At 33.4% G+C, this 107,236-nt stretch overlaps 13 protein-coding genes and 1 non-coding gene across 16 annotated transcripts; 6 read left to right on the forward strand and 8 right to left on the reverse strand.

Moving 5' to 3' along the window:
- Positions 1–12,794: 12,794 nt before the first annotated feature.
- Positions 12,795–17,691, reverse strand: LOC18602744 (E3 ubiquitin-protein ligase PRT1-like). The gene is made up of 7 exons (XM_007034328.3): positions 17,427–17,691; positions 16,249–16,277; positions 15,992–16,171; positions 14,974–15,366; positions 14,702–14,878; positions 13,925–14,046; positions 12,795–13,279 (listed from the first exon to the last, which is right to left on the reverse strand). The coding sequence occupies exons 1-7, from the start codon at positions 17,555–17,557 to the stop codon at positions 12,872–12,874; spliced, it is 1,440 nt and encodes a 479-aa protein (XP_007034390.3). The 5' UTR covers positions 17,558–17,691; the 3' UTR covers positions 12,795–12,871.
- A 592-nt stretch (positions 17,692–18,283) lies between these two features.
- LUH (LEUNIG-like protein) lies at positions 18,284–25,987 on the reverse strand. 2 transcript variants are annotated; one of them, XM_018119989.2, is made up of 19 exons: positions 25,777–25,987; positions 25,586–25,674; positions 25,413–25,472; positions 25,213–25,310; positions 24,611–24,720; positions 24,230–24,513; positions 24,095–24,149; positions 23,850–23,961; positions 23,276–23,325; positions 22,917–23,189; positions 22,355–22,423; positions 21,953–22,183; positions 20,530–20,671; positions 20,344–20,453; positions 19,975–20,124; positions 19,527–19,682; positions 19,309–19,425; positions 19,013–19,210; positions 18,284–18,734 (listed from the first exon to the last, which is right to left on the reverse strand). In XM_018119989.2, exons 3-19 carry the CDS (start codon positions 25,442–25,444, stop codon positions 18,591–18,593), a joined length of 2,331 nt encoding a protein of 776 aa, XP_017975478.2. In that variant the 5' UTR covers positions 25,445–25,472; positions 25,586–25,674; positions 25,777–25,987; the 3' UTR covers positions 18,284–18,590. The 2 variants fall into 2 exon arrangements, with proteins under 2 accessions (XP_017975478.2, XP_007034391.3); XM_007034329.3 differs by having other exon boundaries at positions 22,355–22,426; positions 25,777–25,985.
- Positions 25,988–29,050: 3,063 nt separating this feature from the next.
- On the forward strand, positions 29,051–31,424 carry LOC18602746 (putative polygalacturonase At3g15720). The gene is made up of 9 exons (XM_018119339.2): positions 29,051–29,236; positions 29,353–29,496; positions 29,742–29,906; positions 30,009–30,041; positions 30,154–30,361; positions 30,460–30,541; positions 30,701–30,809; positions 30,924–31,043; positions 31,139–31,424. Exons 1-9 carry the CDS (start codon positions 29,051–29,053, stop codon positions 31,370–31,372), a joined length of 1,281 nt encoding a protein of 426 aa, XP_017974828.2. The 3' UTR covers positions 31,373–31,424.
- Positions 31,425–32,571: 1,147 nt separating this feature from the next.
- Positions 32,572–33,970, forward strand: LOC108661522 (uncharacterized). Its single transcript, XM_088805819.1, has one exon. The coding sequence runs from the start codon at positions 32,579–32,581 to the stop codon at positions 33,668–33,670; it is 1,092 nt and encodes a 363-aa protein (XP_088661945.1). The 5' UTR covers positions 32,572–32,578; the 3' UTR covers positions 33,671–33,970.
- Positions 33,971–37,095: 3,125 nt separating this feature from the next.
- On the reverse strand, positions 37,096–37,761 carry LOC148763347 (uncharacterized). Its single transcript, XM_088805263.1, has one exon. The coding sequence runs from the start codon at positions 37,635–37,637 to the stop codon at positions 37,257–37,259; it is 381 nt and encodes a 126-aa protein (XP_088661389.1). The 5' UTR covers positions 37,638–37,761; the 3' UTR covers positions 37,096–37,256.
- Positions 37,762–44,170: 6,409 nt separating this feature from the next.
- Positions 44,171–47,003, forward strand: LOC18602749 (Carbohydrate-binding X8 domain superfamily protein). The gene is made up of 3 exons (XM_007034337.3): positions 44,171–44,695; positions 45,470–46,342; positions 46,590–47,003. Exons 1-3 carry the CDS (start codon positions 44,629–44,631, stop codon positions 46,619–46,621), a joined length of 972 nt encoding a protein of 323 aa, XP_007034399.1. The 5' UTR covers positions 44,171–44,628; the 3' UTR covers positions 46,622–47,003.
- Positions 47,004–48,480: 1,477 nt separating this feature from the next.
- Positions 48,481–52,703, forward strand: PMP (putative type 1 membrane protein). Its single transcript, XM_007034338.3, has 11 exons — positions 48,481–48,552; positions 48,646–48,729; positions 49,221–49,316; positions 49,423–49,498; positions 49,597–49,689; positions 49,833–49,906; positions 50,017–50,124; positions 50,264–50,401; positions 50,980–51,085; positions 51,527–51,735; positions 52,208–52,703. The coding sequence occupies exons 1-11, from the start codon at positions 48,499–48,501 to the stop codon at positions 52,274–52,276; spliced, it is 1,107 nt and encodes a 368-aa protein (XP_007034400.3). The 5' UTR covers positions 48,481–48,498; the 3' UTR covers positions 52,277–52,703.
- A 2,265-nt stretch (positions 52,704–54,968) lies between these two features.
- Positions 54,969–57,300, forward strand: PTAC5 (plastid transcriptionally active 5). The gene is made up of 6 exons (XM_007034342.3): positions 54,969–55,647; positions 55,960–56,055; positions 56,226–56,345; positions 56,456–56,702; positions 56,891–56,928; positions 57,021–57,300. Exons 1-6 carry the CDS (start codon positions 55,090–55,092, stop codon positions 57,114–57,116), a joined length of 1,155 nt encoding a protein of 384 aa, XP_007034404.3. The 5' UTR covers positions 54,969–55,089; the 3' UTR covers positions 57,117–57,300.
- Positions 57,301–58,164: 864 nt separating this feature from the next.
- LOC18602753 (glutathione-disulfide reductase) lies at positions 58,165–68,029 on the reverse strand. 2 transcript variants are annotated; one of them, XM_007034345.3, is made up of 17 exons: positions 67,807–68,029; positions 67,483–67,628; positions 66,639–66,703; positions 66,489–66,558; positions 65,712–65,783; positions 65,424–65,627; positions 64,560–64,633; positions 64,388–64,471; positions 63,906–63,993; positions 63,726–63,807; positions 62,761–62,834; positions 62,388–62,495; positions 62,158–62,222; positions 61,712–61,825; positions 60,943–61,042; positions 60,326–60,379; positions 58,165–58,522 (listed from the first exon to the last, which is right to left on the reverse strand). In XM_007034345.3, exons 2-17 carry the CDS (start codon positions 67,621–67,623, stop codon positions 58,427–58,429), a joined length of 1,491 nt encoding a protein of 496 aa, XP_007034407.3. In that variant the 5' UTR covers positions 67,624–67,628; positions 67,807–68,029; the 3' UTR covers positions 58,165–58,426. The 2 variants fall into 2 exon arrangements, with proteins under 2 accessions (XP_007034407.3, XP_007034406.3); XM_007034344.3 differs by having other exon boundaries at positions 67,483–67,655; positions 67,807–68,028.
- A 1,206-nt stretch (positions 68,030–69,235) lies between these two features.
- On the reverse strand, positions 69,236–79,446 carry LOC18602754 (Beta-glucosidase, GBA2 type family protein). Its single transcript, XM_018119860.2, has 18 exons — positions 78,737–79,446; positions 77,731–77,841; positions 77,574–77,630; positions 77,342–77,418; positions 77,161–77,260; positions 76,900–76,973; positions 76,083–76,183; positions 75,895–75,998; positions 75,660–75,713; positions 75,508–75,563; positions 75,383–75,421; positions 73,852–73,993; positions 73,414–73,598; positions 72,871–72,938; positions 72,580–72,652; positions 71,893–71,954; positions 70,456–71,719; positions 69,236–69,849 (listed from the first exon to the last, which is right to left on the reverse strand). Exons 1-18 carry the CDS (start codon positions 78,815–78,817, stop codon positions 69,588–69,590), a joined length of 2,910 nt encoding a protein of 969 aa, XP_017975349.2. The 5' UTR covers positions 78,818–79,446; the 3' UTR covers positions 69,236–69,587.
- Positions 79,447–85,653: 6,207 nt separating this feature from the next.
- On the forward strand, positions 85,654–85,738 carry TRNAM-CAU (transfer RNA methionine (anticodon CAU)). Its single transcript is given in 2 exon segments — positions 85,654–85,691; positions 85,703–85,738. It is a non-coding gene; the product is annotated as a tRNA-Met (tRNA).
- A 560-nt stretch (positions 85,739–86,298) lies between these two features.
- LOC18602755 (RNA-binding protein) lies at positions 86,299–88,373 on the reverse strand. Its single transcript, XM_007034348.3, has 5 exons — positions 88,007–88,373; positions 87,784–87,898; positions 87,382–87,619; positions 86,749–86,877; positions 86,299–86,584 (listed from the first exon to the last, which is right to left on the reverse strand). The coding sequence occupies exons 1-5, from the start codon at positions 88,084–88,086 to the stop codon at positions 86,460–86,462; spliced, it is 687 nt and encodes a 228-aa protein (XP_007034410.3). The 5' UTR covers positions 88,087–88,373; the 3' UTR covers positions 86,299–86,459.
- A 970-nt stretch (positions 88,374–89,343) lies between these two features.
- On the reverse strand, positions 89,344–92,028 carry LOC18602756 (putative F-box protein PP2-B12). The gene is made up of 3 exons (XM_018120297.2): positions 91,622–92,028; positions 90,292–90,410; positions 89,344–90,165 (listed from the first exon to the last, which is right to left on the reverse strand). The coding sequence occupies exons 1-3, from the start codon at positions 91,901–91,903 to the stop codon at positions 89,766–89,768; spliced, it is 801 nt and encodes a 266-aa protein (XP_017975786.1). The 5' UTR covers positions 91,904–92,028; the 3' UTR covers positions 89,344–89,765.
- An 11,838-nt stretch (positions 92,029–103,866) lies between these two features.
- Positions 103,867–105,864, reverse strand: LOC18602758 (2-methylpropanoate--CoA ligase CCL4-like). The gene has a single exon (XM_018120147.2). The coding sequence runs from the start codon at positions 105,680–105,682 to the stop codon at positions 104,003–104,005; it is 1,680 nt and encodes a 559-aa protein (XP_017975636.2). The 5' UTR covers positions 105,683–105,864; the 3' UTR covers positions 103,867–104,002.
- Positions 105,865–107,236: the final 1,372 nt, after the last annotated feature.

Consider the following 107,236-nt stretch of genomic DNA (forward strand, 5'->3'; position numbering starts at 1 on the left):
TAAGAAAAATAATAAACAACATAATTATTAAATGAACTTGTGTCAATTATATAAATTCATTTTTAAAGTTTAAAAATTCTATCCAAAGTGTATAAGTTAAAAGTTTTTATTAAAGTTTATGTTTGTTTTGGTAGTTTTATATTAAATAATTATTAATTTTATAGTGAAATTCTATCAATATTTACATTTGCACCAAACTTAATTTAGGACCTAAATCTCATTATCTCACGAGATGGGTGAAGGACAACCAGTTAGTCATTGGATACCTTCTCTAAGTGGCCACGTGGAAAGTGCATTTCGAGTTTCAAATTTTTTTCCCAAATATCTAGTCTATTCCACATATTTTTCTTCACTTAAGATAAGACCAAACAAACCCACGACCGTCAGAGAGGAGCGTCCTTCCACGCGTATTATGGCATTCTTTGCCAAGTCGAGAATCATGACAGGTATCAATTGGGGGCATGCAAAGCGTTGTGAACAGTGTCCAAGAAAGCCATTTTGTTTTATCATTGTTAAATTGAGGTACGTATTATGTATTGAAATTTTAATTTTTGATATCGAATATCGTATCGTAAAATATAATAAAAATTAATTATAAAATTAAAAAAATATTATATTTAATAGAATTGAAGATTGTAAGATGTAAATTGAAAAGATAATTATTTTTTAATATATTTTTTACTAATATAAATTTTTAAATAAAATATGTTTTATATTAGTTTATTAATTAAAAAACAAAAAAATTATCATTTTAAAATTAAAAGGGAATTTGATTTTTTAGTATTTTTTTGTTTAAAATCTAGTGATTGAAACTCATAAAATATAATTTTTCATGTTTCAACTAAAAAATAATAAAAAATAAATTTTTTAATAATTAATTAGCATTAGACTTATAAAAATATGTATCGATTATATCGTACGATATGTCCCTGCATTGTAAAATCCGTATCACATATCGTACAAAATATTTTTGACAATTGATTAAATAGATACAATTATAAATATGAATTGTTTTTTATTAATATCGTACGATAAGTATCCCTTATCATACAATAATGATAACTACATTTTGTCCCTTAATTTTTAGACCAATCTCTTTTTATTTTTTCTCTTTAATTTCTTTTTTTTATTTATGCGTAGGATTGTCAACAAGTAGGGTACTCGTTAATTTTGAGATACCCAAACCTTAATCCTAGAAGAAATAAATTACCTGAACCCTATTAACTACTCGAATATTTTTTAAAATTACTATCCTAACCCTAATACACCCCTACTACTCTATAATTACCTTAACTTGTTTAAAAACGCTATTATGCAAAAAAAAATTAATAAAATACTATTTATAGGTACTCAATTATCCGAATCTGAATCTGTACCCGTATTCATATACAATAATATTTTTTTATATATTTCATATAATTTACTAATAATTAAATTAATAAAAACACACAAATAATAAAATTTAAATTTAAATAATAAAAAAATATCTTAAACATAATTAATGAATTTATAAGTTATAATTTTTGTAATGTTAATACAAAATAGAAAGTAAATATGTTTATATTTAAAGTGTATATATACTAAAAGAATTTTAATATGTATATAATAGTAATTATATTTCTTATAAATGAACCCAATGTATATAAAGTATATATATATATTAAAAGACATTACAAGTTAATTAATAATCATAGTTTCATTAATTAATTTAATTAACTATATGGGTTTATCCTTAATTACATGAAATTAAAAAAAATAACTAGGTTTCAAAACTATTTTAATCTCATAACTTCCCTTTAAATTTAAATGTTATAAGTTTATATAAATAAATATATATATATTGTAATTAATAAATTTATGAGTTATAATTTTTGTAATGTTAACACAAAATAGAAAGTAAATATGTTTATATTTAAAGTATATATATATATATACAAACACACACATTAAAAGTATTTTAATATCTATAATAATAATTATATTCCTTATAAATGAATCTAATATATATAAAGTATATATATATATATTAAAAGACATTACAAGTTAATTAATAATTATAGTTTCATGAATTAATTTAATTAACTAAATAGGTTTGTCCTTAATTATATAAAATTAAAAAAATAACTAAGTTTTAAAACTATTATAATCTTACAACTTTTCTTTAGGTTTATATCTTATAAGTTGATATAAATAAAGTTATATGCAATATAATTAATAATTTTATAAGTTATAATTTTATAATGTTAACACAAAATAGAAAGCAAATGTGTTTATATTTAAAATATATATATACTAAAAATATTTTAGTATATATATAATAGTAATTATATTTCTTATAAATTAACACAATATAAAAACTATATATATTAAAAGACATTACAAGTTAATTAATAATAATAGTTTCATAAATTAATTTAATTAACTATATGAATTTGTTTAAATGTTTCACACAATACATTTAAGTATGAATTTGTTCTTAATTTTATGAAATTAAAAAAATATTTAAGTTCCAAAACTATTCTAATCTCAAAAGCTTTCTTTAAGTATATATATTATAAGTTTATATAAACAATGCTATGTATATTATAATTAATAATTTTATAAGTCATAGTTTTTATAATGTTAACACAAAATAGAAAGTAATTATTTTTATATCAAAATTATATATATATAATAGTAATTATATTTCTTTATAATATGATATGAGATTCATATTATTCAAATATAATTAATAATCCAATAAGTTTTTAATTTAAATATATTAAAATCATCATATTAATAATTTGAGTAATCATACTTTTCATATATTTGTTAGTTTTTAATAAAAAGAATTACTTGTAAAGTTTGTAACTAGTACCCAAGGATTAGTACCCTGAACCTGATACGGATAGTGAAATCACTAACTGAACTAGTCTCAAACCTAATTATAAAATACCCTAACCCTATATAATCGAGTTAAGTATCCACGGTACCCATTGCCATCCTTACTTGTGAGAGCCACATGACAAGGGTCCATAAAATTTGGGAGACTCATTAAATTTGAATGGTCACAAAAGCTTCTTTACAAAAAAATCAATGGGCATCCAAGTCATAATTAGTATGTCCTTTAATTGCAATTAAAGGTTCCTGTTTGCAAATTGTTAAACTTAGTAAATAAGTTTTACCTAATTAATTTCAGGAGTTTCAATTTTCTTTTGATATAACAAGATTTTCTATTCATATTTTATATTTTATGATACTCTTATCGTTTTAGTTAAGTTTAAATGATAAAACATATATCAATTTTCAATTAAATGAAGTCAATACAAGTCAAATGCACACCACAAATATTTGAATGAATATTAAAAAAATTTTAAGGCTTAGACTCCATTTGTTGGCTAAGTATTTATGCACATCAATCAAAGCTCAAGGAGTTTATCCCTTGAATATTTATATATTGAGTTATTTTTTATTTTTTGAACCTATATATCTACCGAGATGATCAAAGGGTAATTAATTAAAGTGTTCCTAATTTAATTTTTGGTACCATTAAAGTATAGTGCATATACCCTTTATTTTTTTTTTTTTTGCCATTTTGTTCTAAAATTAGGAGAAATCTGTTTATGAAATTGCTGATGCTGCTACTTTAATGAACCTGATCACTGCATGTTCCAACTTCAGCTTTTATTATGACATAACCATACTTGACTTTCGGTGCTTTCATGTTTTATGAGATGTTGATAGGTTTTCTTATTGCATCGCTTATAATTTCTACCTAATGTAATTGCTATTTAGGACATACAATTGAATGAAAGTTTCCCTTCGCCTACCATTTGCCTGCTGATTATTCTTTCTTAGGTTGTTCTTCTGGCTGGCCCATTTATAAATTTTAGACATTCCTTTTGACCGCCGGCAATCCTTTGTTCAGCTATATTTCCATGCCAAGGAGATGCTAGTCAGCAAAAACAAGGAAGTAAAAGAGAAATAGGGTAAGTAAAGTAGCCTAATGCAAACTAAAATTTGCATTGTTTTTCAAAGTTGTATATGTATTTTGGGTGACTTTGTTTCATCAATCTTATCATGTTAGTACTTTAGATTGATTTAAGCTACTACGTATGCTTAGGAGGAAGAAAATCCAAGGAAACAAACAAACAAGGAAGAAAGAAAATTTGAAATAGCTGACAAAGTGACATGCAAAAGAAAACATATAATGCATTAGTGTTTGCCTATCAAGTCAAGAAAGCAAACCCATTAATTCTTTGCACCTTTTGTTTTTTCTTTTTTCGTGGATGCATTGGTAGTGTTAAATGTAGGCATATCATGTCAAGTTTCAAAATCTAGGGGCTTCTTTAATTAAATGAGATACTATTAGCTAGTCAAATGAATGAATATCATTGACCCTTGTGATCAAGCACTAATTAAGTCATGGTATGTATGGTTTTGATGAGATGTGGGGAAGACAGAAGGCTCAATTATGATCAATTTGTTGGTATAGACACTAAAATTGTAACAAAATCATAAACAAAAAAGGAATTAAAAAAATAAATAAAAATTAAAAAATAAAGAAAAAATGAAAAAAGGGTGGAGAGAGGTACGACTGGCAAGGTGTGGACGCACCCTGCCAGGCACCTCCCTCACCCTACCAGACGCGAACGCGCCCCCCCAGTACTAAGGAATCGGGTATAAAGGGGAGGGGGCACTGTAGCAAAAGAAAAAAACCTGCAAAAAAAAAATCCACAAAAAAAATCCTAGAAGCCAAGAAACCACAACAAAAAAATCCTAAGTTCTCTAGCAGCCTGAGGAATCCACAAAAAAATACCCAAATATGTGTGTGTAGTGAGAATGGGTGTCGCCGGTTAGGGAGTAAATTAGGGAGAGAAATTTGGGTCTTTGGGTTGGTTTAATCGGTGCCGACTGTAGAGAGAAAATAGAGAGAGAGCTGCTGGCGGCTTAGTAGAGAGGAAGGGCCCGATCGGCGACAAAGGAAAGCTTTAGGTGAGAGAAGGTTTCGGCACCGACGAAGAGAGGGCAAAGAGAGAGCAGATCTAGGCGTCGGTAAAGGTAGATCCGTGGGCTAGGTGGCCTGCGGTAAGAAGGGAGAGGGAGAATCCGATTTGTTTGGAGAAAAGGGAGAGAGTTAGGTGGCTAGAAAGAGAGGCAAAAGAGAGAAAATTGGGAGAGGAGAAAAAAAGAAGAATTTATAGTTAGGGTTTGGGAGGTTCAAAATGACGTCGTTTTGAGACTCATCAACAAACTTAGCCAATCCTTCTAAACGGTGTCGTTTGGGCACACAACAGGGCAGCTGAAGCAAGGCACTAAACGATGCGTTTTGACTGGAGGAGGAGTGGGCTTCTGGAGCTATTGTGGGCATCCGTGGGTTCAGTTTTGGGCTAGTCTAAGCCCGACCTTGGTATGTTCTAGGCTCTACAATTATTGAGCTTGAATTTTTGATGCCTATTGTGAATGTTTTTTTTCTTTTTTTTTTTAATTTTGTTTTATATATTTACTTATTTTAGTTATTTTTAGAAAAAATGAAATTAAAACTTTATATACAAGAAATTGGATAAAGTAAAAATATAAGAATCTATACATTTAATTATGTAATAGATAATAGCAAACTTAGGTAAAAAAAAAAGAAAAAAAAAGGTTACTTAGTTATAAAAATAGATCCAAAAATAAAAATGAGTAGGAAAATAAATGAACATTTAAGTAAAGAATAATAATATGGTAAATAGGCTTAGAGGGACATTGTACATGGAAAAGAATATAAAAAAATATAAAAAAAATAGAAATAGAAAATATAGTAGAATAAAATATGTAATTGTCAAAGTATTTAAAAAGATAGTTTCATAAATGAAAAAGAATGAGAATGGGACAAAGTGATGAATTATTTAATAAGTAAACAATACCGATGATGGGATGATCGATCGGGGACGCGAGGAGTCGCAATCCCGGGTCGATATTCTCTAGGTTCGGAATCCGAATCAAGACTCCACCAATACGATGGGAGGGCCTCAATTTCAAGATTCCGAAATTCTTAACAAATAAAGAGTTTGACTATACAAAAAAAAATTACTTGATAAAAATAATAAAAAATAATAATAAATAATAATAATTCAAACATATAATGAATAATTAATTTGTGAAAATACAATATACATGACATTAAATAAATAAAAAATAAAATAAATAACAATAAAAAAACAACTAATTTAAAATTAAGCATTGAATATTAAGTGGCATAAACTATAAAAATATGAAGATAAAGATAAAAAAGAATAAAAAAATAATAAATGTATATATAAAATAAGATCTTAGGCATTAGGTTTGAATAAAAGATTGCTTATGAAAAATATAATAATAATAAAAATATATAAATATATAAAATAAAAATAGTATAATAAAAAATATACATATAAAATTTTTTAGAATTATAAACAATTTGTCTAATTATAAATGAAAAACATAAGGACTTAGAACAAAAAATGTAAAGTATGAAAAAAATAATAATAAGAAATAAGAATAGAAAATATCATAATAAAAAAATATAATAAAATAAAAATAATAATTAATTAATAATAACTAAAAAAATATAGATAATTGCATATATATATATATATATATATATATTGCATCATACATATCATTGCATATAAATATTTTTATTTTCGAGTTTAAGCCCCGATGATAGGATCTTGCGAAGGCGAGTATTCCTCGAAAAGTTTCTTAGGTGAAAAGGTGTTCTCGGATCCCACCAGTATGATGGGAGGGCTTGAGAAACATCTTTAATAAAAGGTTTTTGCCCGAATTAGGTTCACTATGCACGAAAACATTATTTTTAAAAAAAAAGTACGATAACTCCGATGATGAGAAATATTCGTCAAATTTGCGAAGGCGAATTTCTCGGATAATTCCCTAGGTGAGAGAATACCCCAAGTCCCACCAGTATGATGGGCGGATTCGAGAAAATATCTTCTATAAAAAGTTATTCGTCTGACATTTTTTTCACGCCATGCATCTTACCTCGCATTTGCATTCCATTTTAGGTCAAATAGGAGATAAAAATAAGTGAATAATAACTAAGAAAATATAGCTAATTTAAAAATTAAAGCCTAATAGGATAATCTAAGAATGGTATCGTTCATGGAACGGACGTCCCGGGAGTGTTAATCCTTTCCCGGGCGTAACTGTACTCCCGAGCCTAGATATAGAAAATCGTAGACCAGTTTAAGGTTCTTTTCGGTGGGTTTAAAATTTATTTAAGTTTTCATCGATTAGAATCAAGTTGATCAATCGCATCTAGTAAAAAAAGATTGGTGACGACTCCTAATTTAATTTTTTTAGTGAATTTTCACATACGCGTCTGGCGATCGGATTTCCGGACCCGCACGTTACGACAGTTGGTTCAAATTACTTTGAGATACATTTCCTTTTAATTAAACCAAAATAATTAATTCTGATTGCACTAGGAAGATTGACAGCTCCGAATATTAATCCTTATTACTATTGGGCAAAGACCCAAAGTTTCTGCATCTTTCAATGACTTCGAGTTCATATGAAAACGTCTAATTTGTCTCTCTTTGAGTTTTTAAGGTCTTGAGATAACTTTTACATACGGTACAAGTTTTTCACTTTAATTATATGTTACAAGCTTGTAGCGGTAGAGTCCAGATTTAAAATTTAAAGGGACGTAAATAAAAATTTTAATTTTTTAAAAAATAAAAATAATATTTTAAAATAAAAAATATAAATATTTTAAATTTTGAGGAGGCAAGACCCTACTAGGCCCCCCTTTCTCCGCCTCTGCAGGCTCGTATATATCTTAGTCAAGATTTCAGAAACGGTTTCTTGGTGGGCACGTATGACCTCCCCGAGTGCTTTTTCTGCTGCCAAAGAAGGACCACGATATGTATACATAAGCCATGATCACGACATGTACATATATATATATATATCTTCTTGTCCTTCTTGAATACACAGTTGAAAGTTGACGATGAATAAGTTAATGTTAATCGAGGAATGAGTGCGTTGGGACAAGAAAGAGAGCGTTGATTACGGTACTTGTACTAGACGGTTGGCTTATGCTAAGGTATTGGACGCTATATGTATGTTGAATTTTTAATAGAAAATGAATTAGCTTTTTTTGTATTCCATCGGCTATGGGAGGATTAGTAATTTGTTTCTTGATGAGGAGGCGATTGGCTCACTTAATAAGCTAGTTATCCAATGTCTTTCAAATTAATACAATCAATCTTAATGTAAACGTGAAACGATCAACACTTATTGATGATATATTAAAATGATCATCGTCATGTTAACATATTTCAAAAATTTTATATTGATAGTCACTAGTTAAATTTAAATTCAATTTTTCACATGGAGTGATTGAAATCTAATTAGGGTCAATTAACTTTGTCATGCATAACCAATTTAACATTTTATATAGACAATTAAATGCCGACGTGGTTGAACTGTGAATAATATCACTGGCGTCCTAGTTATATGTATAGTAACAAAAGGCTTGTAATAAAGTGACAAAGAATAAATCTGATTAATTGCATGTAAAGAAAGGGCTGTCAAAAGTATTGATGACATTGTTCCATACAAAAATTGGTGACTTAATGGGTATAATTAACACTTCATGACTTAAAGTGAAATAGACCATAAAATTTACCCCATTCCAAACGAAGGTTTAGAATTATTGCCATTTATAAAAATTAGGATAAAATATTTTGAACATTTTAAATTTTGATATAAATTATATGAAAGTCTATTAATTTTTAAAATAAACACTCTAACTTAAAAAAATATTTTTCACTTGACATATAGGTCCAGTTATTAGTCAATCGTTTATGTTTTCGTCAACTTATTGACATGATAAAGATAAAAAAATAATTTTATTATTTTTTATTAATTAAAAAAAAGCTCTCCATCAAGGAGTATCTGCCGGTGCTTCCCTTTCTTGGGGAGTTGGGGAGCTCCGATTAATGCTTTTTATTTTTTTTAAATATAATAATAATTTTTTAAGTTAAGAAAAAAATTAGTTTTTTTATTATTTTTGTGTTTCTAGTTTTGAGGTAAAATGTTTATTTCGAAAATTAATAAATTTTCGTGTAATTTTTATTAAAATTTAAAAATTTAAAATATTTTACCTTAAAATTTATATTTCATACTTAACTTTGGAAAATAATAATAAAATAAAATAAAAAATGTTTTTCCCGCCAAAAGAGAGGGGTGGATTGGGAAAGCAAGGAAGTCACGCGCATATGGTAGGCATGCTAGTGAGAGAGAAGTAGGACCTACTACCCACTAATTCCCAATTACAACACCCTAATCTTCTTTCTTTTCATACGAACACAAAGAATCTTTTGGGCAATAGGTTCTAGAATTCCTAGGGCCTACAGCTTAAATTGATTTATCCTTAAATTATATATATATATGTATCTATATAAAAGAAAATTCATTGATTAATAAAGTAGCATCTGACTTGACGGTTAATTTAACATATTTAAAGCTATATTTTTCGTTATTTTTTTCACCTAATAAATTAATTTAGTAAGATAGTAATAATAAAGGTAATATCAAACAAAAAAAATAAAAATCACTATTATTACTTTTTTGTTAGGTGCTACAATTATATACTAATTTTTTGTTACTCTTTAATATAATAAAATTAAGCAACATAGTGACAGTAATAGATAATGTGAAGCAAAAGTAATAAACTTCCTTATTACAAATTTTTATGTACGTGCTATAAGTTTTGGTTATGTGTTAAATTTTTTTTACCTGCTCAACAATTTGTTACACGTTCATGTAAAAAATCAAATAATATAGTAACAAAAATAGATAATGTTAAATAAAAGTGATAAAATTCCATGTTATTAACTTTTTGTTGATATTCATGTAATGAATTAAGTAACATAATAATAAAAAAATAATATAAAATAAAATGATTAAACTCGTAAAATACACTTTAATACTTTTCTTCTTATAAAAGTTAAGAATAAAAAGGGGGTTTTAATTAATAATTAGAGAAAAAAAATTGTCCAAGAATAATTAGAGGGAAATTAAAAAAAAAAAAAAGGAAGAAGAAGGAAGGCATTAATTAAGCCAAACGTGTGACTTGGAAAAAGTAAAAATTCAATGAGCCAATAATGGTTGCCTCGCTTTCACGGGATGTCCCCACCAAACTCCAAAATCTCTTTTCCACGCTCTGCTTTCAACTTTTGTTTTATATTTTCTTATTTTTTTCCAAGATTGAAAGCCCCCAACTTTATGACAACGAGGACTGCTAAATTGCTGCACGACCCACACCCCACGCCCTTTAATGGCGCGTCGATCCACATCCGTGAATTTATGCATCCAACTAGTTTTAATAGGTTTAACATTTCAATCACTTCATTAATAATAATAAGCGAAAAAAAAAGACGTATATTTTTCATGCACTTCAAAAAATACCCTTTAATCCAAACATATTTTGTGTGTATAAATTTAACATTTTCAATTTTACTCACTAAATTATTATGAGATATTTCTTAACTATATCCTAATCCTTTTTAAGATTAAAATTCTTCAAAAAGTTATTCAATCATTTATTTAATTTATCTCGACAGTATTTATTTTCATTTCAATAATATATTAAGATAAAAAATCACTTTTGAATCTAAAATAAATTTTACATTCTAATTATGATAAATATCTTTATTTGTATTATAAAAATACTTTAAGATAATAAATTTCGTAATATGTGTATGAAAAATCATTATAACTCTCTTATAAAATAAAGGTATAGATTTAAGGAAAACATGTACTAACTTGTTCGTCAAAATAGATTCGTTGGAAGAATCATTTTTCGACTCTTTTACTATTCTTATTATTTGTTAGTCAAAGTTATGTATAATTAAGGATTATCAATACCAATTGTAAATATCAACAGAAATAACAAAATTATTTGATACTATAACGTTATCATGCATTCATCTAATAATCTATGGTAGTCAAACAAGTAAAAAACGGGAAAAAAAAAAAAAAGAAGAAGAGATTTCCACATTGAGCCCGTTTTGGAATGGTCAAACATGTAATTAAAATAAGTTAATGGCCAATAAAAAACAATAGTAAGTGGAGCGTGCACGGCACGAGTAACATTTGGACTGTTGCTACTCTTTCCTGTTTGGAACCAAATCATCGGGCGGGAAAGGGAATCCAATGCTACCAGCCGACTTTTTGGCTTTAACAAAATCGGCGACTTTTACGAGCGTCTGGCCGGCGGGATCGCAAATCTGGTGTCGTTTAAGGTGCTGCCTTTTTGTGTTTCACCTCTTCTTCTTATGTCCATTGTGTCTGTGTTAGTACATATACAGTAATTTTAATTTTGTCTCTACCAAGCCATAAAATGCAAGGATGAATAAAAACAAGAAATTATTAATTAATTCAATATAGCTAAAATATTTACATTTAATATATTGTTGCATATATAAATAGGTAAATAATTGAAGGTAACTATAATTATATATCTAAAATGAAGAAAGTGGCACAAAATGGAGGTTAATCATAGTTTATATAACATATATATATATATATATATATATATATATTGCTTCAAATAGTAGTGGTTCATAGGTCAACCATGTTCCAATTTTGTAAAAAGGATTGGAGATAATCTTGATGGCAATCATGTTATCTTGAAATTAAAATCTTGATGACTTATTTATTTTTTTTCAATAAAAGAATAAAAAAAGGTTAAAAGGCACCCATCATTTTGGTTGGAGGATTGGTGTGATTATACTAAGAAGTAAGGAGGCACCCGTGAAGGTGTTCCAATTTGCCTGATTGTTCAATTTTCCTTGAAAAACAAAAGATGAGAAGGAAATAAATTATATTCATGTATAAGAAAAGGTTGTGACAGTCAAGCACTTTAAAGGAAAATAAAATTATACTCACTCAATAATGAGTACTAAAAGGAATCTTGGAATAATCATATTTTATTCTCCTTGGCATGTGAAAAAACAAAACATTAAATTTTTTTTGTATTTCTTAATTATCAAAGCGATAAACAACAAGGCACACGCCCGCACGTGACCGAGCAAGTTTTTGTTTGAACCTTTCTCTAATCCCAATTTGCATAAAATAAAACTCCAATTAAACAAGCATCATTAGCCTCTATAATCTCAATGCATTAATATAATAATCAACTCCCCAAACTCTCATGAATTAAAGGAAAACAAACCATTCATTCTATATTCTTTAATTGAACCCACAATTTGGCCAAGTTGCTAGCTGTGGAACTGCAAATAATTTGAACAAATAATGTTAAACATGAGCAACTGACAATTAAATCATGTGTATTCTGAACTTATGAAGGAAGAAATTTTTTTTTCAATCTTATATTTTATCATAACTAACTAAAAATGATAACATTCATCAAGTTAAAAATTTTATTAATCTTAATTATTTATTAAAGAATTTTATGCATCTCAATTACTAACAATCATTAGGTCAATAAGGTAGTATTTCTAGATATAGTAAATCATCGTTTTATATTGTTCTTGGCTGTTGGAACTGGAGATTTTTAATTTTAAAAGTCATAAAACAAAATCCTGGGGTTGTTTGCTTGGACTGAAACCTTCCAAGAGAAATTCCTCTCAACTGTATTTAAATTAATTATTTTAAAAAAACAAATACTCCTAAATATAAAAATTTATCAGTTTTTACTTTTATGAATAATATGCAGAGACATGATGAATACAGCGATGACCATAACTTGCTACGATCTGCATGATGGGGGCTCGGATTCTGGTATGTTGAACACTTGGAACTCCAAAAAACCATTTAGATACATATAAACAAGGATGTCATAATTATGGATTATCAACCGCGCAACTGTCTTTTAGTTTTAAGTCATTTTTGATGAATTATTATCAAAAGGATCATCAGAGTCATCCTCTTGATCCAATGAAACATCGACCGATAAAATCAAAGTAGGAGAAATCTCTTCAGGCTCTTGAGAACTGTCACCTTGATCTGGTTGAACACCAGCTAACAAGGAAGGAATAAGAGAAGCATCATCCATATGTTCCGGAGCATCTGGGCCCTCCTCACTGGATTGTTCCGAGTTCATCCTGAATATAAAGTCTCTTGGGCTTAAAGGCTCTAAAATTTCAAACTCATGTTCTGGTTTATGCTGCTGATTAAATCGGCCCAGGACCTTAACGGGAGATTTGTAGCATGATTCACATAGGTCAAAACCTATTTCCTCCACACAGTCTTTGCATTTGTATCTCTCCCCGATTATTGGAGACATCTGCAACAAATGCAGAAATTGGCATTCATTAAATGTGTTCTCCAACCAAAACAAACATACAGTGCAATTGCAAAATGATCTACCATCCACTATCCACTAGGGTGGCAGCAAAAAGATGACGAGATTTTCCAGAGTCTGCTCTGGATGTAAGGGGACTTGGCTTCTATTGTTATGGTCATCTGCAGTCAGTTTCAGTACATTATTCTCCGATCTAAAATGTTGTAAATTCTCTTTCATCCTCCACCCTGAGCTCTAAATGTTTATCAATTATTATCACTGAACTGTTTAAAATGGAAAGTTTTCCCCCCGACTTTCAAAAAATAGTTTATCAGAATCACTACAAGGCATCTTCTAATCCTAGTTGGCTAGTCCAAATTACCCTACTAAGCTTGTAACTAGAGACAAAGGGGGTAAAGGGATTTAAAAAATTTGTTACAGTAGAGGGCATTATATGGATGTTTCATATTTTCCAGTAATAACAAGAAACTACCCTTCTAATAAAAGAGTCGCTCTGTTCATACAAATAATGAAAATCAATAAAAGGAAAACTCCATATCTTCCATAATGTTTCTTCAAAGAACCAATTAGCCACTTTGGTGCAAATAACTGAATTTTAATCAGAGATAACAAAAATAAAAAGATTACCCCACAATAATCACAGCCCACTCCAACATGAACTTTTGGTCCATTGCCCAAAAACCATGATGAGTAGATAGCAGTAGAAATTGATGTTGTCCGGTTGGCATGTTGTTCAGTTTGTATTGAACCTGAGCTCAAGTTTAATGGCAGGAATGAGTTCAACTATAAACAAATAATTAAGCATAAAGAAACAAAAATGTATATCAAGTTCAAGCCTTTGGGGGCATCAGTCACACAATACATTTAAACACACCTAGTCGTCAGGCTAATAACGCATGAAAAAGACGACAATCTCACACCTAACCCATAAAAAATGTTGCAATTGAGCACAAGAAAACAGAAAAACAAAGGAACTACATGAGACAGTTAGAGATTTCATTAGCATCCTTTCAAGAGAAGAGAAAAAGTCAGAACATGACCAAGTCACACTGATAAATATTATGACTGCACAAGATAGTACTAAATCTGGTTTGACAAGGACAAGTTCTATGAGAGAGAAATTTGTGTTTTAAGGAAGTGTTTACTATATTTATAGCTAGTTAACAGCTTAGTTACACCTCTTACTTGAGGAGAAGAGCAGCCTACAATCTAAATTACATGTTAAATCCTGAACCCCAGTAAGTTAATAGCTCTTCATAAGGTTTTCAAAAGAAATAAAGAAAAAAGAAAACATATTTCAAATTGAATCTTTTCTATAAGACAGGAAGGAATAGTTTAAATGATCATAGCACCCTAAGCATAACTGATGGTGAAAATAAATGATTCTGAGAGTAGGATACTGACAATTGTTTATTTTGAGTAAGGGCCCTTGTCTTTCCGAATATTTCTCAGGAAACTGCTCCTCCAAGAAATGGTGTAGAATTAAACAAACACTTGCAAATCCATTTGGATGCAAGCTTTGACAAACTTGACACCTAGGGATTTCATCCTTTGGAATAACAAAACAAGATTCACAAAATACTGCACCAAAGAAGAAACATATGTAAATGATTGACAATGGTAGTCCCTAACCCTTTTTAACTTTTGAGATAACAGATAACAGAAATATATACTACCATGGCCACAATTGAGAACCACTGGTCGAAAGAGCAGCCTCTTGCATGCAGGACAGAGTAAATCAGCAACAGAAACCTTCTTTTGATCTCTATGTTCAAAATAATTTCTGATACAACTACTTCCTTGGTTGGGAGCATTTGCAGCATCTTCAGGGTTCTTCAAAGGTGTTGCCAGTTTAATTGGCATGCCATTTTCATCCTGCACAGTTGATTTTGGTGAATCCCTGAATGAGGAAGATTCCCCATTTTTAGAACAACTTTCTGAATAGAAGTCTGTTTGGAGATGAGCAAGGGTATAGTTATTCCCCAAAATATCAGAATTCTCAGTAAACTGTGGTGCAAATAAATTTTGATCAAATTGAGGTGAGAAGTGGCCTGCTCTCTTCTCTTCTTCTGAACAAGGAAAGAAGAAAATAGAAAAAAATTAATATATGAGACATTAATAAATCAAAATACATAAAGCACCAGCATCTTCCTCCCATTCTAGGGGAGATGTCAAATGAACTATCTAAAAATAGAAATTTATAGTCTAATGTATCAACAGTCAAAGCAACATGCAAAATTCAGAAAACTTCTGAGAATTGAGCACCAAAGAAAATGAAACAGATCTCAACATCAACAAAGGAAAGTTTCAACCAGAAATATAATAAGAAGAAAATTCAAGTGAGCTTATATTATTTCCCCAATTTTGGACAGCAAAAAAATCTGATTTCAGGATCAAATTAGTAATAGTTAGCAATTCACATAATCACAGTGTATAAGTATCTGCGATGTTTGGGAGCCGAGTTAAACTTCACGAAAATCGAATCATTTGTTGCTACTACGAACTAGAGATTAAGTCCTTATCACAATAACCAATTTTCAAGCATCTGGTAAATTAAAACTTCACTAAAGCTTTCAAAAGATTCAGTGCATTGACTACAAATTATAAAAGCAATTTTTTTCCTGCAAAAACTAACAATTTGTAAACAGATTTTTGAGCACTTATCAGAATAAAGGAAAGAAGAAACAAAGGTACCTTGCACTTGTGTTTCCCTTTTCTTGTAGGCCATAGGATACAACTTCAGGAGCAAAAAGTGCAGCAATTGACAGATACTTGGGAAATGATTGAATGGGCAACGACAAACGGGACAGTGGGACTCAAGAAAATGATTCATTGCACTGTAGACACACCAGAAGCATGATAGGTGGCCACAGGCTGCAAATATGGAAAGCAAAGGCAGGTTACAGGTAAAATCACATGTGAAAATGTAGTTCAACACAGTGCCTTCTTACCTAATACAACAGGCTTGTATAAGAGTTCCCTGTAACAGAGAAGGGAATTGCCTTCAAACAGGTTGCATATTCAAGGAAAAACAGCTTCAATAAACTAATAACTACGAGGTACCCACAAATTGTAATAAGTTATACACCATTTAAGATAAATGATTAAACTATTAACTTCTGCTCATTGAATAGGTCCATAATTCATTTTTGCTTTATAATTTCCACAGAAAGGGAGAATACAAGCAACATTCAGCCTCTCAAATCCAAATCCTAGTCTCCTAATACACCCAAAACTCATTATAACACCCACTGAATTCACCAAGAACATTAGAAACTCATATAAAAATGTCACTTGGGCTGGCTCATTCCATTTTGCTTTGAGAAAAGGCCTTTTCAACTTCAAGCTTGACAGAAATTAATGATATCCTTGAACATTTTCATTCAACTTTCACAGAGTTTTGACAGACGTGCACTTTCTTCAAGTGATTAGCCACTACTCGACCATAAAGTTGGTTCCAACACCAAAATTGGGGGAAGCATAATACATTAGAAAATAGTCAGATGCAGAATTTTGGGAGTTGAATGTTGGCAAGTTTATTTTTATATTGAGACAAAAATCCACAAACATAAGCTCCTTTTTCAAATCTCAAAGAAGTCATCACTTACTTAGACCAATAAATAGAGCTGAGGTGAAAGTAAAGCACTAAACATATCCGCAAAGATGCCATCAAGCTTTAGATAAGCTTTTTTCCAAAATTTATTTATATAACAAGTCTTATTCCTAGTCCTAAGCTAACTGATTATTTAGAAACAAAAAACAGATGTAGCACAATTAATCTCAAAATAAAACCCAAAATTGGTATATATATTTTTAATCACCACAAGACAAAGACAAAGTCTCAAATCTCAATAGTTCATAGTATCATAGCTACTGCATAGCCTACTTCCTAAATCCTAACATGAATTCGGAATAAGCATATATAACCCTAAGTAAAAAGTGCAGCTATAATTCCATAAACACTAAAAATTTACTATTAAACTCATAAAAAATTATATAAAATGATAAAAACAAATTTCTAAATAAAATTAATCCTTCCGATAAGATTATTATCAAACAAGTTTACCCTCCCTCCCATATTAGATACTTCATCGAGAACTAAAGCCAGGAGAAAGGGGCAAGAACTGACAGGCAAATGCAACATTGGAACTCGTCAGGAAATTCCTCAGACGGAAGGTTATCGATTCCTTCTCCTTCTTTTTCTTTGTCTGTTTCCATTAGGGTTTTATCCATATTCACGTCGTTTTCCTCTTTTTCCATTTTCTGAAACAGGGAAAAAAAAGAAAAAGAAAAAGAAAAGAAAGTGATGAGAGCGGAAAGGGAAGGAGGGGAGGCGAAGGGAATCGTAGGAGAAGGGGGGAAAGGGTAAATTAATGCTCAGAGGTGGCCAACAATTTGGGCTGGCAAGTTGCTGGTGCTGCTGCCAACAGAGACGCCTTTGCCTTATCAGCTGGCTTACTGGCCCTACCTACTTGGGCTTCCCTCTAATTTTGACTTCGGCCCATTTCAACTCTGGCCTTACCGACCTTTCCATTTTTTTTCTTTTTTCCATATTTTTTATGTTTAATTTGTATTTAAAAAAAAAAAACCTCCACATGAATCAATTATATTTTTCTCCTGTAGAAAGTAGTTGAGAGTACTTGCAAAGCCCATGCCCTCCATTTAATATATATATATATATATATATATATATATTCAAATTGCATTTTCTTTATGTAGAATTTTCTAATAATAAAGGGAAGGTGTACAAATTGCAAAACTAAAAAATTAAATAAATAGAATGCAAGGGATGTAAATGTAATCCGCAATATAAATTTGTAATAGAAAGTTTAACAAAACCATTCTGCTAAAAGAAAGAAATGAAATTTAAAAAAAAAAGGTGACACGTTGGAAACATCATCGTTTGGTCCGTTTTAAGTTATAACATAATATTTTTACAATTTGATAATTTATTAACAGTAAACTCTACTGTCTACATAATGTACATAAAAAACGTCCAAACCTGAATCAAATCTCTTCTATATCAGAATAATCGCCAAGCCAGAACAAAATTAACTGTCTTTCAACATATTTAGTTAAATAAAGCACTCAGATAAACCCGCATTGCAAGACCGGAAACTGACATCCACCTTATTAAGCTAATGAAAAAAAAAAAAAAAATCAAATCAAATGAAAAGTATGCCGTGGATTTTCCATTTCCTTCCCCGCTCACAAATCTTCCGCTGCTGTTGAGAATTAAAGACACAGCAGACTTGTTACCGGAGAATTGGATCCACCTCAAAGCCCTGTGGAGTTATTTCCAGATTTTAACGGATTTGTCGTAACTGGCAGAGGCCACCATCCCTGTTACTTGTGACTGTGCCAGGGCTGATATCACACATTCGTGAGCTGTTATTGTCAAACACTTATTCTCAGCCGTGTTCCAAAGCTCCAACGACTGCAAAAGATAAGTTTAAAGGGAAGAGAGAAAAGAAAAGGAAATTAGCTATCGTGAAATATGTCATAGTACAACTTTAGACTCTGTATATAGTGGATTGCATATTCTATTAAGGTCAAAAGATTTCATATTGTTTGCAAAATAAGTAGACAGCTATCTATGGAAATGGAAATAGAGCCACCAACCATCAATAGTAACGAGTAGTGTAAATTGAAATGAACAATGGCAATGATATCAATTAGTTCTTGACATATCACCAGAAGAACAAGAAATGGCACCTGATAGCCACCAACAACCAAGAGAGCAGGAAAGCCAGGATGAAAAACACAAGACTGAAACTTGTTTCCACTGGAATTGAGCTCGTGAATGCACTCGCCCGACGCCAGTGACCACACTCTGACAGACTCTTGACTGACAGATGCTAAAAAGTCTCCATTTGTGTCCCAACAAACAGAGTGTACCTCTGACGAGTGTCCCTGGGAGTCAAAAAAATACCAAAATTGATTACCTGAAACCTAAGAATGAAGTAATATACTCTTGCTTTACTAAATTCCAAATTTAACAATATTTCTACCTGCAGTAAGTGTATCCTTCTTTCAGCCTCTACATCAAAGATAGACACAACATTCTCTGCTGCTGCTGCTAGTAACTGTCCTATTCTTGGTTGAAATCTGACATTAGTGCTGCCTCCCTGCTTCATTTAGTGAAAGCAATTTAGATGAAAAACCTCATAACCAAAAGAACCTTCAGTACTTCAAAAAAGGACAAAGCTTAAGGATTTAGAAGGCTAGCCTTGGAGCTATGGGTGCAAGAACGCTGATTGATATTCCAGAAGCGAATCTCACTATTACCATCACAAGAGCAGAAAAGTTCATTCTTCTTAGGGTGGAAATCAAGGGACATAACTTGTGCTGTATGCCCCATACATTTCCAGATGCAAAAACTTGGCTGCAAAAATGACAAAATCAAGTGCCCCTGGTATGTGAGCTATAATATTCATCAACATTTGAACAATGTAGAATTCCTAAGTCTTTTCTATAATAGTAACAACTTTGCTTCTTGTCTTCCAGCAAACAATGTCAGTTTTGATGGTGTGAGCATTATTTCAGCATAGACAACAGGTGGAAAGTGTAGTCTATATAAACCTGAACGAAGACTGACACAAAAGAAACAGGCAAAGAGGGACAAAAAAAAAGAATTACACACATAAATGGAAAAATAAAATAGTGAGAAGTTATACTTGTGTAGCATCCCAAACTCGCACTGTTGTATCAAAAGAAGATGTTGCCAGCTGAGTGGAATTTGGTCTGAAGCGAATATCAGTTATAAGATAAGTGTGTTCCTCTGGTGTGCATTCAGTTTGCAGAGTTTCCATGTTCCAAAGAACAGCCTACTGACAAGAAATAGACAAGCATGCACATCATTTTTCCATACTTCCACTAAAGTCCATTTTTTTATTAATCATAAATATTCTCACAACTGTACTTCTGAGGATCCAAGGAATTTATGAAAATAAAACAGTCAAAATAACAACAATAAATGATAATTTGAACTTATGTGGCATATTACATAAAAAAATCCATACATTGCATTCTACAATGCATTATACCTTCTTGTCATGACCAGCACTGGCCAACAGCTTTCCATCTGAAGAGAAATGACAGCAGGTGACTTTGCTATTGCTTTTACGTATTGAACCAACTTCATTGAAGCTAAAACCTGAAATGCAGAAAACAGGTCATTGTTTTGGTCAACCTGAAGAATGTGCTGATGAAAGTATGAGATCAATTATTACCCTTTGAAGTCTCAGTAGCGTGTTCAGAAGGGTTTCGTTTTAAGGTGCCAAACAAATTGCCTCCATCTCCATCATCATGTGAGAGAAAAGATTCCACATTGTCATCCAAGGAGCCAACATCTCCAAAATGTTCCATGTCTTCCTGCAATTAGGAATTATATCATAAGCAGATACATTGAAATGACTTATTCAAGGCTACACTTAAGATACACGGTCCAATTCTGACAGGAAATTAAGTGCAGGGCAGCATGAGAAAAGGCAAGGCAGATGAATTACAAAAATGGAAGAATAATAGTGAAGAAACAGGGGCTATTGTCCAGGTTTATTTGCTTGATCAGAATATTCAATCACACTTGACTCTGAACAAGAAAGAAAGAAAGACAAGTAAGAAAGAGAAAGAAATAAAAAACAACTAGATATCAAGAAACAAAACCCTGATGAAACTTGCTAACAACAAAATTTCGTTTAGAAATGGTCAACACTGCCATATTCTTCAACAAGAGTATTAGGATCCTATTGTAGCCTTAAACCCGTATCAAATTATTTCCCTAGGAAACAAAACATAGCCATCTGTTAAGCCCTAACAAGAGCCCAACTCAAGAGGACCAAAATATCCAAAAAATTCTAATACTATAGAATGAACAGCTCCTGAATGAAGACTGTCATGAATAGCGTACAATGCTATATTACAACACCTAGATTCATCTTTAACCATTCAAACAAAAACAATAAATTAAAAATCCTACAAATTGAAAGACTTAAAAACAAGTTATCTAAATTCTTAACAATTTCCACAGAAAAAATAGTGTTCGAGCAAAGGATATTGTGCCTCCATCCATGTCACATCTATGGCATCAATACTTCAGCCAATATACAGAAGCAATATTTAAACATGGCAAGCAACATACACCACATCATTCTCAAGACAATAAGCAAGGATATTCACAATAGTGATCAACATTACCAGCAATTCTAAGTTGCATGAAATGCGATGAGAAGGGCATCGTGGATCAAAGTTTCAGATGTTAGAACACGATATTCCATCTTATATAATCCAAACCATAGAATGCTAGAATATAAGCTTTTTCTATCACTTATTCATCATTTTTTAACAAGTAGATCAAAAGCATTTTATTTGGTGGTTAATTAACTCTGACAACAGCAAGAAGTATAAGAAGTTGGTCAGGCCTGGTACATCCACAAGAATGCACATAATAACGGTCATAAGATGGGGTCTATCAAATATAAAACTTCACTGGCTTTCCAAGACCAATGATAATTTGCTGAGTACTCCATAATAATTTTGCATCCAAAAGTTTTATGCAAGCTGCATGAATGTGGGAATACTTTGGGGTTATAAGTATTGCAGGTTCAAAAAGTCTACTACCAATGCATGAGTTGGCTATAAACTAGGACTACATACCAGCTGGTTGGTTGATGATGCAATACCACCTGTTCCATCAGATCCATACATCATCAAATTTTTTGACATGCTACTACCATGCTGCATATTGCCCACCATGGCCACTCCATCACCAGGTGTATGAGTTGATGGGGTTGATGGCTGAGAGTTAGGGGAAGGACCTACTGTGTTTCCGGTACCAGTACTATTAGCAGGTCCAGAAGATGAAGGCCCTTTTCTTTTCCGGTTATTCTAACACACCATACAAGTAATAGTTGTCAATTTACAGGACAAGGAGGGAATAAAAGATAAAGCATCAGGAAATGTTCCCATCACAAATGCATGTGAGTTTTTATGGAGACCAGCTGTGCTGTAACAAGAAACATTGTGATAACCAAGAAACAAAACATAAGTAAGCTCAACCTGCTGCACTTGCTGCATCTGCAATGGGTCTTGTTGAGAGGACGATTGTCTTATTGGTGGCATGTTCATCTGCTGAAAAACCACAAAAAGGCTCAAATGAAATTAAGCACAAAGAGCATTGACCACTCTTAACCAACTTTATACCAATTAGGACTTGTCAAGAACTACTGAACTAGTGCAACCATCATTATATGCCATACCAAAATAAAGTTTGCCATAAATTTAAAGAGAAAAAGTATAAAATACGCACCAAACAACTGAGTGGCATGTAGAAGAGTAATGGCATGCATATAAAGGCACGGCAGATAGTAATGGTATGTAATACTTGTCACAAGTATCTCTAAAGACAACTTTATTTATTTATTTATTTTTCTCTAGAACATGTAATTGAAAGACGAGCATGTACATCTCATCCATTAACAAGATTGCAGGATACAGCAACTTTTGCTCAACTGAACCTTAAGCACTTTCTTGTCAATTTTGAATATGAAAACGATTAGGGTGTCTTTGGATGTAGGAAGTAATAGAAAAGTTATAACTGGTTCGGGAAGGGAAATCTTACTTTTGATGAGGTTGATTGCATTGGAGACCCTATAGATCCATCATTGGCAGTTGGCTGGCCCTCTTTCGTATTTAAGGTGCCTCGAGATAATCCTGAAAATCTTTGAGGATCCATATCTCCGTACATTGGTGAACTACCCAGATTTCCTTGCGTCTGGACCTGTGCCAAGAGCTGTTGTTGTTGCTGCTGTGGCAAAAGCTGAAACTGGTTTGCATTCTGTAGAAATGGCTTTTGCACTTGTGTGCCTAAACTTGGCCGAATTTGATCAATGCCCTGTAATTTTAGTTAAGGAGTCAGTTAAGGAACCACTCAGATATTGAAAATAAAGACAATGGACAGAAGTCCAGTTTAGAACTTACTGTTAATGGCCAACCCTTCAATGGAAGGCTACCAACTCCAGGGTTCAAACCTTGACGAAGAAAAATAAGCATGGAAGTATGAGTATATTTACAAGAATGTCTTAACTTAATACACCACAGAGCCAAAGCTATTAGATATGTTGCCTTCATCTCATAAGAATAATAAACTTGATGGAAAAAGATAAGGCAACTTCATGCAGGGTTTTCTGAGTAGATAGGTCAAACTAGAGGATCACCGGATCATCTTAAGTTACAGCAGCACTAAGCATAATATCAGCAGCTCAAAAACAAACACCTAGCCTATTGGCTTTTCTATTAAAATTTTTGGGATCATAGTCCACAAGTTCAGAGAAGCACGTCAGTTGAATATGGGAGGAAAGATGAGAAGGTCTGTGATGAAACAAACAATATATGTTTCTGTTAAGCTGAATGGCAATGGCATAACAGTATACTAAAGCAATAAATCCATGAAAAAAAATACATAATCAGAAGTCTGGGTTAGGGCAATGAAACTCATTAGTATCCAGTCGGGTGACTGGTGCGAAGAGAATGTAACACTATCAGCTATAATTACCAGTGTTTCCTATTCCAGGTTTCGACTGCATGATTCCCTGTCCATAAATTGAAGAAGGATCCATAGGCATGGATCTCTGCGTACCACCCAAGTTCACTTCACCTTTAATGTCCTGCAAGGAGAAAACAATTAAAGAATCATTAGTTCAACCAAACTGAAAGAGTATAATAGGGAGGTTGCAAATTTTGCAGCAAATGCAGGAAAATCTTTATCCAAGTAGCAATAACAGTTTGTAGAGTCTTTGCCTGAATTTGCTGCAATGCTGCAGTTACACTTCCATGGTTTCCTTGAACCAGCTGACTGTGTCAAGAGACAGAGAGTTTGTGTGTGTCATTAACCAGAAAAAGGTTAATTACAATAAAATTTACAAGTACATTTACCCAGGATGATTTGTAGCTGATTTTAAGAGGGCCATCCTAGCATCAAGAAGTGGCTGGGATGTCTCTGAATTCATTGCATTTGGGTGTTTCATGCGCTCTTCATACATTTTTGCTGCCAATGCACTTGCATTTGACTGCCCAAGCATTCCTTCAGAACCAATAGCATTTACAGGACCACCCAGAGTAGGATGATTAGGATCCCTACGCTGCAACTGAGCTTGACGCATCAGCTGCAACTGCTGCATCTGCAGCTGTTGTTGCTCCTTTGCTTTAATTTGCTGTGCCTGTATATAAATACCATAATGGTTTGAGAACAATCAATGTAAATTGCACAATTTACAAGAATTTACAACAATACTTGTTAAAGTTGTAGAAAGCTACCTCAATGTATGCTGCAGCAGCCTCTGAATGCTTGTCATTTGTTCTCGATATAAATATGTCCCAAAAAACAGACCACCACTCAAAAAGAAACCCACCAGGAGCATCAATCGCTGGATAAATAAGCAAGTTCTACATGAATCAGTAATCACTTACTCAAACTAAATTCCCTCAACCAACAATATGCTACACTTACTACTACATAACCAGGTGACTAGAATCAAGTATAACCTTTAATTTCAAAGCACAAATCCCTATCATACCATAACTGATTTAAAAAATAAAAGCAAAACAAATTCTTCCATCCGATTAAAACCTATGGTACATGCACCTGGGATTGGGCATCTGACACAGGAATACCACATTTGGGCAATATTTACATTAACGTTGAGGATCTAAGTGTCATACATATGTCAATTTAAAGTGTCCAAGAAGTGTCACCCGCAGGTACATTAAAGTGAATTGAAGAGTCCGAGTAACATAGGCTAAAACAGATTCATATAAAAACTCAATATTGTCCTTTTCAGCATAAAAAATCTTCACTCACTTAATTTAATGACTTAAATAAACAGAATTTATACATTTCTGTCAAAGCCAATTCTTACCTACTGGATCCGGTGCGACTTTCCCTTCTGTCATGAAGGACTTTGCAGTGGCATGCAATTTTTTCTTCACCAAATAATCATATATATAAACATCAAGCCTACCAACCAAAAAAAGATAAAAAAAAATAAAACATAAATTAAGGACTCAATTAAAATAAAAATAAAAATAAAATTCATTTTGTGAAATAACATATAATTACATCTTATCTGCCTCCCAATTACTCTGCGCCATCTTTTCAGCCCAAAAACAAATCAATTAACTGTTCAAAACAACACGAACAACCATAAAATTGATTTGAAGTAAAATAAAATTTCAATTTTTCCATAAAAAATTACAATTGTAAAACCCGAAGCTACATTGATCAAAACTAACCTTAAAGAAAGCAATTCAGCTGGATCAAAGCCTACATTACCATTCTTGAGCTCGTGAACAAGCGATCTTTATCGATCAACCATTGGTTTCTGCATTCAAGAAGAAACAATTCCAAAAAATTCAATCAAAATTCACATATTTCTTTAAAGTATCTTAAAATTGACGAAATTAAAGAGAACAGAGCTCGATACCTTTCGACTTACGGAAGTGGCAGCTAAAAACAGAAAGGAAAATTACTTAATTAGGGTTTTTTTATTAGAAGAATTGAAATTTATGAAGCATCGAAGTTCAGAGTACTGTTTTAACAGGAGAAAATAGGAGAGTTGGGATGAGATCCGAAGCGCAGATTCGAGTGCTCGGAGTCTTAGCTTATGAGCCGAATCTGAGGTTCGGAAGGTTTTGTTAAGAGGGGATGGTGGAACCCTTCCCTCAGTTTTCACTTTTCACTGCCGAAGCTAATGGGACCCGCCACATGCGTGGATATAGATATTTTTCGTCTTTGCTTTTTCCATGAGTAAATAAATATTTTTTTCTAATTTCTCAAATTTTAAATCTAAATTACTGAATTTATTTGAAAAAATTCCTGAGTATAATTTTTTATTTAAAAAAAGAAGATTTGAATTTAATTTTTAAAAATTAAATTTTCTTAAATTTGAAATTGTTCTAAAATATAAGCAATATGTCATAGATATAGGTTATTCAAAATTCAAATAGTCAAATCAATTTTATTTACATATGACTTAAAAATTTTTATTATCCACAGTTGACTTTTTGTTACAAATTATCCATTGATGTGAGCCATAGAAAATAGTTTATTTATACAACAATGTAATATACATTGCATTTTAAATTATACTAATTTTAACTAAACTTTGATTCCCTTATACAAAATTAAAAATAATGACTAACAAAATTAAATGAATTGGTTAAAATTTATAAACATAATATTTAAAAAAAACTCTTAATTATTTAAAAATATTTAAATATATTTAAATTTTTAATACATTCAATTAAATCATTATATTTTTATTTTAAATCAATTAAGTATTTACTAATGATTAATTAATTATCATTAATTATAATTTTATTTATCATTTTATGTCATGTGATGATAACGTGACATGATAATATGTTATAATATGTGGTAAAGTAACATACTAACATGGCATAATAATATGAAAACATGACATTTTTTACTATTCATATCAGTAGAGTTACATATGCATTAAATGAGAACAAAGCAGTTAATCAACTATTAATCATAAAAATTTATTTGATTTAAAATAAAAGTACAAGGACATAACTAAACAAAATAAAAAAAATTAAAAACTTATTTAAATTTTTTAAAATAGTTTATAAATTAAAATTTATGCTAAATTTATATAAACGAAGTTATTTGATTTCTTTTTAATTATGTATTGCTTCATTGTTTCTTATCTACACTTTAAAAAAAAAAAACTCAAATAATATATTTTTGAAAGCATAATCACTTATTTAAGTGTTTATTTTCATGTATACATAATATAGTACACATGAAAATTGAATGACCTAAACTGGTTGACCTTTTTTTTTTAATATTGAGAGAAAAAGATTTGTATTTGATATTTTCAATAGAAAATTATATAGTAATTACCAGATCAGATATTAAATTATTAAATTATTTAACTATTAAACAAACAAAGTATTGATGGCTAATAATCTTTTCGTAACTGATCTGAAACTTGTTCAAACTCGATGTTAAGCTTAATAAGCTTGATGAACAAATCTCAATTTGATTTTCAGACTTATTAAATAAATAGTGAAGTTTGAATCTAAATTAGAAAAAAATTATAAATTGTTTAAACTTGTAAAATTATTTTTGAATAATTTACACATGATGCCACTGTTTCTTTCATTATGATTAAGAATGACTAATGGAGGACAATATATTTTTAAATTTTAGAATCTAATATTAATAAATTTTAATTTTAAGAGCATTTTAGGCAAAAAAAAATTAATTGATGCCTATCGAGATTAATAAAATTGCGAAAATAGTATTCATCTTTTTTTAATATTAAAAATAGCACATTAAAAGATAAAATATTTTTGAAAGTAACTATTTAATTAATTTTAACCAATGTCCATAAATCTATTATTCGGAATTTATAATAAAAGTGTATATGGATCGTATTTTAATGAAAAAAATTCTTCAATTAGTTCAATGATAAGAATTGCTTAATTATAACAAAATAATTTTTGAGATATTAATCATTATCTTTCAAAATTATGAACTTTAACATCCTTCGTCGAGGTCAAACGACAGAGGTAGTCTAGATGTACAGCCAAATTATGATCCAAGTAATATTAATTCAAGATTTCATAACATTAATTTGTTCTTACCTCGTATGCCAATTTCAGCGATTTTCTCTTTGACTTTTTGCAACTTTACAATTTATTAATGAATTAACATACCATTTTTGAGATTTTTGTCTTTCATCCAACGATGAATAAACCATTACATCAATTCAGGTCAATATCAATCTCTAAAATAAATTCATGCATTAAATCAAATCAAAAGATTTTTTTCCATAAATTTGTTAATAAAATTTAGATAATCTCATTCTTACATACTCAATCCTTAATTCAAGACATTTTCCTTCACGTTATTGTGCAATGATCTCATTGTATTAAGTCTTTCATCCATGGAGGAGAGAGAATGTTTACCTCCACTTTGATATATCTCACAAAACCTCATACCGGTGAAAAATAGATAGATTTTGATTTATGTTCAAAATTCATCTCAATTTATCATATCAGTGATATAATTTTTTATTTATAAATTCAAAACTTAATTCATATTTCTTTTATACAAAATCCGTGACATCGTGCTCTGCCTACACTTTTAAATCATATTTTTTCCCTTCAATTTGAAAATTTCAAAAGGCATAGCCATCTAAGTTTTAAGGGAGATGCTTTCATTTTATTTTTTGTACTCACTGTAACATACATCATTAAAAAATAAATCTCGTAAATAATCAGTTTTTAACCAAGATATAAACACTACACTGTTAGTATTGAGACTATTGTTTTTGGTAAATAATCAGGCGTGGTAAGCTTCAACACCAGGGATGATAGCATTAATTAAATAAAACAACAAAAGCTTATATCAATCAGAATTCAACAAATGTACCAAAATTAGAAATTTCATCAGATAATTTCAAATATTGCAAAGAAATCAGGCCAACAACTGGCCCTCAAGGAATGCAATCAACTCTTACTTAAAGGGTAATCAGAATATCAATTATTGGCATATTTAACATATTCAAAGGGATTATTTACCTGATATTGCTACGTAATTTGCGTCAATGGTGTTACCAATATTGCAATTTATATAATATCACCTCCAAATATTTTTCTTGGTCTTCAGAAAATTCTAGTCATGATTTTTTTCTTTTTCCAGAGTTCCCTTAGATAATTTAGTTAATCATGCGAGGTGTTATTGCTTTTACTGTGTTTCTTTTGCTTGCTTCATCCTGTTCATGTAGCAGGCTGATCATGCCTTCAACGACGGATTATGCTCGCGCTTCTGGAAAGGAAATCCAGAGTGTAACAACATATTTTGACGTTGTGGATTATGGTGCGGCTGGAGATGGCCAAACAGATGATTCAGAAGTAAAATTCCTGCTCTCTCTCTTTTTTCTCTCCTCCATGTTTACGTGTCATAATTTAATTTCCTAATAAAAAAGAAAATGTTGACTGTGTTTTTGACTGCCCTGTTGAATGCGAAGGCATTCAACAAAGCTTGGACAGATGTTTGTAGTGCAAATACGAGTCAAGAGGCTGCAACCCTTCACGTGCCGCCAGGGAAAACATTCCTGCTGAAACCAGTTGCTTTTAAGGGTCCATGCAAGGCCAACAGCATTCATTTTCAGGTAAAATTTCTTCAGGCACACCCAAGTTGTTCCGATGCTGATAACTTTCTTCTTCACGGATTACATTTCAGTATGTATTGATACGAGAAAAAGGAGAGTTTTAAGGGGTTGGTCATTATTGTAAGAATACATATATTTTTTGTCAAAAAAAAAAAGGAAGATATTTGGACCTGTTCGTCTTCTTTTAACATTCCAATTTAGAATAACTTTGCTGTATATTGCCATGTTATGTTTGTTTGACGCAGCTTCGAGGGACACTCATTGCACCCCTAGGCACTTCCTGGTCAGGTGATACGTTAAACACTTGGATTCAGTTCGCATGGATTGACAATCTTATCCTTGATGGAGATGGGAAGATTGACGGGCAGGGTTCCGATTGGTGGAAATCTTGCATGATAAAGGCAACTTTTGTAAGCACTTGTTACTTCATCACCCCTAACCCAATTAATCTTTTCCTTTCACCTTAATATTTCATCAATCTAACGTCTGAAAACATCCATTTTTATTCTCAGGGGTCTTCTATTAGCTGCCAGCAGCGACCCGGAGTAAGTTTCCCCTTTAATTTCAGAGAAACTTCATGCTAAATTAGCCACTTTTTTTTATGTTAACTACTTTCTCCTGGTACTACTTTTTTTATCATTCATCTGTCATTTGTAGGCTCTAAATTTTTACGCCTGCAATGGACTTCGATTACATGGACTCACCCATCTTAACAGTCCAAGGACCCACATTGCTATAAAAGGCTGTGTAGGTGTCAGCATATCTAATATCCACATTATTGCCCCTGAGGACAGCCCAAACACCGATGGAATAGACATTGCTACTTCCAGCAACGTTGTAATTCAAGATTCTCGCATTGGAACTGGTAAGCAAGCAAACTCCAAATACAAAACCTTTTGGTACAACATTCAATAGTTTCTTCTTTTTTTTTTTTTTACTTTTTTGCATTGTTTGTTCCACTAGGTGATGACTGTGTTGCGATCAATGGTGGCTCATCTTTTATCAACATCACTGGTGTTGACTGTGGACCGGGCCACGGTATCAGGTCTCTGTTCAATACCCTGTTTTCTTTCACTCTTGAAACAAAAAACTTTCTCTGCTAGAAACGTTTGGAAGGGCTATTTGAGATTTTATTAAACATTTACTTCATTTTGAGTAGAGCTTGAGTTGCCAGCTTACCCATAAAATCTCTCTCCATTTGCAGTATTGGGAGCCTTGGTGACGGTGGAGCTAATGACACAGTTGTAGAGGTACATGTAAACAGCTGCAACTTCAATCATACTCAGAATGGAGTAAGAATCAAGACATTTCAGGTAATTAAAATTGAAGTGATGAAAAGACTAATCCATAAACGTTTATTATCAGATTTTCATTTTCGCTCATTGCTGAAAGCCTGAAAATGGACTTATATGAATAAAATTTTGTAGAACCGATCAGGTTTTGCCAGGAATATCTATTTCGAGCACATCGGCTTTGACAACGTCGGAAACCCCATTATTATTGACCAGTTCTATAAAGATAAGGGCAAACCTCCTCAAGAAGTACTGGTAAAATTTCCTCTCATCCATATAATTAGTTCGTATCTCTTTAACCTTTTATCTGAGGCATAATCATTTGTTAGATATATATGATATTGATACAGGAAACAGCTGCAGGGATTCAAGTGAGCCATGTTACCTACTCTGATATTCACGGATCATCTGCCAGCGATGTTGCTATCGATCTGAGCTGCAGCAATGTTGTGGGTTGCAGCAACATCGTAATGGATAATATTAACATAACATCAGCTGTTCCTGGTCAGGATATCCATGCCTTCTGCAAAAATGCTCAGGGAACTGCTGCTTCAATACACCCTGAAGTACCATGCCTGTCGTGATCCTCTTGGGCTATAATATTCATGTACGCCACAATATTATGTTCACTAAGATTGTTACTTGTACCCTTTGAAGGAGTAGATGCAGAACCAGTGTTGAAGGGCAGGAATACAAGTATTTACATGGCGTTTAAATTCTATGTTTCTTTAATTCCATGCATCTAATTGATATAAATCATATTACGTTATCCTCAAACTGTAATTTTTTTTAAAAAAAAAAGCAATATTTCATATATTGACTATCAACATGGAGAGCATGACTATCTGATACAAATCTTTAACCTTTTTATTAATAAACAGAAGACTTGTTTCAATGTAATTAACATCCAGGTTCTGCCAAAGATACAACGTTTCAAGTCCTTCATTGTTTACATTTCCTATCAGCCTTTAGCTGATATCCAAACATTGAGCTCTCTTTATACCGGAGCTGGTGATCAAGCATGCAACACGAAAACCAGCCCCATCGCCCCTCACCCCAATCAGTGTAGCGTTTCCATTTTCCCTTCACTCGTAGAGTATCATACTGTAATTAATAAGTACTTCGGAAAAGTTTCGATTCTTTGAAAATTATAATCTTTAATGATATATATAACTCTTTTTTCATAATTTTCCTTCGTCATATAAATAAAACCATTTCAAGTTCATTCAAAAATTAACTCGCATCAAGTTGGTTGAAAAAAATAGACAAACATCAAGCACATCCACAAACTGTATAAGAGCTCATACAAATCTCGCCAAACCAACTAAACATTGCTGGCGGGGGCACATTGTCTGCCAGTTTGGCTGCTGCTGCTTCATTAATGGCACAAAAAAGAAAATCCCCATTAATGAAGTCACGTTAGTGTTTCAACTTGCTCTCTTACAGCAAGCAAATTCTAATCCAGATAAGTCAATCCAGCATTTTAAAAAACAAAATAAAAGAAGCCATGAGCTAAAAGAGAAGAGCCAGCCAGCCCCTAAACAAGTCAAATCCCAATTCCAAAGCAAACGGTGACCGCATTTGTGATTGGTTCAGGGAGGACGGTTGGACGGAATAAATTGCTTGTCAAAGACAGATGAGCCTCATTACTCATCCACGCGTGACAGTTGGGTTATTTTCACAATTGTTGAAGCAAAAGGCTAGCTCTTTTTACTGCTATATATACCTTACTCACTCATTGCACTGTGTAGTGTGAGCTAATTTTTGCTTAAGCTTCTAGCTAGTCAACAATGGGTGCTTTTGCTCGTTCTTTTGTGGTTGCTTTCTTGTGTATTCTTCTTGTGGATGGTCTTGTGGTTGCTGATGATGAAGTTAGTGGAGTTGAAGATGACAAGCGTTTGCTTCATCGTCCATTTTTGTTCAAGGCCAAGGGAGGAGGTCTAGGACGTGGAATATATAAGAAGGGTTTTGGGCATGGAATTGGCGGTGGTCTAGGTGGTGGTTTTGGTGGAGGTGGAGGTTTAGGTGGAGGAGGAGGAATTGGTGGTGGTGCTGGTGGAGGTTTTGGTGGTGGCGGTGGTCTTGGAGGTGGTGGTGGTGGAGGTTTTGGGGGTGGCGGTGGTGGAGGGTTAGGAGGTGGTGGAGGCCTAGGTGGTGGTGGTGGAGGGTTAGGAGGTGGTGGAGGCCTAGGTGGTGGCGGTGGTGGTGGTGGTGGGCTTGGTGGTGGTGCAGGAGGTGGCTTAGGTGGTGGCGGAGGCCTTGGTGGTGGTGCAGGAGGTGGATTAGGTGGTGGTGGTGGCCTTGGTGGTGGAGCAGGAGGAGGGCTAGGTGGTGGTGGTGGTGGTGGTGGTGGCCTTGGTGGTGGAGCAGGAGGAGGGCTAGGTGGTGGCCATAAGCTTGGTGGAGGTGCAGGAGGTGGACTGGGTGGCGGAGGAGGACTTGGTGGTGGCCACAAGCTTGGTGGAGGTGTAGGAGGAGGATTAGGTGGTGGTGGAGGGCTTGGTGGAGGTGCTGGAGGTGGATTAGGGGGTGGAGGTGGCCTTGGTGGTGGCCATAGGCTTGGTGGAGGTGGCGGCATTGGTGGTGGAGGTGGTCTTGGAGGTGGAGCAGGAGGAGGAGGGCTTGGTGGAGGTGCTGGAGGTGGTGCAGGTGGTGGTGGAGGCCTTGGTGGTGGTGCTGGGGGTGGAGGAGGATTTGGTGGTGGTGGTGGTGTCGGTGGAGGAGTTGGGGGAGGGTTTGGAGCTGGTGGAGGATTTGGCAAAGGTGGAGGAGCAGTTGGTGGAGGAGGAGGATTTGGTGGTCGCGGCGGCTTTGGTGGTGGTGGGGGTGTTGGCTTTGGCGGTGGAGCTGGCTTTGGTGCTGGTGGTGGCGGTCGTCACTAATACACATTGAAAAAAACCTCAAGTTTATTACAGATATCCATAGTTGGCTGTTTATGATTTTTTTTTTTTTTGGTTTTAGCCAAATGCTAACTAGGAATCCCTATGCTCATTGCCTCGATGAAACTTGTTCGTCTGTCAGTACTGATGCATGTGCTTATAGATCACATACACATACGAGAGGGTTTGTGTTCGTATAACCTGTTACTTGTTCATGCACGCTTGCATGCAATGCCATGCAAGACAAGTTTGTAAGATTGTAATCTCTTTTCTCTGCAAATAAAAATTTTCTCTGTGTCTAAACATTGCTTACACGTTGCGTGACTTGAGAACAATTAATTGAAAAATATGAAGATTCAAGGTAACTGTGTAAACAACAAATATGTCACCAACCAGTGGAAACGCAATAGCAGGTTGTAAATATAAAAATAGGACAGCAGGCCTGTAACCAATTGACACTCACATTTATTTTCTGTCGGATAATGGTGTACAATGGCCGGCAAGCTACCATACTTAGTGCTTTAATTTACTTGACAAGAACTGTAGAATTATTGTTGATATCCGGGCCAAATAAAATGTTTACAGTCGTAAGTAATTAAGCAGTAGTTTTGAAGTCATTTGCCTTGATCAGTGGTCCTAGTTATTAAAAGAGCCTATGGCTGGTTGCATTGTAGTTAATGAAATTTTCGCCCAGTGAGACGGGGAGTTAATTAAATCCTCTGCAAATTCCAACTATAACCAAAACGACAGAAAAGTCAGTCGTCTAGAGAAGTTTACTAGCTAGGCAAACTAGCAGCCAGAGCAGGACAAGAACTAAGTTAGAAGGTTCATTCTTGGCTGAAGAATATAAATAATTAGTTAGTATGACAAGGATTCTTGCAGCAGGTTGCTTTGGGTTTAGCTTAGGTGGGTAACAGAGAAAGAAGATTTTACATTCAGTAATTAAGAAATACAATACAAGCTTAAAACGAGATAATGTTCAAGCACAACAAACATTCAAGTATATATATATATATATATATAAATAATGTCCAACACCAAATTAAACTAGCGAAGTGAAGCAACGCTAGCTGTTAATATGTTTACTGTTTCACAAGAATTTACTAACTCTACCGACAAATTGTACTGCAATAACTGGTCTCTGCCAGGTTACGGCCCTTGCATTAAGTGTGTGAACCTAAGCTAGCTGAGGCAATTTAGTGTTAGGCCACATTTGAATGTTGCTTTTCTAACTTTTTAAAGTCGTATGTTTTATGGAAGATGAAAAGACCAAAAACTGTTATTAAAGCCAAGTGACCCATGGGCCCATCGCCACCTGATTTTTTACCAAATTGATTGGATTGGTCTTAAATCTCTTGTTCAATATTCAAATTTTACCATCACAAAATGCCCTAAATAAACATTCATATTTTTCTTGGTGTTTTGGGCTAGGAAGGTAGCTGTATTGGGCCAAAGGCCCCCTAACCTTCTTTCTCTTGCACTTCCCCGAGAGGTTGTAGGCTTATAGCCTTTAATGGGACTAAACTCCCAATTAGTACTGACAATCCCATTTGGCCTTTATTAACTACCCTGGCCAAAACCTGTCGGTTGGCTACTGATAAACTGTAAAAGAATTGATGCTGAACTGCATGATGGACGTGAGCAAAATATATATGGCTCAACCACATATAATAGCCTTGAACTGATTTTCATATGTTGAAATGTTTTCCTCTTAATGTGACATATGCTTTTAAATCTATGTATATAATTCCTTACCTTAACAATTTACTCAAATTCTATATGTATAACTTGCAGGAGTATTAATGGTTAGAAGATGAGATATTTCAACTTAAAGGGTATAAAATTCAGTGTTAAGAAGTAATAGAAATAATATTTACGGGATAAGAGAAAAATCATATTTCCATATATATAACTCAAATTTTGATAAATCTAAATAAAATAAAAAGAAAAAACTGAATTATCATCATATTCTTTAAACCTTTTGCACCCAAGGGTGAAAAATCATCCAATTGGTCGAGATTATGTTTAAAGGTTTTGCCATGATAGCATCTGTCAGTTTAAATATGATGGTATTTATTCAGATTAAGCTATAATGTTAACATACAGTAGTATTTATATTTCTTTTGTTATTTACTTCGTGCCGTAATTTTTCCAGGACTTCATGCAGTAATATGTGAAAGTGAAAATGATGAGAGAGACAGCGATGTGCTAAGACAAATGACAAGACGACTGAAATCTTGTACGAAACTTAAAGGGCATTTGGGTACACCTATCTTCTTTGGTTAATGACAAAACTAGCAGCCACCAAAATTTGAACTTGGGTTATTATGCAAGTAGGAGAGTAATTTGAACATAAACTAAGATGAAATCTTTTATATTTTTCAAAAAAGTCTAGCATTTGCATGTTACACTAACAATCCTTTGTCAACCCAAAGTGAGAAGAATGGGTTCCATTTCCTAGCTAGCTAGATCTAATCTTTTCCCCTTGCTAGCAAGTAAGAATATGCACTAGTATTTGGATTGACAGGAGGGGCAGATGCTTGCTTGGAATCGGCAAAGAGAAAAACAAGGAATTGCATTAATGGAACAAAGTACAAAAGAGAATCATCAAGGTTTTATATGGTTATTAGTGAGCAATGTATTCAATTATACAGAGGATTTCCCACTACAATACTAGTGATGACCAAATCATATCTTATGACTTTTCGGTTTCAGATTTCTCGGGCCATGTGTTTTTGACAAGACAAATGAGGAAAAATCCATGTCCCATTTAATTGAATGATTTCCAAAGCTTAAAAAAGCAAAAGGGAAACCCACCAACCATCCACAACAAAAGACGACAGATCTGTCACCATTGAACACCAGTCCGCTTCACACAGAAACTCACTTTGCATCTCTCTCTCTCTCTCCCTCGTGAGAACCTTGCTTCACAAAAACCCATCTGCTTGATGGATATGCATTTGGAAGCAGATTCAGAATCAGATCATCGAGAAGATGCCTATGCTTAGGCTTTATTTCACATGGGGCAATGGGCTCGCTTTTGAGTTTGCACCTCAAACAAAAATTCCATACTGAAAACTGTTGAAAACTACAAGACTTTCTTTAGATTTTTTAGATCTCAATACTGTTATGACAAGATTAAGTAATTGCTTGTCAAGTTAAATAATATAATAATTCAATTGATTTACGATGATATCACTCAATAAAAGACAACATAAAGTATGTCAAATCACATCTCTGCAACTAATAATTATACCAGAAATGAAGCATATTTCTCTTTAGAGTGAACTATTACATAAAACCAATATACCAGGGCAATTGTTCTCTTCTGTCTTTAGAAAAATGTCTTACATATGTATATATAAATCATAAAACAAGTATATAATTCCATGCATGTAACAGTGTAACACATCCAGGCAAAGTGAAAATTGAGACGAATATTCCAAGTATAACTACTTGCTATATGTAGCCTTTATATACATCCTTGCAGCATTAAAAAAAGCAGAGCGATGGGAGAATTCAGAATGAGGATGGTAAATTTAAAGACAATCGAACACGATAATGTTGGTGAAAATTGATGCTGCTTTGCTTACTTGTTGGATTCAGGATTTGGTCCACTAGGCACCTCGTGAGCAGCTGCCTTGAACTGTCGATCTGTAGTAGCAGTACTGCTGCTGGTAGTGCTGGAGGTCGTGGAGGTAGCAGCTGGGGTAGAAGAGGTGGAAAATGGGTGCAAATTTGTGGTTGAAGATGAGAGAAGTTGCCTGTAAGAGGAGCATATGGGAACCTTGGACATATAAGCTGGACGGGCAAAGAGAGGGGAAATCAGGAGAAGCACAAGAAAGAGGAGCAGTAAGACATGTGACTTTGTTGAGGTTTCACAGATTGATGATTTGTTAGCTGTGGCCATGAAATTGCTATGACAAATAAACCAGTGCCCCCCAGTAATCCAGAAGGGATCAATATCCATGAACCAGTCAAGACCACCAAAGTCTGGTTTTTCTATAGCAACAAGAGAACAAAAAAGAAAAGAAACAAAAAAAAGAGCAAGAGGGTAATGGTGAAATGGTGGAGTGTGAAAGTTGAAAGACAAATTTTTTATGCATTCCAGGGTCTTATATAATGAGGCTAAAAGTTATATCACCTGCTTGTGAAATACCCTTAATGCCCAACTCTTATATGGTTACTAAATTAATTATATTTTACATATAAATACTAATGTTAGGTATTCTGTGTAAAGTATAGTATATGATTCTCGATACATAGTACTAGAATCTAAAACTATATAAAGTGAAAGATGAATTATTATTCAGTGCACTTATTTAATGGTAGGAAGAAACCTAACCATGAAATTAACATATTAAGAACATATCATAAAAATGAAAACAAATTAAAAAATTAATTGTATAGTTTATATAATATCCCAAGGAGTACAGTATATGCAAAAATAAGCTTTACTTTGATTAAACAAAGTCTTCATGGTCCTGTGGCCCAAAAAAAAAAAAGACCCAAAGAGAAGAGAAAACATTCAACTTGGGTGATATGGTCAAGCAGGAAAAAAGCAATTAATCCCGGAAAGATAAAGCAGGAGAGAGAGCAGAAGGAAAGGAGATGAAAGATGGTGGCTTTATCTTTCTTGGCTGCTTCTGCAAGAAATCGCTTCTTTGACTTGGTGAACCCCCTAATGGAAAAATCAAGGTCTATACATTACTACTTAGTTGGTATCGTGTCTTGTTGCCTTTTTATCAAAATTTGAATTAAAGAACACAGAGAAAGCAAAGCATCATATGATCCCTCGCTGCTTTTCTGTGCTTGTGAAAATCCAGGGCTTGTCTCCATGATCTGATGCAAAGGGTCCCCACTTCCTTTATGGCCCTATCTATCTGAGAAGAAGAAGATATTTTCTTTTTGGAAACGATTAGAAATTGATATTATGCATGTTATACGTTAAGGTCATTTTGGTAAATATAATCCAACATTTGCCTTTTGCTTTTTCTGGCCTTGCTACCCCTTACATTATTTACTTTCCATGAGAAAGTTGTGAAAGAAAATTCTGGTGTTGTGTATGCGAAGGTTTGAATGAGGTATGCCACTCACCCTCCTTTTATGATAGCCATATAATTTTGTACTAGCAAAACTATGTCATATTTGGGGGATTACTTTTGAGAATTCCTGTTTCAAAAGAATCAAACCTAAATACCAGAAATCTTTTCCATCATTCCTATGCTGATCCATTGCTCTGTTTGGTGGGAAAATGGAGGAGAAAGAGAAGAAAAGTAATACACCAATACTATATGTTCGACTTTTCTAGCAGCAATATTCTTGTACACCCTCCAATGAAAAAGATAATTACTTTTAAATTAGACATCATAAATTCTTACTCCAACATATATTAAGGATTACCACTTACAAGTTTCAAGCAACCAAGAAGGGGTTAAAGAAACTTTCCTTTTTTAATCCAATGCTGCTTTCAACTAGGTAAAGTAGTCAAAATATAGAATTCATCAACCGACAATATGATTATTATATTAATATAATCCTCCCATCAACATTAGAAATATATAAACATATATTTCACTGGTTTAATCTTGGTTTTAAACGACAAAACAGCCTTAAGTCACCAACCTCTCATCCCCCCCAACCCGGCGGTCCGGGCCCCTATACTATGAAAAAAAGATAGGGACAAGGTTATTCTTACGCGTGATCGCGTTGGTTTTATTTGATTTGATGTTATATATGATATTGATATCGAAGTAGATGGATAGAATCATGTTTGGTTTATATACATTTGATTGTAAGTTTCACATGAAATTAATTCACCGAAAATTTTTACTAAGTGTTTGAGATATACATATGTAAAGCAATGAAATTGAACTTTTCTTTGTCCTTAAAGGGGCACTCCATGATCATGGAAATTTTGCAAACTGGCTATAGCTAGAATAATGTGGAATTGTTGATGGAGTAATGATAGCTAGGGTTCATATGATTCCCGAGATACACTATACCAACCAACACGGAGACCAAGTAAAGCTGCCCTTTTTCTTTTCTTCTTTTCCTCTTTCCTCTTTTCCTTTCTGAAACCAATCATTAGCTAGGGGTTTACTTGGTTTCTAGGATGTTTAATTAGCTATAGACTGTAGTTTCTTATCAGGCTAGCTTGAGGGTTAATTGAACATGAGCATTCTTTCTCTCCCCTTGATATTGAACATGTGCAACCTAAAGCCTAATTCTTTTGTTCATGCAATGTTAACAACCAAGACTAGGCCACTTAGTATTTTTCTTTGAGGATGAGGCTTATGGTTTGAATCCTTCCTAAAAGTGGTTTTTTTTTTTTTTGGGTACTTAAATTTAGAAAAAAAATGCCTAGCTATCAACAAATTGAAGATTTTCTTTGCAGAATCCTCATAGATTTCTAAGCAAATTGTGCAAATTTTCATTCTCATTTATTTGTCGACAACCAAACTGATATGGTAATTATTGAAGCGCCTTACCACTGAAGGATTTTATTGGTTAAAAAATCAGTGTCAGACTTTAATTAATCAGGGGCTTAATGTGATTGCGGCTTTCATGTCTGTTAGGTAATTGTTTGTTGATTGTGAGGAGGTGATGGCGACCAGAGGAAATTTAGTCGCACGTCTCGCTTTTGTGTTGGTGGGCTGGCTGGATAGTTCTGCCATGCTAGACTACATCTGACTTTGCCAACAACCCGTGTATCTTTTGAAAGATAAGTGTATCTATGTTTTCATAGATATTCTTGCATGGGAAAACCAATTCTGTTCCATCCACGTAAAGCTTTCACGCACACTCAGAAGAGCTGGCGAACGGTTGATTTAGTTAGCAAGTCATCGATTTAATTAGATCACCATGTTGCCCTGTTGATAGTTTGATTGCGATGTAGCCAACCTTGCCTCGTTTCTGTTCCCTTTCGGAGGTGGTCTAGTCGGGATTTGGAGCTAAAACACTACTTTAATTCCAAATCAAATCATATTTGTATAATTACTTTAATGTAAATGAGGGTAGTGTCACATTTATCATAGACTCTAGTATATAATGAGATCATTACTTTTGCTACTTTAGTCGAAGTAATTCATTTATTTATATTGGATATCATAACATATTAAATACTAATGTTTAAAGTTATTAACTATTAAATTCTTGGATTAAGGAAATAGAATTGTGAAAAAATTCATAATAATTTTTATAGTTTTATTTATATTTTTTGAAATTATTATACAAAATTCAAGAAAAAAATGTACATGAAAAATTCTAAGAGAAAAATAAAATTATTTTGTTACGAAACTTTAATCTTTTGAAGAAAAAATAATACTAACTTTTAAACAAATATAAGTTATTCTAAATACACTTCTTTAAACTCTATCTAGTATTTTCATCATTATACTGAACAGGACTTGCTGTTGCAGCTGCGATCGTATCATCACGATCAATCATTTTGTTGTGATGATCATCTTCATGATCCCAATATTGCGCTGCTATCATATATATCATGATCAATCATATTATTGTGATGATCATCTTTATGCTCCAATTAATACTGCCTATGCCATTATTTGCAAGTAGGAAATCAAAGAACTCCAATTATCCTTCACATTCCCATCTTGTATGGGCCTGTATTTTGTTGTATTTCTTTTTTCTTTTCTTTTTTCTCAATCCCATTAACCTTTTCATATAAACTTCGACAACTAGTTACATAAGGGTTATACACTAATGAGAACAAAGGAAAAGCATGCTTTCTTCAATTTCTTCATTTTTTGGGAAAAGTGGGTTTGTGATCAACCAATCAATTTTATGTGCCAAGAAACCTATATGTTTATATTAATTTTCATTAATTTACAATTAACTAATATCCATATATACACTATAAATCTATTTAGAATTTAAGATTTTCTATTTATGGGTCTCATGTTCCAATTCATGATTAATTGAAATTGAAGTTAATGGCATGTGAAACTCAACACCTAATACACCTAACCAAAATGCTCCCAAAGAAAAGAATAACAATGATCAACTTGCCAGCTGAATGAGAATAAAGGCCTAAAATAATTAATGTACTATATATTTCAGAGTTTAAAATGACTTTTTGTCCACATAAACACACCAAAACGACATGATTAATTATTAGTCAATGTATGAAAGGAAAGAGAGAAAAAAGTTAGCGTGTGTTTTGATGAAGAGGAATCAAATTTATGCATCCGTATACCTTGTCCTATTGATGAAAATGTGACATCTAACTACAAGTCATAATTTCAAATTAAGCCTTTATCTAAACTTTTCTTTTCCTTTTTTTTGGATATGACAGCACTTCCATACAAGATCTCTCTAGTTGAGATTATGCATGCATGGCAAGTGACCTTGTTTTATCCCATCATTACACTATATAGTAATCTTAGTTAAGGAAAATTATGCTATTTCCATCTCCCAACTCATCATCCATGCATTAGCCATTTGACAAACTGGTTTACCCATTTATGAATAAACAAAGTAAGAGGTCATTATATATACACCTTTGTTTGCACCATCTTTTAGTCAACTCATAACCCAACATTGCTTTAATTATTTTGCATTTATACCAGTTATGTTTAGCATTCAACAACGAAAATTATAAGTTAGAAATTTCAAATTAAAATAATGTAATATTAATTTTAAATCATTATATAATTTTAGTTTTTTTTTTCAATAATTTGATTGAGAACTAGATCACAACATTCACTTAAAAAATTAATGTAAGACTTTTAATTTTTATCAATTGAATTTCCTTGCTGTCTTGGTTTTGATGATCAAGCAGTAATTATGCTCTTATGCATGAAAAGAAACTGTTGTCCAATTGAGTTATAAATTACCCTCTTTTCTTTATTAAGCTTAGATTTCCATCACATGAAACCATACCAAATTTATCATGATTTTGCTTATCCTTTTCTTTTGCTCATTTTAGTTGGTTATAGCATGAGACAAATAATGGGCTAAAGAAGAAAAGATAGTGGAAACTTTCAGAAAAAAAAAAAGTGTTGACATTAATACTAACTAATTACTGTATGATTGACAAGTTTATTGGAAAAAGGGCACAGTGCTTGCAAAATTAGTCAGGAAAAAAAGTTGATCCTACCCATATTTAATTTTTGCTTTATCATCTTTCAAATGAGTATTATCAAACTTTATTAATGCTTGTTCTTTTCATTTTTAGTAAGGATGACTCTTCCCTGATGTCATGGGGACATCAATTCACTCAAAAGTAAATATTACGTCTATGATGATTCATGTTAGGTCATAGTAACAAAATATAATCATATTGTTAAATTCATTCAAAATATATTAAACTTGGACTTAAATTCTGCTACCAATGGAAGACACTGTATTGTCGATTTGGGCCAATGTAGTAGGCCTAATGGAGTAATTGTTTGTCAAAGTCTAACAGGCCTGGCCCGAGATAGGTCCAGTGCAAGTGAGCTGGGTTTATATGTAAGAAAGCGGGAAAGTGACACATAAGCCGTGAAAGAACACTGTCTTCTTTTTGGGCCGTTTGCTTACTTCAATCAACATAAGTTGGGCAACTTCTTTCTCTACTTTTCGGTTTATCACTATTTGTTATGTGAATATTTATTTTTTATTTATTTTAAACTAATTATTATATAAAAATATAAATATTTGTATATTAATTAAGTTTATTTTTTTTTATATTAAGCTAAATAAGTTATTGTACTTTTGTTTTGAACAACTAAACCTTTATAACTAACTATTGACGTAATTAATATATTACTTGTTATTTTATAATATATGATGTTAATATAACATGTTGATATTTCATAATAGATGATTATATGGTATGATAACATAATCATGTGATTTTTTACTTTTCACATCAGTGTCACGTGGGTATAAAATTGATAAATGATATTTTGATTAATAGTAATAAGTCAATAATTAATTATAAAGCTTATTTAACTCAAAATAAAAATATAAACACTTGATTAAACATAATAAAAAGATTTTATTCAATTTTCTGAAATAACTTTAAAACTTTTTAAAACATTATTCAAAAAAAAAATCATAAAAAGACTCATTAGAAAGAAATGTTGATTTTAAACTAGTATAAAATATTTTCAAAGGACTCTTCGTTATTTTAACATTTCCATGCTCAATACTTCTTAGACATTTTAAATTCATCCAAGTATATGATATTTGAATCTTCAAAATTAATGTGAAAATTTATGAATAAACATGATATATTTGCATCGGATATAAATCGAAAATTAATAAACTAAATGTTCATGTGCTTAAATCTAGAATTCTATCCAAATATGCCAATTTAATGGAAGGGACTTTATAGAGGGCCCAACAGGATATGTCCAAAATTGAACAAACAAGCTTTGCAGTTTGCACGGGCTTTAACACCCGCCTCCATAGCGAAGGAACTCTGCTTTTGTATTAGTTTAATGAGTCTCCAGACTGCTCCCCTTCCCCATAAATATTCCAACACAGGGGAGTCATTCCAAGGGCAAAGATTGCGAGAAAAGAGAGCTTTGAGTAGAAAGCAAGCAAGACAAAAGGGCAACAAAAACCTTGCTTTGATTTTTCCCGATGTGAAGCAAGCATATATGCCAAATTTGCATGAACAAAAACAAAAACATTTTTAAGTGAGGAAAGAGGAATTTTGATCAGGGGCAGGTGAACAGCTTCCCTTAAACTACATCTTCTCTTAGGACCTTTTACCCCTTTTTAGTATTCTTCAGATATACATTTCTAAGCAAAGTGACTACTTACAGCAACGTGAGCTGCTCAAGAATCAAATCTTTTATGGCCAACCCAGCCACTTGTCCCCTCTCATTGCCTTGATTGCCCTCTATATATGTCCCTATATCAGTCTTCTTCTCTTTGAGTGGTTTGGAGGTTGAAGCAAGTTAAGACAGCTTTGCCCTGGAGTTCTTTGGCATTGCTGAGGCTGAGCAATGGAAAGCAGGATTTGCATGCTCCTTCTTTATTCAACAATGGCGGCCACTCTGTTCATACATTGCGGTAAGCTGATTTCCGCTATTAAGTGAAATTCAGCTTGAATGATTCATCTCAGCATATATGTCGCATTTCACTTTGTAATTAGCTTTGATTCTCCTTCTGGGTTCTTCTCCCAATTGTGCACTGTTTAACTGGACAAACGACCTGACTCTGCAGATTCTGAAGATTTCAAAATGCTTTTTCTGTAAAATTTCTCCTCTTCACATTGCATAGGTTTACACCCAAAATTTTTAGAATCACTATATTAAGATTATCATCCTGTGTTTTTTAATCGTTTTCACATCAGATATTCCAATGTTGTTCCATGTACGCTTGATTCAATGGTCTACACTACACCTCGGACTACCCCATGACATTGAATCGTGTCATTCCTTAGACACGAAGAGTTGTGTTACTATCAACTTTTATTTATTTAATCCATTTGTCTTTGCTGATGTGCCGTTTACTTTTACTTCTTTAGTCTCATGACGAGTCAAAAGGTTACATGGAATATACTAAGTTTGCTTTGTCACTAAGTTTCTGCTCAAACCAATATAGCTTATCAAAACTGAGTTTTGCATTCAAATTCATGTAATTTATATCTTTCAATAAACAACATTTAATTAAGTGTAGACCATTTTATCTTTCTATATCAAGAGCTATAATGAAAAATTGTTGGAATGCATTACCCAACTGAAGGGAAATTAACCTTTGTTGAAATGGAGCAGATCAGGGCAGAAACTTTTGCATTGTGATGATTAATTGCAAATCTCTAAGATTTTTTTCTCCTTTGGGCAGATGCAAGGAAATCAATGGGACTAATCAAAGATCCAAAACATTCAAGGAGTTCAGTCATAAAGCACACAAAGAAATTGCAGCTTATGAGTAAGCTTATGAGTTTAGTCATTGAACAACCTACTGATACATCTAATACCCAACCTTATGGTGTAAGCTCACCGTTTTCTTTGCCACCTTTTGATTCACTACCCCCTGTGAATTCCCCTCCTTATTGTGTTAACCCCCCTATCACCCCTGGAACCCCTACTACACTCCTTCCACCTCCCAGCGGAACCACACTCTCCCCGCCATCTCCCTCTTCCATCCTCCCTCCTGTTCTTCCAGGCCAAAGCCCACCACCAAGCTCAGGTGGTGGAGCGGTTCCAAGCCCGCCCCAATTCTCGGTCACTCCGAATCCACCGGCAATATTTCCAGGCCCGCCACAAGCAATACCAACACCCACAATTTATATCCCAAGCCCATCAGGACCCGGGAGCCCACCTTATTTTGAGCCTAGCCCACCATCCATTGTCTTGAGCCCACCATTCTATGTTCCATCCCCATTCGGTTTTAATCCGAGTCCACCGGTGTTTCTACCACCGATTGTGTTCCCTCCGCCCACGGTTCCACCACCTCCCAATGTGGCTCCAAGCATAGCCTTATGGTGCGTGGCTAAGCCCTCAGTGCCTGACCCTATTATTCAAGAAGCTATGAACTATGCATGTGGGTCTGGAGCAGATTGTGATTCGATTCAGCCCAGTGGGTCATGCTTTCAGCCTGACACCTTGTTTGCACATGCTTCTTACGCTTTTAACAGCTACTGGCAAAAAACCAAGGTTGCAGGTGGTACATGTGAGTTTGGAGGCACAGCCATACTCGTCACAGTTGATCCAAGTGAGTTGCCCAATTGAAAATTGCTAGTACAAAACCTGCAATTAAAAACTATCTCATTCTTTCAACATTGCTTTCTTTTATTGAATAAGAAATTTTGGCTAGTTGCTAACATTAAATTCGACCTAAACCCTTCAAACAATAAAGATAACTTGGCAAATTGCTTCTGATTTTGGAATAATTAAATTTCAGAATAAAATTCAAATGAAATTTTACTAATTTGTGTTAATTCTTTGTACTGTGCTAACAGGCTATGATGGTTGCCATTTTGAGTACCATTGATTGGTGATGATAAGGCCTTCCTCTTGGCAGCTCCAATACTCATCTCTCTTCCTTTTTGTTCCCCTTCTTGGATTATTCTTTTTTCTTTTTTTTTTCCCAATAAAGAATGTAGATTTTTCTTCATGTTACCATGACCCACACATTAATTTTGTAAGTATAAGAGTCACATGGTAAATAATAGTTTCTTAGGTGATCCCATATAGAAATAGCTTCTTTCTTTTTTCTCTTCTTTTCAATATTAGGTTCTTTGGCCTTTGAAATTTTCTATTGTAAATGGGATCCACCTCTCCCTTCATGACATGTATAATTTGCATTGGAAACTCCTGAAATATACGCGACACATCAATAAAATAGGAGATGACAATGTTCTTTTTTGCTTGTCTATTTGTTTATTAGGCTCTTTTGACTGCGAGACCCTTACCTTCTTCTTTTCATTCACGTACATTTTTATTACTCTTTTCGTTTGGAGTTAAGGTGTCTTATACTTATTCAAATTTTCTGTTTTGGAAACGTGCAAGCTCATCAACTATCAATAAAATTTTTTAATAATATTTAATTTATCAATAATATATATAAATATTATCTATTGACAATACATCAAATATAAATTAAAAAAAAATCTTTTCTGGTTCTACAAATTTTTATTGGCATAATCTCTAAAAAATTTCGTAAACTATTTAACAAAATTCAAAAATAATTTTATATTTTTATTGTGTTCAGTTAAGCTTTTATATTTTTATTTTGAACAAAATAAGTTTTTTATATTTTTATTTTACGTTAAATAAACCCTTATAACTAATGATTAACTTATTAAAAATGTTATTTATCATTTTACATCACATGACGTTAGGGTGATATGTTAAAATATTATAATTAATGATGATATGGTATATTAATATATTATAATTGGTGATTATGTGGCATGTTAATTTGACATAATAATATGATCATGTAACATTTTTCACCCTCTACATTAATGTCATGCTTTTATTATGTGGATATAAAATGATAAATGATATTTGAACTAATGACAATTAGTCAATTATTCGTTATAGGAACTTATTTAATTCAAAATAAAAATATAAAGATTTGACTTAATATCATAAAAGAATAAAGACTTATTTAAAATTTTATAAATAATTTAGAATCTTATTTGAACATTATATCATCCTTGTTTTTTTCCCAAATTTCAAATTATAATTTCAAGTTTTAATAATTGAGTTTGGAGGATATTGATTGGGATTCTTGTTATTATACTCTTTTGAGCAGAAAATAATAAAAATACCAAAATTTGAAAGTTATATATATATATATATTTTTCATTTTAAACAATAATTTGTAAATCTTTAATATTAGACAAAATGAATATTAATATTTGACATATCTATACTGGTCCACTATAAAAGAAATCGAATTAATCTCGCATAACATCATGCTCAATAAATCGATAATTTTGTTTAATTAAAAGCTTTACTCTTGATTTCTCACTTTCTTTTTTAGTTAATATATTGAACAATAAAACTACCATTCTCTTATTTTCTTGTATTAATATTTAAGAATCTCTCTCTATTATCCTTTTCTTTTAGAACAATTTATTCTAAATGGTAAAAAAAAAAAAAAAGCACATATCACACATGTGCATATTATTGGACTTCCAATCTCACCAAACCAAATTTTAAACAATCCTGGCCCAAGAAGAACCCAACCCGATCATTCGCTCCACGAAAGGATCACAACGACGTCGCCCAGTGGCAGATCAAAACAAATTCCGGTTCGAGTTCGTCCTCTTCCTTTCTCCCCTACCCCCCATGTGTCCCCGTGATCGCGAAACCACCACACAGATCGGACTCTCTCCTTCTCTCGTTCACTTTCTTACAATGAAGATTTTTCATCTCTTCCTAATTTCTTCACTTCTCTTCTCATTTTCAAGGGTTTGCTCTCTTTTTCTATCTCTTTAATATAATTAGATCTGATATTGATAATTCTTTTCATTGATTCAATATTTGCTGGTTTTTTTATCGTAGGCTGAAGATACTGGATCCGTTTTCTTCATCGATAGTTCAACTCATCAATTTCTTCGCACTCAATCAACCGGCGATGTTGCTCAGGTATTTATTTGTTTTCTCCTAATTCATTCCAATAATTTGTAATCAGGTTTCATTTATTTATAATTTATGATGAACTTTAAGTATCAATAGATTGTGTGGATGGTTACTTAGTTGGCTAGAAAATGTAAAGTTGGTTAATTTTGTTGTATTTAGCTGTTTTACTATGTATAATAACTTTTCTTTTTTGAATTGGTTAATAATAAAGATTGCGGTTCTGATAACTGATATTATCATCTTACTGCAATGTTTTTTAGATGATAAATCCCTTTGATTAGGTATGATCAAGTGGATTTGGACCTGCTTAGATTCACATTTGATAGTAGGAGAAGTATTTTGTCCACAACCTTTTTTTTTTTCAAGTTTCGTTCTGCATGTTAAGATTGGAGTATCTTATGCTATTCATGCTTCTAAGTTTTTAGACACATTTTGGTTCTTTTCTCTCACTTTCAGTCCCCCCCCCCCCCCCCCTTTTTTTTTTTTTACTTTAACAGTCACAATCAATGCTGCTGCATGAAGTTGGTGCTGCTGTATCAGTCTTGCTTGGCTTTGCACCACCTACTACGCTTTCAGCTGCCGGTTCATCTAAGGTGTCTTTTTACTCACGAGTCCTGACTAATAAATCTTTTTGATTTCTTTTTGTTTTTGTTTTGTTCATAGAATCTTTTGTTTAAAGGTGTTATTGCTGTTTTGCAGCTGAATGAGGTTCTCATTCCAAATCCATTTGATAGACCCCGTGCTGTTTTTCTGCTTGAAGTCACTGGAATTGATGGTACCTGCACGTATCTCAAAGTTTATTTTCTCTCTGTTTTCTTCTTCACTCAGTCCCCCATGTCCATTTTGTTTAAATGAATGTTTTTCGACCTCCAGATCCTCTTGTTGTAGACCCCAAGAATGCTCTCTTCATCAATGCCTTGAAGAGAAGTGTTGATCTTGGTTCAAGAGCAGACATTCAGCTTCCAGGTACCTGACCATTTGTCAAGATGTAAAAAAAAAAAAAAAATGTAAAACTGTCAGACTCTAGTCATGACTTTCATTGTGTTGAAGATTTTCCCCCAAATGTATATATTCATTAGGATTTGTTCATTATATGAATTTTCTTGCAGATGAAGAGGAAGTCTCTGTGATTTCTTTGGATGAGCCTCTGGGAGATTACACTGAAGAAGAGATCAATGATTTTGTTAGTTTATTATTCTAGGCTTTAGTTGACATCTCTGTTGTTTGTCGTCCATTTGATTGCTTATTTGGGTCTCACACGTGACAGTGAAGTGGTTTTATGTATCTGTTTAGGCATCTTGGTTGGGTGGATCATATGTTACTGATGCTACGGAACCTCTGCAAGGAGTCTTGACTATTCCCTTGGCAAATGGTGACAATGTGAATCTTCATATGTCAAAGGTATCATTCAGGAGCTAATATTTTATGTTTTCCTGTTTATGAATTGTTCTTGACTGAGACTGTTATAGTAGTAGCAGTAGTATTTTGTCTTGAATTCTCAATTACCTCATTGAGAGCTCTAGGTTTTGATTTTTTGCAGAAAGTACATAGGGAATTTGCATCAAAACTGTTGGCTCTGTCCCACAATATAAGGAAAGCAATGAAGATGCATGCAGATTTGTCACAGACTTTGCACAGACCTGCTGAGTTAATAATGGGTTCTTTTGATGCGATTAAGGTGCTAAACATACCGACTTGATCTGGCTAATACTAACTATTATTTGGTTTCTTAGATTGGTGTCTTGTCTGAAAATATACTTGGAAACCGTCATCTTTAACTGGAAGGATTCTTTTATTGTCATCATCTTACTTTCCGTGATTAAAACTCTTGTAAATCCATTGATGAGGAAGAAAAGGGTTTATTTGAATTGCAGCTCTTTTAGTTAAAAGTGAAATGTAAATACCCTTCTACAACATGTATTACATTTTTCCCTATTGACAAATAGCATTCTCAGATGCCATGCTTACTTGGCCTTGTAAAAATGTGTTATCTGTCTTCTTATCAAATGTGTGTGAGAAGACATGCTCTGTATCTACAATAATGAAATATTAGTCAGATGTTTGGTATTGATTAAAACTCTCTAAGATTTGTGTCTAATTATGGGCCTTGAGTTTAGAAAATGGTTAATTCATGTATCTAGTCATCTATCTTCATGCTATTGTAATTTTTGTACTGCTTTTTCTTTTGTTTTTCTTCCTCATCACTTAACCCCCTCCCTATTCCTTTTGATGTTAAAAAAAATATGTATGTTACAGGCTTTGCAGGAGCAGCATGACGCTGACGGTATTAATAAGCAAGGAATGAGGCTTCAGCTTGCCACAATTTCCAAGATATTTGATTCATTGCTGACAGCTTATGAAGGTTGGTAACACGTTGAACACTCCATTGTGGAAGGAAAATGACCTCCACTTTACTAATTAATTAAGAGTTAGAAATATGCTGTTATTCCAGTTTTGTTCATTTTCATGCTCCGTGTATACAAATGCAAAGGCAGGGAGTCTGCAACTTGTTTAAAGAAAATAGTGATATATAATTTTACCCATATGCGTGTGCATCTATATATTTTGGTTTTTATTTTTATTTTTTGTTATCATAGTTTGTTTAGCTACGTGAAAATAGACATGGCAATCTACGTGGAAGTCTCTATGCATTTATGCTACGGATGGTATCCTCTAAATTTGCAGTGAATGCTTTTCATCTCTTGAGTTGTTGACAGCATTTGTCTTTCTATTACCCCCCATCCCCCTCAATCCAATCCCTGGCTGCCAATTTGTTTAGCAAATCTAATTGATGATTGGGCAGGTGAAATTGTTGGAGCTATTGTCTTTAATGGGGTACCTCAGCCAGAATCAAAAACATTGATGAATGTGATGTTTACCTCTCGTCCATCTCCGCGTTGGTTGGCAGAAAAAATACGCTCTCAGAATACCACTGATGCTGCACAAGTGTTGGTTAGAAGGACCCTTGCTTGGGTAACTGGACTTGTTCTTGTCATTGCAACTCTCTTAGGGGTAAGATTTATTAAGTTGGATGCCGGATTTTACATTGTTCCTAGAGTGCTTTTTGACATTTCTGGTCATATTGAAGTTCCATGAAATCTATAATTGCATTGCATAAAACCAAACAAATGCTAAGCCTTTTGACAAATGTTGAAAGTTCTTTTATCCCAGGTTTTAAAACAATTGAAAAGCTCAGACAAAGTTTTAACCAGATGTACACATTTACTTCTATGGTTTCCCCTCAGGGGTGTCAACTATGTTGGGAAAAGATTGAAAAACATTCTCTCTTGATTGTCAACTGCAAAGGTTTTGGTTTGTGTCTTCATTGTTCATATGCTGTTGACTAATTTAGGAGTTCCCATGACTCTGTTCTTGTCATCTGGCTGGGTGTGGCTATAAGGCTGTTTAGTCTAATCAATTATATTTCTTTTTGCAAACTATGGTATTTGATTATCCACTCTTGTTTTGTGTTTTTTTACTGCAGGTTTACTTCCTTCTCAACATGCCACTGACAAGGGACACACTTTTGTATTCTAATGTCAAGTTAGACTAAGCTGGAATAAGCCCAAGTATAATGAATATTTGAACTCTCAAAAGCAGCCCCAGTGTGTTTATGCTTTATTACCAGGCAATTCACGGTTATCTTATTACCTTCTATGAAGCTGTTGGTGTTGGATAGGTTAATCTGGACAGCCAGCAATTTTTTTTTTCTTTAGGCTTTAGTAGCTTACATCAAGTAGAAATTGTACGATCAAAAGGTTGAGGTGCCTGGGCGAGGGTGAGTGCTATTGGGCAAAGAAGATTGAGCTTTACAATTGTATCCATCTGGTGGTGAAGGATAGTTTCGGTTATCTATTTGATTTCAAGCAGATTTCGGCTGTGTCAATGTATGTTTTGTCATTTCATATGCTGATAATTGTATTCCGAAATTCTGAATAATGAAAATTTCTCATCAATCATGGAACATTGTTGTACAAAAATGAGCGTTTGTAATCCAACATTTTGTTGTAGCTCCTTCCCTTATAATAAAGCTTCTCTTCGCCATTAGAAATTTTAAAGAACAAAAGAAGCAAGCAGCTACAATGTGAAAAAATAAAATAAAATAAAGGATTGCCATCTTCTTCACGGCAGTTGTAGCTGGCTAAATAATAAATTTAAGATGATAGATTATTGAATAAAGTAAAGAGAGTGGATAATCAATTTAAATAAATTATTAACTAAAAACATACTTGTAATATTTATGGGTGTGAAACCAAATCACTCATTAAATAACTATTTATTTTAGTATATTCGCATTAAGACAATTAGATTAAACCCCACCTTGATGATGGGTACTTGTGTATTTTCATTTTGGACAAAATGGGTACTTTGTGTATGTATTTCAGTGTTCCTTTTTGCACTTGCTATTCTTGAGTTGGATTTCCAGTCCTATGCCAAATTACACGAGCAATTCCCACCAACTTCCTCACTCCCATCTCAGTTAGGGTTTCTCCAGGTTTTAATGTTTCTGTTTCTTGTTTTTTAATTGTTTCTCCTCTCGTCATTCATGGCTCAAGAGAAAAACTTCTTTGCTCTCTTGACCGACCAAGAATCCGAAGTTGTATCAAAGCTCATTGATAGCCTGAAAGTGGAAGAGCCCTCGAAGCCGGATGCCTTGGATAACAAGAAAGAGCAAAAGCCAACGCATAAGTTTCAGAATATGGATCCTCGTAAGATGCTGGCTAAACGTATTTTCCTCCCCAGGCATGTTTTGAGATCTTTCCTTGTTCTCAGGAAAGAAATGAAGGAAGAGCAAAAGCCTGAAGGAAACAGCGACGCAAAAGAACCAGGAGAAAAAGAAGGCGAGATTAAGGCTACAAGTGCAACCAACAACAATGGACAACAACCAAGCAGTGGAAACGGTGAAAATGCCAAGATAGAAGGCAAGAACTATCCTGATAATTACCATAATCATGTTTATCATGAGGGTCAGAGAGGCTATAGAGTTGGCAATGGCTATCAGGGTAACTATAGGAATTACAGCTATGGAGGTGGTGATGGATATAGGGGAAATTATAGCACGCCTCCTGGGTATCAGGTGAATAACAATGGTGGTTACCGTGGAGGTAGGGGGGGTATAGGAGGAAGAGGATTTCAACAAAGCAGGAAATTTTATGAGAAGGAGGGTCAAGCTGTTGCTTATGCTAATAATCATCAACATCAACAAGAGTTTGATTATGGGAAAGAACGTCTACAATATTACGGTGGTTATAGACGTCGAGGCCCTCGAGGATATTACAGGCGTGACGGAGGTGAATGCTGTAACAATGGAAAGGTTTACCGTAAAGTGGATGGTGATAATGAATATAACAATGATAATAGCAAGAATGACAATATTGCTGTTGTGGCTAACGAGGGGCAAGAAGCTGCTGCTTCTAACAGTGGCGACAGTGAGGAAGGAAATGGTGATAATCATGGTGACAAGAAGTCCGAAATGATGGAGAGTAAGAGCAAGGGATTTGAAGGTAAATCTGTGATCAAGGCTGAAGAGAAAGAGAAAGTGGATGATGGGAAGAAGTTAATGACTCTTAAAGAGTATGAAGAGTCTCTCCTTGAAAAGAAGAAACCTGTGGAAGCAATGAAGAAGGACGGGGGGAGAAAAGTTACGGCAAATAAGGAATTCGGGTCGATGCAAATGATTGGGAAAAAGAAAGAGGAGAAGACGTCTGAGACAAAGAGGAAAGACACTTGTCATAGCCTTGAGGAAGAGAGAGTAATTCGTAAGTCAACGAGCCTTAACGAATTCCTAAAACCAGCTGAGGGAATTAGGGAGAAGAATGAGCAGCAGTATGGTGATAGATCCTATGGGCAGAGACCTTATGGCAGAGGCAATTATGGGCAGGGGAATAATGGAAGGCAAGAAGGGCAAATGCCTTTGTATGGTGGCTATAGGCCCTATGAGGATTATGGTCCTCAGATTGAGGACCTTAGCCAGTTCCCTGTGCTGGGAAGAAATAGGACTGCATAAATTCCTTGTTATAGCTTTGCTTGGGTTGGAATGTAGAACGATAAAGTTTCCTAGATGAACATTTCAGGTGCTGTAGAATGAAATGAATTGGCAATGAAAATCTGAAATTACCAATTACTAGCTGTTAACTTTAGCAGTCTCTTTGTTATAAAGTAAAAGCTCGGCTGAGGGAAGGAGTAAAAGCTTCCCGCCACCTGTGTGTTCCTAACGTGTGGTTTAAAAGCTGTAACCAAACACTACAATTATCAATCAGAATCAGAATCGAAGTAGTAACAAAAGTATCCGCTTTCTTCCCTCCTTCTTCTTCTTCCTCACATTTTCCTCTTCAGTAATTAATTTCTCTATTCCTTCCAATTTAGATGACTTCCTTAATTCCTCTCTCTTTCCATCCTCCTTTTCTCCACTTCAATTCCCGCTCTTTTCCTTCCAAATCCTTTCCACTCTCTCCCTCCCCTTCCAAACTCTTCCTCTGTTTCTCTTCTTCAACTAATTCCTCGAATTTCGATCGCGAAGAAAGCCGGTGGCTTCGCGAAGAACAACGGTGGCTCCGGGAAGAGCAACGCTGGCTAAGAGAAGAGAAGCGGTGGTTAAACGAGAAAGAATTTCTGCTTCGGCAAATCTCCGAACTCAAGCTTCAAATCCAAGCCTTAGAGAACCGGAATTCGGTTCAAGGAGCTTCGGTTTCGGAGACGATATCGAGTATCGGAGCTTTATTGCAGGTGTTGAAAGAGAAGAATCGTATTGCGGACAGCGGAGAAAGCACGAGTGAGATGGTTTTGGAAGAAGTAAAAGAGAAAGAGGTGGTAGTGGAGGAAGGAGTTAGGGTTTTGGCGAGGAGGGAAAAAGAGGAAGAAAAGAAGATAGAAAGGAAAGCGTTGAGGGTAGGCAGCGAAGGAGAACAAGTTCGAGAAATGCAGGTTAACTTACCAAAGCCAAGGATTTTGGAACAATTGGAATTTTCGATACAAATTAAAACTTTAAGGCTACAATCTTATTGTTGTTTGGTTATAGATATTTGGGACAAATTCAATGGGAATGCTCTTTTGAGCGGAAATAGAAAAAGCAACAAGAAAAGGAATGGACTTGCTTTGTTTGGCTAATTTAAATTTCTTCCTTCTATTTCTTGAATTCCTGTTTGCATGTGCTAATTGCTACGCTGTAATATGATATGTTCATGAGATTGAAACGGAGTGGATCATTGATCTTGATTTGTTCCCGAATGCTAACAGGAGGCATTAGAAAAATTGGGTTTTTATTCGGGAGAGGAGGACATGGAATTTTCTAGCTTCTCCAGTGGAACTGAGCGTGCCGTGAAAACTTGGCAAGTAAGCTGTAATTTCACCATTGTTTGTTGTTGTTATGGATAAGAGTTTCCCATTATTATCATAGATATTGATACCAATGACAATATAGTATCTTATGGATTGCTGATTAGTAAAAGCTTTTTATCATTCATCTAATTTTTCATTCATCACTAAATGTTCCCTCTTGACAGGCAACAGTAGGTGCTCGCGAAGATGGAATAATGAGTGCAGAACTTCTTCAAAGGTTGTTTACGGGACAGCAGATCAAGAGTTCAGATCATGAAGTAGCCCCTCCAACTGTTCCAGAGAAGGTATGTTCAGATCATGCAGAAGGCAAAGTTTCTCGTGCATGCTAGTACACTTAAATTTTTATATTACCCAATAAACTGCTTAGTTCCTTGGGACTAATCTTGTATTATAGGAACAAACGAATGGAGCTGCAATTGCTTCTTTGACAGAAATCTCAGAAATACAACAGGAAGTTGTGAAAGAGGAAGGTTTCACACAAGCTGAGGTATCTCAACATCGAGTTTTTCTTCTTGGAGAAAATCGGTGGGAAGAACCCTCTAGACTTGCTGGAAAGGATAAAAAAGCCATGGAAAGTAAAAACAGAGATTCCACAACAAGGTGCCATGCTTGTCGTGGGGAGGGCCGTTTAATGTGCACAGGTAATTATTATTTCAAGTTAGTTTCTTAACGTTCCTTATGTTTTTTTTTTTATGAATGTAGTGCAAAATGTGATATTTGCTCAAACGATGAAGTCTTCAGAGTTTTCAAGTGCTCTGTTGCATGTCATAATTTTCATCAGTTGTGTACCTGGAATTAAATAGTCTCACTGACATTGTTTCTACTGCAGAATGTGATGGAACAGGCGAACCCAACGTAGAACCGCAGGTAAAAGGGTTTGCTTGTTCTTGTTCTTTATACGATCTGTTTAGTAATTGTATTCTGCCAAATTGACCATTGGACTGATTATTGTGATGCAGTTTTTAGAATGGGTGGAGGAGGGAGCAAATTGTCCATATTGTGAAGGCCTTGGGTACACAATTTGTGACGTATGCCAAGGAAAAGCAGTGATTTAGGCATCCAACTGTGGTTTAGTGTTCATTTAACACACGTGTTAACACGGAACAAATTAACTAGGCTATCCAGCTGTGGAAATGAGTTGCCTGACCACCTGCTACAACAGCTCCCTATTGTCTGTTACATCAATCTTGCTTTACAGATCATACAAATAAAAGCATGATATCCATAATCTTTCAGAAACTTTCACATTACATTAGCCTTGAACAAAACCCATTAGATTATTTAGATGTAAAGAGTACTCTTACAACTATTTTTTCAAAAAAAAATTGTCCAGTTAATAGTGTTATATCAAGTGAACTAATTGTAGAAGTAAGCAGAGCGACAGTATCCATTGCTTTACAATCATTTGGTTCCTTGCAAGTTGAACGGTCCATCTTCACATAAAGGAAGAAAAGTTGGATACAAACTAAAATACTGAACGATTGTGCCTGCCGAGAAACGACGACTGCAAGAGAAGGGGCTAAAAACATCGGACTCCAAACTTGGTAATCACAGTTTTGCTAAGTGCCCTTTTCCGTCAATATGACAATACAACACCACTACTATAATGGGTGATGACCCTTAGAAGGTCCCCTGTACACCCCCGATTCCTCCGCGGATCAAATCTCCATATGAAGTATTTATAACCATTTTCCATGTTATCTAACTTTTGCTTCTTATGTCTCTGCTCTGCTATTAATCCAATGCAATAGAAGAAGAAGAAGCAAATTCAAGTGAGGGAAATAGTACTTTTAATTTGAACAAGTAGTTTCATTTTTTGTTTTTAAGTGTAAATACACTTTGGGCCTTTATGACTTTGGTAAAAGTAGTAAATGCAACAATCAACGAAAGCATGTTTAATGATGCAACTTTGACTGATCCTCCTTTCCAATTGCAACAATCAAGGGTTTTCCTTCACTGTCCATCCTAGCCTTTTCCAAGTGGCAGGAACCCAGGCGTATGTAATTCGCCAACTATTGCAGCAAAAAGCCTCTCAACACAGACTTGAGTGGAAACGGCACGTACCGCATAAGAGAGGGTCCCCGCACATCGGAAGAAGAGAACTTATCTAAGATGCCTTTGCATTACTCCATAAGACAAAGATACAATTCCAAATTGAATGATGCCATACACCGACCAAACAAATACACTGCTAGTACCACTATTCAACCAATACAACGGAAAAGCATTTTATTGGGAATAAAGATAAATGGAAATACAACCCTTTGCAATCATCCATACCCTTTCCCGAGAGATATCTATGACCATGGGAGTGTTGCTTCCAACTGCATATTATCAGGACCAATATTTCCTTGATAAATGTCTACTACAGATTTGTCTTTGGTTTCCCACCTGCAGTAATACGCCGTGAAACAGACCGCATGGTCACAAACTCCTCAGCTGCAGAAGGATGTATGCCCACCTGTAGGAAAGGTTCAAAAGACTTGCTCAGTAAGGTGGATACTTAAAAATTACAATAAAGTGTAGAAGGAATTCTACGAAGGGGGTACAAGTTGGGATTGCCCAGGGCAGATCATTCTTCAAGAAAGGAAAGTCCAAAATTTTGTCCTCCGTGAATAAAGGAACTAATCATATTTGGAAAGAAACAGTTTTACAAAGGGCAGCCAATGATTATCTTATTGCTTAGTTTGCATATTATAAGTCTGCTTCTATAACCCAAATGGCTATAACCACATCCTCTTATCCACCTCCAAACATTCTCTTTAGCAAAATAATAATGAAAACAAGAAGAATGTCAAAGCTTTGCTCATACTAACAAATAGTTGATAGCCTACGGGATAAACCATTTGCTACTTATTGCCTTTATAGCACGTTTGGTTCGCGGAATAGACAGGAATGGAATAGAATAGCTATTACGTGAGAATAGAATGAGATGAGAATAGAATAGAATAAGTATTACGTAATTTGATATGATAAATGGAATAGAGCATGAATGATTATTATGACGTATTACAGTGTTTGGTTGGTAAAAATAACTTTGGAATAAGAAAAGAATAAAAATAAAAAGACAAAAATACCCTTTATTATATAATGATTATTTAATTTTTATTTTATTTTTTAAATATTAATATTTTATTTATAATCTAATCATTAATATTACAAAATACTAATATTTTATTTATAATTTAAATGTTATAATGATTATTTATTTTTAAATTATTTTATTTTTAAACATTAATAATGTATAATTTATTTAAAATATTAAAAATTGATAGTTTAAATATTAATATTTTATTTATACTTTAATCATTAATATTAAATGTTATTGTGATTATTTATTTTTATTTTATTTTATCTTTTAAATATTAATAATTTATATTTTTAAATATTAATAGTTGATTATTTAAGTATTAATATTTTATTTGTAATTTAATCATTAATATTATAAAATACTACTATTTTATTTATAATTTAAATGTTATTATGATTATTTGTTTTTATTTTATTTTTTAAATATTAATAATTTATAATTGATTGAAAATATTAATAATTGGTAATTTAATTTATAATTTAAATATTATTATGATTAAAATATTAATACTTTTAATTAATTTTTAAATTCAAAATATTTTATAATATATAATTAATAACTTAACCTTTTTATTATAATAAGATTTATTTTTCTCTATTTGCATTTTTCATTTTTTAATTTAAATTTCACTTAATAATTTAAAAATTAATATTTTAAAATACTAATTTTTTATTTATAATTTAAATATGTTATAATTAAAATATAAAAATATTAATATTTTTAAATTTTAATTTAAAATATTCATTTTATAAATTTAAATTTGTAATTTTTAAAAATAAATAATGACATTTTAGTCCAAAATGTATAAATTTTATTCCCATAAGTGTGGAATAGCTAATACCATGGGGGATGGTGGTATTAGCTATTCCAAGCTTTTGCCTAATTTTAAAGAATAGTCATTCTTTTTGGAATGGCTATTCCTTACTCAAGAGCAAACCAAACAAAGGGATAAAATTTTGTAAGGAATAGAGGGGGAATGGCTTAGCCATTCCACCTACCAAACATGACCTTAGATAGAATGGAAATAACCGGAGCTGAAGAAACACCTTTAACAAAAGTGGTTCAGAATACCCAATTCAGCCAAGGTATTAATTCAGTCTGAAAAAGTATAGTATTGGAGGGCATAAGTCAAACCAGAAGAGACGTCTAGTTCTAAAGACAAGTTCAACTTACCGTGCTGTCAAATTGTGCCTTTGTCGCTCCACACTTTAGTCCAACAGCAATCCCCTAAACAGAACAACCAAAATTAGAACATATGAGTTATCATTTTCAGGCCTTCAACATGCAGTGTAGTTCACCTTATTCCTAAATGCAGCTTATTGCAAGACAAAGCTAGCATAAGGACATTGGGCCCATCTATCATTGCCAGTTGCATCATATTTTGACAAATAATAGGATCCAGCAATAACTGTTAGCATAATACAGTGCATCTACATTCTACTACAAGGTGCAAGGTCTGTAAGAAGTTTGTGTGAACTAGAAACCCTTTTGTAATCAGGATTTTCAATATTCTCTAGTACTTGAATTATCCATCAAGGACAGAAGCAAAGATCATTCACGGATAAGAAACTATTCCCTTAAAGCAAAACACACTAGCTCAATCCAATAAAGTTTGTTAGGGCCACGCCACAATTTACACTATGCGCTTGCAAAATTTAGACAACATTACCAATATTCCCTACATTCATATTGTCTAGAATAATCTTGTATTTAAATTACACAAGGCATCGATATATACACTGACACATGGAGATATGCATGCACATCAAAAGAACCAACAAATAAAGTACCTGCATAATTTCAGGTGCATCTGGCCCACACATAGATGCCCCGAGAACTTTATCTGTCTCCGCATCAATAACTAACTTCATTACTGTCTTTTCCTGCCGTCTAGAAGCAGAACACAAGAAATTTATGAATTGCAAAGAAAGCAAAATATTAGTAACATAGATATACAAGAATCACACACATGGCTGCTGATCAAATGGACAAGGAAAAGGATACATTAACCTCTGGAATAGTAGAATATTTTAGATGCTTAATTGACATTTTATTAAATAAAATAGAGAATTTTGAAAAGCATTTTAGCTGGCAAGGAAGCTACTTACAGAAGAAGCCAAAAATGAATAACCCCAGCACGTCCCAAATCAATAAAAAACCAATAAAAATATTCAAGATTAACCCTTCTGTCATCATCTTCATCCCAGTGAAGCCTTTTACTAGCAGGCTACATAGAATGCAAAATAGCATCTCCATAGCCATGTTTCACGGGTTCTTCAATTTACCCTACACTATCCATGTTAGACACCTTAAATTTGTGGGTTTGACACTTTGATCCTTGATGTTAATAAAAAAGCTTGCTTAAAAAAAATGATGTCTCTAAGTCTGAAACCAAATCCCGAGTCCACATAACCTAGCCACAAAAGTGAAAGATAGAAATGAAGACATACAACTCAATTGGTATATAGGCCTTTAGAAAAATAGGAAGGGGCAGAAGAGTCAGGGACAAATATGGCTGCATTTTTTTTTATGCAATAACATCTCAAATCATCATCATACCCAGATATAGTATTCTTCATTGGATTGAAGGTTGATGTGAAAACCAGAACATCGCCATTTGCTTGCTCAATTGCTTGCTCTTCACTGAGACCAACAACAGAAAGTGGCGGTATGCTGCAAAATAGCAAAACAACATAGCAATTAATATACCAAAAAGTGAAGCTTCAAAAGGAAGATGTTATAACAAATTAGACACTAGTTGCACCAAAAGATTGAATATTTGCATATGCCCAAGATCAAATGAGGTACTCAACAAAAAAATTTGTACAATCCTCCGAGAGGATAAAAAACCTAATAACTTCAAAGAAGTCTAAATTCTACAGTCCTCTGGAGAAAGAGATTCAAATACAATTCTTCATGACCACTTCAGTATATTTTAATGTAAATAATTACATATACACACCAAATCACCTCCAAAAGGAATGTTGTAAGAGAGAAATCATTACCTAAACACAGCACACGGTATATTGCTGTAGTCTGGTTTGCTAGATTCCCCACCAAAAACAGTTTTCTGCAAACGTTTTCCCAAAAAGAAAAATAAACAGAAAGGAACATGAACACACACAAAAAAAAATGAAGTTTAACATGTAATCATTTGTGATTGTTACAAGTGAAACAAAAAGAAAAAACCATGTTCTGTACAGAAAAATAAAAGGGCTTCAGACAGAACACTTACAGCAAAGCAAGTTCCCTCCATTAAGGCCACTGGAGTCAGGTTCATTCGATTTGTAACATCGCCAACAGCCCATATACTGGGAATATTAGTGCATGAGTACTCATCCACCTGCAAGATTCAACTTCGTCATGTAACTGTTGTTTTCAGACAATGTGGGAGAACTCATTCAAAGCAATTAACATAAATTAAGCCAAAGAAATAGAACATCGGAAATCATGTTGTTAGTAACATCAATCATAATGATATCATACCCATACAAGTTGGCATTGTCCATAGACAATCCAGTCAGCAGATACCAACTTATTTCCAGAAAAAAATTTAGTAATGTTCAATAATACAAGAAATGAGAATAAGAGAAGACAGAAGAAGTAACCTTCACAGCTCCTGTTTTGTCAAGTTCAACACCTACAGCTTCCAAATTCAACCTCTTTGAGTTTGGTACCCTGCCTGTAACAAACAAAAGAAGAACATCACCACACTCACAAACTTACAACAAATAACTCTCAAAACAAAATGAGTATGCTCTCTCTGATATAGCAGGCCATCAGTATACAGGTTTGTGAAAATATATCAAGTTCAAACACAGAACATTTTCAGATATAAAAAAACATTCAAGAATATTAGCCAGGACTTTCAATAGCATGACTAAGTACTTAAATAAAAGTGCACCAATTATTAGCAAGCCATTCAAAATTAACCTAACCACTTAAAAAGAAATAGAGCAGCAGAGTAAAATTTAAGGTCAATAATTAAATGTATTTGCTTTTGAAATTTCACAAAGAATAATAATTAAAACGAACATGCGAAGCTCTATATTTGATAGCATCTCACAGATAATAAATATTGCTATTGCATGTAAGTTTCATCAGCCAGATCAAGGGATTGGTGACTGACCACAGAATAAGCATTTATCATGGAGAACATATACACATGAGAGAGAGAGAGAGAGAGAGAGATTTCAAAGTAAAAGCTAACTGGCAATTTTATGAAAAATTGAATAAACAACAAAGCAGGCACAGGAAATGTGCAGGTCTCTAAAACAATCACCACAAGACTGTACATAATGCCACTAAGTAGCAATGGCATTAGAACTGACGGTAAACCACGAAGGGTGAAAAGCTGACTGTTATTGCTCAAAGGGTGCACAGGGAACTCAAACCACTAACCAGCAGAATGGCTATTGTCATTCACCCCAGAAAAAGAAAAAGCAGGCCTTTCAGACATCAATATTGAATTCCACAAAATATGGAGATAAATATAAAACAGAATAAACTGAATCACAAGACTATGAAAGTGGTGAAAAAAATTGCTTGGAAACCTAAAAGAGATTGCAATTACCTGTAGCAAAGAGTACAACGTCTGCAATCAACTCTTCACCATGATCTGTAACAACTTTTATGCCATTATCTGTTTTAATCAACTGAATTCACGTATATTAGAACATACATCAGTACAAAGTAAAATATATTGATGGAAAACAAAAGAAATGCAAACTGAACAGAATTTGCTATTGAGTACCTCAGTCAAATTTGTCCTTGGGTGCAAATTAATTCCCCTTCCTTCCAGATTTCTAGCAACCACTGCCCTCATTTCATCATCAAACCCTCTGTAGCATAGATGCATAAAATTATTAGTCACTCCTAGTCTTCATCAGGGTCCTCTCTTGAAGACATAAAGCCCATCTCATCCTATTAATAGCAGTCTGGGCAATCTTCTTAAGAACATCTTTAGAGTTTTTAGAAAATATTTACCAAATTCCAATAACAGACTATGATAATGCAAATTTCTAGATGAAATGCCAGCATAAACATCACAAGTACATACAAAGTATGAAGCAGAAATTTCTTAACACTTTAGAAGAACATATCTAAAACAATTACGGTCACCATAAGACTTAAAACAAACATCAAATGAAATTAAATAGAGGATCAGATCTAGGGACTTTTATGAAATACCAGAAAAATCTGGCAGTAATAAATAAAATCTGACTGAATAATAACCTCAATGGAAGTTCCTTTCTGAAAAAGAGATCTACAGTAGCACCCAAGCCCCGCCATATTGATGCAAACTCAACAGCAATGTATCTGGACAGGAAGAGTACATATCATCTGAAGCCATTAACAAACTGAGCAGATGAAAAGAACAAACAAGCAATCAGGAGACGTGCCATACCCTCCTCCAAGTACAACAGCACGCTTAGGTAAGTCTTCCAAACTCAATGCTTCATCAGACGTAATTGCCAACTCCTAAAACGTCAAAAAGAGGGAGAATTAAAAAACATGAAAGGAAAATGCTAACGGTGATATCTTATTTAAAAACATATCAAATCTAGTAGCCAGTTTCAATCTGTCCATAAATTAAGTTTGGTCATATTTCTGGCACTAGTAACAAGTAATGCACTATGAAGCAATAGAAGCATCCAGCGAGAGAAACTAAAAGTATAGCCCATAGTTTGTTGGAAAGCAATGTACAATAGGATTCACTCTAACAATAGAAAGATTGTGAAAACCTCAAGTTCATAAATAATGACATTGAAATCAATCTTTAGTCTTACTTAAAAAGAATATATCACAATGATGTAAAATAAACCAAACCTAAAGGCTTGCAATCTACATAAATAAAATTGGTGGTTTTGATAGGAAAAAAAAATAGAAGATCCTTCATAATTAGCCAGACTGTATTCTAAATAATATTATCTGTGAATCTACCATCTTTCCCATATGTTTAAATATTGCATCTACACATGCTGCTAGTGCTACCAAAATTAAATTTAATTTAATGGGGCCCAGCTAAAAATTTAGCTTAAAAGCAATTAATATAAGTTTTCACTCATTTTTTTTTTTTTTTGAAATGCATACAAGTTTTCATTCATGAATCACAAGTATGGCAGTTATAAAAGGTTTGTTTATACGAATATTTGGTTCAAATATATGAGAAGCTAATTTCATCATAATCTAGCTACAAGTAGTATAGAATACCCAATTCATTGTGCTGAATCAACTTCTGATCATTCTAGAGGGAAATCAGTCTATATACCTGCCCAGGAATAGGAAGACGATGTGCCCTGCTGCCAGTTGCAATCAATATGTGCTTCGCTGAATAGGACAATTTGGTGCCATCTAGTTGTGTCACCTCAACTTCATTTGGACCTACAATCTTTCCCTCCCCTTCAAACAATTTAACGCCAGCACTTGACAATAACCGCTTGTAAATTCCATTTAATCTGATTATCTCATCAGTCTACAAGTACAAAAGGTAGGAAAAAATTAAAAAAAAAAAGAATAAATATATAAAAGTTTGAAATAGAAAGATACTACAAAGCACCTTTTTATGTAGAAGCTTCTTCCAATTGAAATCAAGATTCTCATTCACTTCCCATCCATAATTTCGGGCATCCTACGAAGCAAAAACCATACACTTATCAAACACTGAAGCCAATTAGCTAACTAGAAACCACAGATTACTTCACACTAAAATACAACAGAACAGAAGTTCTAAAAATAATTCTTAATAGAAAAGTGGGGGAAAAATAGACTAACTGAACATCAAATTCAGGAATATTAATGACAAACTAACATTTTTTTCTGTAATGAATACTATGCTTCTTATAAAATTGATTGCCACTTTGTCACTCATATATTTAATTATTTTAGCAAAAAGAAAAATAGAGCAATAACAAGATGGAAAATTCTCAATCATTTCAAATAAATGGCTAAACCAAAATGGAAGTCTTGTGAGGGCTCAAGCAACGTTGAATATTATCTCCTATCGGAGAAGTCATAGTATGAAAAAATCTATTTTGTGGGTCAACTTGTTTCCTTCTGAATAGAGCCAAATTCAAAGGTATGCAAGATTTCTGACGACTTTGGAGGGCCTATGGCAAAAAGCTATATGTGGCTCCAACCATCACATAAGAAGATACTAAAAAGATCTCTAGAGAATTCCCTACGTTCTTGAATTATGTACAAATTCATAAGCCAATATCTTAATGTGCCAAGATAGTCACAAAGAAATCTCTCACAGAAGAAAATTTCCCATAAAATGATCATTCAGTTACAAATTTGCCATCAAATGTGATACTAATAGGGATCACAGTGTCACCTCAATTTCACCTCCGAATGCTGCTCCATAGACCAAAATCTTTTTGGGAACACAACCACGAATAACACACCTATGATACAAAATGTGACACAGCATTAAAGAAAACATGCTGCAGCAAAACTAATTAAGTTATAAAAGTGATCAACTTACGTCCCACCAACTCCTCCAATGACTTCTGAGCTAATTGGATGAAATGGGAGCTCACATATCCCAACCTTCAAACATGACATTTGAAATAATTAATAGATAGATAAATATATAACAATCAAATTCTTAAGCTACAAAATGAATATTTAGGGAAGAAAATTATAGAAAACAATGATAAAAGAGTCATAATGAATTCCAAAAAAATGCAGTTGAACAAGAGCAAGTAGCTAAGGACTAATACTCCATCAAGCCAGATAGATTACGCATGAATTTATCAACCAAAATTAAATAAATGAACGAAAGAGGCTATCAAAATAACAAAAAAGACGCAAAATAGTCAAAGAGTTAATTAAAAGAGTAAAATAACAAAAAATACGCAAAATATTCAAATAGCATTGATTTTGTTTTTTTTTGTTTTAAAAGACAGTTCCCTATTTTAAACAAAGTAAACAATTTAGATTCAATTGACCCATATTGACTTCAAAGAAATCATAGGATAGACATTTCCTACTTCTGAGTAGGCCACCCACCCACTGCCTCACCACAAACATGTGATAAATGACACCCTACCACAATTTTTTTCTCTCGTTTTCAACTGTTTGGTAACAAGCAATTAAACACAGGTAATTCCTTCCAAAGCAAAATCTTAAGTACTTCAATATCCTACTCATCAACCTTGCTTGTTAGTGAATATATGGATCCAACGCATCGAATATCACAAATTTAGAATCGATTACCGCATTTAATTTATTAAAATAATATTTCCAAAGCTAAGACACTAACAACGTGCCATTTCTCGAATTAATTCGATTTGCTTAAATTAACAGAGGCATAGAAATTGGAATACCTTAGCTCCATAATTAGCAGAGAACCTCGCAGCTCGAACGCCCCCGCTTCCAGCACCGATAACAAACAAGTCGAAGTGATAGTGAGCCTCGTCTGCGTTCGTTTGGCTCAATTCTCCATCAACTAACATCTTCCTCGCCATGATTGCTTCAAATTAAATAACAAACTCAAACACTGAATGGAAAAATAAAACAGGAAGAATATCAATAAGCCTCAACCTTAGTTACGTTCCTAAAAAAAATGAAGCAAAGAAAAATCACAATATAATCAGATAAAAAGCATTGGTTTTTGAATTTTTTCAAATTAAAAAAAAAAAAAAAATTACCTGAGCTAGTGGCGGTGGAGATTGGGAATAAAGAAGGATTGATTCTTTAGGGTTTTAGTAAGAATGAGAAAGAAATAACGAAAAGCTTTATGCGATCTATATGAATGAAAAAGAGGCACGCGAGGAGAAGAAATGAACTGAAATGAAAGAAAACAGAGAGAGAGAGAGAGAGAGCTTGGCTTTGGTGTCCGGGGCTGAAAGGTCTGCCTGTTCACATTCGGCGTTTTAATGCTACTGTCTAGTCCTGGGGCCATTTTCTTTTAAATCTTTTTTTCAATTAAAAAAATGGCAAAAATAGGGAAATTAGGTGTAGCAAATTTGTTTTACATGGTATCATGTTAATACCGTGTTAAATATAATGTTTTCTCATTGAGACATCACTCTTAAAACAAGAATATCAACCAATTAATAAATGAGAGAAAAATTTTTTGTGACCATTCCTTATGACCCTACCAACCATTTTGCTGAGACAGAAAGGAGAATAAAAAATTGAGCACGATCTGCCCCAGGTACAGAGATACCAGCCTATTACTAGCGATATAATAAATATATAATATGAGTTTGCATGGAATCAAGTGGTGGAGATTTAATAAGGAAATACTATTAGATTTAAATGCTATAGATCTACCGCGTCAGTATGTCATTTATTACACATTTTCACTATCTATAAAAGGAATTTTACCTTTTGATTGCGTATCAAAGTTTGGCATCCACTAATTTAGATCAAAGAGAATAATTTTTTTCACCCTCTCTTTTTGCCTTTTATGATAGGCGAATTGACTTTTTTGGTTAAGAATTTCAATTCTGGCAGTGGCCGTTCAAAGTTGGCCTCTGTATAAAATATGGAGCAAAGCTAACATCATGACTTTTGTTTGGATCCTCCAAGGTGGGAAAGGGAAGCGTTTTTCCCAAGTAATTTATTGAGTCAATGAATTTGAACAAGAACCGTATTTCAAAAAAAAATTGAGCAAGAACCGATTATGTATTTACCCTCTTTTTCTGTCGAAATCCAGTTACAGTGTTCTGTCAAAGTTCCTTCACAATTGCTCGTCTGAGTCTTCCTGGGGCCAACGTGACGATGTCAATATCGGATTTATTGCGCATCAAAAGTTCCCCAACTAGCTTAAACTCCGGGACCAAACGCTGGGATTATATATGATCCTTTTCTATTTTTTTGGGGGTTTTAGTTGGCACCGCAATCATTTTCTTTTCTTTCTCCCTTTTTGTATACCCTACATATTCCCAAGTGAAGACAAATGCCATGTGACAACAAAAGCAGACAGGAGACGTACATGCTGTCTCGATTTGATTTCCAGTTTTATTCGTTTCACAAAAATAACTTCCACCAGAAATGAGCCTCCGGGAAGTCAGGTAATTCAGGGAAGTTCAAATCAATAATACTAATAACTTAAAAGCAACAAATGACATGTAAACAAACAAAAGAAATTCAAACTCCTTGTGAATTTGGGTTCTCTGTACTCCTCCAGTTGCTACAGATTGTTGCCTAATGTGTTCAAATCCGCTTAGCATTTCCAGCAATGTCAATGATTTTTTGCTAATATGGAAAAAAGAAATTCACATTTTCTTAATAAGAAGAATGTGCTGCAAAGAATTGACTCTGTCTATGACTGCTTTTTTGTTGCAGCCCAACTCTTTATTCCCTGACCCGTAATAGATAGGGATTCCTTGAACCTGCCCCAGCTTTGGATTCTATGGGAAAGGGTTAAAGGAAATGACTTAATGAACATTTTTTTTTTTTTACATATACATGAATATGATGATTAGCATGTACATTGCAATACAGAATTTCCAAAGCACTTTGCTTTATTTGCAATTTTTCTAACTCCTGTTTCGGTGAGAGACAAGGAAAATGTTGCGGGAGAAATGAGGATTCTGTCCATCATATTTACCTTTGGGGCGTCAAGAATTGCTTTAGGTATAGACAGTGCCCATTGCATACTCCATATTGCAAGAGGCCTCATGTACATAAGAGATCGGAAGTGCCCATCAATTGTCCATCCTTCTGGAGTCTGGAACCAGTAACTGTGTACAAAAGAAAACAGAAGATAAATAGTGATTCTTACAGCACAAATAATTTAAGCAACACCTTCCAAAGGACAAAACGTAGGAGGTAAAAGCCACAGTGAAATTAACAACTTATCGATGGCTATACTCAGAGAAGGTCATTAATATTATTGACAGTAGAGGCAGTTTAGGAGTCCAGATATATCTGTTTCACTGGGATTGCTGAGACAAGGTTAGACTTTTATATGGTAAGAGCTGTTTTAATATACGAAGAATCAACATTCTATGTTCTTTTGATAGAATATCATTCTAATTATTCAACCCTTATCAACAGTGATCACATCTTAAACTTTTTCTGTAAGGGATTCAGTTAGCTCAGTCCAGATACCTGTCAACATCATTCACTTGAGAAGTACATTTTTTATCAATAAAAAGTTTTTCCAACATAAACTTCAGCGTTGTTTCCCACATGACAAAAGATGCATATTATGAACTATGAAAACCAGTGTTTCTAATGGACATGGAAATTGATTATCATCATTATTTTGCATAACTGTCACCGTATTTGGTGTCTAAAACATCATGTAAGGAAATAAGAGATTGAAAATCATACTAAACACTTACCCATAGCCCTCTTCTGACCAGCCTGCAATGAAAATACCTTCAGCTGCAGTGAATGCCTCTTCCTCCATTCCAGCAAGAATCATATTAGCCGCCACAGCATAGGTAACACCTGTCCATATTTCACGTGACTGCATGCAAGACTCATCCACCTTTCCATTGGGATGCATCCCATTTACAGCACCCATCCTGCCTCCTTTAACTTTCATTACATTGAAATCATATATTTTCTGAAGAGCACTCCTTGTCTTGAACTCATCAAAAAGTGGAGGCAAGCCTGAAGACGCTGTGTACCATTGCCCTGCCAGTTGGTCTGCTTGTATCGACTTACTATTACTAGTTGACCCACTGTCGTAGTTGAAATAGGAACCATTCCACAGTTTTTTTTCAAACGCTGATTTTGCGCCAAAAAACTTGCTTTTGCATGTTTCAGCAAAGAACTTGTCACCTACCTGCAGGGCCATTGCAGCAGCAGCTTGGAGAGCAGCAAGCCACAAGCAACCGCAGTAAGCACTTACACCGTGAACAGTCCAAGTATCATATGTTTGATCTGGAAATCCATCATTTTCAATGAGGCCATCATCGTCTCTATCAAATTGTTCCATATATTCCATTGCAGCACGAACAGCAGGCCAAACATCAACACCAAATGCCATATCTCCTGTGGCAGCAAAATCTCTGTACACTTGAAGCACAAACTTGGGGTTTAGATCCTTCCATTTGCTTGTATCATGTATGTTATAGGCATTCATTTCATTCCAAGGATCATGAGTCCCTAGATCATGAGGAACAGCTCCTCTAACCTTGCGAATTCCGTAATTACCCTCTGCTAGAAACTTCACTTTTCTTCCATCCTCAGATAAAACAGCTTTGGCAAAGTCACGCTGAATATTGAGTTCAATTTTGGGAAAAAGCTCAAGAAGGGCAAACGATGCATAGAAGTGTACATCATAAGTGCACCACATGATATATTCAACTCCTTCCAAGTACAAAAACCTACCAACATCATCACTGTCATATTGTTGATCCTGCGATTTCAAGTGATGCGGGAAGTAGTTACTGCTTCTTTTGTTCTGAGAAATAGCTGAATCACCATTATTTTTTAACCCAACACCAGTAGAACCATTACAACCACTGGTACTAGTATGTTCAAAAACAGTATCATGCGTGCAGTTCACTTCATCTTTAGTTACTTTTACATCTATGCTCTCTACTTTTGTCAGTGGATCTTGATCACTGTTCACATTTATAGATGGCAAAGAAGAATCTGCACAGTGGATAAATAAGTTATACCTAGCTTTTAATGACCAAGATGCTGTTATAAGTTGTTGTTGCCGACACACAAGATACTATAAGTAAATATGCAGACTGTACAACAGGATGCCAGAATTAGTTTAAGCTAAACCAAGATGTAAAAGAGTGGGCAGTTACTATAAATACCAATCCAAACTGTTCCACCAGCAACCAAAAAGTAGAGCTCATTAAACAGTGTGAATTTGTACCTGAAAATAAATGAAAAAAATTAGCTAATTACTATGAAATATCAACAAATAACCCCCCCCCCCCCCCCCCCCCCCCTTGCCCCCAACATGCACCCTTATCTGGTAGTAAAGTCCTTGCTTATAAGCATCAAATAACAATATCAGACCAAAAGTACACTGCAATAATGCCGTGTTTTGTGAGACTGATATCTGCAGCACAATGGCTGTACAGCTTCAAAAGCATTGACCAAATTGCTAAAGTGTAGTAAGCCAGTAAGCCCCTAGAGACAGTCAAAAGTACACAGTCTTCAATGTCCCACCTCCACCCCCTCCCCCTGCTTTCCCTCACTTACTTTCTTTCTAGTCTCTAGCCTAGAAGGAAAGAGAAACATATAGATACATTTTCATATCTCTATATTAGCACCAGCACAACATAAGCAAGCATTTAAAAATTAGACAAGGTTAGAGAAAGTATTACATTATATAAACCCTTCCCTTTACATACACAATAGTTTCCATATGAGCAAGAGGAAGGGTTTGCTACATGCAAGATTCATCCTTTTTGGACACCAAAACACTAATTTAAAATTCAAGGGAGGCATAGAACAAAAAGCAAGAAAAGTAAAAGGTTTCATTGGATTTTTACCATTCTGGCAGCCTTTCATCCTTCAGGATAGGACTTTGCCATTTCTCAATCTCCTCTTCCCACCGCTTGTAATCTATAACCAACCAAAATATAATAGGTGTTAGGTACCGATATGATGTTAATAGAAACTTAGAATCACTTAAATAAAAAGCCTCTGAAAACAAAGGAAAAAGCCACATTGGAAAGTATGATTCCATCGGGTAAATTGAAATGATTAATGATGCCAAAGTCAATGACTTGAAAAAGAAAATACCACATAGAAATGAAAAGATATTCAAATCAGATACATACTTGTCAGTGCATCATGAACCAATTTCAGAGCTGCTCTTTCAGATGTGCCATAGAATTTAGTGTATCTCCTGTAACAACAAAAAAGTTTCAGAGATGATCACCAAAGTTTAATAGCACTGTGACATAACAATGCCACTGAGGGCATGTACAGAAAACCACAACCAACGTTGCTTGATTGGAAAACATCACTGGATAATCACCAGGTCAGCAACATATTAGCTCTCTCTCCCAGGACAAAAAAATGTAACACCTTAGAAAATTACAGTTTTAACAATCCTATGGGAAAAAGGAAAATTAATAAGGACAGCTTGCATGGTAGAGACTAATAACTGGTGTTGTCCCACAGCAGTAAAGTTTGGAATTTCTCATGGCCTTAGATTCATGCTTGGTCTCTCAACCTATTGTCAATTCGTTCTCAGTAGCTGCATAACAGAGACAATACCACAACATCCAAATCCAAGGACAGTAGTGAACATGGCAAATTAAATACTTGAGCATGCACTAATGAGTAAAGGAGGAGAGAAGGGGGCATTGTAAATATACCTATGGTATGAGTTCCCTTTTAAAAATTTTATTTTTGGAGAAGACCAAGCAAGAGCAAATGCAATGGTGCACTTTCCATGTGGTTCCACCCAGGCAGAGGCTGAGACAGCTGCACAAAGTGTCTCTCCAGGTGATGAAGGCATGCTTGGGCCACAACCAAAATTTTCACGATCAAATTGTCCATCCTTCAGACAAGCAAACAACAATTTAACTCTTAATTGGGTCAGGCAAATGCCTAGCATGGCCATAATTGATGACAAACTTGGAAAGAATGCTGTGACACTTAGCAATTCATGAAACATGATTTATGCAATTGAAATTGAATATCAAATGCACGTAAATATATAAGGTCAATGAGCTCCATAATCAAAATTCCAGGTAGGAAGACTGATGCAATATAAAGGAAGGGGGTGGTGGCCTTTAACATGAATCTATTACCTGCATCATTTTACCCCACATCTCCTTTGCTGTTACAGAGCTTTCTTCAGTCAGACCAAAACATGGTAGAACTGTCACATTGACATTCTGGGTTTCACATGCAGCTACTGCGAAAGTAACAGGAGGGTTCCCTTTAGTGGTCCTGTGAAATGGCCACAATTCTCAGAAACATTTGAGATCTAGTCATAAAGTTAGCTATATCAATAATCTTTTTATACATACAAAGTATGCATCAAAGCAAAACACAAACACACTAAGAGGATGACAAGTTATGGGAACAAAGAGAAAAAATGATATCAATGCCAGCACTGAAGAAAATGTCCTGGAAATTCATGGACTGGAGGAAAGTTTCAATGCCAGTTCAGAAAAAACAAGCTCAATTTTAAAGAAAAGAAAATAAAATTTATATTATTGCTCCAGAGAGAGGTAAAACTTTATCCCTAGAGGCTAAAGCAAGCTAAAAGCAAAATCTTTTAATATTCTAAGGACATCCGAAATTCAAAGTCTCAGGGAGTGGTAATGAGAAGGCAAACAAGATGTTTCAGAAGATACAATAGGAATATTCACCGAAATTCTTAAGAAATAATCTAGTTGTTCTATAAAATAAAAACATGTAAAAGAAACAGTAATTCACCTAATAGTAGTAACGATTTCAAATTTTGATTGTAACAAAAAAGCCTCCTAACAACCTTTCAAGTATCTAAAATACCTTAATGCTTATATGCAAAAGAGGTATGTCATGAGACAAGGTAAATAGAACAGTTTTTTTATGCGTTTTCACATCTGAAAAAAATCAGAAGTACTCTCACCAACATTTTTTAGAAATACAATTAATCAGGCATACCCCTCATAATTTCTCATCAACATTTCCTTGAAATGAAATCATTCACCATTTTTCAACAGAAACGAAAAAGAATTGTGCCTAACTTCTTTTAATATTTTCTCTCATACTCCAATTTATCTGCAAACTGAAGGTTTGTGTAGGTGTGCCACAGGACAATGTAGATTGAGTGGGTTTTTAGTGCTTTACATGTCTGAGAAAATGGCATACCATCCTGACATAACTTCTACTAGCAACACAATTATGTTCGCACAACAAAAAAAAAAAAAGAAATGCATGGCCCAAATTTAATTTACTTTTTAGTGAATGACAAATTTTAATTAGGCTACTGATTGTCATAACCAAGATGTCCTATCTTTAAAAAAAAAAAAATTGCCTTCTCTTCTACTGTCAACATTTTTTTAACATGAGATACAAGCTACAAGTATGATTTTTTTTTTTTGCTTTTTAGCTGCAAGTATGATTGAGTGGCTTATGTACGAGTCCAACATTGTCTTTCGCTCTTTTTCCATTTCCTTTTTTACTTTTTATTTGTGAGTTTGTATATGTAGTGAAAGGGGTTGAGGCTTAGATGAAGCCAACAAGGAGCTTATCACATTGTGTTCCCTTTCACCTCTTATAACATTGAAATGACTAAGAGAAATCTGCAAACCAACCGTCATATAAAGCTATTAAGGTTTGATGACTTGCTTGTGATGAAGAAGTACACCAGAAACTCCATCTTCGCCTCTATCAAAATAAAAGAGAGTAAAGTTAAGACATTTTCCAAAGTGCATGGTTCAAAAACAGCAAGAACATACACCAGAGATACTCACATAAATGGTTCATTCACATGATCTCCCGATAAGTGTGAAATTCCACCAATTGAATTCTGCAGAAACACACATTGATTACTGAACATCCATGGACCTGTCTTACTATTGATTGAGTGAAATTAAACAAGTTTGGACGTAGAAAATGAACTTACTGCCCATGTGAAAAGTAGGCTGACTTTTGCCCTTTCTTTTCCAGTATTTACCAACTGCAATAGAACAAGTAATAAAACTTGTAAGAAATGGAACAAACAAAGGGCCATTAAAATAGTCTAGATCTAAAACAACTATATAAACAATTTACAGCTTAATTCTGAATCAGCACATAAGACCAAAAGGGGGTTGTAACAGGTCACTAAGTTGTCGATATTAGATTGTTAGTAAACTTACTGTGTAGACAAAAACAGCTGTTGGAAGACTGCTATCCCTATAATTATGTGGTATAAAAGGTGAAATCTGTCGACAGGACACTTTAAGGTCAGGATCTGGTTCACCTGAAAAAAGTAAAGAGACCATTTCAAAACAAGATTCAAGGAAAAATAAACCGATTTGTATAGCAAAGAAAGTTCGAATAATACCATCATATACTGTCCATGCTCTAGGAAACAAAGCATGGTATGTGGAATGCTGGCCACTCAGATTCCAACCCCATGATGAAATACCCTCATCACTAGCTTTCCTGTAAAAGCATGCAACTGACATTAGGCTAACAATCTACAGTTGCTCTGATAATAAATTTCATGCCAACTTCAAAATGATGATAAAAGACAGATTAATAAAATCTAGGCAAGCCCCAATAGTTCACTGGAACCTCTCTCACACTTTGAATACACAAAATACACCTGCATGAAAGACACACCTTGTCCAACAATGAATCCAACCACCACCATCAACCCCTCCTTTCAAGATAAGTTTTAATGTTATAAACAAAATGCCAAACTATGACAAGGAAATCAAACCAGATATTATTTGATCTGCCAAGTTCATGATAAAGATGTTCTTGGTACTCAAAATCATAATTATCAAAATCTGCAACTCTGGTTTCTCAGTAGGGTATTAAAAGCTAAAATTCATGACATGAAAATTTTGCAGTCAGTTGAGTAGATATCAAATACTGTCCTTCAATATGATGATAATGATAAACAAACAAGAACTGGAGACTACATGCCCAACATGTTATTACTTGGATAGTCATAGAAATATCTGATGCAGCTGTGGAAAGCTTGATATTTAATTCATAATTACAGGTGGTGTATACCATTTGAGGTAACATCATTGACCAATCAAAGAGCAACATGTAAATATCTATTGTTCTAGCATGTTAAAGAACATAGACATTCATATATCCAATTTCCTTTAGAATGATTGTATTAGAACTTCACAGGTTTTTCTTACCCTAATCCTTCATGCTGTCCTGGAGCCAAAACTGATGCATACTTCTTATTCCCACCATCACGAGATATAAATATCTACAGTATCATGAAAGAAAACAATCATCATGAAAAAGAAAATTCTGTTTTAACATTTCTTAAACATCTAATGTATTCTTTTTTAACCCTCATCATGGGAGGAAAGTGGTCATAGAACTAAATCAATTAAAAATTCATACTAAGAATTAAATTTGAACAAGTGAGTAAGTTTAGAGCAGATCTTTACAGAAAATTGATTAGCCATAACAGGTGAAGCATCACAAGTTCCAGGAACAATTTGCCATTGCCTGAACTCGCCTCTGAAACCCCTGGATATACTGCCACTCCTGCCATATGATTTGCACAATCAGACATATAAATATACCAGCACTAAGAACTGAACCATGTAGCTAAACGACATTAAATACCCCATTCCTCCCAGTGGTACTCCTTGTGATGCAGAAGGCTTGCACCTTTCTCGGGTGAAAGGGTCAATAGGTGCTTTCTGCAGATAATCATGCCACAAAATTAATATATATAAAAAAAAAAAAACCTCAGAAACCATCTTCATCCTGCAGTTGCACTATCAAGGAAAATAATAAACTGTTTCTAAAAATCGAAAAAAAGAACGACAGTAACTGAATATAATGAGAGAATTACCCTTCCATGCGAAGCCTCTTCCCTGATATAGGACCACAAGCGTATACCTAATCGCACCTAAGGTTTCAAATTCCAAGATCAATTAGAAGAGGTAACAAGGACAAGGATATCATATGCTCCTGCTATACAGTAGTTAATGAATCAATTGAACTCTTACCATCTTTATCGCTTCCACAAATGTAACACTGAACTCTTTAAGAATATTAGCATGGCTGTTTAATCTCCTTCTCCAAGCTTGTTTTGGTGGGGCAGCACTATCAAAATCAAACTATAGTGGAAGATGAAACCAACAAAATCAGTATAGAAGAAAGCTTATCAAAAAGAAAAAGTCTGAAACTAAACCTACAGCTATTATGTCAAAAAAAATAGTTGTCAGGTAGAATGAATGTGGCACTTAAGACCGAAAGCAAATCAAGCTGTTACTGTTTATCCTCAATTAGATGCAATGGATATTGGATAGTTTCTCGATTTAAGATTATCATATTTAAAAGAATATCAGGAGGAGCAAACTGTATCAATTTGAGATATTATCAAGCATGGCTGTCAGTCTCTTCCCTACATTTGAGACTTAACTATTATGACACTGACATAGGCATGACGTTCAACACATTTTTTCTATTGCTTTTTCAAAAATTACAGGGTTTCAAACAATCACCAGCTGCAAAAATCAACCAATCGTATCTAAGACAGGAATTCTATCAGGTCAGTTCAACCATCTAATTCTTCCACACTTTTCTGAATTCTGGTCAGTTGCAAGCTTGAAATCAAGCTTTGATTAATGGATAATACAAAGAAAAAGAAAATTCTCCTAATACTTAAAAGTAAAATATTAACTAAAATTTCCTAACACACGTCTTGATCCCTATCAACAAAACCACTACGATTAATTTTTTTAATTATGAAAACGAGGTTAAAAAAAAAAAGCAAAATTTGCAAATTTTATATAAATAAAATTTCAAATCCTTTTATTTAAGGATAAGACTGATTCTGCGGAACAGCCAGCCTTGATCCTCTAACTTTTATAGCAGTTTATTTTTTCCTCCGCGTTCACATTTTCTCAGCAACCAAACAGAATCAAATCTAATCAACTTAGAAAAAGAATGCAATGATTAACTAAGCTTTCTCCGTCAATATTAAAAAATGGAAAAAAAAAAAAAACTTACCAACTGTAAAGTATTACGGCTGATATATTCCTCAGGCGGCCACGAATTCTTTCTACAATGAAATATATTTCCAGTAACCATGTCGACTAAAAGCACTTTATTTCCACTCCAATAATTTACTCCTCCTCGTTTTTCTTTTGTTTTCCTTTTTCTTTGCTTCCTTCCTTCCTTCCTTCCTTTTTAGCTATAAATCTCCCGAACTCATGTGATCACCAAAACTTTAAAAAAAACGCAAACCACTTGGGAGGAGCCCCCTCTTGTTCTCGAAAGATCTTCTTAGATATTTAAACTTGATGAAAAACGAAACGCTAGATCAGAGAAAAGCGGGATCAAATGTCTCGGGACTTCGGATTTCCATGCGTATAGCAAACGCGGCGTTTTTGATTGGATATAAAGAAGGAGAAATTAAGATTGCTGGCTGGGTGACCGTGGGCGTGGCGCGTGGAGGAAGAGCCGTTTGGAGCCTTGTCAGAGCGTTTTGCAATTGCAGCTAGCACTCGGCGATCGCCAGGTGGTGCCAATGTGACTATCACTCGAATTCGTCACTTTTTTTTATATATAATTTTCCCTTTTTTCCCGTTTTTTGAAACTGTGAAAATAAAGGCAGTGTTTTGTTGAGAGAAAGAGAGAGAGACTGGAAAAGCAAAAAAAAGTTGCGTAGCCTGCTAGCTTCAGTTGGTGGGGACGTGGGGTCACTTTTGTGTCTCTTTTTTATTAAAAAAAAAAAAACAAAGAGGCGAGTTTTTTTTTTTTAAAATAAATAGTGAAATAACTGTGATGGTGATTAATTTAATTTGGGGTTTGCTTATTTAATTTGATGGCGGTGCGGGTGCGGTAGTCGGAACTGTATAATGAACAGTATCTCTTTCGGTGAAAAGAAAAATGGGTCGTCTCCATCGCATGCTGACGGTAGCAAGATCCACTTACCATTTACACCTGTCCGCCCTACAAAATAACAAGATCCACTTGATCTTGATTGACTTCCTCTGATGTTTGTAATAGATTAAAGAAAAACGATAATTATGCTAAATAAAATAACAACATTACTACTATTCTATTTTACGTAATTTAATTTGCCTTGATCTATATTCACTCAAAAAAAAATCGATGTTTTCTCCATTTCAATTATTATCATTTTTTTGGCCCTCAAAAATAATAATTAAAGAGTAAAAACTAAAATTTCAATTTGGAAGGTTCTATTAAATCTTTAAATAAAATCATGGTATTCATGGGATGGTAATGAATAGATTTTATTATATTAATCTAAAATCACATGTTAGGCAATGGAGTTACACCAAATGATCTTTTTGTGATAGTTAATGATATATATTATAGAGATGATTCATATATATAGTTAATTTTATTTATAGTCTAACTTAACTAAATATTCTAGTCTAATTATATATTTTAATCTAACTAAGTAATAGTATTGTGTTATAATTTTAATTAAATAATTTATACAATTATCTTAACATATTCAAAATTTATTATTTTTTATTTAAAAAAAAAAGAAAAAGTCTGTCAATAAAAATGTTATATTTTTCACTTCAAAATTTAAGTGAGAAAGACTTAATTTGTCATTAAAAAATCTAACGTGGCATGTATTCACATTAATAACCCTATAATTATATAGTTAACAATTTAGTTAGTTTCCACCAAATCGGTTTTAAAAAGTTGAAACCAGTGGTTCCAAAGCTATGGAATGATTTTTTTCTTTTCATTTTTATTCCATTTTTTTCTTTTATTTTTAAGCTTATAGTTATTTGTTCTTATTCATTCAAAATTATAAAAAAATTATATCTGAATAGTTAATTTATTAGTTAATATACAATATCTTATTTAAAAAATAAAATTCGAATACTCCATTTTTAATTAAAAATAAACTGTATAATAGATTGGTAAGTCATGATAGACAATATTCGTCATTTTTTTATGTAGTAATTACATTCTCAAAGCTCTCTTTTTTTTTAATTGGTATATTCGTTGAAAACAAAAAAAAAAAAGATGTATTGGCGGCTGGTAATTTCTATATTTGGCGCATGCGTTCAAGACAGTCGGCAGAAAGGTGCACCAATCCAATTGGTCCCGCTGCATAACAGTGCCAGCCACCCAACTTGGACTCTGGAACAGAACACCGACTCAAGGGGAAAAGTCAAGAGTAAGATGGCGTAGGACGAAAAATATGCACATCAATGGCAGTAAGCAATTGCTCAATTGCAACTACAACTTGTACAGAGTACAACCACAACAAAGCTTTTGAAAGTTATGAATGCTCTTTGCTCTCCATACGAAACAATTGTCGCTGTCAGATTGTACTCAAATATTGCCGTAGGTGCTCATTATTGCAAGAGTTGTCAAGACACAAAACTACTAGTATTAACATAGATTATTATTGTTTGTCAATTATATACTAGTGTTTAACATAAATCATGATGTAGAGGAAGTATTATATAGTATGGTCAATACAAGACACACAACCACTAGTATTAACATAGATTATTATTGTTTGTAAATTATATACTAGTATTAACATAAATCATGATGTAAAGGAAGTATTATATAGTATGGTCAATACTTTCTCTCTAATTGTATAATTTAAACAGGAAGTATCATTTTTCTTAATGGGACAATGTAAATAAATATATATATATGTATAGTGCCATTACATGGACACCATTTTGCCAAATGGCTGTCACTCATTGAGTGATATAAATTTGCTTTCGTGAGCTGGATTTTCTGCCACTGTTTTCAGTCACATGTTGCCCCCATTGCCCAACATTAAGATAAACTAATTAATAAATCAGGAATAATATCATTGCCTTAAATAATTGTTGGAGCTCTTCTGACTGCTCTTGTGATTAAGACTAATATTCACCATAATCACATTTTCAATCACCACATAGCTAAATGTTATTGTTATTTTGTTGGCTGTCGGATAATTCAGCTATTTAGCATGAAGATAATAATTAATACTTAATATAAATAGTAAATCATATATATTTATTTGTCAGACAATCCAATTATCAGATATTTAATATTTCTTTCATTATAGTTTTTTTTTTAAATGCATTTCTTTCATTACTAAGTATTATTTTCCCAAGTAGCGGTCAGAGGAAGCTGGTCCCTGGAGGTAGGTAAATATATAGAGGTTAGAATTTAATTGTCATGTCATTTAATAATTTGTTCCCCTCCTTGGTGGAATATTTCAGTAAGGCTGCCCCAACAAAGTTTGCTGTCACTGTTCTTTCTTCTCTTTTTTAATTTTTTATTTTTGGGGTAGAACGATTAAGGCAATTTATCAACTTCAGTGCTTCTAAGATGTGGTGCGTTACAGCGGACAAAAATTTTATTATCGAAAATGAAAAGCAAATAATATTAGTTTTTTTTTGATAAAATACTCCTTTTTCTAAAAGGTTTAGTTAAAATTTTAAACGAATTTATTACTTTTTGAAATTGATATTTTATCTAAAAAATACAAACACCATTAATAGAGTTAAAAAAATATTAAAATATTTTTTCTTTTTTATTAAATTTAAAAAAAAGCTGTGCTCTCAAAGGGAGGGAGCACTTGATCGGTGCTCCCTTTGTGGAGTCCGATTGAGTCTTCTAAGGGAGCTCGAGTGCTCTCCATCTGGAGAGTTTTTTTTTAATTAATAAAATTATGTAATAGTAATTTTAAAAATTAATTAAAGATAAAATTATTTTTTATTCTTATCATATCATCAAATTAACGAAAACATTAACAATTGACTAACGGCTAGATCTAAGTATCAAACGAAAAATATATTTTTTGAGGGAGTGTTCATTTTGAAAAGTAATTAATTTTTGCGTAATTTCAATCAAAACTTAAAGAGATAAGGATATTTTATCTTAATTTTTTTGCTGCTTTCTCTTTCACAAAATCATACCACAAATTTTTATTTCAAAAATATTTAACTAATTCTTTTTTCTCTTATAATAAATTTCAATCATCAAGTTTACAAATAGATGACGTTTGGTATTTTACAATGTAATGTGATTACAAATAATGTGATTGTAAACAATGTGATTGTAAAAAAAATGTGCAATATTTAGTATATAAGTAAAGTAATTATTAAAATGCAAGAATGATAACTTTGCGACGTTTGGTTTACAAGTACTTTGTTAGGAATGTATAATTAATTTTCAAAATTATTCTTATTTATTAAAATGTAAATTTAATATACTTGTATTTTTATTGTTAATTTTTATATAATATCATCTTTTAAATATATTTTTAATGTCATACATTTTATTTCTATTTTTTATTATAATCTTATATATTTTATTTTTATTTTTTAATATAATTGTCTATATTTTATTTTATTTTAATTTTTGTTTCTTTTAAAATATACTATAAATTTTATTGATAGTCACTATGACTATTGAGAATAATCAAAAAAATCTTCGAAATCTTTATAAAAAATGAATTATAATATTATAAAATATTTTTAATAAAGTCACAAAGTTGAAAGTTAAAAATGTCTATTGAAAAGTACAATACAATCTGATTACATTGGTTTTAAACTGTAATCACATTACATCTATTGAATGTAATATGATTACATTGCAATCTTATATTATAATGATTTGTTACAAAACAAATACTGTAATATAATTTAATTGAATACATTATAGAGAATATGTTTCCACTTCCCTCATAACAAAGATTAACTTAGTATTCGTTTTTACATAAGGTTTGAACAGTCTTCATCCTCTTATTAAATAAAAGAATTCATCCAACTATTGAATTTAACTAATACCATAAGCATGGGAAAGAATTTAAATAAAGATTTAAATTCGAAATATGATGTATATATATATATATATATATATAACAAAATCGGTGCCATTTTCTCCCATGTAACTAAAACCCTAACTCAAAATACTGTCATTTGAACAAAGCAAGAAGAAAAGAAAAAAAAAAAAACCAGACCAATCAAAATGATGTCGTTTTAATCGACTGAAAGGAAAAATAAAAATGGAGAGAGCCTCCAATTGAAGGGTCAATTGAAGTCAATTGCAACAATAGCTATGAGAGCTACTTTTATATATAGTATTATATATTATTATATGTATATTATTGAGATTACCCTAATCATTTCCAATTTACACTTATAATTGCTTATAAGTACCCCTCCTCGATATTGTTGTTTTCTTCATTTTGATAAAAAGGCAAATACTGAGAAAATAATAAAAAATTCAGATAAGTATATGTAGACCAGAATAGTGATGGTTGGACAATTAAACGGAATAAGCTGATTTTGTATAGAGGACTACGCAAAGCATCTAAATTAAAGAACGGTTAAAGGCACATTTTCTACCCATTAAACAAATCAAAGGTCTTGGATTACATTTGCTAATATTCTATTACTACGTTTGAGTTGACTAATAATTAATGGTGTGAAAGAAGATAATGATGTTGAGACGTTAATTACATATAACATTTGTGTATAAAAGAAAAGAGAGAGAGAGATAAGGTATAATCAATTTAAAAACATAAGGGAAACTATACTTTATGTAAAAGAGTGAAAGAAAGAATAAAAGGATGGGAATAGCTACTGTTCTGAAGATACCAATTTGGATTCCATGCTTTTGGTTTTTTAACCAATAACAAGAAGAATAGAACCAAAAAAAAAAAAAAAGAAGAAACAAAATGCAATGGAATGTTAAAAGGGTTCCATCAAACGGAGTAAGACAAGAGACTTTTTCAGTGAATGGAGGAGACTCCCACTACACAAGAACAATTGTTGGGAACGATGTGGAAAATTGGATGAAAGAATTAAATCGCTTTCGTGTTTGTGTTGTCTGGTAGTTCCTAAAGAATCGAATTACACAATGACAAAGACTTGTATAGATTGAGTCTTGATCGCAATTCTAAAATTTGCATGTGTTTAGGCATGGGGAATTCGATTCTCTTGGCTTTCTAGATTGATTTTCGCATATATATGTTTGCCCATTAAGTTAATTCTCCCAACAAATCATGGAGTAATCAACTTTTGAAAAATTAAACCTTTGAATCCATTCAAAATGCCTTCCATGACAGGAAAGAGTGAGGAAAGGATTTCTTTTGACTTTATGGCAGCTAAATTCAAAATAAAATGTTTTATCTTCCATTTTTCCTTCCACTTCATCCGTGGAGTTCTTTTTTTCCCCACCGATCATCATGTGTTGTGTAATAAACGTAAATATGCGCGTACAAAGATACCCAAATCCACTCAAAATGGAAAAAGGGGTGTCGGATTAGTCAGACTCATCCGGAACTTTGTGTAAAGTCCACAAAAGCTGAATAAGCCGAAGCTAGTGACCTACCCAACCCAAAAGAAAGTTCGACCTTGTATCCATTTGTCATCTTAATATACTTAAGTCGTTATCAACAACAATGAATTCAAACGACAAGCCAAATAAAATAAATACAAAATTTGACATAAAATTTTTTTTCCTTTAAACTGGTTTTTTCCTTTAGAATTTCCTTATTTTTGGTATGAATTCAATGGCAAATACAACAGGGTTGAGCCAATTTGTGCTCGAGAATATTATAATGAATGCTTAAATTCAAATATTATTAAGACACACAAATAAATCAAACATTCAAAACATGAATATATTTAGGACTTTAGTAACTGAATGTGTTCCACAACTTGTTTGGATTTTGCCCACATGCTTGACTTTTTCCATTAGAGCGGGGAGAAAAACGAAGTTAGAAAGAAAAAAAAATGGAAGGATTCTAGAAGTTGGATAATTTTCTAAAGTCAAATTCAGCGTCGTTACAATGAGAAAGGACAGGGAAAGAAACACCTACCTATGCTACTTGTTAGGGACTAGGGTAGTGCAGAAAATGACCAGGTGGTTTGACAATTCTTACTAGATATATGGAAGAGTTAGCCGAAGAAATCAATGGGGTGGTGGCGCAGTTGGCTAGCGCGTAGGTCTCATAGCTTCTGAGTTATCCTGAGGTCGAGAGTTCGAGCCTCTCTCACCCCACTTTTTTAAGTATGAAAATCAGAACTGACAGCCCAACTTGAAGAGTATGAAGTTATTATCTCTGAAAGACTAAAATCAGAACTGACAGCCCAACTTGGACAGTATGAAGTTATTCTCTCTTACTAGCTCGCCAACCTGCTGATTTACACAAACTCGTTGCTCCAGTATAAAAATTGACAGACATTAAGCTTATAAGGAAAAAAAACAAATGGCTAAGAACAAATAATCTGGTATCAGATATTAAGATCTTGCTAGTAAGACTTTGCACTATCAATTAAGCTCAAATAGCATTGCACAAACTTGTTTTCTTAATTGACATTTTCTCTCTTTCCACTTTCTAATCATATTTGTGCTACCAGAATGCTAGGCAATATTTAAATTCAATGTAGGAGAGAAACTGCTTGCCTTACAGTTTACTTATGGGATGTTTTGCCGACACTGGTAGTCGCTTTTATAAAAGAAGCTAAATTTGTATATGTTTTTACTGTGGTGACATGATCAGATTTGGAATATCTACTCTCAGAGAACAAACCAGCCACAACCATTTGCACCCGAGAACAAAAACTCAAATATGAACTTCTGCATCTAGAGAAATCATAGTATATTGATACAAAACAGAGGAGAGATTGAGATACCATTCATCATTACCCAAAAACTCTTGATGAACATCTCTTGGCAATTGATCACTTAAGTTTTAAACATACTGCAACACTGATCAAAATTAATGCCAGTCTACTATTCCTCCAAATGTTGTAGAGCCCACCCCTTCCCATATTTCACCAGAGCCTACTTCCTCACTGTCAACACCTTCCATGTCACAGTCCCACCAGCCACAACCATTTGCATCTGCTAGGCAGGGAGCAAAAAATCAAGAATCTAATAGAACTTCACCAGTAAAGAACTTAAAATGAAAAAAGGAAAATGAAAGAGAACAAAAGCTTCATAGAACTTCACCAGATAATGTATTATGATTAATTCTTGAAGAAATCTTAGGAAATAATTATGCTTACAGTGATTATAATGGGGTTTTGGTTTCTTGTTGCTTAGAGAACACTCCCTTCTTCCTCTTTTCTTTGGTTTTGGTGGATCATCTCCCAAAACTAGAAAAGGCCTTCGTGTTCTGTGCTCTTCAACTAAACCTGGTAATCCACACAATTCAAGTTCATAACCCCTAATGTAAAACATCATAATCAACTGAAAAATGTAAGATTAACCCAAGCTCATCAACTTTCATATTTAGCAGTCAGAGATGTTACAACTACAACAGAAAATCTATATAGGGTGCAAACTTACCATCCGTTATTTGACAAGAAAATGGTAAAATATGTAATACACTAACAATTGACATCTTTAGCTAATTAAGCCATCCTTTATGTTTCGTCTAACTTCTACTTCATGTTCATTTCACTTGCAAATGCTCCCCAGACTTGTTATAAGCTTTCTGTCTTTCTGAGCCAATATACATGACATTGACCTGTGTCTGGATAGTTCATTAAAGAAGAATTGCTTGACCATGTCTATATATTTGAGGTTGACATTTCTAACATTTAAAACCAAGACATCAGAAAAAGCATAGTTTTTCATAGTTGGTGTCCACTTTTCCTCAAGCAACTTAGAAACAAAAAAACAAAAGCATTCGATACCTTCAAATGGATTCTGTCTTTTGCTTGAAGTTTCTTCTTTTTCTTCTTCTTCACCAACACCACCTGAACTTACCATACAATCTACTTTCTCAGTGCTATCTTGCTTAAACTGCTCAAAAACAACTTTGTCAATAACATCTTTTTTCTCTATTTCCTCTTCTTTCTTGCTCTCATTGTGCTTATTAACAGAGTCCCCTTCTTTCCGAAGCAATAGCGATGAGAAAGGCCTTGATTTCTCCTATCAAGAATTGGGTTTTTTTCAATTTGAACTAAGTAAGCTAAAAAAATATATTAAAAATCTTGGCTGCCAGGAAATTCTAAGTAATCAAGTATTAAAGAAAACATTTTCTCCACAAAATTCAGAGGCTCAAAAATGAAAGTTACAAAAGGGCAAAACATTACCTGTACGGTTTTGGGAATACCAGAACTTCTGGGAAGCTTTCGGTTCAGGAAATCTGATAATGACGTAAACTTCTTCGAATCTTTGTTACGCGAATCCTCTTTTAATTCCTCAGAACTAATTTCATACAGAGTTTTAACCCAAACCACAAAAAATCACCAAACTCCAAAACAAAAATAGATCAAGAGAGACGAGGGCAAGCGACATTATGATCGGTTTACTTACAAATTGGAAGAGCGTGAGAGGAAGGTTGAAGCAATAGTGTACTGCCCGAAGACCCTTGTCGGAGTTTGCTTTGAATTCATTTCCTTTTTCTTGTTCTTCACTTCTTCAACCGCTGCTTATATCTTTTCTTTTTTCTGCTTCGATTTTTAGAATTTGATCTCCATTTTTGAAAAATTGAGGTCTGTTTTTCTAGTTTTGGTCAGTTACTAAATTTTTTGCTTCAATTTTATCTTTTTATGGGTTTGGGCGCCAAGTTTTTTGGAAGTTTTCACTTTTCAAAAAATTTTTGCACCCGCTGGAAACAAGCAACATGCAGTTTATGGGTTGAGACTTGAGATTTGATTTCGGTAATCTCTCCTACGTCTCAAACATTTTATTTGTGTTCATTTTAATCCTTAATCTTTAAAGTATTGTTCTGTGACTCCTTACATTAACTTATTGAAGTAAATGCAATTCAGTTTTTTTTTTTATATCAATTGGTTTTAGGGAATGCAGATCTACACACAATAGGTCAATAATCAATGAGCAATGGAAACTAAAGCTAAATGGCAGGTTCAAGTCTAATTTTACAAACTAGTACAAAATGTTTCTACCTTGGTAATCAGAATCTTTTCTTCGATATTCAAAAGGCAGCACATAAATAATCCAAATGAGAGCAGAGAAGCGCATAGCGCGTGGAATCGGGTGTTCCACGTCATTACGATGTGTTACAATGGCGGGCGAGGGGCCTTATTCTTGCTGAGAGAAATGAGATTAGGGCTAAAGTTAGCACATAGCGGATGCATGAAGAATTGATAACAGGTTAGTTACAGACATGAGTGATCAATCTTCGGAACAACTCCTCATTTCAAAGGTAAAAGCAAAGAAGTTTGAGTCGATCACGCAAAAAGAAATGGAAGCTTTGTGTTCTGACTCAAATATACTTGAATTTAACATTCCAATTTAGTCGGAGAAACATCAGAAGGCATGATCAAGGCACTACTGCTGCAGCTGTCATAAAGAGCGGCATAAAATGCTAAAATGGCTCAAGTAATCATAAAATACTATGAAATTCCTGACCATCTGCTATCTTTAGGGCCTAATCCCAATCCTTCAATAAGTTTCAATTACTGCAAATATATATATACAAAAAAAAAAAAACCCTCTCAATCATTAAATATGCCGTGATTATCGAGTTGGGGATTGGGTGGATGGATGGAAATTGAGGTGGCAGATTTCTTCTATGAACAATTTGACAATGGTTGTACAATGATACAATGGCCAGCAAGGTCTTATTGCTGGATAAGGCGAAAAGTTACATACATAGCACAGATGCATGTGATTTGAGAACAGACAACTTTAAGAACCACAATAGTCTTTCATTGAAATGATCAATACTAAGACTTGAGTGATCAATATTCAGTGCAACACAGCTAAACTGCTAAAGGCAACAATTTTAACCTTCTACCCTCTCAAGTAAAGTATTAGTTGAATATAGTATACTCCAATCTAAAGTAACAGAAGCCACTTTCTAGAAGATCAGCTTCTCTTTGCTTCTACTGGTTTTCTAAGACAGCATATTTAGTTAACAAATTGAAAGGTTTGGTTTCTCACACAAAATCAAGAAATGGTGTCACACTCCAAATTGGTAGTACTTGGATTGAGATACCACTTCTACAACTATAGTATACCACGCTAGCAAATATTCCCACCAAACATGTTGTATATATATGTCACAAGCAATAATTTTATCACAGCATACTATGGAAATTCTTGTCTATCAACTATCTTTAGGCCTAATATCAATTCCTTCAATAATGAGGCCTTTCTTAGCGGTAGAATTATCAACCTCCCGTAACCTACAAACAGCTTTCCCATCATCTCCATGTTCATTGAAGAACTCACCCAACTTCACCTCCATCCACCCATCCCCTCTCTCACGAGAAAATTGAGGAATATTAGATGAAGGGTCTAGGAATACACGAAAAGTACGCCCAGCATCACTTTCTTCTAACTTGACATGCAGGTCTACAGGTTTTTTGTCAAATCCAGATCTAGATGTTGCAAATTTATAGACAAGGTAAGCTACATAAGCTGTCTTAGGAGACAAAATTTTAGTCTCTATCACCCCCTTCACATCCAGCGACCATACTTGTTTGAGCTCAGCAACTTCAGAGAACCTAAAAATGCAGTCACATATGCATTATTCATTGGAAATGACATTTTGATCCCTAAGACAGTATTATATAGCAACATAATTGTAAACTTTTGAAACAAATAAGAAGATAATGAAAGAGCAGACAAACCTAGACTGAGGCAGACATTTCCATCTCCATTTGGTAGGTGTGTTTACCTCAGCAATTGAAAGCCTTCGGGCCCCCATCATGTAACATTTTTTCCCAGTTGCTTTGTCCAGTCCAAAGCTCTGCATAGTAGAATCAAGATGGTAAACATGCTAATATTATTTACATATGCAACAAAGGAAAGGGAGGATTAACTCAGGTAGAATACATAATTCAAATGGTTTGGGTTCATAAACGACAAGTTAGTTTCCTTGACTTATTAGCGATTAAGATCCAGTGAGAATCACAGAATAATAATTTATTGGAAAGGATAAAAGCTATGTTGTCCACCATATTTTATCTACTAAATTTTCTCAGCTGAACTAGTGTGACTTTCTTACTTATGCCATGCACATATCACAGTCTGCATGTATTTCCTAAAATTAGGATTCTATAACATATATCTCTCATTCATAAATGGTCAAGTCAATGAAGATCTATGCATCATATGCAAATGATCAATTCTAGAAAAACACTCCTTATGAATTCCCAAGAACAAATGATTCATGTAGCAATTGTAATATATCCGACCCTGGAAAGAAAGGACCGACATTAAAGATGTTGTTAAATACATAAACCACTTACAGACACACACATCTTTGGGTGAAGGAGGGTAGGTCTGTCACCTCAGACCTTTTTCACACATAAGTGATGGGGATAAAACTAGATTTTCTTTGGCTAAGCAATACCAGGACGAAAAATGTTTTCACGCTATGTTCCCAATAAACAAGGTGCATATTACTCCTTTTTGTGTACAAGTTTCCTACCATCAGCTCAAAGAAAGTGGAGGCAAACTATTTAAGTTAACTTTGTCTAATGGTTTTTATGTCATTAGTTTTAGCAGGCTTGTCCTTTCTCATAGTTCTCTTTCCTGATTGAATGAAATTTCAAACATCACAGACACTCATATGGACTGCCTAATTATTTGGGACTACTCGTGCCACCAAATCATTTGACAAGGCTTGACTATTGATTTTTCCATTTTCCAGGAAATTCCCAAGTTTCAAAATGGTAAAAGCGTACGGCAGCCTAAACAAGTGATGTTTCATCAAAAAAATTGTAGCAATCAAGTTCATGGACACAAGAAGAACTCTAAAGCTAAATTCTCCAATGCTCAACAAGTCAATCACCTTGTTAAATAAATGCCCAATAAATAGATTAATCTAATTTATACACTGTGGCTATTCTATTTTCATCTAAATAAAACGACCCAAATCTAAGTCAACCCATTTTATTGCAGAAATAAAAAATTGAAGAAAAACATACCATAAATTTTTTTAAAAAAAAAAATTACCATGGTGCCGTTGTTAATAAGAACCCCGCGATTGCAAAGATGGAAATAAAGCTGTGTCTTGGACATGGAAGCAGTCAACCGCTTGGACAAGGATGAGGATGCATTCGAAATGATCTCATAACAATCCGACGGCAGAAATTTGCCCCAAATGGTATCTGAATTAGCGGCTGATCTGAAGACGGGAGAGACAAGCTTTGATCTGCAAACATCGGTTGGGGATGTAAAGGAGAGTATGTAAGAAATGCACTCTTCTGGTAATACGCTGGTAATATCTGATTTCATTGTGTTTTGTTGCCCTCGTCTATTTCTCAGTACTCATTTCATTGCCAAATTTGCCAGGTGTTTCGCTGGTCTTGGTGTTTACCTCCGGATTATTCTTTTCGATCATTTTGGCTTTTCATCTCTTAATACAATCGATTTCTTCCTGACACGTACTCCATGGTTTTATTATTTCAATAAAAAAATTATATACACTGAAATGTTTAATTTAATAATAAATACGCGTATCTGATCTTATTTAATTCAAAAAGACAAGTTAAAATTTTTAATTTTGCTTTATTTTTTTTATCATTTTATTGTGTATGTCTTAAATTAAAGATTAAATGTTTAAATCGGGGTTAAACATTTTCAAACATTTCAATTATAACAATTAAGGATCAAATGTTTTCAATTTTTTACAATTAAATGTAAGTTGACAGATGGATGAAACATGTATCACACGTGACACAAAGTCGTATTGAAAATGTAATTATTATACGTCATGTTAAAAATTTAATTGTTACACATTATGTTAAAAATTTAATTGTTACATGTCATGTTGAAAAATGTAGATATTATAAGTCATGTTAAAAATTTAATTGTTACACGTCATGTTAAAAAATATAGTTATTACACGCTATGTTAAACATTTAATTGTTACATATTATGTTAAAAATTTAATTGTTACCCTCGATTTTAAAAATGTAATTGTTACACACTATGTTAAAAAATATAATTGTTACATGTCATGTTAAAAACTATAGTTGTTATAAGTCATAATAAAAAAGTTGTTACACACTATGTTATAATTTGATTTGTTTTAACTTAACAGAAAAGATTTTTTAATAAAACTATCCTTTTATATCTTAATCTCCCAAGTCAGCGTCCACATCGCTCATGTTCTACACGTGTCAGACACCTTTCATCTTAGCTCTTAATTGTAAGAAACCAAAAATATTTGGTACTTAATTGTTATAATTAAAATATTTGACCCTAAATTGAAAAAAATCTAAAAACTTTAATCCCAAATTGAGCATTTATTTTAAATTAAAGGACTCTTTCTTTTATTTATAGATTTATTTTTAAAGCTTTCTGAACATTTATTATTACAATTAAAAATCACGTACATCTGAGTATTTAGTTTAATAATATATATTATAAAAATTTAAAAAGTAAAATTCAAATATAAAATCCTTCTTAATTTTTTATAGATTTTTTTTATATTTTAGTTTTTACCTTGACTCTCTTTTTATTATTTTGTATATTGTAACACGACAAGATTTCTTGTTAAAGTATTTTAGAAGTTTATTATTACAATAAAAAATTATGCACACGTGACATTTAATTTAATGATAAGTGCAATTGACGTCGAGTAGAGACAACCAAAATTCCTAAAAAAAATTTAATGGTATATGTAATTTATACCCACCGCAAAAGTTAAATACAAATTTTTATATTATTATTTGAGTTTACTAATTTCTTTTAAAAATTCTGAATATATGATATGTCCATCAATCTATTTTCATTTTGAATTTTTAGCTTTATTTAACTATTTAAATTAGAAATTTTATGAATTTTGTCATTTTTATAACTTCTTTCTCTTAAATAAGACTAATGAAAAAGGCCCAAAATTGATGATGTGAACAAAAATACAAAGTTTATATATGTTGTATCGATCCATAAGAAAGTTGAATTCCTATTATTGAACCCAATTTATTTGGATTGTTGTGCAAGCTCTTACAAACCTAAAAATGTAAGGGTCTGTTTTTTTGTGGGGCCAGGGTCGGCAAGGACTAAGGCTGCTAAGAAAATAATTAAATTAAGCATTTCCTTTTTAGAGCTTGAAGATAAAATTGGACATTTCGAGAGTAAAATGAGGCTAAAGTATGAACCTTGGGGAAGTACCCAATAAACAAAATAGCTAGCATTAAAATATCAGCCTAAGCCTACAAATCATGGATTATCTTTATCCGTATATAGACATCCAAAATATACGGACATAATTTTTTGATGTATTTGTTCATTATTCTTGGGGGTTGGTCGATTTATTCGATTTCAACCGACTACTGCACTTCCCTAAGTTTAGAAGGTTCTAATAGTTTGAACAAGTATACACAATTACCTTGCCACCCTCTCACTAATAGTTAGGGGTGAGTCAAATCAATGAACTAATTGAAATGAATACAATTTAGATAAAACAATTTAGTTACATCAAAATATTTGGTTCATTAGTTGATGTATAATTTTATTATCTAAAAAGTAAGATTCAAATCCTCTTTCCCCAATTATAAAAAAAATAATAAAATAATTCGGTTCAATTAGTCCATTAAATTTATTGATTCAAAAATTTTGATTTAATTGATTTATTTGATCGATTTTCGATTTTAAAATTTTTAAACAGAACTGATAAAAAATAAACTAATATTTTTTATTTATATATATTATTTTTAAATTTATATAAAATATATATATTTTCGCTAATAATTTTTATTCTATGAATGAAGTTTATAAATTTTAATATTATAATTTATAAAAAAATGATAAAATTTTTATTCTTTTGGTTAAAAATCGATCCAATTAAATCAATTTGATGTTTAATTGATTCAATTTTCCCTGGTGTTTAGTCGATTCTGATTAGTTCTCTAAAAATGTTTGATTTATTTAATATTTAAGTATGACAAACCAAACCGATGAAACTGTCTAATTGTTAACCCCTACTTATAGCTAATTTTTTTTTATCTCAAAGATTCATTGCTATGGCAGCTGCCCTCTTGTGTGTATAAACAAAGAAACAGGGAATAGAAAAGGGCCATCAATTCATGATTCTTTCTCTTTTTAGAATTTTACATATTAATTATTTTTTTAAAAATCACATATCGAGTAATTATATCTATATACTCAACAAAATATCAAAAGTCATATGAAGTCAACTGCCTTTCAATTAAAATGGAAATTACTCGTAAGAATGGCCTTACAATTTTACGTTGTGTGGGGTTTCGATTTGGTGGTCTATTAAGTGCAAGGTTTTCATGTTACAGCTTATTATTTTATTTTTATTTTTTTGCTTTCTTAACCCTAACAGGAGTTGGATATTAAAAAAGATTGTGTTAAAAAAAATGAATAAATAGATTGTGGAGTTTTGACTGAAGCAATCAGATTGTGCAGAGAGCCCCTGTACTATGCATTCCAATGGACTAACTTCTTTTGCTTGTACTGGGTTGGCCACATGATGACCGAATGTAAAAGCTGGACCAAATAGGATTTGGAAGAAAAACAGTTTTTAACTTTTTCTGTAAAAGCTGGAAATAAGATTTTAGGGTCTAAACTTGAAAATTGAAGTTTTAAATTGGATTTTCTGACAAATGTTTTAATGGAAAAGCTGGTAAACAAAAAAATTTGAAATAGACAAAAATATTTTTGTTAATTCTCCCCAATTGTTTTAATTTGATAACACTTTTTTTTTTTATAAGTTTTCCTTCAGCAAATATGCTCTATGAATTTCAAGCTTCATCAAATAATTAGTTAAAAGGAAATAGAAATGTAAGGTCGAGGGAAATGCTTTTCATTTGTTTTAAAAAAATTCCCTATCATATTTACTTTTTTTTTAAGTTAATAAATGATTTCCATTAATAATGAAGAAAAGCAAAGGACATGTATATCAAAAATAGATCCTTCCTTTGTTAGGTCTAAGCGACGATGCTAGATCACCTGTGGATCATCTTGGATTAATGAATTTTAGATAATTTTAAGGTGTTCCATTTCTTGACGAATGGTTCATAATCTAAATCTTTTAGGATCGATACTTTTAAAGTGGTTCAAGATTTTAAGTAAATACTTATCACTCACATTAAATTGAAAGATTGAAAGATTGGATCGTAAAACTAAATCTGGATTAATTCTAAATTAGTAATCATTTGGAAACTATATAAAATATAAATTAGATGTTCGCAAATTGTAAATCATTAAGTTATAAAAACAAGTTGCCTTTTTAATGATTTTTCCGTTAAGTTAAAGTATTACTTACTTAAAGCATTTATATCCTATACAGATAACAAATAAATAAATAAAATACAATAAGTAAATTATAATGTGGATGTATGAATTTTTTTATAGTATTCATGTATTTAGTTTGATGCATATTTTAATATAATTTAGATTGATGATAATAAGATATTATTGTTTTAATTGTTATTCTTTTAAAATCTTATAAGATCTAAATTTGATTTTGGATTGCACTGAATGTAGGGATGGTCTTAGGGTCGATCTTATGAAAACAAAAGACACGAACCAATTTGTGCCAAAATTTTTAAGTGGTACTTGGTATTTTGGTGGAAATGTGATCATGGAAAATATGATTGTTGGGTATATGATTGTTAAGAAGATAATTTTGCAGCATTTGGTATAACATGGAAAAATGATGATAGTAGGGGTATGTAGTATAAATTTATAAAATTACCTTTATATATAAAAATATATAATTGAATACTTACATTCTTTTTAATATAAATTTTCAAACTCACATTTCTTTTATAAAAATTGATTAAACTAAAAAATTATAAAATTAATTTTTAAAATGGTGAATAAAAATATAAGAAAAAAAATGAAAATATCAAATAAAAGAAGAAAGATGATGAAATCCAAGGGGTGTTGAATAGTTGATTGTTGCTGGTTTAACTCAGTAAGCTATGGCCTTGCAAAGTAAAAAGATTAGATCCTCATTCCAAGCACACCATGAGAGCTAGAAAGAGAAGAACAGAGATGGGATTGACATTTACAAAGCTCTTTAGCCGACTTTTTGTCAAGAAGGAAATGCTTATTATGAAGGTAGGTCTTGATGCTATTAGTAAAACCATTATTTTATACAAGCTTAAGCTCGGTGCAAAAAAAAAAAAAAAAAAGCTAGGGCCACTAGTATGAAGATCTTTTTTGGAAAAAGATGAGAGAGGGTTAAATTATGTTAAGGACAATTTGAGGATAAAATTATAACTTTACCTTACTTTCCTTCTGTGAGAGAAGGGAATGATATTCTCCTTGCAATCACTTTACAATGAGAAGACTTTCGCGTGTTTTTTTGCAAACCAATGTTGTAAGCACATTACAATCAATTAAAATACATGAAATCTTCTCTACTTACACCATACTAGACATCCCCGGATCAACTTCAAATGGGTGATTTGTAATATTGAATTCAAGACTGCTTACTAGATGGTACTCATCCTTTATCTGTAATTAGTAATTCTTTATTCATCTTTAACTTTTATGAAAATTAAGAAAAATAATTTTACTATATATTAGATTTCATTTTTTATTTTGTAAAATTGATGTTTGCATAATTTTTACTGATGAAAAATAAAAACATAGAAAAAATTTAAATATTAACAGAAAAATTAAGTAATAAAAAATTTTTAAAAACAAAAACCTATCTTACCCTGCTATAGAAATATCCAAAAATGGGTTCAAAAACAAAGTTGTTCTCAACAAATCCAAGTTTCACATTAATCCCCCAAGTTTGCATGTTCCAACCTTCAGATCCTTCTTATGATCATGATTTTCCTCCGCTTGAGGAATTTACTGCGAAAGAATTTAAACATGCACCCAAAATCCCAACTCATTCCAAGCAGATGCAATGGGGAGACCAACCAAAATTAGTGCAGCAGAAGCAACGCTGAATTGGCTAACAACAAATTCAATTACTCATAACTCTCTGTTAAAAGGAATCAACCAAAATGCCAACATTATCCAGGACAAAATACAAAAGGTAGAAGATAAGGTTGATGAAAATACCAAAGTTGCTAATGACATGATCAAACTTCTCCTAAATAGACTCAAACAAGTCTCTAGAAAAGTTCCAGAACAAGGCATTCCATTTTAGCTGTACAAAGAACAGAAAGAAATAGAAACGCAGAAGTTCAAGTCCCAAATCAAACTTCTCTAAGAAACCAAGAAAATTCCATCACCAGATAGAAATGATCCATTCAAATTGTCTACTCGTACCTTATCAACATCGAAAATAACTCCGATTCTTAGTAATTATTTGAAAAGGCTCAAGGAAAAAGACCAATAAAAGAAGAAATTGAGAATCCTCAACCAAAGTAGAGATTGGGAATCATCATCAAGGAACAAGAAGAACCAAAGATGATGATGATCAAATGTGAAAATTCTTTAACTTCTTTTCTCAAAAAATATACAAAAGACCCCATCCCACATATCTTTTTTGCCCATAGAATTTTAGAGACCAAACCTCACCCACTTCAGCCTCTTCTGAAACTTCAAAATACTCTTCAGAGGAAGGATCATCTTTCGGAGAAGAATAATTCTTGCTAGAATGCAATAAACCTCAGTTTATGGCAAGTAGTCCAAGAATAAAAGTTGAAGAAATAGATGTGGATGAAGACACTACACCGTCCTATATTCCTAGAGGATCGACGGTACCATCCACTTCAAAATTGATATTTACCATTGATGACATTCCGCCAACAAAATGGCCAAAAAAGTTTTAAGAATTCCACTCATGGTTGGAAACTAAAAGGTTGTCAAAAGATAGCCATTATACTATTCTGATGGAATTCGTGTCTAGATTTACAAGGACATTGAGGAATTGGAAAAACACTATTTCCCAAATAGACCAAATGTAATTCCTAGTCTTGCAAGACTTTGGGCAAGTTGTTCAGATCCTCCATACATACTTTCTTGGAAGCCCTGATGATGTCAAAGCTTTGCAGAGAAAAAAAAATTTTCCAAAGAAAATGTTGTTCTTTCAAAAAAGTGGACCTTGATAGACATTTCCAAAAGATACTGAAATGGTTTTATATTCTTGGAGCTCTTACAAGCTTAAAACAAGTTTTTGTTTCCTCATTCCTAGATCCAGTTCAAACAGCAGTTACTAGAGCTCTTCAATAGCAAAGAAAAGAGATTTTCTCTCTAACTCTTTAGAGAAATACAACAAGAACTCTATATTGCTCTTGAAGATATCTGTTATAGAAGAAAGGTAGTCCAAGATTACCTAGCAAGAAACAAGGAACTAGACAAAGCTTGTGAAAGAACAGATTGACAAATAAAATGCCATAAAGCTCTAAACTATGCTTGCAAAACGAAAAGACGGAAACATTTCAGGAAATACAAAATATCCAAAAAATTTCTTTCTTATCATCTGTACAAAACCAAGTGGAAATACCTAAGGAAGAAATGCACAGGTCGTAGAACCAAGTCTACAAAGTGTTTTATATGCAACCAACAAGGATATGTTGCCAAACAATGTCCTACCAATAAGAAAAAAAGGATAAAAATGTTCCAAGAAATCTAGCAAAATATAGGGGTCAATCTCGATGAAGATGATTTAAAGTCAATTTTTTCAATCGAAAAAGAACCCACAGATAAGACTCTATTTGCCATCCAAACTTTGGATTAGACTCAAGTACAGAAACAGAAGATTTCTTCATGACAAAACCGAAAGGTAATCTTCCTTCCTTATTTAAAATCCAAAGTCTTTTTAAACCACCAATACCGTCTATACCAGTCTCCATATACCCCTTAAAATATAGTCAATCAATCTTAGTAATATCCTTTTTTAAACAAGAGTAACAGAAATAGTAACGAACCCAAAAATATTACCCTTGAATACTAGATACCCTATGAAAGACATTTTAAAACTATTTCAAACCAAACTTTTACCCTCTATATGATCAGCAAGTCTATCACTATCCAGTTTTTTCTCCAATGCTTCATCACAATGCAAGTGCTAGGATCAAAATTACCTGGCAAAGACATAGTTGTTGAATTTGACATTTATTACCAATGTCAACATTTAAGGATTCTACCAGATGAGATCATGCACAAATACTCTTTCAAACCATTTGTACAAATCCCAAAGTTATACTTTCTTCAGTAATCAGATGAGCAAAGGTCAAATGCTAGTTGAGTTGCTAAAGAAAAAGGCATGTGCTAATTCTCACTTAGTGTTCCTCCTTAAATTCAAAAATCCCTTATGAAAGAACTCAAAATTTTTTATTAAGCTACCATTTAAGCTTAATGAAAATATTAATCCCACCAAGGCTAGTCATTCAAGTATGAATCCAGACCACCAAAAATTAGTTGAAAAAGAATGCAAAGAGTTACTACAGCAAGGATTAATCAAGTCATCAAATTCCTAATGGACATGTCAAGCTTCTATGTTAACAAGAAAGCAGAACAAGTTAGAGGCAAGTTAAAATTGGCTATTAATTATTAGTCTCTTAATCATTTTCTTCTCGACGATAAGTTCCCACTACCCAATAGAAACTCAATTTTCTTAAGTCTTGCTCATGCAAAAATGTTTTCAAAATTTGAACTCAAGGCAGGATTTTGGCAATTGGGTATTTATCCTGATGATAGACCAAAGCCAGGTTTTCTGTATACCCAATAATCATTGCCAGTGAACAGTTCTACCATTTGGGCTTAAAATAACTCCTTCGTTGTTTCAAAAAACTATGGTCAAAAATTTCCAACCTATCATGAACTAGGTCTTCATCTATATAGATGATATTCTCTTGTTTAGCCCAGACGAATAAGCCCACGTACAACTTCTCCAACAATTCACAAACTTGGCCTTCAAATATGGGCTTATGCTTTTAGAAAAAAAAATGTAGATACTCAAGACTAAAATTGATTTTCTTGCAATGCACATCAACCAAGGAAAATACCAGCCAAAGCCTCATGTTTCACAAGAATGACTTAAATTACCATACCAAGACCTCACAAAGAAACAAATCCAACAGTTTCTAGGTATTATCAACTATCTTAGAGATTTTGTCCCAAAACTTTCAAAATACACAAATCCTCAAAGAAATATGCTAAAGAAAAATTCTTCGATCTGGGGATGTTCCCAAACCAATGCCATTCAGGAGCTTAAATCAAAACTACAAGATTTAGAGCCTTTTAAGATCCCTTTTGATAATAAAAGAATCCTCCAAACTGATGCCAATGATAAATACTGGGGAGTAGTTTTTTTTGAAGAAAAATAGGGGAAAAGACTGATACATGCATATAAGAGTGGAAAATTCCCAAAATTTGGAAAACACTACCATTCCACTTTCAAAGAAATCCTTGTAGTTAAAAAAGCAATTTCAAAGTTTGAATTTTATCTCATTGGGCACCACTTCTTAGTTGAAATGGACATGTCTTCTTTCTCGCAGATGTTAAAGTTCAAACAAAACACAGTTCCACATCCTCAACTGTTGAGATGGGCAGAATAGTTTTCAAAGAATTCCTTTTAAACCAAACACATCAAAGGGGAAAGGAATTACCTTACAGATTTCCTATCTAGACCTTTCTAAGAACCTAAAATCCTAATGTTCAGACCAAAACCTTTCAAGTTCACACTTAAGCTAGGCACCTATATCACCAGGTCATCCTCATCTTCCTTATCTTCTACCCTAGTGGCACCAAACCTCCATCTTAATTACCCCTCTAAGAATCTCAGACTAGTACAAGAAGGGACACTCCATCAAAAAACTAAACAACTAATTTTTGAATACCAAATTGAAGTATTTCGAAAGAATAGTGGTCTTATCTTTAAACTTTATCGTCTTCACCCAAAATATCCCTTCATCCATCTTTTTTACTATGAATTCATAGAGTTTCCTGACGAATAAAAATGTATGTTATGGTATTTGACCCATAAGTATCACATTGGAATCTAACTCCACATTATGGATTTCCTGGAAATCATAGAAAAGACAATCAAAGGAGAAATAGAAACATGGAGAAAGAACTTTGTAGATCTCCTCACTTGGTTTATCCACTCCTACACTAGTAAGAATTAGTCATATCAAAAGTGGAAAAAAGAAAAGTGGTTGTCATATTTATCCTCTACAAGCCTCAATATTTTGTCTCACATGGAAAAGCCTCATAGCTTGGGGCATTCCCTTCCACATGGGCATATAGATCATTCCATTGCAATATCAGTGAGCCTAATCATGAATACAGAACATGTCAAAGACGTATTTATCAACATAACAAGATTATTCCAAATCATATTTGGCCTTCATTGGAGACAGAAATGTATTGGGATTGCTTCCCTGAGACACCGAGTCCATACCATGACCAAATAAAAGCAGCATTAAGAGAATACAATGAAGGAATCCCTGACCTACATGAGTGGTTCCAAGATCTTTGGGAATATGGAGAGATAAATGAAGATAAGCTAGCACAACTCTCTATAAAGCTATCACGTAAAACATGCAAAGGACATTGTGATACAGACCTAGAGGTACTCTCTTTGCACACGTACATATGTAGGGAAAGAAAACAACAAAAGATTGTGGAACTCAACCTCACTTTAGATCTTGACACAAATTATAATTAAAGAAAGCCAACAACTTTCTTTTATTAAAGAAATATGTATTAAATGTCTTTTATCTTTTGATGTCAATTAAGAGTATCAATGTTATCACTATGGTTAGTGTATTGTAAAACGTGTGTCTTTATATTTTAACTGTAAAAAGTTTGTTGTTTCCTACAGCCAAGAGTGTTAGTTTTATCACTATGGTCAGTGTATTGTAAAACGTGTCTTTATCTTTTAACTGTAGAAGGTTTGTTGTTTCTTACTCTTCTGCCTATAAAGAGGCATAACCTCTTGTAATGAGGGGCAAAACACCATTGAGTAATAAAATCTAGTGTTTTCTCTAAACATGAATTTCTAAACCTCTCTTTTCCTTCTTAGGGATTATTATGAAAATATAAGCATAAGTGTATCGTGAGTTTAAATCTTTGAGTATGCTTTATACTTGTCATATTTGATAGAACCTGTACATGAAAAAAAGATTTGATCTCAAATACATATCAAATCCAAAATTGACAAGTTGAGCAGAGAAGATGAATTGTGCTTAATATTGAAAGATATCCTTGTAACTAAAAGGCCAGTACTACTCTTGAAGACTAAGAAAGACGTGTTTAGTGTTTAGAACATACCTGTTATTTGTCTATCTTTTTTTAATTCAGTCTATTCTCGTACTCTTGTACGATACTGGCAAGTCCATGATTAGGGGAAGAATTGCTGTCTTCTTTTATTTCTTTCTTTTAATTTATTGTTTTTGGATTACACTTTTGGAGATATAATGGCGGACTTGGATTGCTTGTGAATGTGGGGTAGAATTGCCACCACTGAATTAAAAAAAAAAGAAAATAACGTTTTAAATAATTTTCATAAATTTCACTTTTGAGTTTTGTCCCCACAGGCCGCTCAAAAGAAAAAAGAAAAAATGATGAAAAGAAGCGATCATTAATGCGGGATCTGAAAAAGTGTAATTATTTAATGTAACAATAAATGTATGTATTTTTTATTAAAATTAAAATAAATTTTACTTTTATGAAATTAAAAAATGTACATTATTCCTATATAAAAAGTGTAAATTACACAAAACTAGAATTTGGAAAAAGAAGGTCTGTGAGTTCAAAATACTTTAAAAAAAAAAGATAGCCTTTTTTAAGTTTTATTTATTTTAAAAATCATATAACAAGTATTAAATTGTAAGTAAAAGTGACGTATTAATTTATCCCTTATTCAAGTATAAATTATACACTTTGTGCAGTCGTCCCTGTTCCTAATTGCTTACAAACTTGGCTGTTATAAGGCTTTTAAGAGATTTGTTAGGCGTCGTAATTATGAACAGTGGCTACGTACGAGTTAAGAGTTTAACCCTTTTTGATGAAAAATAAAAGGGAACTTGAAAAGAAAGGAGAAGTTTATTCATAATTTGGCTAACCAGTGTTAATTTTTTGTTTTGTTAAATAAATTCAAAGGCAGAGTAAAATATCTTTTGGAAACGCCATCGTGGATAAAGGCTGTGCAATCCAGCAGGAAAGATAAATAAGCTGGCACGTGTTAACATCACAAAGTTGATTGCCCAATACGTTACGGATCGGATGGTGGATGCACATAGGTGAGAGAGTGTGTATTACCAAAAACAAAGAAAAACCATTTTTTATTTTAGCAGTAGTAAAAAGGTCAGTTTATAGTAATTAAAATCGTAGATACACGACACAGTTTTATTGAATCTTCATAAATAAGACAATCCCATCTCTTAGCATGTTGACCCAGACATGGGTACAACATGACAAAGAGTAACTCTCTGGATTCAACTCGGCTCACATTTTACTCACCCTTGTGGAAGACGAACCCATCCCCTTTGCAATCTCTCTCAGTAAAAACTTCTGAATCTTCCCTGTTGAGGTCTTGGGCAATTCTTCCTTAAACACCACCGTTTTGGGTACCATGTAGTGCGGCAACTTAGCTCTGCAATACTCTATAATCTCCTTTTCACTCGGTTTCTGAGTTAACCCAGCTTTCAAACTCACAAATGCACAAGGAGTCTCTCCCCAGTAGTCATCTGGCCTAGCCACCACCGCTGCTTCGATGATTGCTGGGTGATTATACAAAATAGACTCAACTTCAACGCTGCTAAGATTCTCTCCACCGCTAATTATAACATCCTTTGAACGATCTTTGATCTCCATATATCCATCAGGGTGCATCACCCCAACATCTCCGGTGAAAAACCAACCATTCTCTTTCATGCACTTGTTTGTCCCATTTGGGTCTTTTAAATACCCCAACATGATACAAGCACCCCTTAAAACGATCTCCCCTAGCGTTGACCCGTCTCGTTTTACACTGAGTCCTGACTCAGTGTCCACCACGTCCGCTTCCGTCATCCCAAGAGTTCTCACTCCTTGTCTCGCTTTCAGCCTCGCTCTCTCCGTCGCTGGCAACTTGTTCCATCCCCTTTTCCAAGCACAAGACACCACCAGCCCTCCTGTTTCGGTTAACCCGTAGCCGTGGCTCACTATGAAACCAAGTGCCTCGGTCCTGAAAAGCACAGCCGCTGGCGGTGGAGCTCCAGCAGTCAAGATTTTGACAGGACTTTGGAGTGGTTTGATTTCAGGAAAATTTGATAACATGCTAAGCACGACAGGCGCTCCACACATGTGAGTGACACCATGTTTCTTGATCAAACTATAGATAATGGGGGCATCGAATTTTCGAACACAAACATTGATCCCACCAACAGCCGCAATGCCCCAAGTGAAACTCCACCCATTTGCATGAAACATCGGGAGTGTCCACAAGTAGACAGGTTGTTTTGGAACTCCCCAGTCGATTAAAGAGTCAAGTGTCATCATGAAAGTTCCCCTGTGGCTATGAACCACTCCCTTGGGAGATGAGGTCGTACCTGATGTATAGTTCAAAACAATTGGATTCCACTCACTTTGAGGTCTAACCCACTTGAAATCAGGGTCACCTTTCTTCACCAGGCTCTCGTATGTGCAACAGAAGCGAGAATCAACGGTCGATGAAGAAGAATCGGAACTCTCAGCATCAGCAGAATCATCTCCGATTAAGACAAGAAGTGGGGGCTTTGTGTTAGGAGGAAACAAGGAGATGGCTTCCAGGGCTAGAGATCGAGACAGGGTGTCAACAAAGAGGAGCTTTGATTCGCAGTGGCGTAGGAGTATGGAGACTATACGGGCGTCAAGACGGGTGTTGATGCTGTTGAGGACAGCACCAGTCATGGGAACAGCAAAGTGAAGCTCGTACATGGCTGGGATGTTGGGGGCTAAAACAGAGACGACGTGTCCCCTTTTGATGCCGGTGGATGACAGGGAAGATGCTATCTGGAGACATCGACGGTGCGTGTCTGACCACGTGTAGGAAGTGTTATTGTAGATAATGGAGGTGCAGTCACCGTACACGGTGGCTGCTCTTTCTAAGAAGCCTAACGGGGTGAGGGGGGAAGAACTTGCAGGCCTTGGCTTTAGCTCTTCCATATTTTTTTTCCTCTGGTCTCCTTCCTCTTTGCTTATGAAACGTGGTTGGTTCCTATTGCTCTTTATACGTGGATTGACTCGGAGACGACAAGGTTTAACTACTACTAAACAATAATAATGGAAATTATTCAGTAATTATTTTATGCGAAAACGGAAGAAAAAGAAACAGATGGATGGGTTGTATACCTGGTCCTTGGCAGTTTCTTTGTATTTCCTTAACTCGCTTTGTTTTCATGATCACTTACCATTTAAAAAAAAAAAGGAGACCGAGCAAAGTCAATGCACATCATCGACGGGATGATGATTTGTATATTATTTTTTAGCATCAGTGATTAACAAATATCCAGGAAAGCTTTGGGTGTAATTAGACGGGATCTTAATGTGTAATTTAAGATTTTGATTTGTGATAGACATGATTTATCTAGTTCTGGATAATTATTGATTTATGTCAATTACTTGGTAATTTGCTGCTTCAATCGTCAAGCATGCCAATCCTCAGGAAATATTGTATATTATTTTGTTGAATTTTGACCGGAAGAGAAGGGATCGATGAGCTAAGATCAGTGCCCATATGCTTTTGATTTGTTCTCTAACTCAAGCTCTTATGGTTGAGTTTAAAAATGGGAAAACAAAGAAGAAAGAAAGATAAAACCAATATTAATAAAGTAATGAGCAGGGTATCTTATTCAACACCACGGGGAAGTCCAAGCTCATACTGATTAATTAGTATGAGAAGAGAAATTTACAGAAAAATGGGAAGAGAGAGAGGGAGAGACGGACAGAACATATGAAGAAAGTTGCTGTGGGCTCCAACTAAGCCAGAGATGGTCCACTTGGGCCATTGCCAAACCAAACATTCCTATCAACGACAAAAAAAGAAGATAACTTTTAAATTTTAAATTCAAATCTCATCATGTATAAAATTTATTCAATTTTATGTTGAATTTTGTCTAATTATATATTAATGTATTTTTTTTATATTTGAAAATATATTAAATTTTATTCTTTTTAAAAGAAAATTTTACACTAATTAATAAATTAAATATTCGAAGACTAATTATGTATTAATGTACTTATTTTGATGTTATTTCATTAGTAATTGATCATAAATTTTTACTTATACATTTAACTTATTAGATTGGCCTTGTTTATCATGCTTTAGGAGGCAGCTTGCTGGGGTTGGATTCCAAAAACATCCTCGGTTGGTCTGGTCGATGCCAGATTTTAATGCAGTTAGGGATGGATTTACATTAGACAAGTGGTGTCGCATGATACCACTTATTTATTGAAGTGTCAAAAATTTATCCACTAATCTCATTAGCTAGTACTAATTTGTTGACCCTTTATTCCTAATTCCCCTAGAAAATATCCATTACCAAACCGTTAGGTTGGAAATATTCATATTTTATTACATCATATTATAACCTACACAATTCTTTTGGTATTAATGGGACCACCTGGCAGCGTTGGTGAAGCCTCTAATGTAGAACAGGGTAGCTATTATTAAGTTTCATACTTGAAACCTCAATTTCAATCATTTCTCCCTCTCGAAGC

Source organism: Theobroma cacao, chromosome 4, assembly GCF_053813885.1.
Source record: "Theobroma cacao isolate CCN51 chromosome 4, ASM5381388v1, whole genome shotgun sequence".
NCBI lineage: Eukaryota > Viridiplantae > Streptophyta > Magnoliopsida > Malvales > Malvaceae > Theobroma > Theobroma cacao.

What these genes read in the sequence shown, in the direction of transcription:
- LOC18602746 (XM_018119339.2), top strand. Translation starts at nt 29,051, where the DNA reads ATGCGAGGTGTTATTGCTTTTACTGTGTTTCTTTTGCTTGCTTCATCC. An exon ending in GCATGATAAAGGCAACTTTT is followed by an intron (nt 29,907 to 30,008) that starts GTAAGCACTTGT and finishes TTTTATTCTCAG; the next exon opens with GGGTCTTCTATTAGCTGCCA. An exon ending in AACCTCCTCAAGAAGTACTG is followed by an intron (nt 31,044 to 31,138) that starts GTAAAATTTCCT and finishes ATATTGATACAG; the next exon opens with GAAACAGCTGCAGGGATTCA.
- LOC18602744 (XM_007034328.3), bottom strand. Translation starts at nt 17,557, where the DNA reads ATGGAAAAAGAGGAAAACGACGTGAATATGGATAAAACCCTAATGGAA. An exon ending in ATACAAGCCTGTTGTATTAG is followed by an intron (nt 16,172 to 16,248) that starts GTAAGAAGGCAC and finishes CCATATTTGCAG; the next exon opens with CCTGTGGCCACCTATCATGC. An exon ending in TGGGCTGTGATTATTGTGGG is followed by an intron (nt 13,280 to 13,924) that starts GTAATCTTTTTA and finishes CATTTGTTGCAG; the next exon opens with ATGTCTCCAATAATCGGGGA.
- PMP (XM_007034338.3), top strand. Translation starts at nt 48,499, where the DNA reads ATGAAGATTTTTCATCTCTTCCTAATTTCTTCACTTCTCTTCTCATTT. An exon ending in CAGCTGCCGGTTCATCTAAG is followed by an intron (nt 49,317 to 49,422) that starts GTGTCTTTTTAC and finishes GCTGTTTTGCAG; the next exon opens with CTGAATGAGGTTCTCATTCC. An exon ending in ATTGCTGACAGCTTATGAAG is followed by an intron (nt 51,086 to 51,526) that starts GTTGGTAACACG and finishes ATGATTGGGCAG; the next exon opens with GTGAAATTGTTGGAGCTATT.
- LOC18602758 (XM_018120147.2), bottom strand. Translation starts at nt 105,682, where the DNA reads ATGGAAGAGCTAAAGCCAAGGCCTGCAAGTTCTTCCCCCCTCACCCCG.
- LOC108661522 (XM_088805819.1), top strand. Translation starts at nt 32,579, where the DNA reads ATGGGTGCTTTTGCTCGTTCTTTTGTGGTTGCTTTCTTGTGTATTCTT.
- LOC18602756 (XM_018120297.2), bottom strand. Translation starts at nt 91,903, where the DNA reads ATGAAATCAGATATTACCAGCGTATTACCAGAAGAGTGCATTTCTTAC. An exon ending in TTATTAACAACGGCACCATG is followed by an intron (nt 90,411 to 91,621) that starts GTAATTTTTTTT and finishes TCTACTATGCAG; the next exon opens with AGCTTTGGACTGGACAAAGC. An exon ending in AAATGTCTGCCTCAGTCTAG is followed by an intron (nt 90,166 to 90,291) that starts GTTTGTCTGCTC and finishes CTGCATTTTTAG; the next exon opens with GTTCTCTGAAGTTGCTGAGC.
- LOC18602755 (XM_007034348.3), bottom strand. Translation starts at nt 88,086, where the DNA reads ATGAATTCAAAGCAAACTCCGACAAGGGTCTTCGGGCAGTACACTATT. An exon ending in CTCTCACGCTCTTCCAATTT is followed by an intron (nt 87,899 to 88,006) that starts GTAAGTAAACCG and finishes GTATGAAATTAG; the next exon opens with TTCTGAGGAATTAAAAGAGG. An exon ending in AAGACAGAATCCATTTGAAG is followed by an intron (nt 86,878 to 87,381) that starts GTATCGAATGCT and finishes GTGGATTACCAG; the next exon opens with GTTTAGTTGAAGAGCACAGA.
- LOC18602749 (XM_007034337.3), top strand. Translation starts at nt 44,629, where the DNA reads ATGGAAAGCAGGATTTGCATGCTCCTTCTTTATTCAACAATGGCGGCC. An exon ending in CACTCTGTTCATACATTGCG is followed by an intron (nt 44,696 to 45,469) that starts GTAAGCTGATTT and finishes TCCTTTGGGCAG; the next exon opens with ATGCAAGGAAATCAATGGGA. An exon ending in ACTCGTCACAGTTGATCCAA is followed by an intron (nt 46,343 to 46,589) that starts GTGAGTTGCCCA and finishes CTGTGCTAACAG; the next exon opens with GCTATGATGGTTGCCATTTT.
- LOC18602753 (XM_007034345.3), bottom strand. Translation starts at nt 67,623, where the DNA reads ATGGCGAGGAAGATGTTAGTTGATGGAGAATTGAGCCAAACGAACGCA. An exon ending in AGAAGCTTCTACATAAAAAG is followed by an intron (nt 65,628 to 65,711) that starts GTGCTTTGTAGT and finishes TTGTACTTGTAG; the next exon opens with ACTGATGAGATAATCAGATT. An exon ending in ATGCACCTGAAATTATGCAG is followed by an intron (nt 60,380 to 60,942) that starts GTACTTTATTTG and finishes TGTTCTGTTTAG; the next exon opens with GGGATTGCTGTTGGACTAAA.
- LOC18602754 (XM_018119860.2), bottom strand. Translation starts at nt 78,817, where the DNA reads ATGGTTACTGGAAATATATTTCATTGTAGAAAGAATTCGTGGCCGCCT. An exon ending in GGTTCATGATGCACTGACAA is followed by an intron (nt 72,653 to 72,870) that starts GTATGTATCTGA and finishes GGTTGGTTATAG; the next exon opens with ATTACAAGCGGTGGGAAGAG. An exon ending in TGGTCAGAAGAGGGCTATGG is followed by an intron (nt 69,850 to 70,455) that starts GTAAGTGTTTAG and finishes TTTTGTACACAG; the next exon opens with TTACTGGTTCCAGACTCCAG.
- LOC148763347 (XM_088805263.1), bottom strand. Translation starts at nt 37,637, where the DNA reads ATGGATATTGATCCCTTCTGGATTACTGGGGGGCACTGGTTTATTTGT.
- LUH (XM_007034329.3), bottom strand. Translation starts at nt 25,444, where the DNA reads ATGGCGCAGAGTAATTGGGAGGCAGATAAGAT. An exon ending in TCAGCTACAAATCATCCTGG is followed by an intron (nt 24,150 to 24,229) that starts GTAAATGTACTT and finishes CTCTTGACACAG; the next exon opens with TCAGCTGGTTCAAGGAAACC. An exon ending in AGATGCAGCAAGTGCAGCAG is followed by an intron (nt 22,184 to 22,354) that starts GTTGAGCTTACT and finishes ATGGTGTGTTAG; the next exon opens with AATAACCGGAAAAGAAAAGG.
- PTAC5 (XM_007034342.3), top strand. Translation starts at nt 55,090, where the DNA reads ATGACTTCCTTAATTCCTCTCTCTTTCCATCCTCCTTTTCTCCACTTC. An exon ending in CTCCAACTGTTCCAGAGAAG is followed by an intron (nt 56,346 to 56,455) that starts GTATGTTCAGAT and finishes CTTGTATTATAG; the next exon opens with GAACAAACGAATGGAGCTGC. An exon ending in GGGCCGTTTAATGTGCACAG is followed by an intron (nt 56,703 to 56,890) that starts GTAATTATTATT and finishes TTTCTACTGCAG; the next exon opens with AATGTGATGGAACAGGCGAA.